The sequence below is a fragment of the Pinus tabuliformis genome, chromosome 4_1 (assembly GCF_031772625.1).
Source record: "Pinus tabuliformis cultivar Carrire ecotype Pingquan chromosome 4_1, CPIR1, whole genome shotgun sequence".
NCBI lineage: Eukaryota > Viridiplantae > Streptophyta > Pinopsida > Pinales > Pinaceae > Pinus > Pinus tabuliformis.
The window spans coordinates 27,226,313-27,370,491 of record NC_142303.1 but is presented as its reverse complement, the minus strand read 5'-3'; the positions used below and the strand labels follow the sequence as shown (position 1 = coordinate 27,370,491).

The 144,179-nt window shown below is 39.0% G+C and overlaps 1 protein-coding gene across 1 annotated transcript; it reads left to right on the top strand.

The window, feature by feature from the left end:
• Positions 1–48,443: 48,443 nt before the first annotated feature.
• LOC149174017 (AMSH-like ubiquitin thioesterase 3) lies at positions 48,444–120,930 on the top strand. The gene is made up of 15 exons (XM_089419137.1): positions 48,444–48,706; positions 49,795–49,859; positions 50,344–50,419; positions 50,599–50,772; positions 50,890–51,005; positions 57,184–57,289; positions 57,387–57,433; positions 57,658–58,006; positions 58,153–58,242; positions 58,374–58,436; positions 58,525–58,599; positions 70,382–70,444; positions 120,035–120,087; positions 120,199–120,382; positions 120,639–120,930. Exons 1-14 carry the CDS (start codon positions 48,587–48,589, stop codon positions 120,371–120,373), a joined length of 1,572 nt encoding a protein of 523 aa, XP_089275263.1. The 5' UTR covers positions 48,444–48,586; the 3' UTR covers positions 120,374–120,382; positions 120,639–120,930.
• Positions 120,931–144,179: the final 23,249 nt, after the last annotated feature.

The window sequence follows — 144,179 nt, the reverse complement described above, 5'->3', positions numbered from 1 at the left end:
TTCACTCTCACCTCGGTATTACCGACACTTGATCCGTGGCTTGACACCCGATTGGTCCATGAGTTCTATTTAAAGCGCATGGAGGGTCATTGTTCGGGTAATCCGTGCATGAGAGAAGCTTATGTAAATTTTCATTCTTTGATTAATAAATTGCCTGTAGTACCCACGTTGGGACAGGCCGTGGACTGTTTCCCTCCTTGCACTCTGAGGGTTTTAACCACGTCAAAAATACTGGTGTATTGATTTGAGATCTGGTTGTGAGCGGTGTCCTTTTGGTATTCTTTCTGTGGAACTTACCCTGTAAATTCCTACATGGTATCAGAGCTATTTGAGGGCCGCGTCCGTTGGTGATCCAAATCTGAAGCCGGTAGAACTGCATGCGGCTGTCGTTTCCTAGATCTGTTGTTTCTGACTGCTTTCGGGCCGAGAGGACTGCTCTGTTGCGTTCGGAGCATCTGTTCCAGTGAGGAACCCCTTTCGTTTCACGCGAAAAGGTTTCCGGTAGCCCTAGCTGCGTCATTTTTCAGATCGGGAGGTATACAGTGTTTTTTTTTGCAGTTTACTGTTATTTTCTCTCTGCTTATTTCGGTCTCAGTTTATTTAGCCTTTTTTTTAACCGGATCTATACCTTTCATTTCTGCGTATGCTCTTTGCCCTGCGACTCTGTGCGATCTGGGCAAATCAGAAACAGAAAGGAAGGATTTTTCTCATGCGTATGCTCTTTTCCCTGCACCTTAGTGTGATCTCGGAAAATCAGAAACATTGAGAAAAATATTTAGTTTTTCGGCTAAAGCTAACTTTGAGTTTTTTTTTTAAATTTTCTAGTTTTTTGGCTAAAGCTAACTTCGAGCCGCAAGGTTCGTTTTTCTTTGCATATTCGTGTTGGGTTTTGTGTTTTGTGTTTTGTAGGGAAAAAGAGCTTTCTCAAGGCAAGCACGCAAACCCCCCCCCCCCCCCCCCCCCCCTCTCTCTCTCTCTCTCTCTCTCTCTCAAATTTTTTGTATAGATCAATTGGTTCAAAGCTATTTTAAGAGAGTAGAGGTCTTGGGTTCAAGTCTCCATTTTGTGGGGGCGGATTTTTTCATTCCCGCACATTCGCGCACTTTGCCGGCAACGTCAACAATTTTTTTTCAAAAAGCCATAACTTCTTCATCCGGAAGCCTTTTTCAGAGCCGTTTTTTTAAAACCGCCTATTTTTTCGAGATCTATCCATTGGAACACTTACTTTCAGCATCTTCAGCTTCAGTTTTTTAAAAAAAATGGAAAGTCCATGCCAAGTCATTCTTGACAGCACTAACTACTTCCAATGGGTAGCCTACATGGAAGATTTACTTAGAAGTAAAGGTCTCTTCAGAATAGCCACAGACCAAGAGAAGAAACCAAAGATGAAGACAAGGCGGCAAAATGGGAAAATAGACAAGATCAAGCACGTGGTTTGATAGGGATGTCTATTTCTCCTGATCTTAGATTCCACATTGCAGAACTTGAGACTCCTCATGAAGCATTAGAAAAACTTGCTAAAGTTTTTGGGATTAAAAATGAAATTAGAGCCCATCAACTTGAAAATGAGCTGCTTACTTTGGATCCTAATAATTTTTCTTGCATTGAAGATTTCTTGTCCAAATTCAAGACCCTTAGATATCTCTTGGAAGGTGTTAAAGTTAAGAAAGAAGATGGTAACCTTATTTATTCCATCCTTACTAAGTTGGGACCAGCCTACTCTGTATTTGTTTCCACTTTCCATTCTACAAGGGAAGCTTTCATTTGTCAAGGACAAGACTACAAGGCCCCTTCCTTTGACTCCTTTTGTGATTCCTTAATAAGAGAACAAGAAAAACTCTTACACCTTGGTCTTCTTAATCTTGGAAACTCTTCCACGAAAGCGTTAGCCGCCCAGCAGCAACCAAATTCAAAGAATCCTAAGAAGTCATATCCTCAAAAGAATGGTCCTAAACCATCTCAGCCTCAAAATGAAAGATCATTTCAGCAAAATGATAAGACCAATAAAAACAAATGGAAGAAGACTGATAGACATTGTAACTTTTGTAATCGAGATGGCCACTTAGAATCTAAATGCTTTAAGAAGATGGAAGCCTTGGAAGCCGCAATGAAGAAACATAACATCCATGTGGAGCCTACTTCAACTTCAACTTCCGGAATGGCACTTTCTGCATGTCATCGTCAATCATCTCAGTCTGGTTATGCATTAAATGTATCTTCTTCTTCTTCTCATTCTCATGAGTGGCTCATTGATTCTGGAGCCTCTTGTCACATGGCCAAAAACCAAGCCATGTTTTCTTCTTTAAATGATTGTAACACCAAAAATATATATATTGGTGATGATAGATCTCTTAATGTTGTAGGGACTGGAACTGTTCATCTAGACAATGGTCAGTTAATGATGTATTATGTGTTCCAAACTTATCCTGCAACCTTCTATCTGTCTATCAGATAACTCATTCAGGTGAAGGTAAAATTGTTGAATTTTCACCTCATGATGTTGTAATCAAGGATCTAAAAGATCCTAAACAGATTCTAGCTACTGGTCTTGCTGATGATTCCAAAAGGTTGTATAAGTTTCACAACTTTGGGTCATCCCATCTTCCCTCAGTATTTGTTGCTCATAATGATGAAGTGAGCAAACTTTGGCATGAGCGGTTTGGTCACTTAAACTATCGCTCCCTTCAGCATCTATGTAAAGAAAATATGGTGACAGGTCTTCCTATGGTATCTTGCAAAGATGGTGTTTGTTCCGGATGTGTACTCGGAAAACATCATCGGGACAGTTTTGACAAACGTGCCTCTTGGCACGCCTCAGCCCCTTTACAGCTTGTGCACAGTGATTTATGTGGTCCTCTTCCTGTTGCTTCATTCTCTGGCTGCAAGTACTTCTTAACTTTCATTGATGATTTCTCCAGACGCACTTGGGTATACTTCTTAAAACTCAAGAGCGAAGTATTTACACTTTTTTGGCCTTCAAAGCATTTGTTGAAAAACAATCTGGACATCAAATTCTTAAGCTAAGAACTGATAATGGTGGAGAATATGTTAAAAACACATTCATCAACTTTTGCACCGAAAATGGAATTCAAATGCAACATACTGTTCCATACACTCCACAACAAAATGGTGTAGCTGAAAGGAAAAATCGCACCTTAAAGGAAATGGCTAATTGTATGCTGCAATCTAAAGGACTCAGTCTTAGTTTTTGGGCCGAAGCAATTAATTGTGCAAATTATATAATCAATCGCACTCCTACTAAGGTTCTAGAGAATATCACTCCAGAAGAAGCTTGGAGTTCCATTAAACCAGATGTAAGTCACTTTCGTGTGTTTGGAAGTGAAGCATGGGCCCATATTCCAGATGAAAAGCATAAAGCTTTAGAACCTAAGAGTGAGAAATGTACTTTTGTTGGATATTCTGAAGATGTAAAAGGTTATAGACTTATTCCATTTAAGTCCAAAAATGTTATCATTAGAAGAGATGTAAAATTTGATGAAAATAAATCGGCCTGCGAGCCTAGTCCGGCGGATGTGCCACCTCTTCCTATCTCTTCTATTTTGAAAACATTTCTTCTTCAGATGATGAAAGCGAGGATGATAATCCTCCCCCACCTTCTCAGGATCCTCAACTTCCAAGATGGGTCCGTGCTACTCGGGATGCAGCAGGTGATCTTGCCGGTGATCCTACAGATCAGCGACGTACACGTTCTCAGTTTGAAAGAGCCTCTTCTTTACTGGCTCAAGCTCCAGTAAATCATGATCCTGACACTTTTGCAGAAGCTTCAGGCCATCCACATTGGGAAGCAGCTATGAATGAAGAATATCATTCATTGATGACAAATGATACATGGGATCTTGTTCCTCTACCAAAGGGACGCAAACTTGTTAGATGCAAATGGGTTTACAGAACCAAGTATGGACCAGATGGGAAAGTTGATAAACATAAAGCTCGTCTAGTTGCTAAGGGCTTTTCACAGGTTGAAGGCATTGACTACACTGAAACCTTCTCTCCTGTTGCCAAAATGAACTCTATCCGCCTTGTTCTTTCCCTTGCTGCCTCTTTAAAATGGGAAGTCCATCAAATGGATGTTAAATCTGCCTTCTTGCATGGGGACTTGCAGGAAGAAATCTATATGGAACAACCCATTGGCTTCATACAAACAGACTCCAGCCTCGTTTGTCGACTTAAGAAATCCCTTTATGGCCTCAAGCAAGCTCCTCGGGCTTGGTATGCCAAAATGGATAGCTTTCTTTTAGAATCTGGCTTTTCTAGGTGTCATTCTGACAATACTGTCTACACCAAGAAAGTGGGCAACTCTCTTATCATCCTTGTTCTTTATGTTGATGATCTTATTCTTACTGGTAGTGATCCCAACCTTATAAACCATGTGAAGTCCAGCCTTAAAAAGAAATTTGAAATGACAGACTTAGGACACTTACACTATTTTCTCGGTCTTCAAGTCTTGCAATCCCAAGAGGGTATTTTCCTTTCCCAGTCCAAGTATGCTTGTGATATTCTTCGTCATTTTCACATGGAAGACTGTAAGCCAGCCCCTTCTCCCTTTCAGTCTGGAGTCAAACTTTCAGTCTCTTGTACTTCTCCTGAAGTTGATGCTACCTTATACCGTCAACTTGTCGGAAAACTCTTGTATTTAACCCATACTCGTCCTGATCTTTCCTTTGCTGTTGGCCTTGTTGCTCGTTTTATGCAAAACCCCCGTGAAAGTCATTGGAAAGCAGCTAAAAGAATACTTCGTTATGTTCGAGGTACAGTACAGTTTGGGATTCATTACAGTGCCAAAGCAGCTCCTCTGTTAGTTGGTTTCACTGATTCTGATTGGGCTGGTGACCTTGATGATCGGAAGTCTACTGCCGGTTATGTCTTCACTCTTGGTTCAGGACCTATTACATGGGCTTGTAAGAAACAGGCTGCCATTTCTCTTTCGTCAGCAGAAGCAGAGTATCGTGGTGCCGTGGAAGCTAGTAAGGAAGCCTTGTGGCTTCGTCAGATCCTATCAGAGTTTGGCTTTGAGCAGCAGCATCCAACCACACTTTGGTGTGATAATCAAAGTGCCATTCAGCTATGCAAAGATCCAGTCCAGCATCAGCGCAGCAAACACATTGAACTACACATGCACTTCATCAGAAAGCTCATTCATGACCATGTTCTTGAAGTGCAATATTGTCCAACAGATGATCAGGTTGCAGACATCTTCACAAAGGCTCTCACAGAGGCGAAGTTCACTAAACTTCGATATATGCTTGGAGTTCAGGAAGTTGTCACTAAGGGGGGATAGGCTCTAGTGCCTCCTTCCTTCTCCTATTGTGTCATATTTGTAAATCCTTCAATCCTATCCCAAGTTGTTCTTAAGGGGGGATGTTAGGATATTCCGACACATAGGATATAGTTAAGTTCAACTTGGTCTAGTATAGAGTTAGGTTAGAGTTAGGTAAAGTGTGTTTCTTTACCGTTGTACATTTTGTAACTTACAATCCGACGGTCACGATATGTAGTGATCCGACGGTTCACTCTCACCTCGGTATTACCGACACTTGATCCGTGGCTTGACACCCGATTGGTCCATGAGTTCTATTTAAAGCGCATGGAGGGTCATTGTTCGGGTAATCCGTGCATGAGAGAAGCTTATGTAAATTTTCATTCTTTGATTAATAAATTGCCTGTAGTACCCACGTTGGGACAGGCCGTGGACTGTTTCCCTCCTTGCACTCTGAGGGTTTTAACCACGTCAAAAATACTGGTGTATTGATTTGAGATCTGGTTGTGATCGGTGTCCTTTTGGTATTCTTTCTGTGGAACTTACCCTGTAAATTCCTACACATGCTATAGAAGTGATGTGTAGCAGTGTTAGGTGGAAGCTCTCCTAGAGTCTTGATGTGTTATCCTTTGAAGGACTAAGGAGCAACTAGTGAGCAGTAACGGAGCAAAGGACTGACAAGACAAGATACAACATTGAGTTTTTGCAGCGAAGTTTTTCATTGTATCTTGTATACAATAGACAATTGTATTATTCAGATTTGGTTTAATATAACGAAGATTGGGGTTGTACATATTGTACAATTTATTTAAAAATGTGTATATTTGTGCATGTGTGATTTATTGCTTTATATTTCCGCTATGAAAAGTAGTTTATGGTTGAGATTCTTGGTTTGGTAGCGTAAGTGATTTTAAGACTCTAACCTAAACCCAAAATCATGGAAATTCAAAAAAATGTACCTGTGCTAACTCGAATAACTCCTCCCATGTTGTCAAGAATCTCTTCGCATGTGGGCTCCTCTCATATCCTCCTAGTAACTTGGTATGTGGAGCAACTGGCATTTGTCCATTGGCCAACTCAAATGGATTATACCCTATCACTAAACTCTTTTGCATGTTGTAGCTAAATTTAGCCACATCCAATAACTCAGGCCAATTTTTCTGATCAACCCTCACATAATGGCTTAAGTAGTCCTCCAACAAGGTGTTGATAAGTTTAGTATGCCTATTTGTCTGCGAAGGGTAACTCGAACTCTGCAATAATTCTGTCCCGACCAACTTGAACAATGTAGTCCAAAATCTGCGTGTAAATTGAGGATCTCAGTCTGACACAATACTCAAAGGTACTCCCCAATACTTCACAACGTACTTGAAGAATAACTCTATTGTATTATCAGTTCCACATGTTATCTTCGTCGAAATGAAGAGGAGGTACTTGGAAAAACGATAAACAACGAACATGATCCCATTATACCCCTGCACTTGTGGTAACTGAGTGATGAATTCCATCGAAACACTCATCCAAGGTATCTCTGGAATTAACAAAGGCTACAACAACCCTCCCTGTCTATGGGTATCGAATTTGTCATGTTGACAAATGATGCATGTACGCACATACTCCTCCACGTCCTACCTCATCTTCTCCCAAAAGTAGCCTCTCTCCAATAATGCCAAAATGCGACGCTGCCCTAGGTGGCCAGCCCAAGTAGAATCGTGGCACTCCTTCAAGAGGTGCCTCCTAAGTCTAGATGACTTTGGAATGTAGAGACGATAACCATAAAACAAGAGTCCATCTCGCAGAAAGAACTTCCTCATCTTCCCTTCCTTTACCTACTTCAAAATTCTCTTTGATTAAGTATCAGTCTCCACACTTGCACAAATTCTACTTTGCATCTCATCACTCATGTGAACTCGGCTCCTACTTTGTTCATCACGGTACTGCCCCTCCTCTTCTATCGCAACCAAATATGCCTTCCTGCTGAGGGCATCTGCAACTGCATTGAGTCTACCCGCCCTATACTCAATAGTCATGTTGCAATCAGGCTGGTGGAGAAGGATTCTTCTCCTCCATCAGCCTAAAGCTTTGGTTTTTGAAAAAAAAAAAAAAAGAAAAAAAAAAAAGAATAAATGTATGAGCCTGAAAACCAATCTCTGATTGGCAGTCTCATACAGAAAACCTGAGGTGAAAATCAGGGTCACCTGACACCTCATGTTTTCCAAAAACAAAAAAAATCTCTTTCTCTCCTTATTTCATCTCATTTCATCATCACCACCAATTCATCCACCATTTCATTCATTTTCACTCCACCTCATTTTTTTCATTCATCCATCCACTCACTACATTCCATTCCATCAATAAAGTCATTTTTTTAGACAACTAAAGTTATTTTGTGCAGCCGGAGGGTACTACTGCAGATTCTGCAGCCATCTGAAGATTCTGCAGCCATCTAACGATTCCGCAGCTCTCTGCACCTGCATAAAAAAAAAAAAAAAAAAACACAGTCTGTTTGAAAAGTTACAGTTCAGTAGTCATGCAACAGCCATAAATCAGTGAAGGGTTAGTGGCAAGTCATCAAAGGCAAATCTAAGCGGGAATCTGAGGTATGGTTTAAATCCTAAACTAACAGTTATTTCATTATGCAAAGTTTTCTAGGTTATGTTTCTTGCCACTAAATGTAATGATTACCAGTCATGCGACCATATACCCACGTATCTCCCAAGTCTATCAGTCCTTGATTACCACGATTTTGAATTTCACTTGCGGCTGCTTCTTCCATTAAGATCCCGTACCTAAGTGACGTAGCCTAATGTACTACGTCTCTAGATGACATTAACTCACGCAGCCAAGTGTAACTCTGAAACCGAAACCTAAGGACATAGTCGTTTCCATTCATTATTCCATAACCCTTCTACCCTCTTACGCTCATATCATTCCACTTCCGCTGTTTCATTTCCACTCACACTGTTTCATTCCATTTACGCTGTGCTCACTACGCTGCAACCATTCACCATACTCTGTTTTTCCTCTCCGCTAATTCTAATCACCAGTGGAGGTCTGTTACGGCCGTATCTAGAGCTAAAACCATAATCCACTGTGTTGAGGCCGTAAATCCACTAAGTCAAGGCCATTTTAAAGCCGTGTTCCACCCAGATCATTACATTAGTTGTCATTAAACATGATCAAGTGAGCTTTGCTAATGGGTGACTGTTTTGTTTAGTTTTTGACATATTTGCAGAGATTCCGCAGCTGTCTGGCAATTCCGCAGCCATTCAGCGATTCCGCAGCCATTTTGTTGATCTCAAGGTTCCACGTGCTATTTTGCAGAACGAGCCACATGGGCATGTTGGAATATATGTGCTCGAGGTTCCTGTGCCATCAGTTCAGCCAGCCACGTCATCTGTACCTCCGGTCAAAGGGGGTCAAGTTACGGTCAAATAAAGGCAGCTTAACGTTGATGCGTAAGCTGTTTGGTCACGTCGGTGGAAAATATGACTTGTCCGTGTTTTGTAAGCCGTGGGGAACATGATCCAATGCTGGATTCATTGCCCATAACGACCAGGACCTCCAGCTCGACCATGAAGCATATGACGTGTTCACTGCACCTTTAATACGCATGACATTCAGTTTATTTTCTGTTTTATGCTTTACGCATTAGGCCATCTTGCAGATGCCTATAAATACTTGCGTCTGCGTACGCTTATGTTAACTTTTTAGCTGCTGTAGTTTATGAACTTGTGAGAATTTTAGCACCTTTCTGAACTCTGTTTTTATAGAGCTGTTCCAGCGCTTTTGACTATGTATTTCTGCATATGAAGTAATGGAAACAGTGCTGTTTTGAAGTTTTAAAGCATCTGAGTTTTCTGTGGGTTGTATGGATGGAGGGCCCCCGTTCATGACTGCCCTTGTATAAGTATTTCATGTTTATACTTCTGCAATTTCTTTATTTCACATACAGCATTTCCTTTTCTTGAGTTATGTACAGCTTGATTTCTTTTCATTGCTGCAGCCTTTATTTTCACTGATCAGATTTGCTTCTTTGCAGGTTTTAACCCGGGATTGAGTGTGTTGTATTTGCTTTAATATCTAATGGTAGTTGCAGTTGTCTTATTCATAATGCTGCCCTTTTTACTCTGTTTTCTAGATTAGTTTTTAGCTTAGTTTTACAAGTTGGATGCTAACTAATTTATGCTCTCTTTATCATAAATGGTTTATCTTTCAGAGAACAGAACACTAATTAATTGCAGCTTGTTTTTAAGTAGTCTTGGCTTGTGGCACTAATACTTTTTCCACTTGTTACACATAATCACATATGTAGGAAGCAGTATGATGGAAAAGGCTTAGTAGTGTTATAATTTGTCATTTAGAGTTTTTATCAATTCTTGGATTTGTCTTCAGCTACTTCCTAATCGTGTTTTACACAGTACTATGTGGTAGAAGCAGGGAGTTAGGAAGAGATAACCATTATCATCAGTCCTTGAAGTGATTTTCTTGTTTCTTTTATTTGCAGCAATATGAGTAGAGACTAATGCCATTAGAACGTGGTCATTTGCTTTCAAGTCATTCATTTCTTTCAAGTTCTTTTCCTTTACAAATTCAGCAAGTAATTAGAAATCACCAATCACACACTTTCACTCATCTAGAACTCACTTTTCACACACTTGCACTCATCTGTCTATAATCATCACTCCATCTTAGGAAGATAAGTTAACCATAAACAACACCCCAAACGACAAAAGCTCTAAGAGGTTGCTTAAGTACATATAGTACACCTTCACTTCATCAGCTTACGAGCCCCGGGTTGACAATTAATGACATCAATTTAGGAACACTAAATTGACTAAACATTTTGGCGTCGTTGCCGGGGAAGTGAAATTAAGTAGCCATACTTAGAAAAAAAAAACATAAAATTTTCAAGGAAAGAGGTTAATAACCTATCCAAGTATGCTCTCCTCTTGCACTTCAAAGTGATCTGGAGGATCAGAAAGGAGAAAGTTATTGATTTAGTAGTTTCTTGAGTATGCTCTCTTCTTGCACCTAGAGTGACCTGGAAGATCAGAAAAAGAACTATTAACTTGACTTGAAGAAAAATAAAAAAATGACATGCATAGAGCTAGAGATTCTAGAGGACGGTTTTTAGCTAGAGCTCGAAGTTCAATTTTTACAAGTCCATCTGCTTCAAGGGATAGACAAGAGACACCCCCCTTATCTCCAATCGAAACTCCTAGTCCTAGAATTCCTGGAATTCAAGAGCCAAGAGTTGACTCTCCTACACCTTCTATTGAGTTTGAACCAGGAAGAGACTCTTCTCTTCCTCCTACAGGAAGACCAATTGTAATTGAGGAATTGGAATCATCTGAAGAAGAAGGAGAAATCTCTTCTCATTCACCTTTTGTAGAGGAACCAAAAGATTTTGAAATCCCTAGGAGAATCATCATGGCAGAGGAAGAAGGAGGAGGTAGAGGTAGAGGTAGAGGAGGAGGAGGAAATAACAATAACAATAATGGAGGTAGAGGTCCCATTGGAGGAGGAAATAGAAATGGGGATAATTCATTTGGGTTTCCCATTGTTAATGAGGATTCCCGAGCCACTATGAAAAACATATCACCATCTGTCCTCCCTAACTTCCATGGGTTAAGGACTGAGGACCCTGAAACATTCTTATTTGAGTTTGAAGTGGTGTGTCGAACTTATGACTACCTGGATGACTCTCAGAAACTTAAGTTGTTCCCTTCAACACTGAAGGATCAAGCCTTAAAATGGTTCATGGGGTTACTCACTCAATCCATTAGGACTTGGGATGAGATGAAACAGACATTTTTGGATAGGTATTTAGACTATTGCATGCCTACTAATCACAAGGACGAGGTTTTTAAAATGATACAAAAAGAAGATGAGAGTCTAGAAGATTTACTTGAAAGGTTTCAATATAACTTGAAAAGAGCAAAAATGAATACCTTGGATGAAGAGACCTTAAAAGCCCTCTTATTAAAAGCCATTAGGGATGAATGGATAGACATCTTAAACATGATGGGAAAAGGGGATATTTCTCAACTTTCTCTCAATGACATAGCAGAACTTTGTATCCATCTCTCAAGGGGCAAATCAAAAACTCAAAAAGGGCCTAGAGATCCTTCTCTCCTTAGGGCGAATAAATCTGCAACAGGATCAGTGAGTAGGGCTGAAATCGGCAGTATGCTTGATGAATTTAAAACTGACATCTTAGGGAGTCTTAGTGAACAACTTGATACCCTTAAGATTCACAATAAACAAAAAGCAGAAGCTGAGGCTTTGGCTATCTTTTGCCTGAAATGTAGAAAGAAACATGCTTTAAGGGAATGTCCCTTAGATGCACACGTTGTAGAAACATGTGTAATTTGCTCAGAAACTCATGAGACCAAGGATTGTCCCTCAATTCCTGGCCTCAAAGCAGTCTTTCAAGAGGATCCAGATACACTTGAATCTCTCTGTTTTATTGCAAGGAGACCTTGGCAAGGACAACAGAATCAAGGGTTTAACAACTCTATGAATTCTCAATCCCAACCAAGTTGGAATCCTTGGCAACAACCTTGGCCTCAACCTCAAAATGCTTTCCAAGCATGGATGCAAAGCATGCAAAATCCTTCTGGGAGATTTGCTCAATTCTATCAATATCCTCCATCATTTCAGAATCAACAAGCTCCACAACTTCCAAACCAAGGTCAACAACTATCATTACCATACCCTCAACAACAACAACCTCCTCCACAAAATCAAAATTCTCAATTAGCACTTCAATCCCAGCAGAAATCAAATCAACTTCCCTCTCAGCCATTACCAAATCCAAATAATAGGAACCCTCAAAATGCTTACATGATGGAAGGTCAACCGTTCCCTACCTATATGGTTGTTCCTCTCAATGAAGTACAACTCAGATCAGGTAGAATCCTAGATCAACCTTCTACAAGTGTTCAACAACCAAGCATTTCTGAGGAGGAATCTCTCAAAGTCAATAAAGGTGCTAAAGTATCACTTCAAAACCAAAATATCCAAAAAGAAAAAGAAAAAGAATCAACCTCTACAACTCCCATAGTTGAGCAACCTACACCTTTAGCTACACCTCCCTTTCCTGAAAGATTGCAAATTGACAAAGGGGTGGAAAAGCAGATATGGGTGCCTGACTATAACTTCCTAGATGAATTGAAGAATGTATGTATCAAGATCCCCTTGTTACAATCCATTAAGGAAATTCCCATTCTAGCGAAGACAATAAAGGAGTTGAGTTTGAAGAAAACAGTAAAAAGAACCAGAGATACCAAAAGGATACACCTAGTTGGAAAAATTGCAGACATAATGATGGGTAAAATTACCATGCAAAAATATGTAGATCCAGGTAGCCCTATTGTCAAAACTCATATTAATGGGGTTGAAATTCCAAATACTCTGATTGACTTAGGAGCCGCGATCAACATCATGAGTAGACAGACCATGGATCAGTTAAAGCTTCCTAACCTTCTCTTTACACCTACTTTGCTGCAGCTTGCAGATAGATCAATCATTAAACCTGATGGTGTATTGGAAGATATTCCAGTCTCTCTAGATTCTTGGGAATATCCAGTTGATTTTATGATTTTAACTCCCAAGAACAATCTAGGAAGACATCCTCTTATATTAGGAAGACCTTGGCTGGCCACAGCTGATGCTTTCATAAGCTGTAGGTCTGGAGACATGTATATATCAGATGGTAATTCCACCAAGAAGTTCAACTTGTATCCTCCAGCAAAGGCTATAACAGAAATAGGAGAAGATGAATGGGTAGAGGATGAAGATACTTTACAACCAGTTCTAACCATCTCTGAGATCAGTGAGGATAGTCAAATTCTAAATACATTAGAAAATTTTGAAGTACCTTTAGAATATGACTCTGAACATTTTCAGATAGATGCAGACATTGAATATCTCTCCTCTAGACAAATGTCTCTCTTCTCAATGGAAGAGTTTGGTAGTTCTACAGTTGAAATCCTCCCAGGAAAAACATTAAACATTAACAAAAACTTGGGAAGACCACAACAAGAAGAATTAACTAAACTGTTGCAAAAACATTCTACTGCCTTTGCATGGGAATACACTGACATGAAAGGAATCGATCCTAAGACTTGTATTCATCACATCTACATTGAAGAGAATAGCAGACCTATTAGGCAACCACAAAGAAGGATGAATCCAAACCTTAGGGAAATCGTGAAAGAAGAACTCCAGAAATTGCTCAAGGTAAACTTCATTTACCCTATTTCAGATAGCCAATGGGTTTCTCCCTTGGTTATAGTGCCCAAAAAGAATGGTAAATGGAGAGTTTGCATTGATTATCGAGAATTGAACAAGGCAACCTTAAAGGATCATTTTCCTTTACCTTTTATTGATCAGGTACTAGACACTTTAGCAGGTAAAAAGTATTTCTCATTCTTGGATGGTTTTAGTGGGTACAATCAAATTCAGCTAGCACCTGAAGATCAAGACAAAACCACATTTACTTGTCCTTGGGGAACTTTTGCCTACCGAGTACTCCCTTTTGGATTGTGCAATGCACCTGCTACATTTCAAAGAGCTGTATTAGGAATCTTTTCAGATCTGATTCATGACTGTGTAGAGGTATACATGGACGATTTCACAGTTTATGGTAATACATTTGAAGAAGCTTTGGAAAATTTGGAAAAAGTACTGGTAAGATGTAAGGAAACAAATCTTTCTTTAAGTCATGAAAAGTGTTTTATGATGTTTACTGAAGGGATTGTTTTAGGACATCATATTTCAGGAGATGGGATCAAGGTTGATAAATCCAAAGTTGAAGTCATCTCTAAGTTACCTGTTCCGAATTGCCAGAAGGATGTTAGAAGTTTTCTTGGGTTTACTGGGTATTACAGAAGATTTATTGAAAACTTCACTAGGATAGCATCTCCTCTTTTCAAATTGCTTACCAAAGACTGTGAGTTTAAATGGGATCCTGAGTGTCAATCTGCCTTTGAAACTTTAAAGTCTAGAATATCTGAAGCACCCATCTTAAGGGGGGCAAATTGGAAACTCCCTTTCCACATCTCTACTGATGCTTCAGATACAGCTCTAGGAGTTGTTTTGGGACAAAAGGATTTGATCCCTTATGCCATTTATTACACAAGTAAGAATTTGACTCCCACTGAGTTAAATTATACTGTTACAGAAAAAGAGTTCTTAGCTGTGGTACATGCAATCAACAAGTTTAGACATTACATAACCGGCTATGAAACCTTTGTCCATACTGATCACTCTGCCATAAGATATTTAATGAACAAACCTGTCACTAATGGTAGAGTTACAAGATGGCTTTTACTTTTGCAAGAATTTAACATTACTGTGTTAGATAGACCTGGAAAGCAAAACACAGTAGCTGATTTCTTGTCTAGAATCCAAAACACTAATGAAGATTCTCCAATAGAAGATAAGTTTCCAGATGAATACTGGTTTGCAGTGACTACCAAGACTCCTTGGTATGCAGATATGGCTAATTATCTTGTTACAGGGAAGCTTCCTCTACACTTATTTCCTAATGAGAAAAGGAAAATCATTCGGGAGAGTTCACATTATTCTTGGATTTCTAATGAATTGTTCAAAACAGGGTCAGATTGTATAATCAGAAGGTGTGTTCGGGAAGATGAAATGCCTGACATCCTTAAGGCATGTCATGATGAACCATGCGGCGGGCACTTTGCGGACAAGAGGACAGCCTATAAAATCCTTTCTCTAGGATATTATTGGCCTTCTCTCTTTAAAGATGCAAAGCAGTATGTTAAAAGGTGTGACAGCTGCCAAAGAGTTGGGAAACCAAATCCTTCAAATGAAATGCCTCTACAGCCTCAGGTATGCATCGAACCCTTTGAGAAATGGGCTCTAGATTTTGTTGGACCAATTAATCCACCATCAAAGCAAAAGAAGTATATACTGGTTTGTACTGGTTATGTTACTAAGTGGGTAGAAGCAAAAGCATTACCTTCTGCCACTGAAAATTCAGTTGTTCAATTTCTTTTTGAGGATATTTTCACTCGTTTTGGTGTCCCAAGGGAAATTGTGACAGATCAAGGCAGCCAGTTTACATCTAAATTGATGGAGAAGATGATGGAGGAATATAAGATCAAGCACAGAACATCTACTCCCTACCATCCGCAATCCAATGGTCAAGTGGAATCTACCAATAAAGTTCTTGAAGGCATTATCACCAAGACTGTTCATCTTCATAGAAGAGATTGGGCGGAAAGGCTCCCTGAAGCCTTATGGGCCTATAGGACTACATGGAAGAATACAACAGGACATTCTCCCTATGAACTTGTTTATGGGAAGGAAGTCCTGCTCCCCATTGAGTTCCAAATCAAGACCTTCAAGATGGCAGTCCAATTGGGAATGAGCCTCTCAGAAGCTCAAAGACACAGAATGGACCAGCTAAATGAGCTAGATGAAATAAGACAAGATGCAATTCTAAGGACCGATCTAGTTCAGCACCAAAGATCTAAATGGCATGATCGTCATATCAAGGAAAGAAAGTTTCAAAAAGGAGATTGGGCTCTATTGTTTGATTCAAAATTCAAAGACTTCAAAGGAAAGTTTCAAAGTCATTGGCTTGGGCCATATGAGATTGATGAAGTCTTTAGCAATGGAGCAGTTCGAGTAAAAACTATTGATGAATTTCATACTCCTCTTATTGTGAATGGCCACCGCTTGAAAATCTACCAGAAGCCATTCTCAAAAGAAGAGTTTGTCAAATTGTTCAAAGAAGATTCTGCAATCAGGTTGGTGGAGAAGGATTCTTCTCCTCCATCAGCCTAATCTTTGGTTTTTGAAAAAAATAAAAATAAATAAATAAATGTATGAGCCTGAAAACCAATCTCTGATTGGCAGTCTCATACAGAAAACCTGAGGTGAAAATCAGGGTCACCTGACACCTCATGTTTTCCAAAAAAAAAAATCTCTCTCTCTTCCATTCCATTTCACCATTTCATCCACCTCATTCACCATCTCATCACTTTCACTTCACCTCATTTCTTTCTATCATCCATCCATTCATTAATCCATTCATTACATTTCACTCCATCAATAAAGTCATTTTTTTTTACAACTAAAGTTATTTTGTGCAGCCGGAGGGTACTACTGCAGATTCCGCAGCCATCTGAAGATTCTGCAGCCATCTAACGATTCCGCAGCTCTCTGTACCTGCATAAAAAAAAAAACACAGTCTGTTTGAAATTTCTTTACAGCTCAGTAGTCATCAATAATAAATGGAAAATAGTCATGCAACAGCCATAAATCAGTGAAGGGTTAGTGGCAAGTCATCAAAGGCAAATCTAAGCGGGAATCTGAGGTATGGTTTAAATCCTAAACTTACAGTTATTTCATTATGCAAAGTTTTCTAGGTTATGTTTCTTGCCACTAAATGTAATGATTACCAGTCATGCGACCATATACCCACGTATCTCCCAAGTCTATCAGTCCTTGATTACCACGATTTTGAATTTCACTTGCGGCTGCTTCTTCCATTAAGATCTCGTACCTAAGTGACGTAGCCTAATGTACTACGTCTCTATATGACATTAACTCACGCAGCCAAGTGTAACTCTGAAACCGAAACCTAAGGACATAGTCGTTTCCATTCATTATTCCATAACCCTTCTACCCTCTTACGCTCATATCATTCCACTTCCGTTGTTTCATTTCCACTCACACTGTTTCATTCCATTTACGCTGTGCTCACTACGCTGCTACCATTCACCATACTCTGTTTTTCCTCTCCGCTAATTCTAATCACCAGTGGAGGTCTGTTACGGCCGTATCCAGAGCTAAAACCATAATCCACTGTGTTGAGGCCGTAAATCCACTAAGTCAAGGCCATTTTAAAGCCGTGTTCCAAAACAGAGCCGTGAATTTACTGTGTAAGACCCTTGTTGAAGCCGTGTTCTAGAACAAAGCCGTGAATTGACTGTGTAAGGCCGTTTTGAAGCCGTGTTTTAAATAGAACAGAGCCGTAAGAGCCAATGGGGAAGCTCTTAAGGGCAGAACCAGAGGGTTCAAAGTTTCTGGAGGGTTATCCTCAGGTTAAAGAGGCATTGCAAAAGGCAAACTGGTTACAATGCATCCAGAAGTTCAGAGGCTACCATAAGGAGGTTACGAAGGCCTTTGCACGGTCCTTCAGAGAAAAAGATAATCACGTGGAGATAGGGGATTTACAATTCACAGTCACTGAGAGCAGCATAGCACAAGCTACCTCACTTCCACAGACTGGAGAAAGGTGGTTTAAGAACCAGTCAGTTCAAGATCAGCAATGGAAACAAATCTTAAAAAACCCAGGTATGGATACCAGCATCTTTACCAAAGGAATTCCTGTTTCTTATGTTAAGGAGGAATGGACAACTTTACTCTTATTAGTGCAAAAAATTTTCACTTGTGAGGGAAGATTTGGGGTCTTATATGTTTACCATGCAAAGGTTATGATGCATTTTCTAGGAGATGATATTAACCTCCCATACTTTCTACTTTCAAGTCTTAAGAAAATGTGTGCAATTGTCCAAAGGAACCCCAGAAATATTGAAGCACATTTATATCATCACGGTCTTGTGAAATTGCTAGTTGAGGAACAATTGAAATCAAAAAGAGACACATGGGAGAGGTTTCTCATAAGAAATCATTTTCAAGAATTAGGAGAAACTTCTGGAGGGTCCCCTCAAGTACCAAAAAGAAGTAGAAGAAAAAGAGGAGAGGGGGTTAACCAAGAAACTATTGCCCAAACAGAAACTATTGTTCCTGATACCACTATTCCTGAAACAACTGCCCAAGAGGAAACTGTTCAAGAACAGTTTGATGAGGAAACTGATATACAGCATCATGAACAGGAAATTGATCCTGGATTTACTGAAGATGATAACCAAGCAGCCCAAGGAATTATCACTTAAACTCTTTCAGAACTTGCTCAAGAAATTGCTCAGAAAAGAAAAGAAGGGAGGAAGAAACAAAAGCAAGATAAAGGTAAATCTGTAGTCCAAGAAACTTACCTCACTCCTGAGAATTCTAGTGAGGAAGACACTCAGCCCTTAGCTCAAAGAATGGCCAAACTTCATGAAACTGCCCTTTCCAAAAAGGAGGAAAAACAAAAGCAAAAAGTACCAAAAGAAAAACAGAGTACCACCTCTGTAAGAAGGAGCAGCAGATTACAAAACAGAAAAGTAGGGGCCACAAAGGGTAAACAGTCATTCTTCATTGACTTAAGCTCACCTCAAAAAGGTGCTACAAGTCCTGACTTGGAGAAAAGTCCTCCACACGCTGAGCATATTGAGACTAGTCCTCCACGTGAGGAAAGTCCTTTTGAACATGAACTTGAGCATGAACACGGATCTGAATTTGATTATGAACCAAGTCCCAAAAAGTCACCTGAGGTTGACCCGGAACAACAGAAAGTGTATAATTACCTGGAGACGCTGGAACAAGCAGTGGCTGGGCCAAGCACTGCTCAACCTTTAGAGCAACAAGTCCACTCCTTAAAACAGGAAATTTTTGAGATTGAGGTTCTAAATCGACATATCATGCAAGAAAATGAAAAGTTGAAAGAGCAAGCCAAATTGGATAAGATGATTCATGATAACACCATGTTACATTTGGGCCTGTGGCAAAGAAGTAACAAAAAGTTAAGGAAGAAATGCAAAAGACTAAACAGAGCCTTGATCAACCTAAAGTTCAGATGCTTAGTAAAGAAGCCAAGGGTCAATGTGTCTACACAGAGAAAGAAGAGGAGATTGGATGTCTTGGCAGAGGCATCACAGCAGGTTGATTAATCAGTGTTTTTGCATGAGGACATGCATTGCCCTCGTAGTGGGGGTATGTAGAGCCTCTACTTTACACCTTATCATCCATCATTACCTACTGTTTTCATCACTTTCCTCTCTCTTTTGCCTCATTTTCCACCCAAATCATTACATTAGTTGTCATTAAACATGATCAAGTGAGCTTTGCTAATGGGTGACTGTTTTCTTTAGTTTTTGACATATTTGCAAAGATTTTGCAGCGGTCTGGCAATTCCGTAGCCATTCAGCGATTCCGCAGCCATCTGATGATTCCGCAGCCATTTTGTTGATCTCAAGGTTCCACGTGCTATTTTGCAGAACGAGCCACATGGGCATGTTGGAATATATGTGCTCGAGGTTCCTGTGCCATCAGTTCAGCCAGCCACGTCATCTGTACCTCCGGTCAAAGGGGGTCAAGTTACGGTCAGATAAAGGCAGCTTAACGTTGATGCGTAAGCTGTTTGGTCACGTCGGTGGAAAAGATGACTTGTCCGTGTTTTGTAAGCCGTGGAGAACATGATCCAATGCTGGATTCATTGCCCATAACAACCAGGACCTCCAGCTCGACCATGAAGCATATGACGTGTTCACTGCACCTTTAATACGCATGACATTCAGTTTATTTTCTGTTTTATGCTTTACGCATTAGGCCATCTTGCAGATGCCTATAAATACTTGCGTCTGCGTACGCTTATGTTAACTTTTTAGCTGCTGTAGTTTATGAACTTGTGAGAATTTTAGCACCTTTCTGAACTCTGTTTTTATAGAGTTGTTCCAGCACTTTTGACTATGTATTTCTGCATATGAAGTAATGGAAACAGTGTTGTTTTGAAGTTTTAAAACATCTGAGTTTTCTGTGGGTTGTATGGATGGAGGGCCCCCGTTCATGACTGCCCTTGTATAAGTATTTCATGTTTATACTTCTGCAATTTCTTTATTTCACATACAACATTTCCTTTTCTTGAGTTATGTACAACTTGATTTCTTTTCATTGCTGCAGCCTTTATTTTCACTGATCAGATTTGCTTCTTTGCAGGTTTTAACCCGGGATTGAGTGTGTTGTATTTGCTTTAATATCTAATGGTAGTTGCAGTTGTCTTATTCGTAATGCTGCCCTTTTTACTCTGTTTTCTAGATTAGTTTTTAGCTTAGTTTTACAAGTTGGATGCTAACTAATTTATGCTCTCTTTATCATAAATGGTTTATCTTTCAGAGAACAGAATACTAATTAATTGCAGCTTGTTTTTAAGTAGTCTTGGCTTGTGGCACTAATACTTTTTCCACTTGTTACACATAATCACATATGTAGGAAGCAGTATGATGGAAAAGGCTTAGTAGTGTTATAATTTGTCATTTAGAGTTTTTATCAATTCTTGGATTTGTCTTCAGCTACTTCCTAATCGTGTTTTACACAATACTATGTGGTAGAAGCAGGGAATTAGGAAGAGATAAGCATTATCATCAGTCCTTGAAGTGATTTTCTTGTTTCTTTTATTTGCAGCAATATGAGTAGAGACTAATGCCATTAGAACGTGGTCATTTGCTTTCAAGTCATTCATTTCTTTCAAGTTCTTTTCCTTTACAAATTCAGCAAGTAATTAGAAATCACCAATCACACACTTTCACTCATCTAGAACTCACTTTTCACACACTTGCACTCATCTGTCTATAATCATCACTCCATCTTAGGAAGATAAGTTAACCATAAACAACACCCCAAACGACAAAAGCTCTAAGAGGTTGCTTAAGTACATATAGTACACCTTCACTTCATCAGCTTACGAGCCCCGGGTTGACAATTAATGACATCAATTTAGGAACACTCAATTGACTAAACACCAACGAGCCTGCTTCGCTGACAAATTTGGTTGGGATGAAAAATAACTCGTTGCAACGTTGTCTGTCTTGACAACAAATGGCTTCCCAATCAAATAATGTCACCATACCTGTAAACAATGGATGATCACAATGATCTCCTTCTCGTGAATCGGATACCATCACTCTCTATCCTGCAACTTCCGACTCTCATATGCCATCGGATGTCCATCCTGTATAAGCACTCCCCCAATCGCAAAATCCAAAGCATCTGTGTGCACCTCAAATGGTCTATCAATGTCAGATAGCTTCAGTATCAGTGTTGTAACCATCCTCTTCTTCAAATTTTCAAATGCCTTACGTCATCTCTCGGTCCAACTCCATCACTTGTTCTTCTTCAACAAGTCTATCAGTGGTGGAGTTACTTTGGAATAACCCTCAGTTCAGCCCATTCCTCTATCACACGAACCCTTCTTGACTCCATCTGTATGTATCCTTGTCCCACCAAGTGAACAATGAACGAAATCTCAGTTTGAGCAAACATACACTTTGACTTCTTCAAGAAAATTGATTCTACCCCAATGCGTCAAATACCAAAGCCCAGTGTCTCTTATGTTCCTCCATGTTGTCTCTGAAAACTATGATATCGTCCAAGTATACCACTACGAATGAATCCAAGTATGGATGCAAGACATTGTTCATCAAAGTGCAAAATGTGGTAAGATCATTGCACAACCCAAATGACATAACAAGGAACTCAAAACTCCCATACCTCGTCGTTATTGTTGTCTTCTTCTCATCACCCTCTGCTATTTACACCTGATAATACCCATGCCTCAAATCAAGCTTTGAAAACACTCGGGCCTTTGTAAGCTTATCGAAGCAATCTACTGCAAGTGGTAGTGGATACCTATTCTTTATCGTTTGCTTGTTCAATGCATGATAATCACAACACATCCGCAACTCACTTGTGTCTTTCTTCCTCTGGAACAATACTGGAGCAACATATGGGGACCTTGAAGGTCGTATGAAGCCTACATCAACCAACTCTTTACATTCTCATACATTCTCACTTCAATTCCTCCAATTCTAGCCCTGACAAATGATAAGGAGCTTTTGCTGGTGGTTTCTTCCCCGACTCTAGCTCAATGTGATGGTCCATTGCACGTCTTGGTGGTAGTACTTTCGACAACTCATCGGGCATCAAATCTACATATTTGTCCAATACATCAGAAATCTCAGTTGGAATAGGCGTCCCCACTCCATCATCATCCTCAATCTCTCGAATGACGATCACATATGTCTCCACATCTGACCTTCACATTGCCTTACTCATACTTAGTGCAGAAACATGTTGCACCTTCACCTTACTTTGTTACTAGTGAGTAGGCAAAGTCCAAGTCCGTGTGTCTTCAGTTAGCATAATCCCATTGCAAAATGGCACAATAATTGCCTTGTTTCCCTTCAAAAAGTTCGGCCCCAATATCATGTCAAAGTCGTTCATCTCCATCACTATGAAGTCCAAACAACCCTGCCAATCTGCAATTTGAACCAGCACATCACTTTCCAATCCCAACACTTTAGCTCTTGAGTTCACTTCCTTGACCTCCACCTGCTTGGGGGTAAGTTTCAGCCCAACTTCCTTTGCTAGCCCTGTCGTCATAAAATTATGTGTGGCCCCTGTGTCCACCAAGGCTTGAACGGTTCTGCCATGAATCTCCAAGTCTAGAAACACCAAACTATGCAACAAACAATTCTTTTCATCAAGAACCCCAATCTGCATACAAACTTGGTTTCTGTTGCATTCCATTGCACTGACTCTGATACCATCTATCATGCCCCCAGGTCGGCCACACCCCCAAGGGTGACGTGCAGCACTAACAATAGTCATTACACCTAGTATTTTCTTCTTTCAGACTACACCTTACCACTGTTATATTTATCACATTTCTCTTTTCTTTATTAAGTTGTGTGCAGAATTCATAACCATTAACAAGTGCAACTCTTCCAACAAGAGATCCAAACTATACAAGAATGATAAACAATGTTTTTCCATTAATTATGTATTAAATTTACAATAATTTTACATGTGGGAGGTTGCCCCTGAACGGGCGCAACACTCTGTCCAAATACAAGTGGTTATAGTCAACACGCAACATAAACTTCCATACAAACTCGGCTTGCCCGACTAGGTTGGCACATGGCCCTGCCGCATTACGGCCCAACTATCTGCACGACGCTGCCTCAACTGCCTACGACCTGCTTGCTCAGTTACTCTACCCGCAACCCCCTTCACCTTGCGAACAACGACCATTGCGAGTTATGTAACTCGTACGTGTCTGCGGTTGGATGGTGGTCCTTGGAGCAAGCCACCTTACTCTTATACACATCCATTCCAAGTCATTTATGAAATGTTGTGTCGTTTGGTGGGCTGGCTGACTTTCCAACCAACTCACCACACATATGTTAACACACCCCTTCGCTCTCTCTTGAACAAGTTGACCCATCATTGCTTCCCGTGACCGACCTGCACTTGTTCGGGTGTGGTCGCTCGCTACCCAGGTGTGCACCCTCGTTCACTGTTCTTACCCGCCGTTGTTTGTATCGTCCATCAGCTATACGATTTAGTTGTTCTTCCATCATGCACGCTTTTAACCTATTGCTACACCCTGTGCCTTTAACCTATTTTCATACATCGACATGTTCACGAGTCGGGCGGTCGCCCGCCATTACGATGCACCCACCCCTGCGTCTGCACATTTGTCGCATCACACAACATGAACATGCCCATGGGTGCCTGACTCACCCAAGGCAGCGATGCTACCTCGAAGTCCTAACACCACGTGTCATGCCCCTATCCTAGCGGCGGTCTTTCAACCGCACATAGGCAGGTGCGAAACTGCTACCCACTTTCTTTTCACCAATACTTACGAGTACAAACTACGCCTGACATTCAACACTTAGTTATTTTTCTTCAATTCTACTAAGCATTCATCATTTACACAACGGAATAACATTTACATCATCATCATCATATCATAAATATGCACAATGAATTACTTTCTTTTAAATGGGAGGGGCAACTCCCAGATTAAAGTCTGCCCAATAATCAATAATTCAGTATTTTATAAATACATATACAATCACAATCTTTCTAGGAAACTCCAAATTTACCCTTAGCAAACTTTCCATAGTTCAGCCTGCCCATGTCGGGCCGCCCACCTCACCGGGTTGGGATGCCCTTTGTTTAGCAGCGCCCACCTTTCAACCTTCGTTCAAGGCTGCCCACATCTGTCGTGTCATGCAACTTGTCACTGGGTAGAGGCACCCATCCTGCCTAGTCAGGTCACCCTCCACAACTTGTCATTCTGGGCAGGAGCATCCACTCCACCAGGCCGCTCTACGCAACTTTTCGCAGCTCATCTACCGAGTCACGTGCAGACGCGACCAACTGGTTCGGCTCGTCGCACTCGTATTTCAAAATTACTGCCTCGTCGCACACGTCACCCAGCGCGTCCGCAACTCGACGCCCTCTGCAGTTCGTTGCACCACGCTTCGCAACTCATCGTAACTCGCCTACCGGATCACCGTGCAGACCCTCCCAACATGAGTCAAGTCATGCAACTGCGCCCATTGTTCAGCTCACCGGTCTGCTCATCGTGCAGACCCGCCCAACCACAGAACCGTCCGCCTGTTTTCCAAACCCAGCTCGTTCGTGCGTTACCTACAACTTGTCCACCCTTCCTCGGCTTGGCACTTCGGCTCATCCATTGCCTGCGCCTTGCCTTGGTCGTATTTCCTTTCTTTCTTGTTCGCCCAATCTTCTTGCTCAATTCTTGATGCTTGAACTTGTTTGATGCCTTTCTCCACCAAGTCACCATCTATATATATGTGACGTCCATGAGTTAAGGTGGGTTGGCTTGCCCAGGCTAACCACACAAATCGCTCATAAAAGTGCCAAAAAATGCGTCAGCCTACCAACTCGTCTGCTCTCCGCACGTCGGCCCACCCAGGGCATCCACCATCCGTCAGCCCAACTCGTTGATTTTTTGACACCTCTTATAAACACATCGCATGTGCTCCCATACTTAGCGGATTTTCCCAATCTCGGTTTTTTGACTATCCAAGTAACTCTTCGCACCGTCGCAACTCGTCGGAGCGTGCTTAACTGAATGCACCCGCTCATTATCGCAAACTCAACTCGTCGCACATAACCGAAGTTTGTCTCTCACCGCCACCTGTCACACATGAGCACGCTCACCTCATGGTCATGACACCATGTGTCACGCCCAAGAGCTAAGCGTTTGTGATGCACAATGGGGCAGTGATATATGTTCGATTAAAGATGACAAGCTAGCATGTGCAATGAGCAGGGCGTTCGGTTAAACATGCCTAGGCAAAACGTGCGACGACAAGTTGCGACAAGCCAATGGGAGAGTCAAAAAACCAAAAATCGGAAAAATGACTAAGTATGGGAAAGTGCGATGAGTTTATAGGAAGTGTCGTAAAACTGAACGAGTTGCTGGGCTGACACAGAGCTACAAGTTGGGTGGACCAACCCGACCTTTGATATTTTGGTGGACGAAATACATGGTCAGCCTGGGTAGGTTGAGCCACCTTACTCCTTGGAGGACACGTATATATAGTGGACGAGCTGGAGGAGATAAGCATCAAGAAGTTCATACAAGTTAATCCAAGCGTAAACATTACTTGGGAATCAAAGGTGGGTGAGCGAACAAATAGGTTGAAAGTGTAGGCAAACCGAGGGCTGCAACACTTGGCCTAAAACTGGAAAACAAAAAATCAACCCGAGCTACAGGCAGACTTCTAGTGCAGGTGAACCGGGTAGGGCAAGGCTGCCTAGCGAGTTGGGTAGACAAGCCGTAGGGCGAGTTGCCATAGCACGGGTGAGCTGCCACTATGCGAGCGCGCCACCCGAAAGGTTGAATGGGCGAGCGGTTGGGTGAGAAGTGGTAAAAGGTGACATGGTCAGGTGAACAGTCGAGCTACGGTGCGGACGATCGGTAGACTGCAGAACAGATGAGTTGAACAGTGGGCCGTAGGGTGGGTAGACTGAACGGTGAAAGCGGGCAGTTGGACCGAACGGAGAACACAGTGCGGTGGGCTGAACGGAGGGTGGTGGCACACAGAGAAACGAAGTGCAGAGGCTGGAAAGGGTGTGGCAGGCAGACATGGAGGTGGGTGCCCTACCTAGCGACAGAGCTACGGTAGGCGACCCGACGGTGGGCGCTCCTGCCCGAACCACTGCATGAGGGGGAAACCTCCTTTACATTACACAAATGAACAATTCTTGGATGATACCAATGACAAGACCTCCTTTCTATATATAAGAGTCTAAGGGGTCCCAATACAATCAGAACCTACGTAACAATAATATTGTAAGGGCACAAAAATAACAATACTGAGCTTTTATGGGGCACAATAATCACAACATGGGGACTATATGGGTACAATAATGCAATAAGGGGGTTGCACTAATAACAATAAGGGGTTACACTAGTAGTATAGGGACCTAACATGCCCCTCTCCTTCAAAAAGTGTTGTCTTCAACACTTGAGTAGTTCTGGATGCTTCTGTATAAAATTCTCATCCTCCCATGTGGAATCTTCAGTGCGTAAGTTCTTCCACTTGATGAGATACTTTGGAATTGATTGATTTCATAGTTGTCGATTTCTTGTTTCTGTAACTACTTCAGGTTCCAATATGATTTTTCCTTCCTTGTCAAGTTTTGGCAATATTGTTAGAACTGGGATCTTCTCATTAGGTAAGGTTTCCATTTCTTAAGTGCAGGTAGTCTTGCTAACATTTCCTTCTCATAAATAGCTTTGTGTAAATACTTTCCTTTGGTTGGACGACTTTCGAAGGCAATGGGTCTTTCTTCTTGTATTAAAACATCACCAATTCCATTTCCTGAGGCATCACATTCCATGATAAAGGTTTTTGTGAAGTTTGGTGTAGCTAAGACTGGTGCTTGACACATTGCCTCTTTAATATGTTCAAAGGCCTTCATTGCTTCTGGAGTCCATGAAAATGCATCTTTCTTCAATAATGTTGTTAGAGGTGCTGATATTCTCCCATAATTCTTAACAAATTTGCGATAATACCATGTCAACTCGAGAAATCCTTGCAAATGCTTTATGGATGTGGGGATTTTCCATTCCTTAATGGCTTGAATTTTTCTAGGGTCTACCTTAACACCTTCATGAGATACAATATGACCCAGATATTCCACCTCTTGTACTTCAAAGAAGCATTTGGAGTTTTTTGCATATAATTGTTTCGCCTCCAATAGTTTGAGCACCCTGTCAACATGATCCTTCCAAGACTTGTAGATTAGTATATCATCAAAAAATACAGACACAAATTTTCTAAGGAAGGTTTGAAAATGGAATTCACCAAACCTTGAAATGTAGAAGGTTCATTGGTAAGGCCAAAAGGCATGACCAAAATTTCATAATGACCAACATGAGTTCTAAATGTTGTTTTCAGAATGTCTTCAGTCTTCATTCTGATTTGATGATATCCTGAACGAAAATCCAACATGGTGAAGTAAATTGATCCATGCAATTCATCCAATAATTCATCAATGATAGAAATGAGAAATTTATCTTTAGTAGTGAGCTTGTTGAGTTTCCTATAATTCGGACACATGCGCCATGACCCATCCTTCTTGTGCACCAATACTACTGAAGCGGAGAAAGAACTTTGAATAGGTTGAATTAAACCAGCCTCTAGTATTTCTACAACCATACATTCAATTTCACTATTTTGGGCATAGGGATATCTGTAAGGCCTAATGTTTGGAGGAACACTTCCTGGAATCAAATGAATAGCATGATCATGATCACGAATAGGTGGGAGGCCTTTGGGAGTCTCAAATACCTTGGAATGATTGTCCAAAATGTTTTGGGGATCTGGAAAAAAGATAATTTCAATGTGGGAACCTCTAGTGAACATAATTGTGCAATTACGCCCCGTTGTTCTTTCTTTAGAAGATTTTTCATGTTGTTAGAGCCAATTATCTTTGTCAGTTTCCCTTCGATACCCCTTAATTCAACTTCCTTTACTTTCCAAAAAAAACTCAAGAAAAGTTCTTAAAAATTAAAAGCTATCGTACCCAAAGATTGTAGCCATTGGACTCCTAGTACAACATCAGCACCCACCCATTGGAATGGAAAGCATTGGAATATTGAAAACATATTCTCCCATGCATAGCTTGATATTATAGCACTTTCCAGAGAAATTTATGGTTCCTCCATTTGCAACCATTACTTGACACTTTGGTGCTAGATATAGGAAGCAATTCAATTCATTGGCTATCTTACAATGAATAAAATTATGGCTACTATCCGAATCAATCAACACTATTACCTTTTTTTTCTTGATATGCCATTCTATCTTGGGAGTTTGAGGAGTGGTAATTCTTGTCAATGCATTACAAGATATGGTCATATTCATTTCTTATTTCTCTGGGATTGGTTCCTAGTGTATATCCTCTTCTTTTAACGTTTCTTCTTCCTTTTCTTGCTCCTCTTCCCCATCTATGTAAATTAATTTCTTTTCAACACACTTATGACCTTTATTGTATTTTCTATCACAATAGTAACAAAGACCTTTTTCTCTTTTTTCTTCCAATTGTTGTGGTGTCAACCTTGTAGGTGGTGAAAGGCTAGGAGAAACAACACTTCCATCTTTATAGTTATGAGTGGTAGGCTTCCTTGTTGCCATAATTTTGCTTTCCATTTTTCTTGCCAACCTGAATTCCTTCTCCAATGAACTAGGTTCCCAAAGGTGAACCTCATGTTGGATGTTATCCTTTAAAGTCCATATGAACACATCAATCCTATGCTCCTCTGGAATATCTTCTACCCTTATATTTAATTTTTTGAAGTCCTCAATGTGCTCCATCATTGAACCCTTTTGTTTGAGATTTATCAATTAGCTAAAAAAGGTGTTGTTTTTTGTATCCTCATAATGTGCTATCATTTCTTCCGTAAAAATTGCCCAAGTGACAATTTTTTTACGAGAGCAAAGCCATTGATACCATACAAACTAATTTGGTTCCAAATATAAAGTTGCAATGCGAACCTTTTGTGTGTTTTGCACATTATGGAGATCAAAATATTGCTCCATCTATAATATCCATGTTACGGGATTCTTGCCATCAAACTTCCTCATATCGATTTTTGGAACATGGTGGGTCTTCAATCCAACGTTAGAGTCTATGAAATCATGATTAATATTTCTTTTGTACTCATCATGAGTTTCCTTTACTACCCTTTCGCCATTAGTAAGAATTTCTTGTAGAAACTTTGTCAAATCTGTCTTCAAATCTTCCATGTTGCCTTTAATATTTTCTTCTATACCATCCATATTAGCTTCCACTCCCTTTGAATTCCTTCAAACTATTTTTTCAACCAAACTTATGCAAACTTAAAAAAAAACTACACACATTTTTTCACTTTGTAGGAGCTCGATATTGAATCTGTTGTATCTCTGTAATTTACAATCTCCAAGGTCTGAAATTGTTTCCCGCGGTAGCCCTCTGAGTCCTTTTTCCAAGCTTGCAAGTCTGATCAAGATTGGATTCTCCTAGGTAGATTTATGCGAAATATCCCACGATGACCTAATTATATATTAGTTCAGTAGAGCAAAATTATACAAAATTCCACGTGTCACTATTTCGACCTTAGGACCTGAAACGGATACACAAAAAACTACAGGCCGTCCTTTTTCTGTAACATCTTATGAAATTTCAATTTGATGCTCAGAGAGAAAGTTATAATGATTTTCCCCAGGTCACCTGTTTGGGATGTAATTCGGGAGCTTGCAAAAGCCCTAAATGTCTTGGACCATATCTTCGAAATTATAGCGAAAAAACATCTTAAATTTGGGCCCGAGCTTCATCACGATTTCAAATCAAATGGGTTTTAATTTTAGAGTCTGTGCCTTCGTAGAAAAAACATTATAGCACAAATTCCACAATGACCTTTTTGTGATGGAATTATGGATCTTGCAAAAACCCTAACTTCCTTAAATCATATCTCTGGAAATATAGCGAGACAAGATCTAAAATACGGACCCGATGTTCAGAACGATTTCAGATCAAATGGGTTTTTCTCTTAGCTTCTGAAATTGCATAGAGAAAAAGTTATACCGAAAATTCCACGATGACATGTTTGGAGCAGTGAAAACCTAAAATCCAAAGCTCTGATACCAAATGTTATGAAACGAGCTCACAAAAGATAGAAAAGATAGATCAAAGAATTGAAAACTAGCATTTTAAAGAGGGTAACCTCATTTACATTACAAAAATGAAAAATTCGTGGATGATACAAATGACAAGACCTCCTTTCTATATATAGGACTCTAGGGGGTCCTAATACAATCAGAGCCTACATAACAATAATATTGTAGGGGCACAAAAATAACAATAGTGAACTTTTATGAGGCACAATAATAACAACATGGGGACTAAATGGGTACAATAATACAATAAGGGGGTTACACTAATAACAATAAGGGGTTACACTAGTAGTATAGGGACCTAACAGGGCGACCCTGAACGACAGGCTGAGCTGGCAAATTGGCAATTTTGCAAAGGTGAACTTAGGGTTGCCTAGCAAAAGCTGTGATTGTAAAAATACTTGTGAAATTATATTGTTGTTATCATTTAGGCAGAATCTAACCATGGAGTTGTCCCTCCCTTTAAAAGAATATTTTATCCGCTAGGCATATTTATATGATAATGATGATGATGAATGTTTCTGCTATGTAAAAAAATGACGAATGCTTAGTAAATTGAATAAAAATATATAAGTGTTGAATGTTAGGCATAGCTCGTACTTAAAAGTATTGGTGAAAAGAAATTGGGTAGCGGTGATGCCCCTGCCTATGTGCGGTTGAAAGACTACCACCAGGATAGGGGCATGACAAGTGGTATCAGAGATGGATTTCTGTGAAGACTTTTGAATGATTTGCAGAGTAAACAAGATATCCCTTGCACTTCATGACAATTAGTATTAAGAGGCTTTGCAAGTTGAAGTGAAAGCTTCGTGACAATTGATATTGGGTTTTTGAAGTTGATGACTGTTGAAGGTAAAGCAGGTACTAAAGACTTGTCGAACAGATGAAGATGGTTGAAAGAGCATTTCAAAAACTTGAAGACATGAGAGGTTATTGGAAAGACGAAGACAAAAACATTATGAAGCTCTTATACAAGAGTGAGAACTCTTCATACATATGGGAGACATGATAGTGGACTTGTGAAAGGACTTGAATAATCACCATGGAAGGACTGTTGACCTCGACGAACTTGATGAGAAGATACAACAGGGTGATCATAGACTCCAAGAACTCATGGATGAGCGAGTTCGACTAAGGGAGAAGAGCACCATGGCGCAGGAAAAAGTCAAGGAACTTGAGGATGAAATTAAGAAGGACTTTCTTGGTAGAAAGACTGTTGTGATAGAGCAAGATGAGCTCGATTACATTGACAGACTTGGGGACTATCACCGAAACATGAAGGAAGATGTTCAGAAGATTGGGTCACTTCGAATGGAAGGAGTCAATGTGTGCTTGATAGGTACACTTAAGCAGAAAGCGATGGAGGACAAGCTTGAAGGAGCTCAAGCTAAACCATGATCAAATTGCTTAGATGAACCGAACAAGGAGCTGAAATACCTTAAGAAGGAAGTCAGGTCGAAACATAAGTCGAAAGACTCTTCTAAGGTTGAATTGTTGAAGACGGTTACAGAGATCAGACACAAGATCAAGCCTAAGGAGGATGGTGATGCCTTGAAGTTGAGTTTTGTGCAGGTAACTGTATGTGGCAAGAAGTTTGTTGCATTGGTGGATATAGGGGCTACTCATAGCTTCCTTAGTAGGAAAGTAACAAAATCTTTTGGGAAGAAAGTTGAAGTGGGGAGAGAGTCGAGTGCTTTCAAAGCAGTGAACTCTACCATGAAAGTTGTGACTGGTGTATTGAAGGACACTCAGGTGAGAGTGGGTTCATGGTTTGGAAAGTTGGACTTGAGGATTGTTGACTTGGATGATCATACTATGGTTCTGGGCAGGACTTTCTGAAAGCTGCACAAGCCATACCAATGGTGGACCGAGACATTCTCTTGATTATATCTTAGGGGAAAATTATGTTGGTTCCAATAAATATGAGGAGTTGATTGGGATTAGACCAAGAATGGCTTATATGACTTTGTATCCAAAGGATCTGAATGTGAAGCATGATTATGTGGAGCAAAGAGGACTTGGATGTTTGACTCAAACAACGAAGGAAAGGAAGTTAGTTGACTTTGTTGCGAGAGCTAGAAAGAAAAATGAAGGTGGAAAGATAATTTCACACATCTTGAAACACTTGACAGGTGCATCTTCTACAGAGGATCTTCACCATGGAGTTGTGGATGAAGGAAGTTCGAATACTTTTTCAGAGGTAGTGATTAGGAAATATTATGCAAGTATGGATTCAACTAGCATAGTGGATTTTTACAGGTATGCCATGGGCATATATGACTTTCAGTTGATGAAAGGCAAGATTGAAAAGCTTGGTTGTACACATGAGGAGGTTGAAGTTGTGCACAAGTATTTGAGGACGCAGTATCAATCAAACACATGGATGGATGAGAGTTAGGGAGGGAACTTCCTGGCCCTCCTTTCTAGATAGACAACCTTGTAGATAGGTGTGTGCAGGTCCTTGACATCTAGGAGCACTGCACCACCCTTACAAGGCCCTTGGGGATGAGTCTTCTTTTCGACAGGTTGATGATGCTTCGATGAATGCGACTGTATGACAACACACTGGCATTATCATCATGGGCGGCATGTTGCAGATGAGATGATGGACATGTCATGGACTTGAGCATGGCTTATTTTACACTTGGATGGATTTTTGATCGAGTTGAGATTGTGACAAGATGCCAAGAAACAACCAATGGTGACTTGAGGAGGTACATTCTCATGGGTTGAGCATTACGGTTGGATTAGCTACCCAACTATTTCGATGACATGAGGCATCTAGTGCACCGAGTTTGTGTCAGATAGATGTCTTTGGTATCACTGAGATGTTGTGTTGGATGGAGTATTATGTAGTGATTCACATGATTACGATACATGATGAAGTCAGACACGGTATATGTTGCAGTGATGGCATGTAGTCAAGTTGGAGGGACTAAACCTTCCATGATAGGGCAACATGTGGATTTGCGACAGATGTGGATTGATGATCATGGATTGAGGAGACTTCCTGTTTATGGAGACATAAACCTTGGTGGTTTATGCGATGTTGGAGTAGAGATGGGCAGCATGGACATTTTGGAGATGTTGGAGCTAGCAACACTTTGCGACGATGGGTGATGGTGTTGTCGAGGACAACAACCGTTTAAAGTGGGGGAGTATGTCATGCCCATGAGCTGAGAGTTTGCGATGCGCAACGGGGCGGTGGCATATCTTCGGTTAAAGACGACGAGCTATCATGTGCGACGAGCGGGGTGTTCGGTTAAACGTGCATGGGGAAAACGTGTGACGATGAGTTGCGACGTGCCAACAAGAGAGTCGAAAAACTGAAAATCGGAAAAATGACTAAGTATGGGAAAGTGAGACGAGTTTTTAGGAAGAGTCGAAAAACCTAATGAGTCAGTGGGCCGACGTGCGGTGCGACGAGTTGGGTGGACCGACGTGACCTTTGGTATTTTAGTGGATGAAATACATGGTCGGCCTGGGTAGGCTGACCCACCTTACTCCTTGGAGGACACGTATATATAGTGGATGAGTTGGAGGAGATAAGCATCAAGGAAGTTCATCCAAGCTAATCCAAGTGCAAACATTACTTAGGAAGCAAAGGAGGGTGAACAAACAAATAAACCGAAAGTGAAGGCGGATCGAGGGTCGCAACACTTGGCCGAAAACCGAAAAACAGAAAACCAAATTGAGCTGCAGGCGGACTTCGGGTGGGGGCAAACTGGGTAGGGCGAGGCTGTTTGGCAAGTTGGGTAGACAAGCCGCAGGGCGAGCTACCACATCGTGGGCGCACCTACCTGAAAGGCTAAACGGGCAAGCGATTGGGAGAGAATTGGTAACGGGTGACACTGTCGGGTGAACAACTAAACTACGGTGCGGACGGGCGGTAGATTGCAGAACGGGCGAGTTGAACGGTGGGCCACAGGGCGGTCAGACTGAACAGTGAGTGCGGGCAGTTGGACCGAACAAAGAATGCAATGCGGTGGGCTGAACAGAGGGCAGTGGCACACGAAGAAACAAAGTGCAGAGGTTGGAACGGGCGCGGCAGGCAGACACAAACGTGGGAGCCTTGCCCAACGACAGAGCTGTGGTAGGCAACTCGAGGGTGGGCGCTTCTGCCCATACCACTGCATGAGTTGAACGAGGGCGACCCAGGGTGGGCGACCCTGAACGACAGACCAAGCTGGAAAATTGGCAATTTTGCAAAGATGAACTTGGGGTTGCCTAACAATGGTTGTGATTGTAAAAATACTTGTAAAATTATATTGTTGTTATTATTTGAGCAAACTCTAACCATGGAGTTGCCCCTTCTTTTAAAAGAAGATTTTATCCATTGTGCATATTTATACGATAATGTTGATGATGAATATTTCCGCTTTATAAAAAAATGACAAATGCTTAGTAAATTGAAAAAAAAAATCCAAGTGTTAAATGTTAAACCAGCTCGTACTAAAAAATATTGGTGAAAAGAAATTTGATAACAGTACCACACTTACCGGTAGGTTAAAAATCACCACCTAAAATATATATATATATCCAAATGTTAAATGTTTTTTTTTTTTTACAAGAACGGATATGGGATTTTATTAACTGATTGGCTAACAGCCTCAAATTCGGTTACAGGAGAAAGAACAAAATTCTGCATGGCTGTCCAACAGAAGGAATAAGTCTCCTACTCTTTTCAGCTTCCTTTTTTTACACTTGAGATAGTGAGCTTTGGCTGCTAATTTCCCGAGCTGGAAGATACAAACAAACTGCTGTAATATAAAGCAATAAATCATGGCGCTTTAAGGGATTGGGTCCCAAAGGATTTCTTTGTCTCTGAGAATTGTGTCGGCGTCTAAGTGAACTGCCTTGTTTGCCTCAATGTCAGCGTCTTTGTTATTGTTTCTTAAGACATGAAAGTAGTTCAAATTTAGGGAGTTGGCCATTCTTTTGATCCTTGTGATAATCCTTGCAAGTAGCAGATCAGTTGGGTTGGAATTGTTCACCACTGTACTTATGATAACCTGGGAATCTCCAAAGACGTTTGCCTCCTCAAGTCCCAGCTCTTTGAGGAGTTTTATACCTTGGAAGAGGGCCATCGCCTCGGCTTGTATACTTGAGGCATGGCCTAATCCCCAAGCAAATCTGTGTGGAGAAGAACCATCTGGAATGATGATAAGCCCTCCCACGCCAGCAATTCCTGGATTCCCTTTTGCTGCCCCATCAAAGAAGAGAGAGGGAAGAGGTTGGTTGGACAGCCAGTACTGGAAGTCTTCTTCGTTTTTCCTGATTTTCCATTCTTTGAGTGGTGGAGGGGAGGTGCTCAATTTTTGGAATTTGAAGTTGAGGACAGATCCTAAATCTCTGTCCTACTGATTTAGATTTAAATCGTCTCCTTTGTCTGCCAGCGACTCAACTAGCTAGCTTTTCACTGAGTTGACATCTAATCTGTGGTCCTGCTCCTTGCTCTGGAATATTCTTTTATTTCTTTCCAACCAGACTTTCCAATTGACAAATTTAGGTAAATCACTCCACGCTGCCCTGATTGTTTTGTTTTTTGGGAGTGGACCTGGATATCTGGTCATCCAACCTGCGAACAGTTCCAAAATTAAGGTGGGGAAAGTGAACTTGTATTTCCAGGCCTCAAGAAGATCCTGCCAAATGGAGGTTGCAAACTAGCACTTGACCATAAGATGGAGGGTGGTTTCTGAGTTTTCTTTGCACATCATGCATCTAGAGGGGCCATAGATGCCCCTTTTCTAAAGCTTGTCTTCCATGAGGATTTTTTCATGGCAGAGGAGCCAACAGAAGTGATCAATTTTTGGAATTGATGGGATTTTCCATACGCCAACCCAGGGGGCAGGATTGGGGGGCACATGGGGACGCTCTAGACACTTGGCATAACCCTGGGCTACTGTGTAGCCTGCACGCGTTGAGCCCCAACCTCTCATGTCCTTCCTGCACGCGTGAGTGGGGGCCAGCCCGTGTAAATTCGTGTAGAGCGTAGCCAGCTCTGAGATCAGTGCAGGAGGAACAGGGAGCTGCTTCCAACCCGCCCAGGCATCGTCCTTCCAGGTAGAAACGTCCCACAGAGTGATGATATTCTGCTCAGACATCCAGCGTTTCAATTTTGACGTGCCTCTCAGCTCAGCCAGCGGTGGTCTGCCCAGGATACTGTCAGTCCACAATTGAATTCGTTTGCCATTCCCCGGGATCCAGAAAGCATGATTGGTTATCAGAGGGCCAATTCTATTGATGAACAAACTGAGGGGGGTTCTGAGTTCGTTTTTTGGCTGATCCAGGCATCTGAGCCTCGTGCCTCTAAAATATTTTCTCCACAGAGCAACCTGTACCCAACCTGGATTAGGCGCTATGATTTTCCATAATATTTTGGCTCCCATGGCTAGATTTTGGGCTCTGAGGTCTTTAAAATTCAATCCTCCCTCATAAATTGGTTTGGTGACTGTTTCCCAATTGACTAGGGAAATCCTCTTCTCGTTTTGCTTGCCTCCTTTCCAGAAGAACTGTCTGATTAGCTCCTCCATCTTTTTGATGATTCCCACAGGTGCCAGAAGGACTGAGAATTTAAATAATGGAAGACTGCTGAGCACTGCTTTAATGAGCACTGATTTTCCAGCGATATTAAGCCAAGAAGCTCCCCAAGCTTGCATTTTGGTTTTGAATTTGTCTAACTGCGGATACCAGTCTTTGCTCAGGGCCCTCCTGTGGAAAATTGGCAGCCCAAGATATTTAAATGAGGACCAGGAAACAGAGGCTGCGAATCCTAGACATCTGGCTATTGAATTTGCAATTGAAACAGGGGTATTCCAACAGTAAATATTACATTTGCCCTTGTTTAATATGCTGCCTAAAACCTTACTGTAATCTTCCAGAACTTCTTTAAATTTTTTAGCTGAGTGAAGAGAAGCAGCCCCCAGCAGTATTGTATCATCCGCAAAGAGGGCATGATTGATATTTTTTACCCCTCTTGCAATGCACAGGCCAACGATTTCATGCTCTTGTTGCTTTTTATCTAAGTTGAAACTGAGGACAGAGGCCTGAAGGACGAATAGGAGGGGTGAAAGGGGACACCCCTGCCTCAGTCCTCTAGAGGCTTTGAAAAAATACGCCGCCCTACCATTCACCAGGGGGGCAATCCAAGGTTCTGAAATGCATGCTCTGATCCACTTGATGAAGTTTTGACCGAACCCCAGTTTATGAAGCACATCAAACAGAAACTTATGCCTAACACGATCAAATGCATTTGCAAGATCTAATTTAATAGCCATACCTTTTTCCTTTCGATGAAGGCTGGAGTGGATCGCCTCTTGAACCAGCACGAAGTTGTCTACCAGCTGCCTGCCCTGAATAAATCCTCCTTGGCTGTCGGGGATGATTTTGGGTAGAATTCTTTTCAACCTGTTAGCTATCACTTTGGTTATAACTTTGTACCCAATATTGCATAAGGAAATTGGGCGGAATCTGCTGAAAGAGTTTGCTCCTTTCTCTTTGGGAATGAGGGCAAGAAAGGCTGAATTTGTGCAGCCTCCAATCTTCTGGCAGTCTTGGGACTTTTGAATCATTTTGAGGAACTCCTTCTCGACGATCTGCCAACAGGTTTGTAGAAATCTAGCCGTGAAACCATCCGGTCCCGGGGCTTTGTCGGGATCCATTGCGAAAAGGGCCTCCTTGACTTCCTTGTGCGTGATTTTGCTTTCAAGTGTCTGGTTCATCTTGGAGGTGATGAGGCTAGGGACAACGTCTAACAGGCTGTCATTGTGTTCAACTGATAGATCCTCCCTGTACAGCTTCCCAAAGTGTTCAGAGGCTGCCTTTTTTATGCATGTAAAATCCTTCAAGACGTTGTTTTCTTCTTTTATTTCCATGATGGAATTTCGCCCTTTCCTTGCTTGGGCTTGTTTATGGAAAAAGGAGGAGTTTTTATTGCCAGATTTAAGCCAAAGACTTCTGGACTTGAGCCTCCAATATTCCTCTTCTGCCAGGCAGGCCTTGTGGAAGCTTTGCTGGAGCCTGGCCTCCTTTTCCAGCTCTTCTTTTGTAATTTCCGCTGCTTCAAGATGAAGGTGCTGGTTTTCTAGCTCGATTTGGATTTTTTTCCTTTGCACAATAGGGTTGGGTAGGGTCTTGGCCCAATTTTTTAGCATGGCTTTGACTCTTCTGAGTTTTTCCTCCCACACAAAGAAGGTGGATCCCTTGACTGGGTCTTTCCAGCAGTCTCTGACCTTGTCCATAAAGTCTGCCTCTTTGATCCAGAGAGAGCTGAACCTGAATGGAATAGGCCCCAGGTCCTTGGGGGTCAGCAGTTCCAAGCTAATAGGCTTGTGATCTGACATGCTGCTGTGAAGGATGCACGATCTAGCTTCTAATCCAAGAAGCAGGAAGGAACTTTGCACCAAAAATCTGTCCAGTCTTGCAGCTATGTGACCCGGGCCAACCCTCTTGTTTGACCACGTGTACTTGCCAATAGTCGGCTTAATGTCTATCAGGTCCCAATCTTGCATGAGATCTTCCACTACTTCTCTTGCCGAATCTCTGACAATACTGCCTCCTCTTTTTTCTGACGAGAGGAGGGTGAGGTTGAGGTCTCCGGCTATGATTATGTTCTCCAAATTTTCTAGATCTGCCAAATCTTTGATGGAATCCCAACAAAGTTTTTTTTCACCTGCATTGTTAGGAGCATATACATTGACCAGACTAATAATTTCTTTAGATTCTAAGTGCTGCAATTTTAACAAAATCCAGTGAGTGCTTAGGAACTCAGAGATTAGAGAGAACTTATTTGAATTCCTGTGCGACCCAAGCCCTCCCGTTGCTCCACGGGCAGAGGTTGCATACGCTCCGTCTTTCTTCCAAATTTTTTTGCTTACTTGGAGGAAGGTTGAATCCTCCAGTTTAGTCTCCTGGATGAGAAGAATGTTCGGGGCTTCCAGTCTTATCAGATTATTCATTGCTTCTTCCTTAGCTTTGGAGCCCATTCCCCTACAATTCTAGGAGACTATCTTCATCATTTCCTTTTGTTGTGATGAGCTCCTTTGGAGCTCTGGGTTTGGATCCTCTTCATCTTCAGGGTTTTTGCTAGGAGTTTCTCTAGCGTTGGCTGGCTACCCTGAAGCTTGTCTTTGTATGTTTCTTGATCCCTTTTTTCCTTTGTTGACATTCATCCTCTTGTAGATCTTCTGGGGGTAGACTGTGAATCCCCTATTTCCCCTTCTTCCTCCGATTCCTTAGACTCTTGGGTTTCCTCCTCTTCTTCTGAGATCTTCCCTTTGGATCTCTCTGGCACGCTTTTGGATTTAGGCATAGAGACTTCTTTCGAAATTTTTGTCTCCCGAGTATTCATGATTTCAGATCCAAGGATCTCAAATTTGTTCCCTTGGCTTTCCATGGGTGGATGTTGGGCAGGGCCCGTTTGGGGGGCTCTAGCGTTAACATTTGCATTCTTCCTGAATGAAGTTTTGGGTCTTTTTGCCTGATTCCATCCTTCTTCCTTCCCTTTTTCCTCTACCCCTTTGGACAGGCAATCTCTGGCGAAGTGTCCGTAGACTTGACACTTCTGGCATTTGAACGACAGCTGTTCATAGTCCAACTTCTGAACATGCGTCCAAGGACCTACCCTTATTTTGATGGCTTTTGGTAATCCGACCTCCAGATCTACCTCCACACAAATTCTGGTGCAGTCGTACTGGTCTTTGCTGTTGGCCTTATCTATGAATTTCCCAAGAGTGTTTCCAATATGATTTAAAGAGTCCCAATTCCAACAGTGTACTGGTAGATTGGGGAGCCTTACCCACACCGGGACCGTAGAAGGCACATCCACCGCCAGATCGAAGTCTAGCATCCATTTATTTAAATACAACCCTTGAGGGCCCATGAAGTAGGGGTCGTTTCTGAAGATGAGATCCTTGTCCTCTTTTTCTGAGAATTCAAATAAGAAGTATCCTCTTCCGAGGAAGTAAGATGTAACCTTGTTTTTTATCAGTGGAGCCCAATTCCTAGCAACCCAATTCTCTGTTGATTTTGGGGAGGGCCAGAGACCTGTAAACTGACCTACCGGAGCACAATCCGCTAGAGATAATGCTACTTGAATCGGACCTTCGGGAGGTAGAGCGATCTCGGGGATATCTTCTAGTCTTTTCACGAACTTGGCAGCTTCCACAGCTTTCTTCTTGGGCAGAGAGGCCAGCAAGGATTTGAAGGCCTCAGTGGCGGAAGACGGAGAAGGGGAGGAAGACCCCTAGGGGGGAGCTGACTCCTACATGGAGAGCCAGCAGATCAAACCCTAGTCGACCGCAGCCAGAAGCTAGAGCCCACGGCGGACCCGTCTGCAGGGATCGGAGTATGAAGAAAGCGGGCGCGCACGCAGTATTCCAGTTCCGCAGAGTGCGGATCTCACAGGATGCAGAGCCGAGCGAGCGCGCGCACAGAAAGTGTATTAACCAATGTTAAATGTTAAACCAGCGCATACTAAAAAAATATTGGTGAAAAGAAATTTAATAGCGGTGCCACACTTACAGTTGAAAAGTTACCGCCTAAAATAAAGACGTAACACCACATGACGATACTCGTGCATAGCCGCCCATTAACCACAATGAAGCGCTTGTTTTAACGTGGGATGTATATATAAGCACCCGACATGCCTCGGACTTTTAAGCTCAGGTTTTCAGAAACACCTAATTCATCTTTATCGCTTCACACTTTTAACCTCACGCCTTTCAACAACCTTAATTCCTCTTCGCCCCGTGGAATTTGTGTTGACCATCCCATCCCGTCCCATTTCTATTTACCAATTGGCTAGAGTGGGTGCATAACCACCCATTAACTATGGTGAAAGCGTCTGTTTTAACGTAAGATGTATATAATAATATATACGCACCCAGAGGCTTCAGGCTTTTAAGATCAGGTTTTTCGAAACCCTAATTCATCTTTATCGCTTTAGGCTTTTAAGCTCAGGGCTTTCAAAAACCCTAATTCATCTTCATGCCCTGCAATTTGTGTTGACCATCCCATCCTATCTCTATTTACCAATTGGAAAACCGTTGCATCCTCCTCCACTATTGCCGCCACATCTAACACTGCAATGGGTTCATGCTGCTGCACCCTTACCTCTGTCTCCAACGCGGTAGTGAGTGCATCCTGCTGCACTGAACCATGCGTATCCACCGCTACACTGGGTGCATCCACCTCGAGTGATGCATCCTCCTCCACAACTGCGTTCGCCTCCAGCGCTGCAGTGGGTGCATGCTGCTCCACCGATCCATGTGCCTCCATCGTCACAATGGGTGTATCCATCTCTATCGTTGCCTCCGCCTCCACCACTGCTTAGTGGTACGACGTTTTCATGAACCATAGAGGTGTTGATGTCAAGAAAAGCTTTGCCAGGTCTCTCTACCTTTGTCTTCCTGACAAAGGTTTGAGGGCATTTCTGGATCAACCTAAAACGCAACCCGGATACAATTTTCTTAACCAAATAGAATAAGCTATTGGAACCACCTCTGTCCATGTGGCAATCTTCTCCCCTAATTATGTTGAATCACCTTGGTGCCTAGATGAACTCCTAATGATGTTGTAGTCAAATATTCCTATTATCCCTGTGTTTTTGAGGGCACTTATGGATCAACCTGAAATGCAACCGGGATACAATTTTCTTAACCAAATAAAATATGCTATTGAAACCACCTCCGTCCATGTGGCAATCTTCTCCCCTAATTATGCTGAATCACCTTGGTGCCTAGATGAACTCGTAATGATGTTGCAGTCAAATATTCCTATTATCCCTGTGTTTTTGAGGGTATTTCTGGATCAACCTGAAATGCAACCCGGATACAATTTTCTTAACCAAAGAGAATATGCTATTGAAACCCCTTCCCTCCATGTGGCGATCTTCTCCCCTAATTATGCTGAATCACCTTGGTGCCTAGATGAACTCGTAATGATGTTGCAGTCAAATATTCCTATTATCCCTGTGTTTTTGAGGGCATTTCTGGATCAACCTGAAATGCAACTCGGATACAATTTTCTTAACCAAATAGAATCTGCTATTGAAACCACCTTCGTCCATGTGGCGATCTTCTCCCCTAATTATGTTGAATCACCTTGGTGCCTAGATGAACTCGTAATGATGTTGCAGTCAAATATTCCTATTATCCCTGTGTTTTTGAGGGCATTTCTGGATCAACCTGAAATGCAACCCGGATACAATTTTCTTAACCAAATAGAATATGCTATTGAAACCACCTCCGTCCATGTGGCGATCTTCTCCCCTAATTATGTTGAATCACCTTGGTGCCTAGATGAACTCGTAATGATGTTGCAGTCAAATATTCATATTATCCCTGTGTTTTTTAGGGCATTTCTGGATCAACCTGAAATGCAACCCGGATACAATTTTCTTAACCAAATAGAATATGCTATTGAAACCACCTCTGTCCATGTGGCGATCTTCTCCCCTAATTATGCTGAATCACCTTGGTGCCTAGATGAACTCGTAATGATGTTGCAATCAAATATTCCTATTATCCTTGTGTTTTTTTGGGCATTTCTGGATCAACCTGAAATGCAACCCGGATACAATTTTCTTAACCAAATGGAATATGTTATTGAAACCACCTCCGTCCATGTGGCGATCTTCTCCCCTAATTATGCTGAATCACCTTGGTGCTAGTGAACTCGTAATGATGTTGCAGTCAAATATTCCTATTATTCGTGTTTTTTAGGGCATTTCTTGATCAACCTGAAATGCAACCCGGATACAATTTTCTTAACCAAATAGAATATGCTATTGAAACCACCTCCGTCCATGTGGTAATCTTCTCCCCTAATTATGCTGAATCACCTTGGTGCCTAGATGAACTAGTAATGATGTTGCAGTCAAATATTCGTATTATCCCTGTGTTTTGGAGGGCATTTTTGGATCAACTTGAAATGCAACCCGGATACAATTTTCTTAACAAAATAGAATATGCTATTGAAACCACCTCCGTCCATGTGGCGATCTTCTCCCCTAATTATGTTGAATCACCTTGGTGCCTAGATGAACTCCTAATGATGTTGCAGTCAAATATTCCTATTATCCCTGTGTTTTTGAGGGCATTTCTGGATCAACTTGAAATGCAACCCAGATACAATTTTCTTAACCAAATAGAATATGCTATTGAAACCACCTCCGTCCATGTGGCGATCTTCTCCCCTAATTATGCTGAATCACCTTGGTGCCTAGATGAACTTGTAATGATGTTGCAGTCAAATATTCGTATTATCCCTGTGTTTTCGAGGGCATTTTTGGATCAACTTGAAATGCAACCCGGATACACTTTTCTTAACCAAATAGAATATGCTATTGAAACCACCTCCGTCCATGTGGCGATCTTCTCCCCTAATTATGTTGAATCACCTTGGTGCCTAGATGAACTCGTAATGATGTTGCAGTCAAATATTCCTATTATCCCTATGTTTTTGAGGGCATTTATGGATCAACCTGAAATGTAGAATATGCTATTGAAACCACCTCCATCCACGTGGTGATCTTCTCCCCTAATTATGTTGAATCACCTCGGTGCCTAGATGAACTCGTAATGATGTTGCAGTCAAATATTCCTATTATCCGTGTTTTTGAGGGCATTTCTGGATCAACCTGAAATGCAACCCGGATACAATTTTCTTAACCAAATAGAATATGTTATTGAAACCACCTCCGTCCATGTGGCGATCTTCTCCCCTAATTATGCTGAATCACCTTGGTGCCTAGATGAACTCGTAATGATGTTGTAGTCAAATATTTGTATTATCCTTGTGTTTTTTAGGGCATTTATGGATCAACCTGAAATGCAACTTGGATACAATTTTCTTAACCAAATAGAATATGCTATTGAAACCACCTCCGTCCATGTGGCGATCTTCTCCCCTAATTATGCTGAATCACCTTGGTGCCTAGATGAACTCGTAATGATATTGCAGTCAAATATTCCTATTATCCCCTTGTTTTACCGTGTCACGCTTGTAGATATTCGGTGGACGAAGGGAAAGTATGCTCAAGACCTGAAAACACTGGAAGAGAAGATAAGTGATAAAGGGACGCCGCGATATGACTCCAACACACCATTCAAAATTGGAGAAACACACTTGCTAAAGTTGAAAACAATCATGGTTTCGAGCTGGAGATGCGCAATGGGTGAGAACAGATCAAGTTGGAATGGAAGGTGGGGTTTTCAAAATCTGCAGGACAAATGTGGAGCGCATTTTGGGGATGGTGGAGTTGCCAGATATGGAACACATTTCTACAAGGATGGTGTTACTAGAGATCTTATAGCTCCGTTGGAGAAACTGTCCGGAGTCTTCCCTGCCTTCCTGGATGTCAGTGAAAAATTTAAGGCATCTAGAAGTGTGAGCGATCTCAATACATTGTGGCAAACTGAAAACCAATCACATGTAATTAGAAATTTGTAGTGTTGTCTTGGTATGTTTAGGTGATATTAATATCGCGCCACAACGTCTCAATAGAAATCAAACGCCTTGTTTGCAGATTGAACAACCAACGGTTTTCTAAAATCTTTCTTGTCGTTGAACCATGAATATTTGCAGGTACCTTTGCAGCTGGCAGAATTTTTAGAGGTTTTGATTATACAGAGTTGTCTGAAACTAAAGAGCATACATGGATTAGAGCATACAGGGAAGCTTAGACCGTTAAATGTTGGCCGGTGCTGTGAGCTGGAAGAGCTACCAAGTATGGAAATGCGTGGACAAATGAAATATCTTGTGATTTACGCCTAAAAATCTCTCATAAACTTAATATGGATCACAGAAGCCTCAATTCAATAAACTGAAAACTGTTTGGAAAATGAAAATGTATAAACTAGTAACCATCCATCATCATGGAAGTAATCAAAAACCTTATTTACTATGTGATGCAACCTTCCTTTTCTCACCGCTTTCTGCTTCTTGTTCTTTCCTAGTGTGTTGATCATGGTGAGCATGTGATGTAACTGAATGAGAAGACTATGGAAATGAACTAGACTTGGTAGTCACAACTTGTTGTTTTCCTTGGCTTGCTTCAGGCTCAAGGGTTTTGGCGTTTGCAAGCTGTAGAGACTTGGCACGTGAGGCCATACAAAGAGCATGATGGGATGATTGTGCAACTGGAGGAGGTAGTGGAAGTGGAAGAGAAACAGTGGGACATCCTTGGACTTGGTGTTGAGGGGGGTGAATAACACCTTTTCATCCATCATAGGTTGGAATGACCATGTGGCATGAAACATGCAGATAAATGGGGATGCCGATAATGGGCTGTGGATTAGAAGGTGGAGGGGGCAGATGATAATCTTGCTGGACAACTAAGTTAAGAAAATGAATATGAAGCAATTGGTTAAATTCTTCTGAATCAACATCAAAGTGTATTGAGAACTTGAGCCTTTTATTCCCCCTCTGTTATGGGTTTTGGCCTCTCCCTCTGTTGTTCCTATTTCTTCCATGGACACCTATATTGAAAAAACTCATGATGTGTAGCCAAAATATCACATCAACTACAATTCATAAGCAAGATAAACCATATATAGTTATGATTTTCGCTATTGCAATAAGTCATAAGAAAAACTCATCATGGGAAATCAATGTTTGTAAGGGAAAGGAAATGCTTTGCATGCGAAAGAAATGGATGGAGATATTTGATATTGTGAAAAGGGTTTTTCCTGTGAAAGATGATCTTAAAGAACATATAATTTGTAGTAAGTTTGATCATGCTAGTGTGTCATCATTTATCAAGAAACAAATGCAACATACACATTCGTTTAATGATTTTTATATGATAATACAACCTCTTACAGCCATAGATAGTATGCGAGCCAATGTCAACATAGAGCCATTGAGCATGATATTTTTGGGATTGCTTTGCATGCGAAAGAAATGGACAAAGATATTTGATATCGTGAAGAGGGTTTTGCCCGTGAAAGATGATCTCAAAGAACATATAATATGTAGTAATTTTGATCATGCTAGTGTGTCATATTTTGTCAAGAAACAAATGCAACATACACGTTCTCTTAATGAATTCTATATGATAATACAACATCTGACAGACATAGAAAGCATGTGATCCAATGTCAACATAGAGCCATAAAGCATGATATTTTTGGATTGGTTGTTATTGCCTTCATATGCCAAATTAGAGGTAATGGGAAGCGTTGTTACACGCCGGGGACGCATAAAGTGGTATGTATGACGAAGAAGTTTGTTGTCAAGTTGTGGTGCATACGAAATATGACAAGGTTTTCCTGTGCTCAAACTTAGGAGTCAGTGCAATATTGTTATGGGTAAAAGCATTCAACTGTAAATGTATATCAATGTATTGCACATTTTTCTTTTATAATTTTATAACAACATTACAAAAATGGAGTATGGTTATGTCACGAACGAGAAATACAAAGTGATAAGAAAAAATACATTTATTTTAATTTAAGATATCATATGAAATGATAAGAAAGTGATATGTTTTATAAGCAATTTATTTTATAGAAAAATACAAAAGAAACAATGATCCTACATTAAGAAAGTGTGTAAGCTTGATAATTTTACATTGCAAGCCTTTCACATCCATATTTTTTCAAGGAACCATTTTTTATTGCAAGTCCTTAACATCCACACCCATGTTCACAACTTGTAATATTATAAAGATAAGAACTATAACATTACATAACTAATAACCACAAGCTAAAGATGGTTCGTAATTCATGACACTGAAACCACTCACAATTTTATAATTGAAACAAAGGAGGAACTCATAATGGGTATGCAACATCCAATTGCTCCTCGTGAGAACTTAACTCTTAAACTTCTACTTGTGGCTATGGGTTCTTAACCAAAATGCCAAACCCATGTGTATGGCAAGGTAATTCTATCACAATACTTAAGTATTGTTTGTTTTTTTTAACGATGGATGTGATGACGTAGCAACATTGGCCGAGAATGAAACTCATAACCTTTTACTCCTAGACATGGATCCTGGACCAAAACACCAAACCATGTTGTTTAGCAAGGTACTAACATCATTGGCATTGATTCTATTTTCCCCTTTAAAAATGAAGATGTAACAATTTAGCAACATTGAGTGAGAATATAACATATATTTCCTTGTGGATATGGATCTTCAACAAAAACACCAAACCAAGGACTTTAGCAAGTTACCCATGTCATTGGTACTTATTCCATTATTTTCCAGTAAATGGAGATGTAATAATGCAACAACATAGAGCGACAATATAATTCATAACCTTTTACCGATGGATATGGATCCTTATACACCAACCTAGGTTGTCTAGAAATGCATCTACTATGTCTTTGTAATTATTCCATTATTTGTACTCATCACTTTTGCCTTGTGGATATGGATTCTTAAACAAAATGTCAAACTGATGTGTTTGACAAAGTGTCAAGTCATTGATACTTATTCAATTTTATCTTGTAAATAAACACTGAATGATACCACGACACCAAATGAGACTTAAGATCACAACTTTTGACCCTTGAATACCAAAATATGTAAGAAACCTATATCAATGACACTTATTTTTAATTTTTTTTATTGTAAATATAAATGTAAACATGTAACATCACCCACTGAATGGAATTGATAACCTTTTACTTTTGAACATAGATTTTTATTCAAAATAATAAACATAATGTCCAACAAAATATTCACATCATTGGTAATGAGCTTCAAAATTTATCTATAAAAATAAATATAATGAATGAAAACAAAAAATTATAATTAATTTAATGAATAAATATTAAAACATATAATTAATTTATTAAAATAAATATAATTAATGAAAATAAAAATTATAATTAATTTAATAAATAAAAATAAAAATATAATTAATTTAATAAGTAAAAACAAACAATATAATACTTTCACAATTTCAATTAGTTTATACTTACATATGTATAACTTAATCTAGAGAAGCATATGACTACTAACAAATAACTATGTTTTTTTTTTTTTAATAGCTGATTTAATAACCCATGCATATCTAAATATAAACTAAAAAAAAGTAGAAATAAAACTCGCACTAAATCTGAAGTCCAAAAACTTGCGTCTCAATTTTCAAATAATTAAAACTTTTAATGCACACAATGCCCATAAAAAGGATATACCAATGCAGTAATAATGCCAATAATTAATAACAGTATAATAAACCCCAGAGGTGTTTATTAAAAAACCTTCAATTTTAGGTTGAGTGACAATGACTTCATTTTCATCGCCAAATGACAACATTTTCATGCTCGTATAAAACATGCCGAAACACGCCGAGAAGAAAGAGAGAAGGCTAACGCATTCGCCGGTTCATCTATTTCTTCTGTACACCAAATGACATGATCGTCTTCGCGTGCCACTGAGAACATGAAGATGAGGGCGCCTTCCAAAATGTTGAGTATAGCCGCCAGCACCCAGAAAGTCGATGTCGACAATCGCATGTCCCTCAGATATTACTACCGGATTGCTGATAATATGCTCAAACAGGTAATGCACATAATCTAATTTACGCCTGCAATTGTTTTCTTTCGGTAAAACATAATACGAATTTGGTAATTGACTATGGACTATGGATCTTACTTCATGCCCTAGCCCCTCTTGTTATGTTTAGTTAAATATCAACTCAATTCCATGCAGAATCTTTGAATTTAGGGTATTTGATTTCATAACTCGAAATTGTGTTGGTTCGCGAGAAACAAAATATCTCTTTTTTATTCTCAGGGTTACATTTTGGATTTTTTGAAAAACTGGTTTCGTGTGGTGGTTATTGCGTGGCAAAATTGGACCAGCAATTGCAATTTCAAATCTGTCTAAATTGCAGAGGGACATAGGTAATATAATCTTCAATGCCATGTTGAGATGCACATTATAGGGTTCTTTCAGTTCACAGAGATCGGAATTGTAATGTTCTTATCTTTTTATTTACGCCACAGAGGGATCCATTTTGTCTGCCCAGATCACAGTTAACAGGCTTGAAAAAATTGGTAGGTTCTCGAGGTGGGGAGTTTGGGGATATCGACTCTCGAGTAAAGCCGGAAAAATTCAGATAAATGTTCCAAAATATGGAATACAATTTTATACATTACTCATAAATTCAATTAATTTTAAAAATTGATAAATTTGACAAATATAGTAATTCAAAAAACTTACAAGAGAGATAAATATAACATCATCCGCTTTCTAGGTCATATGCTTGGAAGAGTTAAAATGTAAATTTAAACAGATACAACATTAAAACATGCTCCAAGTCATTAACGGTGCCAGCATATTCATCTTATGGCTTACCAGTCTCAATAACATCATTACTAAAATCAGATCTTGTGATTATGAAGAATATTTAGGTTTGCTTTATCCAGATCTTGCATTCTTTTTAGAAAAAGTTAGGAGGTTTCGTCTGGATAGGTCTAGCTGAACCTGCTATCTAATGACGCTATTTCATTTATCTTTGGTTTTACATTGCTACAAGCGTGCATCTGGCAACTGTGGCAATAGCATTACAAGGTTATGCCGTTTGATTGTGCCCTGATGTGCCTATAATTTGTTCTAGCTAACTTCTTGTTGTCAATTGTGTCCAGGCGAACATATATAGGGAAGAGAAGAATCTTATTGACTTGTACATTATACTTCTGCGATTTTCAAGGTAGATTACACTCCTTTTTTAAAAATAAATATTGATTTCTGTGCTTGACATTGTAATGACAAAAAATGTGAAAGCGTGCTTTTGCTCCCCACAGAAGTCTGGCTATACACGCCACTGTATGTGTGCTGTGATGCCTATAATGTGCTGTTATAATCCAAATTAGTGCATCTTATATTGGATATTATAGGCTGGCATTATGCATTGACTGTTTCCATGAAAAGTAAGTTCAAATTCAACTGTGTTGCACACAATTAGTCATTTGGTGCACTGTTCCTGAGATACGAGGATAGCTAACCCTAGGAATCCATCACTTGTTAATCTTTGCGAGAGTTAAACTAACAAATATATGTTGGCTTTGGAATGTTACATTCATCACGTCATGAGCTATCTCTTGTATGTTATTTGGAACATAGCATTCAGTCACTGTTTAGCAATATTAATATAAGTATTATCTGAGGCATTTTTGTTTACTTTTTGTTTACAGTTTAATCACAGAAACTATACCACATCATCAAGACTATCAAACATCCTATCCAAAGGAGAAGGCAGAGTACAGAAAGGTAATTGTTATTTTTTGCTTAAAAATTGACATTCTGCATTTTTGAACCGCAGTTGGATCTCATAGTGCTGTCACATCATTGCATATCAGACATGTACTGGAGTCTGGAAGTTTTTTATTTTTTATTTTTATAAATTAATTTTAGCTTTCTTTTCACTGAAATAAAATAACTGTTTGCAGAAACTATTGAATGTTGTGAGTGAGCTGGAAGCACTAAAACCAGTGGTGCAACGACAAGTTGATGAACTGAACAAAACATACGCCAGTTCATCCTCTTCCAGAGGAGCTAGTGATGCTTCTTTGGAGTGGCCTCCTCGCAGGAACCAAGTTTTTCTAACCTATGAAAATGAGAAGGTACAATTTTGCTGGGTTTCCCATATGGCTAGTGCATCCATTTTATTTTGTCAGAAGTTATAGTAATCACATCTGTATCATGAGTGCTAGCATCAGACCTTAACACAACTTGTTCAGGAGGGTTATGGGAGCATTGGAGCGAATGGTACATCGCAAAATTCTTGGAAGGCTAATGGTCTTAGCAGGGATCGGTGGCCATCCTCTAACCGAATTGAAGACCGGTTCAACAAGCTGTAAGTATTGTGGCCTATTTGTGAAGCTAAAAGTACATCTATAATGCAGCAGATCATCTGAAAAGATCCTTAAAATGTGCATCTCATACCACATGCACATATTTATTTATATATTTACATTCACCTTCATTTTTCACATTTGCCAAACGCAAGGAACTCCCTTCAGAATGAAACTCTAGTAGAGTCCAGGGGTATCATCCTAGTATTGCTGCATGTTTAGAATTACTCCTAGAAGTACACAATTGTAATATGACATGTTATTTATGACTCAGAGCTAACCTTAAAGAAGACATTCAACATTGAATTCTAATGCTCACCTACCCCTCACACAAGATGTTAATATTTGGATTGTGCCCATTGTGTCTTTAGATGCTGGGATTGCTGTTTGTAGAAAGTGAGCCATTAAGTTTTTGAAGTTAATGTTCGTTTGTGTTTGAGTTTGTGCATATGGAAGTTTGTTTTCTGGGAGAGGGGGTTGAAAGTTAGGGACTGCCTGGTGGATGAATGAATCAAATTTCTTCCTCAAGATTGTCAGTTTGTACAACTCAAGCTTTCTTACATTCTGAACATTATGGATGCCTCCTTGTGCTGGGAAATTAAGTTGAACAGCATTTGCCCCAACAACCTGCTTGATGATTAAAGAACCATAATATAAAGGCTTCCATTTATGATGATGTTGCTTACATCTTTGCCTGTCAATTGATTCATAAACAAGGGACTTATAGCCCACTTACTTCACTAACACGGATAGTTTGCTGAATTAACTTTTTGATCTTTTTTTTTTTCTAAGTTGTCGAGATCTCTGTTCTTGGTTTAATTCTGAGTGCAATGATTCTTTAGGATTAGAGGCATGGCCTGCTCTCTGGTGTAACCTGCGCACATCAACCAGCTAACAACACAATAGTAATCAGGCCAATAAAAACCAAGACTCTGCAATTACTCTATCATTGATAACACTGTCTTTGGTGCAAGTCGTTTGCATGTTGATATCCAGCTGAACTGAGTCTATCAAGACGATCATGGCTGGGACTACGTGTGAAAATTTCTAAACTGAAATTCTACTGCAGCCACTGATTTATTTCACCTACTTATTATTCACAATAAGTTATTTATGAAATCCCTTCAGCAAATATTAAGATAAATTCTACTTCAGTTATCACACAATCACCCAAAGAAAAAATACACGCACAAGAACCAATCACATCAACACAGTTGTTTTTGGATGATTGTCCCCGGGAAAACCCAATGTGGGAAAACCGATGTAGCAGATGAGGGCTTTATTAATCTAAAGCAGCAATTGCTTTTACAAGGAATGATTTTACAGAGAAACTGAAAGAAAACACCTGAGACTTTCTCTTTGAGACTTTCTGACACTTTGGAGACTTTGCTCCCACTCTTGCATCACCTCTGCGTCACTCTGTGTCCCTTTGCGTGAGGGCTGCGTCTCTCCTCTAGACAGTGTCTCTTTCTGCACTGTCTTCCACTGTCCTTGCGTCACCTCCTCATTAGTCACTGCCTGTTGCTGATGCCCTCCTCTTCCTCCACCCTGCAACTCTCCCTTTGAAATCAATCTCCTTTACTTGAGAATCGATTTTTCTAGAGACACTGAGTATCTGCCGGTGTGTCTCCAAAAGATCCTCAAGTCTTCTCTTTTACTTTTCCTATTGACAAATCAACAGCTGAGATTGAGTCCCTAATCAACGGCTAAGATTAAAGCAAACTTGATCCTCGTCTCTTAGAAGCTTCACACCCTTATCTTTATTAATACCAGTGTTGCGAAAATCGCAATAATATCGAAAAATCACGATTTTTTGAAAATGGCGATATTATCGCCTGATTATTGCATGATTTTTTATTTTTTATTTTTCGCAAAAAATCCCGATCTTGAAATTATTGCGATTATTACGAAAAAATCGTGATTTTTTGGGAAAAAATCTTTATTTTTTTAAATTATTATTATTAATTTTGTCGATTTTTTGATAAGGAGGAGCAACAAGAGGGGGAGGTGACACAACCTACCTAGGCTACCTCTGTCACCAGTAGAGGACGTGGTCTACCTCCTGTAGCTCCTAGTTCTTTAGCTTCTAGTGCACAACAGAGTCCACTGCCAACTCCACTGGCATCTACATCTAGAGGGAAAGCTATTGTATTTTCTCGCAAGAGGGGCAGAGGAAATCAGTGGTATCAGTTATTTGGTTCATTTCATTGTATATGACATTATGACTCATGATATGAGATACATTATTATATTTTTTGTTGATATTTTGAGGTTGAGTTGGGACTCAGGAGTTAGGACTGACTATTCAGGACATGATTCACTGTTATGTGTGATGTAGCACTAGAAATGATATTACACATCTTATATATTAGTTCTTTTATCATATTTATGTGTCAATGTATTTATTTTATGTTGTAGATGCTTTAGATATTAAAAAAATTGAAAAAAATGAATGTTTTTGTATTTTACGATTTTTTCCCAATTTTTTCTCTCGTCGATATTATCCCAATAACGATTACTGCAGCATTGATTAATACCCATTAATATTTTTATTTTCCTAAGTTTAGACTTAGGAACCCATTAAAAATATTAATTATTTTAATAACTCCTCATCCGGGTGGAATTTCTCAAAATGATTTCTGGGTCTTGGAGATCTCATGTGCCTTAGTCTCTTAAAATTTCAAGGCTAGAGCACATCCGATGCTACCAAAAGTCAACACTATGCTTCTTTGATCACTCTATGGGCATGAAGGCTTTGCTCAGGCCTGGCTTCAAGACTTGGTTACTGCTTTGGTACCATAGCATTCGAAATAGGCAAGTTCAAACCGAAAACTAGTTAAACTAGCTGGTTCATTGAGTGGAGGGACCGAACTGGTAGAAAAACCCGTTTTTTTGATCTGCATGGGCTAGCTTTTCCATTAACATTACCATGCAATTACTCAAGATGTTTGAGAGTGGTTTCAACCTCATTGGATTTCATATGGAGAAACTAGAGTTTTAGATATCATTGAAAATCCAACAGACTTAATGATTTTTAGGATTTCAAGATTTAGGGGATGGCAATGTTTACAATTGATTTTGTCATGCATGAGGGTATGAGATTGGCATTTGATCAAGAGAATGAAGCCTTTTAAGCACCTTGATGTTGGTGGCATTGATTATTGAGCTTTGTCGATGTTGGTGGTATTGCTTGTCGAACTCCTCTATCACGACCTTAAGAAAAATGTATCCTTCACTCAAATGAAAATAATTGGTTAGGCATGCTAAGCTTTTTCTACCATATTACAAGGTTGAGGAGATGAACCTTGATGTTGGTGGCATTGATTGTTGAACTTCGTTGATGTTGGTATTGCTTGTCGAACTCCTCTATCACGACCTTAAGAAAAATGTATCCTTCACTCAAAGGAAAATAATTGGTTAGGCATGCTAAGCTTTTTCTACCATATTGCAAGGTTGAGGAGATGAACCTTGATGTTGGTGGCATTGATTGTTGAACTTCGTTGATGTTGGTGGTATTGCTTGTTGAACTCCTTTACCACAGCCTTAACAAAAATGTATCCTTCACTCAAAGGAAAATAATTGGTTAGGCATGCTAAGCTTTTTCTACCATATTACAAGGTTGAGGAGATAAATCTTGATGTTGGTGGCATTGATTGTTGAACTTCGTTGATGTTGGTGGTATTGCTTGTTGAACTCCTCTACCACGGCCTTAACAAAAATGTATCCTTCACTCTTAAAGGAAAATAATTGGTTAGGCATGCTAAGCTTTTTCTACCATATTACAAGGTTGAGGAGATGAACACTTCACTCATACCAAAATCATTGGTTAGGCATGTTAAACATTTTCAATTTTCTACCATTTTATAAGGTTGAGCAATCCAAGTCTGAAGACTTTGAGCTAGATGACATTTTTGTGACTCTTGTTTATGATCCCATTTCTAGTAAGTGCTGAATCAATGATGAGTTTCAGAGTGATCATGTTGATTAGTGATTTGTAGTTTTGATGTCTAGTTTTGCTGCTGCTACTACTACTACTACTGAGGTTGCAAAGGGGTCTGAGGAGTCCTTAGACTCTAAGCCAGATGATGTTTATGTAGCTCATGTTGATGATCCCATGTCTAGTAGTGGTGATGAGTTTGATCATGTTGACCACTGATATTAATATAGACTTGTTGTCGGCCAGTGGCCCCGTAGCTTGTAGCATTGTTTCTGGACTCTAGAGGCCATTTAGAGCCTCATTAATTATGTATTTTGTTGCTGGTATGTATTGCACTTGGTGCAATTTTGATATATTCACCTTTACATGGTATGTAGATGAGCAAACTTTGGTTTGGAATCATGGTTTTAAATTTTAAAATTATTATTTTTCAATAAAAATTAACTATTTCAATTTTTTTTAAGAGTGGTTCATTGAGATCTGACCAGTTCAGTTTTTCCGGTTCTGATTTGAATATCGGTTTGATAGATGGACCGGACCGGTCCGGTCACCGGTTCCGGTTTTGAATACTTTGTTTGGTACCATAAGCCAACAATAACCACTAAAGAGTTCAAGTTATTCTTCGTATATTGCCAACAACCTCTGCTATATTAAAGTAACAATGCATAGTTGTTGGACTTGTTTCCAGACAAAATGAACAATGCTACCAGCTTACTATGCCTTGTTTGGACACTGAGAACTCAGCTCAGTGGACCAAAACAGGGAAATGCTCATTGATATGTTTATAATTTTATATTCTTCCAATTAATGGTTGTGTCATGAATCAAGCTTTCTTCAATAACTAGAATTTAGCACACCATGCTAATGCAAGGGAATGGCATATCTCATATCAAACTGTCCTCTATCTATACTCAACTCCCTTCAATTTGATTGCCAATTCAATCACACATATAGGAGTTGGCAGCCAAGCAAAACACATATATGGATTAATACATGTGAGAAAAGGCTTTATTATATAATCCACGCTTGATATAAAACTCAGCTCAGTAGACTATTCATGTGCTTCCAATGGTCTACTTCAAAATTCAAGCTTGGAGTATGTGGCATGAATTACCACCTTAGCACATGGGACAAAACAAGAAACTCCATCGACTCATACACAGGCAGAGAAAGGATGACCACACAGGAATGAAGAGGTCACTGGTCTGCTAGGAATAAGGTTTTTATGGCCCAGGTATGACATCAATATTGTAAAATCGTCCTGTAGGTGGATTCAATTTGTTGCTGGGGCAATTTACGGCATCTAAATTTTAAAATGACTACAGGCAGCATTTGATCCTTCAGAAACTAGATGATGTAGCAGCCATAGCAATCAAGCAAGACGTTTTTCCCCTCTCCAACAGTCAATAAACAAAGAACCAGAATTGGAAACTCTCTAGTACCAAGTATAAAAGTAGAGACATTACCTTGTCCACAGCTCACAAGGTGCATCCGCAAACCACACCAGGCCTTAAAGGGACTGTGGCCAGTAGACAAATGAGGAGCCTTGTTGTCACCATCTTGCATTACAAATGTTATTTAATATTAACAATACCCTTCTGACTGCTATTGAAATTCGTCATCAGTCTTTTGAGAGTGATGATAAATTTGAACAGCAGTCAGAAAGGTATTATATTGAATAACCTTTGTTTGATTATTCATTTCTATTAAAAGTAGAAACTTCAGTTGGCAAGCCATCATTTCTGCAAAACCTTCCAAGAGTGGCTGAGAAATTGAGAATCCTGATAAGAAATGATAAATAGAGGAAACCCAAAATGTCTCCAGACATGCTGGAACTGTGTTGCTGTCAGTGCACCAACAATTCTGCTGGAATGAATACAGATGGCCATTTTAGAAAATTGATAAACTGTGATGGAGATACAATCATGCTGTCGAGTAGTTAGGGTGCTTGACACATAATGCAGATGGCACACATTTGCACACTTATTAATGCACACCTGATAATTATTGCATGTCCTTCATAATACGTCATTACAATTTTCTCTTAGTACATGCAAATAACTATATTACTCTGTGATGACCATTTTAGGGCTAACAGAGCGCTCATGCAGATTGAACTGCTTTTAGTAACGTATTTAATCTTTCAGCTGTTCTCTGTTCAGTTGGGCAGTTATTGCTGCATTTTCTGTTTTAGGAATATAGTTTTTCTTCTGAGCCATGCCTCCTGCATTGTGGATGGACAGAACTTTTTCTATACCTCCACCAAAGGAAGAAACATTATCAAGACACTCCTTGCTAGGACCAAATGGACTCCGTGGTCAATGGCAAGCACCCATTAGTGGTACAAGGGTATGTTAACTATAATGCTCTGAAATTCTGGTTCTTTTGGCTATAAGTTGTAATTGACAATATGTATTAATTGTTCCAAACTCACGACTGGATGCAGGTGCAATATCCCAGCCATGGTGATTTGACTCCAATTGAAATACCAAGGTTAGGTTCTTAACTTTTCTCCTTAGAGTGAGCATGGTTATTATTTTGATTATGCAAAAGCTCTGAGTGTGAAGTATCTACAACTTTGCAGAGCCTGAATTTTATTGTGAAGGTTTATTTTCATGTTGAAAATGTTTGTCCTAAGGATTTCTTCTACCTTTAGTTTTCTTTATGCTCATTCTGATTTACACTTATGTTAATTTTTGATCTCTATTTATGAAAAGCTTTGAACAAACTGGGCAAAATAATCTTCCAATAATAGAGGCAGGCAGTTTGTCAACATCTCAAAGCACTGGACCAGAATTATTTCCTTCATTGGAAGCTAATTCAACGCCTCAAGTGAATGAGTTGTCATCTCTTTCCACATATGGCTCCGTTGAGACTTCTATTATTCCAAATATTGTGAGACAACCTTCTCCTCCGCCTGTCCTTGCTCCTGTACAAAACTTACCTGCTGGACTGGACGCATTGACGCATGTTTCTCATTTGAATGTGGCTGATCCTAGACCTGGTCCTGCAAAATTGTTACAAGATGATCTGGCAAAGTCTAAAAGTCCGCAAAATGTACAAATTGTAAGCCTCCAGTTGCCAGATCTCTTTCAATACTTCTGAATCCATGCAAAGTTGCATGTGCACTTTTTTAAAACGTTAGGAAAACATAGTTGTATTCAATTTTTAGAAGTACAGTAGTAATGTGTCCATTGAAATGTGATTTGCAGTCAGTTAAAATGATGGATGAGTTCATGAACCTTGCCAAGTCCAATACTCAAAAAAATTTGGAAACATGCGGTGTTCTTGCAGGGTCACTCGTAAGTTTTTAAGTTATTCTTCAAAAGTGGATATTAAGTTGGTGTTGCTGATGGAGATGCATTTGGATTTGATTAAGCTTTACTTTATGGACATGATTGTTACAAACTGATACTCTGTACTTCCTTTTCAGAAAAAAAGAACATTTTTTGTCACAACTCTTATTATTCCAAAGCAGGAATCAACGTCTGATTCAGTGAGTTTGAATTGAGCATTATTTTTTTTTTCTGCAATGTATATGAAATACAGTTGATTAAATCTATCAAATTCTTTATTGTGGCCAGTGTCAGACTATGAATGAGGAAGAGATATATGATGTCCAAGACAAGCGTTCTCTTTTCCCTCTCGGATGGATTCATGTAAGTAGTTTTGTCTTTATTTTCTTTTAAGTTTCAAGACTGTAAATGTCTGTTACAGTCGTTGGCAGTGCTAATTTCCAGCTGTGCATATACAGTCCAGGCATATGTGTCACATCTGTAATGCTAATAAACTAAACTGGAAAATATTTAAGTTCATAAAAATAAAAAATAAAAAAGTAATAATCATAATCATAATAATCAAATATCTAATCACAAACTAAACCAGTGTAGATCCATGTTAATCCCAGATCTTTTAAGTACTGATAAGTTTGTGCTTCCATTTTTGATCCCTTTCGTTGCTTATTAGATCTTGGGTCAAGATGGATTGCTGACTGTATATAAGGTGGGGTCTTTTACAACGAAATCTTGCACTCTCAAATAATGTAAAGTTCTAAGCATAAGGCACTAGGTTTGTGCACCTAGGAAGGCTGCCCACTATCACCATACTAGCTCTTCTTCACACTTTGGTTGTCTCTTCTCTAACTCAAAGGGCACTACCCTAAAGATATGATTGCTAAGCCATAGACTGGAGGCTCAAGGTGATTTTTGTGAAGAGTTAGCCTAAGAATCACAAATGATTGAGCTGAGAGGCTCATTCTGCAGCCCAGTATGAGGGGATGTGTAAGTTTGTCCGTCCGTCCATTGAGTTGACATGTGCCCTTTAAAATAAAAATAAAAAATTACACTCTAAATAGAAAAATAATAAGTTTGCACGTGATGAAATTTGATCCCTCTCGGCTCATGTTAGATCTGTTCTTAAGATGGATCTATGCTGGTTGCAGTAAAAGTGGAATAAATGAGTGCTTTGGATTAGGAATATAAAAGTTGAAACCCCGAGTGCTTAATCACACCTTGGGCGAATGGAGTTATGGGAGTATAAATCAAAGAGGGCAAGTGCATGAGAATGTAAGGCAGCGAGGCCTGCTATTAACCTTAGCTTGCGGACTTATATAACAGAAAATTACCTTGGAAGGGTAGAGGTGCCATACCTAGCATTTGTTATGAACAATGTTGCACGAAGCGGGGACGTTTTTTGAAGCAGATCCATGGAAGCGTCATTTCCCAAAAATCTAGGAAGCGAAGTGTCTACTATATATATATATTTATATTTTTTGCATTTATATTAAAAAAACATCCAAACTAGCAAATTAGTTGTGGAAGATATGGAAACATGCATATTTGTACATAAATCAAGATAGATATGGCATCCATTGTACATTAATAATTAATTATTTGAGCATCAACCATCTAGAATCTTGATTCTTCTCCTCTTGTCTAGCCTTTGCCTCTACCTCGATTTTCTAGGGCCTAGGGATATTAGTCAACATTGCCGAATTTTGATCAAACTACCTAATCCAAGCCTTAAAATATGGTAGAAAAAGCTTAACATGCTTGATTGATAATTTTGACCTGATTGAAAGGTAATTTTTTGCTAAGGGCATGACAAAGGAGTTCAACAATTAACACCACCAACACTAGGGTACATATAGGGCTTGGTGCTATTGATTAAATGCCAATCACATGCCCTAATACATGATATAATCTAATGAAATGCCACAATCCCATTGATCTTGAATTTCTGAAAACTGTTAAGTCTGCTGAATTTTGAATAGGATATAAATTCTCTTTTCTCCATATCAAGTCCGATGAGGTTGGAACCACTCTCAAACATCTTGAGTCATTTCATGGTAATGTTAAAAATTTAAGTAAACGGATGAAAATGAAAGATAAAGGAGAATGTTACTTTTACTTTAAGAATTTAACATTACCATGAGGGAGCATCTAGGAAGCATCTAAGGAGCATCAAGGGAGCACCTTGGGAGTGTCCGAGAAGCCCCTGTGGAATTGCCTGTCTCCTTTCGGATTCGCTCAGGATCTGTAGGGATCCGTGCTCGATCCGTCGTTGAATCCGCGGTTCGGAAATTTGGAATCGAGGATCGGGTTGACACGGTTTTGAATTTCTAGGAAACGTCTTTACCGGTCCAATCCGTGGTGCTAGACTTTCGAACCGTGGATCCCCTATGGACCCGTACGGGATGCAGTTCCCGGTTTGGATCCTTGGAGGGGGGGGGGGGGCATTTCGTGTAACTATGGTCATGAACTCGAGTTTATGTTAGTCTAGCAAAAAATAGGTTTTTTTTTATGGTAGGCTAACCTAACAATTATAGGAGTAAGAAGGTTGAAAATTCGTGTTGCTCTATCCATAATGAAACGTGGTTCATTATAAAGGCAAACTAACTCCATGACAAATCAAACAAATAATACAATATTGTAGTAGTTAGATCTCTCATCAATCCATGGTTGATCATTGTTACAACAAATGAACATTAGCCCCTCAAAGGCAATTCACCCTCATCCGAAATTAATATTAGTATGCACCATATAATGTTCATGAAGTTATTGTACCACTAAAATTAGGCATCAAATCAAGTGAAATTTGCCCTCCAAGAATGTGAATGCATTCAACAACTTCAGTCCTCCAAATAGAAAGTAGATTATCTCTCAACAAGTGCATCTTTCAAGACAAAAAAAAAATAACAAGAAGAAGCCTTACATATGTGCACCTTTCAAGAATAATCTCCAAAGATAGAAAGAAGACCAGGTACAAGAGTATGCCAAGCCACACATGTGACCCTCCTCATGTGCCACATGCCTACCAATAAAAAACTGCATAACCATCCCAATTTAAATAATATATAATGCAAAGTCAAAGAGGTGAGGGTGCTCTCCAATGAAGGTCAACAAATGCCAAGTGTAGCTGAAATATTCATGTAGTTAAGATGAGAGAACCCCTAGGAGAGCTATGCCTTAGAAAAGCATGTCGTGTAACTGCCTCAACCACCCAACAACTCATTTAATATTCTCCTTGTGTAGTGTGCCCTAGGAGAATGTGCCAAGGTGGTTAGAATTCATTAATGAAATACTCCATATGTCATGTCATAATAGTGTCCAACCAACCCAAGAGAGTGCATCCTAGATGTTAAATCCCCTGATACCAACCCAAATTTATTTTCTGATGACAATTTTTTATTTCCAACATTTATTTAATTAATCAAATAAATTTTGAATTACTACTAAAAAATAAAATCAATTGTATTTTAACCCCGAGAAATTATATGCAGCAGAAATAAAAATTCAGAGAGATCAATCACACATTGCAACATATAAATACCCACAACAATTCTCCATCATTCATTAATTTGGAAAATTAGGGTTTTCGACCCACAAAGTATTACAAGGAAAAATACAATTGTTGGAACCTGTAACTTGACCCCCACTGGATGAATTTAGCCCAAGGAAATTTGACCTCTTGGAAATCCACCTCTGAAGGAATATGGCTTGGAGAAATTCGGCCCAATAATTTGTCGGGAAATCAACCTTGCACCTTCCCTACGAGCTGGCAGTATGCCTCAGGAAATTTGGCCTCCAACAAATCGACTTCTCCAATTAAATTGACCTCCCTCTCTTTAGCAACTCGGCCCTGCAATATCCAACAACTTAGCCTCTTGGATACACCTTCGAATTCTCCTGTAGTCTTCCTCCTCTGTGTTTCAATCTATTGAGCCACTCGCACTAGAGAAAATCACTCTCTTGTTGTGTCTCCTCATGCGAGTCTTAACCTCTTCCTTAGGCTTCTTTTTATGATCTTCATTAAGCCAAAATCCTTAGACCTAATCTCCCTTCGAGAAGATCTTGGAGATCAATGGTTGATATCATTTCCAAGTCACTTAAATAATTAAATTATTTATCCTTAGAAAATGACTTAATAGTCCACAATAATTATTTGACTTTAATTATTGTACTTTTCCTAAGTTAGACTTAGGAAAGAAGACATAAATCACTTACTCCACCAAGCAAGCACCTAAAGAGGCAATAAATCATCTTCCACATGCTAAAACACCAAGCCTATGTAGAAGACCTTCCAAAGTTACTATAAGCTTCAACACTCCCTCCTAGCAAGGAAAGGATTCTCCACCACCCCCAACTATCTCGGTACTTCACAAACTTCCCTTTCACTAGAGGCTTAGTGAGAATATCTGCCACCTGCTCCTCTGTGGAAATGTATTGCAGTCTCACAACACCTCTTTGGACCTTGTCTCTGATGAAGTGATATCTAATATTGATATTCTTGGACCTGTCATGAAACACAAGATTTTTAGAGAGCTTATTGCAACTTTGATTATCACAGTGAATTATTGTTGGCCCCATCTCAATATCAAATAATCTTGCAGGCATCTGGTTAAGCCACACTGTGTCACAACTCGCCATACTCGCTGCCATGTACGCTAGATTTGCCGAACTAAGTGCCACTGACTATTCCTTTCTATTGTACCACGAGATCATGGCTGATCCCAAGTTGAAACAACACCTTGATGTGGATTTTCTGTCCACAACACTCCCAACCCAATCAAAATCTGTGTGCCCCTATAGCTCCACTCCACCAACTTTGACATATCTTAGTCCAAAGTACACCGTATGTCGCAGGTACCTTAGCACATGCTTCGTTGCCACCCAATGAACTTGTCTCATCTCCACCATGAACTCGCTAAGTGTGTTCACATCAAAACATACGTCCGACCTAGTGTTGACCAGGGACATCGATGACCTTATCAGCTACCTATACAGTGTGGGATCCACCAACTCACCTTTAGAAGCACTCAACTTCTTTAGGTTAGTGATCATCGGTGTAGGTATAGGCTTGCAATCCTCCATCCTGAATCTCCTCAAGATCTTAACCAAATGTCACATGGTTCGGGTTCGAGTTCGAGTTTGGCAATGATAAAGTTCGATTTGAATTCGAATTTGTCTATGAAGTTCAGATAAGGTTCGCCATTAGTTTTGTCCATATATATGTGATTTATATATATTTATAATTAATATTATATATTATATGTTTTATATATATTTAATTAATATTATATATTATATTAATAAATTTATAATTTTTTATATAAATATAAATTATATTTATTTATAACATATATAGTATACATTTTTTTTTTAATTTATAACATACTTTTCTTGAACCAATTTATTCACCATAAACAAGAGCATAGGAAAAGGTGGTCGTTTCATATGTTTACACAACACAGGTATGACCAAGAATACCTAAGATGTACAGTTCGATCAGAGGGCTGATTGAGTCAACAACTATTGGGGCCTATAGTAATGAAAAAGTGGAGAAGCGAGTTTACCTCATTTAGAATTATCCCCCAAGTTTTGAAGGTTGTGGTATAGGGTTTGGTGGTGCTCCTTCGTTGGTTCCAGAGCCTTCCATTGTGCTTGGCCTTCACAATTTTTTTTATGTTGGACGAATACTTGACGAATAAAATAAATAGTGTAGCTCCTCCTCTGCCTCGACTTTGTTCGAATAGGTGAGATTTTAACCTTGACCTGTAACTTGCAACCTAGATTCACAACTCTTGTGCTATTTACAGATGGACAACTACACTTGTAACCCAAATCCGTAGCTTTTGTGTGAATTTAGCTTGATAACAAAAACCCGTGTGATTTTATTTTCGACCAGTAGCCTGCTCACCTTTTTGCACCACTTGGCTTGCAACCAAATGAACTTAAACAAAGTTTATGTAATGTAACCTGGTCGTCGAGAGTTTTTTTGTTGTTGCAGCTGTGGCTTGGCCTCGAACTTGAGTTTTTTTTACGTCCCATAACCTACTCACCTAGGGATTCTCTAGGTCGCTTAGCCCTCGAACCGATGGACTTAAACAAATTTTTACGGAAATCGAGGTTTACCGAATTTCAAACCTCGAGGTTCAAGTCTGGCGAACCCTATGACATAGATGTTAACTACATACTTTCCTTGCCCAAGGAAAATCTCTCTTGGCTACTGCCACACCTCCAATCCTGAAAAGTAGTGCATCAAGTTGATGTCCATCTCAAATTTTGAAGCAAGATATTCCTTGGACATCCCTATGAGCTTCTCCAATCCTGTTAAGAAAATACCGTCCACTTAAAGTACCCAAATGAGCGGCTCATCCTCAACAAGTACATAGGACAAGTTAGTGTTTGCCTCGTTCTTGGTGAAACCCAAACCCAAAAGATATCCATCGATCCTGGTGTACCATGTGCGTGGAGCCTGCTTCAACCCATAAAGGGCCTTCTTCAATCTGCATACATGAGATTCTCTCCCATGCACCTCAAAGCCCTGAGGTTGCTCAATATACACCTCCTCCTCAATCACCTCGTTGAGGAAAGCAATCTTCACATCCATCTGATGTATCCACCACCCCATCTTTGTAGTAATGGACATAACGACTCTAATGGATGCATACCTGACAACAGGTGCAAATGTCTCCTTGTAATCCGTTCCCTCTCGCCACTAACCTTGCTTTATACTTCTTGACACTGCCATCAACTGCATATTTGATCTTATAGATCCATCGAGAAGTGACCATAGACTTTTCCTTCGGTTTGGGCATTATGTCATATACATCATTCCTCATGATGGAGCTATACACATCCACCATGACATCCCTCTAGACCTGCTCGTATACAACCTCCACAAAAGTGGAAGGCTCAGACTCACTGATGCAACTTGACATCCCGACTAATTATTACTTTCCTTTGTCCTGGAATGTAGACTCGGTAGGCCTTTGAGATCTCACAGTAGCCAACGAATATGCCCCTTTCTGACTAGGGCCCCAACTTAGTCCTCTTCTCCGTGGGAACATGGACATATACTGGACTATCGAAGACGCGCATATGGCTTACATCTTGTTTCACTACTGTAAACATCTTCTTCCACAGTTGTATATGTGCAGAACAAGAGTCCTCATAGGTTCTGTGAGCCTTCTTCATCATTTGGGAACCCATGATTGTCCCAACCCTGGCGGGCGATGAATCAATCCACCTTAAAAAGGGGATTGCATTGCTATATCTTACACATCATGCTCTAATCCCTTGAGCCCCGAGTAGTTAACCAAAGAAAATAATAAAAAGGCAAAAGGCATATAAAGAAGGGTGGAAAAATAAGGGCTGGGGCACCTCATGTACCACGTTTTCTCCCTTCTACACATTATAAACCCAAGTGTGGGCTTCCCTCTTATTAGCTACCCTTGTACCCTAGCATGTGGCCCAGGGTTGCCCCTTTTCATCCCCTACTTCATCCACCTATCTGTCATGTGCCACCACCTTTTGACGAATGTACCTTGACTATATTATCTCCTTTAGAGGTAGAGACCACCTAATAGGATACTTGGTTAACCCCATCAGGAGTTAAGGAGACATTGGCACATCTCGAAGCCCATTATGGAATGGCAGGCCATTATGAAGTCCCCACATGTGGTCCATGATTAGGTAAGCTCATTTACTTGATTTTTCTAATGACTTGTTGTACTAAAAGGCTAGGGGACGCATTGGATCTTATGTAGGATTGTAGATGGTTTCCATTTGGGTTTGGTCTCCCTATACGGGGTCCTAATCCTCTAGAGGGCTACATTGACACATATAGGGTGAGCGTTGAGAGCCATGGGCCTCCACAACGACAGATTGCATTTCATGGATCCCCACAACCATTCAGAGATTGCTCATGGTTCACTTATTGGACGAGTAGGATGCACCTGATCCATCGTGCCCAGTTGACCCCAGATCTACACCATACACTTGGCAAATGATCCGACACTGTACGATGATGTGGCATCACCTACATTATCATCCCAGCCCTTGCGGGCCTATAGGCATCTTCGATTTGTTTGGATTCCCATGAGGGCACTTGTGTGCCCCCACATGTCATTTGGAGCACTATAGGTTATCACAAGGGGCCAACCCCTTGTCCAATGCTTTTGAGGCTCCTATTCTTCATTGTGGCACCCATGAACATCATTAGGCCTCTTAGAGGGCCCTACGACATGCATAAATTATTATTTGACCTCTTGAGAGGCTTACTTTTTCATTTATGAGCTAGTTTGGTGGGATTGTCACTAAAGGGAGGATAATTCGAACTCCTAAGATGTGTAAAATACAAGTGAGGTGAGATCATTTCTCATGGATCACTTTGGATTGGATTTCTCTCTTTAGAGAATTTCACACTTTTTTCTGGAGGATGAATTGGAACATTTATGGATGGATTTTCATGTATGGTTATTGGTCTATCTTCTCTTGGAGCTTCTCTATTTTCATTTGTGAATGGTTGGATATACTCTACTGCATGTAAGTACAAAATTTTGATGTTATTCTTGTTACTTTTGTCATATATGTTGGATTGGGATTTTCGTTGTTTTAGGGCTAATTGTTGCATGCAAATTATTGTTTAATATTATGAGATTGTCTCTATTATAACGTTATCTCCATGTATGGGCCATGTAGTGTGAGCGAAATCTCCTAGGGGTAAAATCTGACCTTGATAAGCCATTCATCTTGTGCATTTGAAGTATAAAAGCTGCAAGATTGCTTTCACTTGACCTAGAGGGTTTGTGAAGTAATTTTGAGGCCTCCTTGACTGGGAACCAAGAAATCTTACACATAATCAACATAGACTCCATCCCCCAAGGATTAAGGCATTGATCTACCAAGGGTGGTCACCAAAACTCTTATTCTTTAACCTTCTCCCAAGTCTAGCCACATTGGGGTGCCCAGGGCATCAATTTTCCGACAAGCTAGCCACTGAAAAAATTCAATCTCCTAGGTCTCCTGTGCTAGACTTTCCTCTAGCTCTCCAAATTTGAAGACATTCCGACAGTGGGATTGGGAGAAAAGCCAAGTCCTAGCTCCGGGATCAAAACTTGCCTTGCCATCCCCAAGACTAGCACTTCCGCGGGTCAAACCAACATCTTTTGAGTAATTATGTTTATTTGATCCTTTCTCTACCTTGTCTAGGGTAAGAATATCATTGGTTGCTATATTCCTTCCTCATACCCTAGACTAGGTCTACTTGGCCCCATGTGGTCCCACTCCTTTGAAAGACCATTCTTCAAGAACCATTCGGGATACCAATTCTAACAAGGATTTTAGGGATTGGGAAACTCCTTCATAAGTCTTATCCCGTTGTAGGTAATTCCTTCACATGTGACTGCAACTAGGGTTTTTCTGAAGTGAATAATTGCAGACTTCAAGAGGAGCTGAAGTCAACATCCAAAAGATCATAAGAGCAAGCCAAATTCATAAGGAGAGAGATCCAAAGCAAGCAAAGGAAAGAAGCCTCATAAATCTGCCCTAAACTACCCACACGTGCGAGGTTGCAGAAATTGAAGGAGAACGAGAATTACAGGTCGAAATTGCAGTCAAGTTGCAGGTCTGAAATCTTGGTCAAAGGAGAATTTGAAGCTACTACAAGGCAAGTTTGACTTGGGTTGACTTTGTGAAAAGGAAGTGCTTCAAGGAGAAGTTTGACTTTGTCTTGGAGGGGTCTTTGTCAAGGGTCATAGGTCTTGGAATTCATCATTTGAAGTTCTATAAGAAGAGAAGAGTTCTTGTGGGTTTTCCTCTCAAGAGGAGAGGTTTTGGCCCTGACTAATAGCCTATTAGCCGATATCTTGTGTCCTCTTGTTCTTCATTGTTTGGTAGCTGTTTGATGATAGAGAACACTAATAATAATTAAATGAAAGAAGAAGCTAATTAAGTTTAAGTAAAAATACATCACAAGCAGTTATCAAAGTAAGAGAAATCACCTAATATAGCTGCCCCTAGATTTCTCAACACCCTATACTATGAGATTAGATGACACTATCATTGGCTATATCGGGACTCGAGAGGCTCCCTCTCTACTTTCTTTGGGTACTAGGACCAACGATGCTTAACACTCTTCATTAGGGAGATTTTCAACCATGCCACGCCCTGGGATGACTGGGACAATCACCTCATACTTTCATGTGAATTCATCAGACTAGGGCCACAAGCGACAGATAGAGGTTGAGAATGCTCGAGACATTAGACGGGTGAGATCTTGGTTCTCTTCTCAGCCTCCCCATCAAGGAGATCGACAGATATCATTGAGACTAGTGGACCATACAGGACCATACATTAGTTCGCAGGTTCTCAGAGCACTAGATGGATCAACTCTAGACAGTTCCAGAACAGGGCCCTCCTGACACGCTCGACTACCTCACAGTCCCATAGGAGCGGCCAAAGACCTATTTAGAGTTTCTTCCTTTTGACCTCAGATGCTAGGATCCATTGCTGGCCCCAGGGGATTTCGATAGTGAACCTGTACCCAAATTTCCTTCTTCACCATCGGTCATTAGCCTCAAGAGCCCCTGACATCTCTAGCTCCATTGCTAGACCTTACCATCTCACTCATTCCTTTTTAGCAGGTCATTGTGCTGCAAACTATTGAGTATTTTGTATTATTCCACGGTCTCATAAATGTGTCGCGGCTACACTACCACTGGTTTCTTTTTCTCTATATGTTAGTTTTAGCATTTTTTAAAGGAGATGCGCGTGCACTCCCACATTGTAGTCATACTGACTGCACTTTTCTTCAGTCCCATTGACCTACTTTTGTGGTCATTAGTTGGACATTAATAAATTTACTTTACTTTTACTCAATTAATTTAACCATTGAACAGTTAAGACAATTTCAACATGTGTGCACAAAGGTCAAAGCTGAAATATAACAATAGTCCTCCAATTAGTCACCGACAAATTAAATCACTATGAACATGTGTGCCAATGAGGGGTGCACTTTTAATGAAGTCTTGTACCATGTAATACGGTAAGTCCTTACTAGTGAAACTCTTCAATAACAAAACATGAAGTCCAACCTAAAATGTACCGCCACCAAGGTATTATTACATAAATAGTCAATCATAAGGTTAGATCACTATCAAATACCATCAAATTATAAGCTAACACCCCTTTTCTAATTCAAACTTAGAAAATAACATATCAATGTGGGTACTAACATCATTCAACATGTTCCCCTAGGTGATGTCTAGCAAATGCGATATTATAAAGTTAAGTCACCTAGGAAAATCACAAAGGCAACATTGATATCATACCATAGCAACATCATAAGAGAAAAGGACATAACAAAAAGGTTAACCCATCCAACCATAAAGTGTGTTCCCCATCGCACATCTGACGTACGAGGACCATAACGAACACCCGTTCCTAGTGACATCAATATCATACCACACCATCATGCAAATGTTACTAGGAAACTTAATAAGCATGAATCATATATCTCCTAACCATCATCATCTCACCCCTTGGGGGGCTATATCTCCATCAAGTGATAAATTGCAATGAAGAGAAGGGGTGGTTCTACGAAGAAAATGTGTCCATGTCTATCCGAAAGCTCCGAGGAACCAGCTTCAAATCTCCATCGGTGATTAAAATGACAATGTGGAACCTCATAATATATGATGTGTAACAGGGTCAGTGCAAATGCCCACAAAGCATGACAGAAACATAAACTGATATTTAGAACATTATTGGATACTGGCTGGTAAGCTTTACCTCTTCACAAACTTCTTGTGAGCTGGGTAGAACTTATTTTTCACCATTTGGTAAAATGAGGCATTTTGCATGGAAGCGTATTTGCATTTTCCCATACATTTTCAGTTGTTTTTACCTCTTCTTGTATCATTACCTTAAATGTTTTCCCTGACTAAGTTCATTTTTTACCTATATTTCATACACATCCTTTTTACTTTGTTCTTAATTTTTGTGGAAACCTGTTTTGACATCCTGAAGTATGCTTAGGTGCTTCCTGAGATCTGCGCAACAGTTTATGGATGTAACTCTAATGATTTGTCTGGCATCATTTAATTATGAAAAATTGTATTTATCTATCAGTTTACGGAAAATTGTTTTGAAATTGCAGACGCATCCTTCACAGAATTGCTTTATGTCATCAGTTGATCTCCACACTCATTATTCATATCAGGTAAAATCACATCACTTATAACCTTATCATGTTTTTCATTAAGAGTGGAATTATTATTTTTATAGCTTCTAATCAGTTAACAATATTTTTTATTTAACAAGAACTCTGGCTTGTATGGTTCTCATTTGTATAGAATTAGCATGGGCTTCATGCCCCTTCAGTGTTAGTTCTAATAGAAAACTCCATGGTAAAAAAAACCTTTACTCAGCATTGCATAGGTATAAAAATTTAGGATGTGTTGTTTGAGAGAATACAAGGAATAGACTTTTGTTATAAGTACTACAGCCAATGCATCTCTTTCACACTATTACTTCATGTCTCTGCACAATTTATAATGGCCCCAAGTGGTTATGGTGGTTTAACAGTTAACCACCTCACCCCTAAGTCCAGCATGTAAATATTACGTTTGCTAGGCCATTGACAAGTAAAGTGGTCATCATACAAATACTAATGACTTCTAAATAGCCCAAAGGCCCAGGGGTGAGCACAACTTGTTCCCAATGTTGTTGGGTGTTTGGCTAGTTTTAACCAATGTTGTTAAAAGCGCAATCGGGATTAAATCGGCGCGGGGAACGAATCGGAAAAAATCGGGAAAAAATCGGAAAAAAGCGGGAAAAAATCGTTTGGTACAAAAATATTCATTTTTTTTCAATTTTTTTAATATCTAAACCATCTACAACATAAAATAAATACATTGACACATAAATATGATAAAAAAACTAATATATAAGATGTTTAATATCATTTCTAGCGCTAAAATCACACATAACATTGAATCATGTCCTGAATAGTAAGTCCCAACTCAGCCTCAAAATATCAACAAAAAATATGATAATGTATCTCATCATGTCATAATGTCATATACAATAAAATGAAAGTCTAATCCTATTGATTTCCTCTGCCCCTCTTGCGAGAAAATGCCACAGCTTTCCCTTTCCCTCTAGATGTAGATGCTGGTGCCCATGCAGGTGGAAATGGCAGTGGAGTCTGATGTGATCTAGACGTTGAAGAACTAGAAGTAGGAGCTATAGGAGGTAGACCACGTCCTCTACTGGTGGCAGGGGTAGCCCGGGCAGGTGGTGTCACCTGGAAACATTACAATCTCCCAATCCTGAAATCCTGAAAAACTGATAAGTCTGCTGGATTTTAAATGAAATCTAAAATTCTACTTTCTCCATATGAAATCCAATGAGGCTGGAACCACTCTCAAACATCCTGAGTCATTTCATGGTAATGTTAAAAATTTAAGTAAAAGTATGAAAATGAAGATTAAGGAGAATGTCACTTTTACTTTAAGAATTTAACATTACCATGAATAGCATATCCATACTAGGGCCTAGACTTGATCATTAAGCTACCCCACTCAAAAATTATTTGTTTCTTTCAAAAAACATTGCATGAAAAAACCCAAAAAAATTTATAAAACTATGCTGTCCTGAACCCCCACGATTTTTTCGTTAAAAATCGCGTTTTTTCGAAAAAATCGCTATTTTTTGAAAAAAGCGCGATTTTTTCAGTAAAAATCGGCAAAAAAAAGTAGGCGATTTTTTCGTATAAAAATCGCGATTTGATCGGCAAGCTGAAAAAATCGCGATTTTTTCATTAAATCGCGATTTTATCGCGATTTTAACAACACTGGTTTTAACTTCAATGTTGGCAGGTGTTCGGTTTGAATCCCTCCAGTTGAGGCACACTAGTCTATGCCAATGGGTTTATTGGGGATGTTGTTCATGAATATGGAGAAACATCCCTTATGTTTCCCTATGAGGTTTTCCTTGAAAAAAATGATTATGACTTCTAAATATTATTGGTTTGTTACTGTTAACATTCCAACATCCCACCTTAACAAGAAAATAATCTCTCTGACATGTCTAACTCCCCTTATACAAAATCTCAACAATAACTATAGAATTTTAAGATGTCATGACTGCCTATGGGTCCATCTTTCTCTGTGTAACAAAGCAACAACTATTCCAGATCTGGGTCTCTTCATTGGTGTTGTATTAGACTATCATCATCCTCATTATGAAGGTAGAAGTAGAATTCTACCAAACCCACCTAGACAATCATCCAACTATATTAGACCATAATCAACCTCACAAATCCTTACATTGGTAGTATGGTCTGGTTGGCTTCACCTAAATAGTCAATCAAAGCATTCCAACTTCTGTACCCTTGGTTTGAATACAAGCATATATTTTTCTCTGACTGGCTTCTGCTTATGATGATGTGGCTAGTGTGTCTAACTATACCTACGAGTGAGTTGTCAACAACGTTCCAACTGGAACTCCTTGACTAAGAGGCCATGGGTGAGGGTTATCTATTCCCCCAAAGAGGCCCATGTCTTGCACCTAGTCCCGACTCCCAACCACTATTGCAAGTACTGGTGTTGATTGGGGAAGCCACTGTTGACTTCTTTGATCAGCGAATAGAAAACAATAAGTCTTAATCTCCTCATCTTCCTGGCCAGTTTCACAAACTACAGGGTTAAACCAGTAATCTAATTCCATACATGCGAATGAAATTGCAATTTTCAGAATTAATATTTCAAACCTGAAATATATCTGTAGATCCGGCAGTAATGTTTTCTATTAGGCACAGAGTGCTAACTGTCTTATGCTTCCGCATATGTGGAAATACTCTATCAAACTCTATGGTCAGCTGTTTGAGAACTCTCCTAAAGGTTTGTCTAGACTCTAGAAATCTCTGTCAGCCACTAGGTTTCAAATTGCATTCTTCGCTTTCCTGGAGAATTTGAATTAGATGTTGGTCATTTGTTCTATTTCTAACTGTAAATGTCCTTTACAGGTCTTTTTGGAATAAATTTGAACAGATTCTAGGCAATTTTTGTGGTTCTGTGCTAGGTGGTTAAAATCTGTTTGATCATTTCATCTATAAAAAAATGTATTAAACAGTCACTTCAACAGTTTAGGGCATCATCTGTCTTGGTTTGAGGTTTATATTGATGTGGCAATTTTTTTTGGCTAAACTTTCAGTCTCTATGTGACGAAAGCACTTCAAGAAACAAATTATTCAAAAAACAGGTCAAATACTTCTGAAGTTTGAAAAACTAGGTCTGCAACAATGTCCAACATTTTGTTCTGTCATTGCCATGTCAACAATTCCGCTGAGCTGTTTACCATTTGCCTGTCACAAACATCTCAATTTATGCCTACACATCAGCGTTTATATCTCCTGTTTGATTTTAACCTTCCTGTAAATGGAGAATCCCAGTAAGAAATCTGGGCATTTTCATTTGTCTATGAACTCTGGGCATTTTTGCCATGTATTTCCTTTCCACTACTGTAATGTTTTCCTTGTATTCTCTCTGCAGACGACATCTCTTTTCTTCTTTTCAAATGTTTATTAATCGGTGTTGAAATAATTTTCCTTCCCTTACTCTATGTCTAGTGTGTGCAATGTCTAGACATGCTTGCTTGTCGTTGTTGAACTAAATTGTCTCTCTAGGCTTTTGATCATTGTTTTGATCTCGGCACAAGTTCTAACATCATTGGGGGGAAATGCCAGTTTGCTCTATCTGCCTTTGGTTGTCTCAGTTCACTCAATCTGGGCCTTTTGCTTTTGTGTGGTGCTGCTGTCATGTCATTGATGGTTTCCTCTATTTTTTTAAAACCTCATATACTTGAATTCATGACTGTACGACATTATAATATTTAATTTTTTTCTAAGGTTCAGCTTTATAAAAATGTTTGCTTTTGAAAAAATTGAATTGGATCCACAAACCCTCCTTTACTTGTTGTGATTGACTATCTTCTTAGTGATCGCAATCACAGATATTGTTTATTGTTGTGACTGATTCTTCTCAGTGATTGCAATCATAGGCTGTCACCGTGTTCGTGTTCGAGTTCGACGACCTTGAAATTCAAATAAAGTTCGGCATAAAATTCGTCACATATATATATAATTCAATTTTAAGCAGGCTGAAAAATACATGTGACACACATAAACCTCCTTCGTCTATATAGATTCTCTATTGTATGTACTTTGGGCATATCTCAAAGAATTCTAAAAATTTATGACAGCTAGAGAAATTTGCATAAAAAGAACTACTCCATAAAAGGAATTCTGAAATTTATGACAGCTAGAGAAATTTGCAGAACATCAATCAAATTTATGACAGCTAGAGGATCCAAAAAACGAATTCTGAAATTTATGACAGCTAGAGCACATTGAGAATTCTGAAATTTTAGTTACAAAATATCCAGCATCAATCAAATAGATGTTTATTTCTCATAAAACAGAAATTCATAGAATAAATCTGATGCCAAAAGTCTAAGATTCATGAAAATAATAATAATAGACAGCCTAATTTAAGGCCTACATGCATGAGCAACCTGCCTAGAATTTGAAATGTTATCTACAGCAGAAATCTGAAATTATAATTTATGCCCTCATGTGAAGGATGTAGAGGTGGGCCGTGGCATGTCAAAGTCCATAATGCATACACATAGGATTATTGCTCAAACATTTAAATCATTTCCACATATAAACCATGAAAGCAAATGCCAATAAAGAACCAACTGCCATACATAGTAAAACTGTTATGTTGTAGTCTTGTAGATGGAAAATAGGGTTAGAAATTCATCACAGACATTGGCACCCATATCAGATTCAACAAACCCACATCCAATTTTATATATTGAAGAACATTCTGATAAAAAAGTAAACTAAAAGTCTAAAACGGGAACACAAGTTTTATTCTTGATGTTCCTATGATCTACTTGTTATATCAAAAAGTTCTATATCATAAAGAGTAGTAGCGGCTGTGAATCCACTAGAAGTATGAGCACCAGATTTATCACTAAATTCAGCACTATCACTGTTAGTATCACTATCAATGTGAAAATCAGCTTCATCCCTTGATGCATTAGGAACAAGATTGATCCACAGAGTAGAGGAATTGGATGACTCTTTAGCCACATTCTTCAAAGCCAACTGCAAGTTACTACGAACATAAACAAGATCTTCTAATCTTCCAGATAACAATCTATTTCCTTTTTTTGGAATGAATGTGGTGAAATGGACTCCAATTCCTTTCACATGCTGATGCACTTGATCCTTGGCTTAAGGTACGAACTGCAACATTTTGCAATTCTGGCACCCCTGATCTATAAAAGTCCCACCATATTGCTGGATCACTTATGCTCCTATCATACTTTGCTGATTTTCTTCCAAATAACCCTTCTTATAACCTGTATGCCCTCCACTGACATCTGGCCAAAGCTGCAATTGTTGGTTCTGGATTTAGCTTCTCAATAGCCTTGTAAATTCCATTCATGACTTCTTCATTTTTATGTCTTGATAACCCAAACAATCTAGGGTCCAAATAGCATGCTGCTGCATGTAATGGACTATGCATGTATCATCTTCCATTTTTGATCAACTACCTCCCATATCTCATGATAATTAGCTTCCACATTATTAAAAACACTTGCAATGGCCTCCTTGCAATGATCCATGCTTTCACAAACAAAATCCATACAAGGTTTGTCACCATCACCATGTGAAACACGTTAACAATTGGGCCACATATTTTTAAAACCTTGCTAGCATTTTTCCAAAAGCCACTATTGAGCACTATTTGTGCAACATTTTTCCCCTTAGTTTCTTTTGGAAAGGGAGATCTCTCCCACTCAGTAGTGTGGAAAACAGCTCTTAGGCTTGCTTTTTCCTCAACAACTCTTTTCAAATTAATATACGAAGTGGCAAACCTTGTATCACAAGGACTCAACAACTCTTTTAGATGCATTCTTCCTATATGTGCTTAAAGTGAGACAATGGTTGATGATAAAGTTTGCAATTGTTTTGGCTCTTAAGATTTTCTCATTGACCCAAGGAAATTTGGCTAAATCATGCAACATTAAATCCAAGCATTGAGCTGCACAAGGGTTCCAATAATTGTTTTTATATTTTCCCATAATCACCTTCCCCGCACCAACACAATTTGATGCATTATCTGTGATAACCTGGATCACATTTTTCTCCCCAACCTCTTGAATTGAGTAAGCCAAAATTCCAAAAATAAATTCTGATGTCTTCACTTGATCCATTGCATTAAACGCTTTCAAAACAAGTACCCATTGAGGACTATAAACAAGCACATCGATCACTGGGCGATGACACAAATCTGACCAACCATCATTCAAAATTGTGCATCCCGTATGCTTCCAAGACTCTTTAATTTGAACCAACTTTTCTGTCACTCTATCTCTTGTTTTCTTTAGCAAAGTGGAAATTTTCAGATCTGGGAGGAACATAGCCCTTTCCAAAATCAATGGCCTTTTTTAATACATTTTTAAAATAGGGACTCCTGGCCACATTAAAAGGAATTGCACATGCATAATAGAATTCTGCAACAACATCATCAACTTCTTGTCTCTCGACAAGTTTCGAGAATTGATTTAATGTTTTGGCTCCACTTTGTTTTGCTGGAGGGAAAATGACTCTGAGTTAATGAGCTTTCTTATAGTTTTGCCATGTATTGATAACAAAATATGTTGCAAAATAATATCTATCGGTAACTTTGTTAGTATTAAATCTAGGCTAAAGCTTTTGACAAGGTTAATTGGATATACGTAAGATTAATCCTAATTCAAAGAGGAGTCATTGTTCAAATAGTGAACTGGATTATGGGGCTGCTTTGCTTCAGCTTCTTTCGCTGTGCTGATTAATGGATTGGCCTCAAATTTCTTTCATGTAAGAGGATTTAACACAGGCTTTCCTATGCCACCATTCCTCTTCCTTTTGGTGGCAGAATCCCTGAGCAGACTAGTAACAGCATTCAAAAGATATGGATCCATCAAAGGCTTCAGACTGGCGGAATATGTCTCATTGACTCATCTGTTGTTTGTGGATGATGTTGTTCTTTTTGGAATGGGGACAAAAAGAAACAGAAGAGTTCAAGGAGATATTGGACTTGTACAATAAGGCAACTGGGATGGAGGTAAACATTGATAAATCTTCTATCCTATTCACTGGGCTAGAGGAGGAAAGAGAGGCAGTGTAGGCTGGTCCTTCCCTTTAATACAGTCTGATGATGGTGTGCAATATTTGGTTTTTAAAATAAAATCAAAAGATTTCAGGTTTAGAGACTGGCTGTGACTGAATGAAAAGTTTGAGAAGAGAGTCACTAGCTGTTGCTACAGATGGTTGTCTAGAGGGGAAGAGTAACCCCAGTAAAATCAGGAAGATTTGGTGTAAGTGGTATGGGCCTCAACTTGTTTCGTTTGCTGCTTGGAGTGGACTTAAATAACTTGGAAGAAAGAGGTGATTCTCTTGATGGGCTAAGGTCAGGGAGATCCACGTGGGGATCATGACCCGTGTCTAAAATTTCTCTTATTAAAAGAGATGGACAATTATAGTCTAGATTATGAAATATGGGACATTTGGAATGGAGGTTCTTCTTTGTCTTGATCTCCTGCAAGTCACATGGATGGTAAGTGTTAATGAGGGCTTGAAATGTGATGATTTGTCTTGATAGGAAGTTGATGGGAGCCTACTCTTAACTGACCAAGGGGAATACCTAGGGCATGCGTCAGTCTGATAATAAGGTCATCTCTCAGCTACATGATATACTCAACACATTAATGTTTGTAGCTCAGAAATGTATTTCCGTGAGGGTATCTACTTATGAAAATCATCATTAAATGTATCCTATGCTTTTTCTAGAAGTTCACTTTATTAATTAATTAAGAAAGTGAATGTTTTTTTATTAAAGTGACTTAAGTGGATCACTTAATGATTTAATTAAGAAAGAACCATTGATCCCATGGTTAGATCTTAACTGTTGATGATTAGGTTTGTGGCTCATGTCAAAGTTATAAAAGAAAGAGAAGGCAAAGGGCAAAGTCACACAGAGAGCATTCGTTTCACAAGTTACATGAGTGAAGGAGAAAATCAGAGATCTGATTTTCAGCCATTGGTGAGGGTTTCATCAGTGGTTTAGCAAGGAGAAGGCAACCAGTCTTCAGCAAGGACATGCAACCAGTCAGCAACAAGGAAAAGAGCAACCATACAACCCAACAGAGCATGCTGTACAGTCATATGTATGAATTTTGTACAACTGTGCAAATTTTGTACAACCAAGCGGATTGGATGGCAGTTTGTCTTTGATTTTTGTGCATATTGAAATTTTCAAGTTTGTTGTCCGTTTGATTGATTTCTCAGCCATTTTCCCTATAAGAGAGCTCTTGTAAGTTCTGAAGATAATTTTTAAACGATGAATTGATCTAAAATAGCATAAATAAATTGTGCACTGTGTGATTGCTTTTCTTGTTTTCCACTGCATGCAAGAGTTAATAATTCCAACAAGTAACTAGATCTGATTTGTTTGCTTAGATAATTGGTTTTAGGATAATTTAACATGGTATCAGAGCAATTGCTTTAAGAGAAAAGTAGATCTATTGTTTTCCAAGTTACTTAAGCAAGCTTGAGAGAATGATATCAGGACAACCATGTCAGTAACCAATGTGAAAGTTGAGGATTGACTTGATGGGGTTTTGAATTTCTTGCCATGGAAGGAAAGAATCTCAGTGATCTTGAAGGAGCAAGACTTGTGGGAAGTCATGTCCAACCCTCCTCAGGGAGCACGTAGACACTAGTAGTAGTAGACCCTGTAGTGCACATGACACCTGTAGTAGTAGAATGCAGGGAGCACGCAAACACCAGTAGTAGTAGAGCCTGCACTGTAGGCATTGTGGAATAAGGACCTAAAGGCACAAAGGGTGATCCTTGAAGCTATTAAGGATCATATGATTTCGCATGTTGCAAAAAAGATTAGATCTAATGAGATGTTTGAAGCCATGAGTCGAAAAATGATTCTCAAAACTAAGCTCAAAGAGTGTAGAATTAACCCCTTAGATAATGTGATTAGCTACCTTATGAGGATCATACAGGTCCATGACCAGCTTGCAGCTATTGGAGAAGCTTTATTGGATGTTGAGCTAGTAAATGTTGTTATAATAGGTACATTAAGGCTTGGGAACCATATATTGTGGGCATCTGTGCCCGTGAACATCTTCCCAACTAGGAGAGAACTTGGGATGACTACATCGAAGAGGAGACTTGTTAAGAGTCCAGGACCGACATGCAAGGAAGAAGAGCAGTAGATGAAAACTTGGCGTTGGTTAGTAAGACAAAGAAGACCAAAGGGAAAGTTTCCATAAAAAAGGGTGACAATTAGGGAGAGGGACAACAGTTCCGGTAGAAGAGATATATGAGCAATATTAAATGCTATATTTGTCACAAGAATGGCCACTTTGCTTCTTAGTGTCCACAGGGGAAGAAGGGCAAGGGGAAGTTGTAAAAATTTCTGTTTTCCCACCCCGGTTTTCAGTTTCTCCTTATTTCTCCCATGTAGTTAAATGCCCATTCCCATAACCATACATTTAACAGACTGAAAAAAATAAATATTGCTGAAAACACAAATTCTGGAAATTTTTCAGAATGCTGGAAATTGCAGAATTAAAAATCAGCAATTAAAAACAGCCATTAAAACACATTAAAACACTGATATTTTTGGTCAACTTGACCCTGGAAAAACCCCCTACAACTCTTGGGGAAAACCAGTTTGAGAGCTCTTCTTTATTTCTGAAAATTGTCTTTTTACAGTGAGAATTATTCAGCAAAAAAATCAGCAAGCAAATTTACAACTTATCTCCTTTCTCGTGCCTCACAGCAATCTGGAAATTACAGCAAACAGGACAGCAATAAATGCTGTACGACCTCCGTTTTGTGTGCAGAAAAATCAGCAAACTGCTCCTCGATTTTTGTGCAAAAATCTGCCTTTCACTATGTGCTGAATCAGCTGTACAAATCTGCTCAACTGCTGCCTTGGAATGTGTGCCAAGCTGCTGTCTCCTTCTCCTCCCTGCTCAGAAATCTCTCTTGCTCTCTTGCTCTCCTTCTCCCAATCTGCTCATGAAAGAATGAATGACCTTTTCCTCCTTTTCCTCCTTTAATATAACTCCAAGTGACTTTTGGGTGATCTCTAAATCCAATGGCTGAAATAGATTTAGATCAATGGTTGAGATTAAATGCTCATTTAAATCTCACTTTCTATTTTTTAATTCACCCCACTTTAATAAAGACCCACTTAGTCATTTATTTCCAAAGTCACTTTTCCTTTCTAATTTTTCATTGACTTTTATAAGTCACTTTAAAATTAGACTTAATAACTTTATCACTTAAAGTCACTTTTAAATTAGATTTAACTTTATAAAATTATAAAGTCACTTTAGGAGAAAAATTAAATTCTTTTGGACACTTTTCCCTAGGTCAAAGATCAAAGCCTAAGGGAACCACCTGTCCTCCGGTACCAAATTTCAACAGAAGTTGCAGACAGTTGCAGCGATAATAGAGAAATAGTTGAGCGATCTTGCTCCCAAGTTCGAGAGTGACTTTTCACTCGTATCTTGCCTTTCTACCAACACTATTGCTAGAAGCGCTTGGTACTTGGATAGTGGTGCTTCTTTCCACATGACAACGGCTAGAGAGCTATTCAATAGTTTTGCAAAGGATGACTCAGGGATCCATATTGAGCTTGGCGATGATGCTAAGTATGCAGTGAGGGGGCAAGGGATCTTCAATTCTAGCTTGATTCAAGACGGTCCTTTGATGCACGGGATGTACTCTATGTACCTGGCCTAAAGAACAACCTTTTCTCCATCTTAGTCATGGAGGAGGAAGGTTATGAGGTTAACTTCTAGAGGGGGCAAGTGTTCATTTGCACAAAGGGATCCAGTCTGGACATTGGAGTCTGAGAGGGGAATCTATATAAACTTCAGGGTCAACCTGCTCAGGTACTAGTGCACACCAGTGAGAGCATGTGTGAGCTTTGGCACAGAAGGATGGGGCATCTCCATCATAGAGCTCTAACATTATTGAGTCGAGTGGTCACTAGGCTTCTAGACTTTAGTTTGGACCAATAGGGGGTCTGCAAAGGTTGGGCACTTGAATGCCAAGGCATCTTTCCCTAGTAGCGAGTCTCGATCCGAAGGCATTTTGGATCTGATCCATTCTGATTTAGAAGGGCCTATTTAAGTATCTTTAGTGAAGGGCACATCTTACTATGTGACCTTCATTGATGCCTTCTCTGGGACGACCTAGATTTACTTTATGAAGACCAAGGGTGACTTCTTCAGTCATTTCAGAGCTGTCAAAGCTTAGGTGGAGAATGTGACATGAAGGAAGATCAAGGTGCCGAGGATAGGAAATAGGGGTGAATACACCTCTAATGAGTTCACTGATTTCTGTAAGGAGGCAGGGATCAAGAAGGAGAAGGCAATGGCTTACAACCTGCAGTAGAATGGGGTTGCAGAGAGGAAGAACCATCAGTGCAGTGAAGGCCATGATCCATGATCAAAGTTTCTCGATGTTTTTGTGGGCCGAGGCATGCAACCTAGTTGTGTATTTGTAGAACAAGAGGCCACACTGGATTCTGGAGGATTAGACACCGGAGGAAGCATTCCTAGGCAAGAATCTTGAGGTATGACATCTTAGGATATTTGGTTGTTTAGTCTACATCTACGTACTTCTAGAAAAGAGGACGAAGTTGCAGCCCTTAGATGAGAGGGGCATTCTGGTGGGATACAATGAGGATTCGAAGGCTTATAGAGTCTTCTTGATAGATTAGCAAAAGATAGTGGTAAGACAAGATGTCAAGTTCAAGGAGAATTTGGCGTCTAGGAAATCTCAAGACATATCAATATTTGTAGAGAGGCCTCAAGAGGAGGAACCAAAGGAGGAGCTAAGAGTAGAGGCTTCCAGTAGCAAATATTGCCAGCCTTTAGTGCAAGAGGAGCAGTCAACTCCTTTGACATCAATTAGGAGGCCCAAGTGAGCAGAGCAGACCTTGCAAGATGCTTAGGAGCATATCGAACCTCCAAGGATCACCTTCAGGGAGAGCATACCTTTGCGAAGGTTTTCGACGTACATGGCTTTGATTACTAGCATCATAGACTCAAAGCCTTCTAGCTTTGAGGACGCATCCAACCAGTAGGTGTGGAGAGATGCCATGGTGGAGGAGCACAACTCCATCATGAAGAATGATGTATGGTAGATTGTGTTGAGAGTAAATGGGAAGTCAGTTGTGGACTCCAAATGGCTTTTACAAGGTAAAGCATGCAATAGATGGCAATGTGGAGAAATATAAGGCCAAATTTCTGGCTCGTGGGTCCTCTCAGAAAGAGGGAGTAGACTACGAGGAGACTTTTGCTCTCGTAGCCAAATACTCCTCTATTCGAGTAGTTCTTTAGATAGCGTTTGAGATGGAATGGAGCATCCACCACATGGATATGAAGAACACTTTATTCAACGACATCATTGATGAAGAAGTCTGCAACACAATTTGGATGGAAGATCCATTAGATGGATGTGAAAAGTGCCTCCTGTTATCCACCATTTTGTGGGTAATATCACTAGGAGAATTTTTTTTCTCAAAGATGGTCCTCAGTTGATATCCAGCAACCCCTTGCAGCCATCAACTAGCTCATTGTGCCATTTCTCCGCCACCTGAGCCAGTGATGTGGTCCCTCGCCCATCTACCATGATCGTATGTTTGAAGGTGGGCCTCTCGAATCTAAAAGTATACCTTGTCATTTTGAAATTGAGTATTGTAGTTTGCTTATCATGGACACTTCTAGGGATTGATTAATGGGGGGATTCAGTGGAAAGAATGGGCTAGGTCTGTGCTTCTGTCCACTAAACCCTTTTAGGAATTAACCTTAGATTCTAGTCCCGTGGGATCTCTTTTATTGACCATTTGGTTCCAGGGATGGTATTTCACGGGAAACTTTGATTTTGGTTGCGTGGTCCCGCTTCCTTATCCGCTTATTCCATCCGTTATTGCCCCATTCATCATATTTCCCACTTGGGTCCACATAGGGTTAGCTCGCCACTTCCCCTTGCCCACACATTGGGTCATGGCCTGGAATGAAGCTCGAAGGTTGATGCATCTGAAAAGTACCACAAAATACAAAAGATTGTCGAGACAAAAACATTTAGCACATGGGCAAAAGCCAGTGCATGAGCTCTACACCATCATCATGGCCATCACCCTAGTTCCTATAGGTTCTATGAGCATTCGTTATCATATAGGAAGTTAGGAACCCATTGTTGTCCCAACCCCTAGTGGGCGATGACTCGCCCCACCTTAAAAAGGGGATCTCACTGCTATATCTTACACATCATGCTCTAACCCCTTGAGCTCCAAGCAGTTAATCAAAGAGAATCATAAAAAGACAAAAGGCATATAAAGAAGGGTGGAAAATTCAAGGCTGGGGCACCTCATGTACCATGATTGCTCCCTTCTACACATTATAAACCCAAGTGTGGGCTTCCCTCTTATTAGTTATCCTCGTACCCCAACATGTGACCCAGGGCCACCCCTTCTCATCCCCTACTTCATCCACCTATCTGTCACATGCCAACACCTTTTGACGAATGTACCTTGACTATATTATCCCCTTTAGAGGTAGAAACCACCTAATAGGATACTTGGTTAACCCCATTAGGAGTTTAGGAGACATTGGCACATCTCGAAGTCCATTATGGAAGGGCAGACCATTATGAAGTCCCCACCTGTGGTCCATGATTAGGTAACTTCATTAACTCAATGATCTAGGACTTCTACATTATCACCCTAGCCCTTGTAGGCCACCTACAGGCATCTTCGATTTGTTTGGAGACCCATAAGGACACTTGTCCCCCCACATGTCATTTGGAACACCACAGGTTATTACAAAGGGCCAACCCCTTGTCCACTGCTTTTGAGGGTCCTATTCTTCATTGTGGCACCATGGACCTCATTAGGCCTCTTAGAGGGCCCTACGACATGCATAAATTATTATTTGATCTCTTGAGAGGCTTGCTTTTTAATTTTTGAGCTAGTTTGGTGGGCTTGTCACCATTGCTGCATGCAAATTATTGCTTAATATTGTGGGATTGTCTCTATTATAACGTTCTCTCCATGTATGGGCCATGTAGTGTGAGCGAAATCTCCTAAGGGTAAAATCTGACCTTGATAAGCCATTCCTCTTGTGCATTTGAAGTATAAAAGCTGCAAGATTGCTTTCACTTGACCTAGAGGGTTGTGAAGTAATTTTGAGGCCTCCTTGACTGGGAACCAAGAAATCTTACACATAATCAACATAGACTCCATTCTCCCAAGGATTAAGGCACTGATCTACCAAGGGTGGTCACCAAAACTCTTATTCTTTCACCTTCTCCCAAGTCTAGCCACATTGGGGTGCCTAGGGCATCAATTTCTCGACAAGCTAGCCACTGAAAAAATTCGATCTCCTAGGGTCTCTTGCGCTGGCCTTTCCTCTAGCCCTCCTCCAAATTTGAAGACATTTTGACGGTGGAATTGGGAGAAAAGCCAAGCCCTAGCTTCGAGACCAAAACTTGCCTTGCCATCCCCAAGGCTAGCACTTCCCAGGGTAAAATCAACATCTTAGAATAATTACATTTTCTTTGATCCTCTCTCCATGTCGTTTAGGGTAAGAATATCATTGGTTGCTACATTCCTTCCTCATACCGTAGACTGGGTCCACTTGGCCCCATGTGGTCCCACTCCTTTGAAATACCTTCAAGAACCATCCGGGATACCAATTATAACAAGGATTTGAGGGTTTGGGAAACTCCTTCACAAGTCTTATCCCTCAAACCTAACCCTCAAATCCTCTTTCCCTTTCCCTAGATTACCTAGTACCTTGCTTACAAAGCAAGTAATCTTTATCCTTTGAATTCTGGAAAAGGGTTATTCGGGTCAGTCATATCGATTTGACTTATCCTTCATTAGTGACTCCACACTTACCGGGTCTCGTCCCATTAGTGAAAGTTCGTAAATAGAAGGGAGCCTTAGCTGAGGTGATAGTGGGCTAAGACTCCATTTGTTGCTTTTGGCTTAGCATTTTCCCTTTAGGGATTCCCCTTAGGTCCCCTGCTAGTTTGAGCAGTTACACCTCCCTCAGTGAAGATTTGTAGGAAGAACTCTACTTGTATCAACTACATGGTTTTCAGGTTTTAGGGAAGGAGCATTTGGTTTGCAGATTGAAGAAGGCTCTACATTGTCTGAAATATGCACCTAGGGCATGGTTCATAAGATTGATAGATTATATTATTATTACAGGTAGTGAGGAAAAGCAATAGAACATATTAAATCAAGTATGAACAAAGCTTTTGTCGTGACTGATCTAGGCTTCCTACACTATTGTCTAGGTGTAGAGTTTGGAAAATAGACAACAACATTTTTGTATCACAAACAAAATACGCCAAGAGTTTGTTGGACAAGTTTAAAATGATAGATTGCAAAATCTCATCTACACTAATGAAGAAAGAATTGAAACTTTGAGACAAAATTGACAACCATTAGACTTGATTTGAATTTTGTTGTGAGCTTCATTTCTAGATTCATGACAAACACCACAGGTAGGGCATTGGATAGTAATGATGCGAATGCTGAGATATGTGAAAGGGACACTTGACTTTGGCATTTTGCACAACAAAAGCAAGGACCCTAGGCTGTGTGGCTATACAGATTCAAATTGAGAAGGTTTTATTTATGACAAAATGTCACTTTCAGATATGTTTTTAGCCTTGGCACGGGCGTAGTCACATGGACTAGCAAGAAGTAGCATGTAGTAGCCCTTTCATCAACAAAAGTAGAATATCAAGGAGCAGTGAAAGGAGCATGCAAGACAATTTGGCTCAGGGGTTTGCTTTTAGATATGTAGATGCAACAAACAAAGGTAACACCCTTGTTATGTGACAACCAAGGGGTGATTAAACTTGCTAAGAATCCAGTCTTTCATGAGCATACTGAACATGTTGATGTACACTACGATTTCATCAGATAACTTGTAGAAGATGGATTTATCGGGTTGTAGTAGTTGTAGTGCTGCCCTACAGAGGATCAAATTAGAGACATTCTCATTAAGCCTTTGGGTCTTGAAAAATATGTAAAATTCTGAGATAAGCTTGGTGTAGTTAGTAGACTGACCATTAAGGGAGGGCACCAAAGTAAATATTAGCCTAAAAATGGTCAATTAGGTATTAGACTGAGGCATCAATTATCCCAATTGGAATTTAATTTAATTTATGTTTTTTATGCGCCATTCACTTTAGTGTATATTTCAGTCTATCCCACATTAATATAGTGGATTGACTTGAGTCCAATGTAACCTAAATAAAAAAGCTTTCGCTTACTCACTATTCTCTCAATATTAGAATATTCCTATTTAGTATTTAATGCTCAGTCTTTTAGCTGTTGCTATTTTTATTCTTTTAGCAGTTTCTTAGATGAAACTGTTTGTTTCCATATTCTACATAGAAACCTGATGTTTCTATTATTGTAAATATCTTTGTATTATCATTGAGCTGTTTGCTCATTTCTAATTAATTCATTCGATATTCTTTTATGGTATCAGAGCACAGGAATTTTTTTCGAAATAATTTTTCATAGTTTGAAAAATTCAGTAGTTCATTTCGAAATTGCTCTCAGGATCTGTAGATTTCTTGATTAGCTATCCTCTTTGTATCCTAATCTCTTGAGTTCCTTCATTCCTTTCTAAGATCGAGCCCTCTGTAAGCTAGGTAGCCTTCACTGAGTCTTAGCCTCGGCTTTGCTCACTGTGATAAAAGCTTACAGTCGTCAATCTCGATACAGAAAGGGATTCTTCTCCTGCATTATCACTTTATGAGGAATTAACTTTGTAGCGGTGCTCGGAATCGTAAAATTGCTTTGAAAGGAACAGTTTATTTGTTTGAAGCTGTGGTGTCTCATGGTTCTCGTGGCTCTTGAAGCCTAGCTCCTAAAGAGGAAGAATACGCGCAAGTTCAAGGACTCGGTATTTTTTATTGTTGAAATTGACGGGGATGAGCACAATCTGTAAAACCCGTATTCGGTTTTTATCCTCGCTGTAATAGCCAGCCTCTGCGCTTTCTGTCGCCTTCCCTTAATAGCTTATTCTCCGGCTTCAAAGGCTTCTTTTCTGTTGAAAACGAATTCCCCACCACCGTTTTTTTTTTCAGCCGCGGGCCTCTTCTCTGCTCTCGGGGCCATTGATGCCACTATCGTGACTCGAATCTCAAGACCACACAAAAGGCTCGGGGTCACTATATATGTGAAAAGGAAAAGCGTCAGTGGAAATCACATTCGTATCCTGAGCCTGAGTATCGAGAGCCTGAGTATCAGAACCGGAAGCGGAAAATCGTTTTCTTTTTGCTCACGAATTTTTGGCTCATTCGATAGATCACGATTATAGTTCCGTTTTCACCACGTGAAGCATTTTTTCAGTGACGACATTTTTTCAAAAGATATCACGCATTTCCCAGATTACAGTGACGGCATTTTTTTCCAGTTCAGTTCAGATTCTATCACGCATATATATCACGTGACGGCTTTCTCCAGTTCCAGTGACGGCTATCACGCATATATATCAGTTCTAGATTATAGTGACGGCTTTCTCCAGTTCAGCGTATATATATCACGCATATATAACAACATATATATATCATGCATTCAGTCTACGCATATATATATAATCTGAACAGAACAACGTATATATCATCAGCGTGTATATCGATACATGTGACCTCTTGTCATATTTTTGGTCTGGTGTGTTGATCTGGTACAGATCTGAGTTATTGTGAAAGCCTATTTTCTTTCAAATCAGAATTTGTTAAGGTTTGGTACAGTCATTCTGAAAGAGGGATTTTAAGCAGACAGCTACATTATTTTTTTCAGTCTTCTGTATTGTCTTTGGGAAAATGGCCACGCTCACCAATCTGATGTTAGAAGGAAATCAACGCTTTAATGGCAGCAACTATAACATTTGGAAACAAAGAATGCTGACCATTTTTGAATACAGGCGTCTTGATCAGCTCATTTTGGGCAAAGAGTCTCGTCCCGGTACAGCTGGTACCGATCAAGATAAATTTGATGATCGAAATCGAGAAGCTGTTATGCTTCTCAAGCTCTCTGTCGCTGATGATCAGTTACCTCAGATTCCTTCTGGCAAGACCGCTGCCGAAATCTGGCAACAATTGAAAGAACTGCACGAGACATCTGACAAAAGCAGAGCATTTTTTCTCAAAAATCAGTTGTTCTCCATCATGATGGATGAACATATGTCTTTACAGGAACATCTCAACAAAATTAAAGACATTCGAGATCAACTCGAAGCCATTGGTCGGACCATGGAGGAAGAAGATATGGTAGTCATTACTCTGAAAAGTCTACCAAAATCTTATGAACACTTCATAGAAACTCTCAACATTACGACCACAAATGTTGATCTGAAGTTTCCAGATTTATGTACCAAACTTCTGCAGCAGGATCGGTGGAAACAGCAGTTTGGTAGTGGTGCTTCATCAGTGTCCTCAGAAAATGCATTTACTGCAAAATACCAGTCCTCTCAGTCCTTTCAGCAGAAAGGCTCTTCTCAGTCTTTGGATCCTGCTAGGAAGAAAAGTGTGCAGTGTAATTACTGTCACAGGTTCGGTCACATGAAGAAAGATTGCCGACAGAGGATTGCTTCTGAACAGAAGAAACAAGGAGGGCCACATCAGGCAGCCAATGTTGCAGAACATTCCGAGCAGACAGATTCTGCCGTTTACGCCTTTATGGCTAAAAGGTCTTCAGAACATGTTCCTTCCTCTGCATGGTACATTGATTCTGGTGCATCACGCCACTTCTCTCACAGGCGTGACTGGTTTATTGACTTCTCACCGTTCAGTGATTCCGTGGTATTTGGTGGAGGTGAAAAGTACACTGTAGCTGGCAGGGGTACAGTTCAAATTCAGTCTGGTGGACGCACACTCATATTTCTGAATGTATACTATGTTCTTGGTATGGAGATTAATCTGCTATCTGTTAGCCAGATTATGAGGAATTCTCCTGAGCTTGATGTTGTGTTCAGTGCACACAAGTGCTCCATCATTGACAGGGAGACCAGTCTAACAGTTGCTGTTGGGCTAGAGGACCATGGTCTATACAGGCTACTTGACACCGGTGACTCTCCAGAAGTGGCTCTAGCAGCACGTGTCTCTCCCGTCAGCACTCTATGGCATCAGCGATATGGGCATCTAAATATGCAGTATCTCTCTCAGCTCTCTCGGGAGGGACTTGTGTCAGGATTACCTGATATTCAGACTCAGCAGTTGGGGTATGCAGCGCCTGTCAAGCAGGAAAGCAACATCGGTCTTCATTCACAAATGGAGAATCTTGGCGCGCATCTAAGGTACTTCAGTTACTTCATGCTGATATTTGTGGTCCTATGAATACGGCTTCTATCACTGCTTGCAAATATTTTTTACTTATTGTAGATGACTTCAGTAGAAAGATGTGGGTGTATTTTTTAAAAAATAAATCTGATGCTCTTAGTACCTTTCAGAAGTTTAAAACCTTAGTTGAAAAAGAATCCGGTTGTAATATCATGACCCTTAGGACCGACAATGGGGGGGGGGGGGGGAATTTTGTTCCTCAGCTTTTGCCAACTTCTGTGATATTCATGGCATCAAACATCAATTAACCACCCCTTACACTCCCCAGCAGAACAGTGTTGTCGAGCGTCGCAACCGCACGGTTGTTGAAATGGCTCGTTCCATGTTACAACACAGGAGTGTTCCAAACAAATTCTGGGCTGAAGCAGTATTTACTGCTGTTTACCTTCTTAACCGATCACCTACTCAGGCTGTTAAAGGGAAGACTCCTGAAGAAGTTTGGTCTGGTCGTAAGCCTAAGATCAGTCACCTCAAAGTATTTGGCTCAGTTGCATATGTTTGGATTCCATCTGCTAAGCGCTTTAAGTTGGATTCCAAAAGCCAGAAACTCATGATGACAGGTTACAGTGATCATCACAAGGCCTATAGGCTGATAGATATAGCCACTGGTCGTCTTAGCTTCAGTCGAGATGTAGTATTTGATGAAGACAGAGGATTCTTTCAGTCTTCTTCTTCTGAGCAGCGTTATGAGGATCAGTCTCACAGTGTTCTTCTTCCGGTCGGTCCACCTGATGGGAGGGATGATGTAGCATCAGTATTTGATAATACTCTATCTGAGCTTTCTCCAGAAGCTAACCCTCCCCTTGCTGCCCCTATTGCTCTTGAGTCTTCTCCATCTCCTCCTGATATTGGTTCCTCTACTCCTGATATTGGTTCTTCTTCTCTTCGGCCTAAGTGGTGGGCTAAAACCATTGGTGATCTCCGGGATGATGAGCTCCTTGAAGGTAGAACTTCTAGACACAAGAACAGACAACAGTCTACAGTCAATTTTGCTCTTATGGCTAACCTCCAGTATTTTTGAGCCTCAAACCTATTCAGAGGCTAAGGGTACATCTGAGTGGGAGCATGCTATGGAAGCCGAATTACAGAGTCTTCAGAAGAATCACACCTGGACACTTTCTGATCTCCTGCCGAAAAAAAGCCCATAGGCTGCAAATGGGTGTATAAAGTGAAATACAAAGCTGATGGAACCATAGACAAGTATAAAGCTCGTCTTGTGGCTCGAGGGTTCTCACAGAAGGAAGGCATCGATTATGAGGAGACTTTTGCTCCTACAGCCAAGATGAGTACCATAAGGCTTGTCCTTGCCCTAGCAGCTCAGTTCAATTGGAAAGTTCATCAGATGGATGTAAAGAGTGCTTTCCTAAATGGTGATCTTCAAGAAGAAGTCTACATGACGCAGCCCCCAGGATTCAAGGTTGCTGGTCAAGAACAGAAAGTGTGTCGGTTAGCTTAAAGCAATCTATGGATTGAAACAAGCTCCTCGGGCTTGGTACATGAAAATTGATCAGTACCTGACAGATCAGGGTTTTCAGCGGAGTCCATCTGATGCAAACCTGTATATCAAGTATACTGGTGATGATATCTTGTTTGTGGTTGTCTATGTGGATGACCTTATCATTACTGGCAGCTCTGCACATTTGATCCATGGGATCAAACAAGATCTATGCAGAACTTTTGAGATGATAGACTTGGGACTTCTTCATTACTGTCTGGGGGTTGAAGTTTGGCAGACTGAAAATCAGATCTTTCTCTCTCAGTCCAAGTATGCCAAAAATCTTGTGGAACGGTTCAGAATGCAGGATTGCAAACCGGCCACGACTCCTATGGAACCAGGGCTCAAACTTTCAGCACAGTCATCCTCTCCCCTTGTGGATGAAACTTTATTCAGGCAATTAGTGGGCAGTCTCATCTATCTTACTGCTGCCAGACCTGACATCAGTTTTGCAGTAAGCTACATTTCTCGCTTTATGTCAGCTCCTAAAGCTGATCATTGGATAGCAGCAAAGCGGGTGCTACGATATGTGCGTGGTACTTCTGATTATGGCCTCTTATATACTCGCAGCTCCAATCCTATTCTCAGTGGCTACACTGACTCTGACTGGGCCGGTTTGGTTGATGACCGTAAATCTACAGTTGGGTATGTGTTTAGTCTAGGATCTGGTGCTGTTACTTGGACTAGTAAGAAGCAACAGGCAGTGGCTCTCTCCTCCACAGAAGCAGAGTATCGGGGAGCAGTTAAGGCATCCTGTGAGGCAGTTTGGCTTCGTCGTATGCTTGCAGATATGCATGTTTTCCAGACAGGGCCTACTTCTTTGTTTTGTGATAATCAGGGAGTGCTCAAACTTGCCAAGAATCGAGTCTTTCATGAACGAACAAAGCATGTGGAAACTCATTGCCACTACATTCGCCAGCTGGTTGAAGACGGCTCAGTTCAGTTGCAATATGTTCCCACAACAGAGCAGCCCGCCGACATTTTCACCAATCCTCTTGGTTTTGATAAATTTGTAAAATTTCGAGGGTCTATTGGTGTTGTAAATAGATTGAGCATTAAGGGAGGGTATTAGAATATTCCTATTTAGTATTTAATGCTCAGTCTTTTAGCTGTTGCTATTTTTATTCTTTTAGCAGTTTCTTAGATGAAACTGTTTGTTTCCATATTCTACATAGAAACCTGATGTTTCTATTATTGTAAATATCTTTGTATTATCATTGAGCTGTTTGCTCATTTCTAATTAATTCATTCGATATTCTTTTACTCAATACAAAGAATTCTTTCTTGTTTTCTTGGTTTCTTTATGTGCTCGGTTTTTTGTAATAGTCTTTTCTCGTGTGTGAGGACTAGATGTGTACATGGAGCTTGAAGGTGTGTCCAATGTTTGAAAGGAGTTTCTTTTCAGGGCTCATAGAACTCTTACTCTAGTTATTGCTCCTTGAATTTTTGGGTGTCAATTGTATTTGACATTCCATCCCCTGGTGGTTTGTCAGGGATGATGTTTTAGTTCCTTTCTTTCCTAGTGGGTTTGGAATTTTCTTGAGCGATGTCTTTGTGTCCTTAATTTCTTCCTCTTGGTAGTTTGAAAGAAGAATGAATGTGGATTTGTTGTTCTTTATTGTGGGATTCTCTTCAAAACTTTGAAAGTTTTTTTTGTAATTGAGGAAGAAGCTTTTTTCTTTTTTTGTTGGAGGGTAGCCCTACATTTATTGGTTTTTGAAAGGTTTTAGAGACTGTGTTTTTGAACCCATCTTTATGAATTGTCCATGCTCATGACAACCCATACATTTGAATGGAAGATGCTCATAGTCTAATTGTTGCACATAAATCCAATAGCCCATTTGGAATTTATGAATTTAATTGCCAATTTGTGTTTTGTTACCTCAAGAACTTCCATGTTTACTACAATACAAATCCTGGCACACAAGTGGATCCATGATCTTGGCTTGGCTTTGTCAAGATATCTTCCCACTTTATTTCCAAATTCTTCCAATGATTCTCAATCTAAGATAAGATAATAATTCTATTAATGTTCGACAAATGACTGGAAATAGGTTAATGGGATTGCTAGGTACAATAGTGTGAGAAACAAAGTGGGAGCACAAAGGCCATTCCTAGAAAACATGATATAGACAAAACCAATGTATGTTGTAAAAGACATAAAAACTATATCCTCATAGCAAGGGTGGAGTAAGTGAATCAATAGTGTAGATATGTGTAAGTTATTTGGAGAACTGAAGAAAAACAACACTATTAGGGGGAATGGCTCCCTTAGGGGGAAATCAACCACACTTGTTGCAAATTGACCTACCATTTGAGGCTGTATGTGTTAAAATTGGAAACTAGGGCCAAATTCCACCTTGGACAACTCATTTGATGGAGATGATTATTGCACTGAATTCCTCTTTTCAAGAGGACTAAAATTGATGTAAAGATCATCAAATTTGGATAAGCAGAAATGTGTTTTTGAAATTATGCCCTCACATGTGCAAATTGTCAAGGTTAGCCACATCATCATATAGGCTCATGAAGCCCAAGAGACATGTCACTTCACCCTCAACGATTTGTATAAATAAGAGAGACCTCCAACCTCATTTAGCACTTCAATCACTCACATAATCATCTCTCTCCTTCTCTGATTGGTTCGTACAACTTATTGGGCATATCTTTTCCCCACACGTGTGGCAGCAGAAGGACAAATTGCAGGACGAATTACAGGGCCAAAATTTCAGAGATTGTTGCAGGTTTGACCAACATTGAACAAGCACTTTGACCATCACTTTATCTGCGGTTTTTGTGCCAGAATTTCATTTTTGGCAGGCCACATCTATTGGCACAGGGATCGAGGCATTTTGTTATCTTTGACCGCAGACCAATCGCAAGGTTGACCACAGACTTTGACCAAGTTTGACCACTGTTTTCATGACTATTTTGGGCTATCTTTGACCTCCTTTGAAGGCTGAGTTGGACTATGCATGATCGAGTTGCATTGAGGACAATTTGCTGCTACTTTGACTTGCTGTTGACTTTTTGATGAGGGCAGTTTTTGACTGCTGTTGAGTGCAGATTTGATAGCGCTGTTTTGACTTAGATTTGGCAAGTCAATTTTGAATTTTGTACTCTCTCTCTCTCGCTCTCTAGTAAACATTTTGATATAATAATAAGAGGAATTGATCAAAGGGTTTTCCCCATCTTGGGGTTTTTCCTTGGCATTCGCCAAATCTGGTGTCCTCTTGTCTTGGCTTGTCTTTTGCATGTTGGTTTTTTTAGCTTGGGAGGTACTCCAAACCTTGAGGATCGAGGGTTGCCTTGTGGGCTTGAAACCCAAGCTTGGGGTTTTGCACCCATCAATGTTTGGGCCAAAACCATGGCAAGATTGTGACATGTGATGGATGAGGATGATAGTAGATGCCAAGATGAATCCAATGCATCAAGAATCGTCCAATTTTGAGTTGTCATTGTTCAGATATTAATTTTTGAAGTATGTGTGGGCAAATGTGGCTCAAGAAAGGTCGGCCTAGCTTAAGGAAGGCCCTAAATGGGCTAGACCAATGTTGTAACAATCGTTATTGGGATATTATCGGCGAGGGGAAAAAATCGTAAAAGTTGAGAAAAAATCGGGAAAAATTGTAAAATACAAAAATATTCATTTTTTTTTCAATTTTTTTAATATCTAAAGCATCTACAACATAAAATAAATACGTTGACACATAAATATGATAAAAGAACTAATATATAAGATGTGTAATATCATTTCTAGTGCTACACACATAATAGTGAATCATGTCCTGAATAGTAAGTCCTGACTCCTGAGTCCCAACTTAGCCTTAAAATATCAACAAAAAATATAATAATGTTTCTCATATCATTAGTCATAATGTCATATACAATGAAATGAACCAAATAACTAAAGTCTAATACTACTGATTTCCTCTGCCCCTCTAGATGTAGATGCCGCTGGAGTTGGCAGTGGACTCTGCTGTGCTCTAGAAGCTGAAGAACTAGGAGCTATAGGAGGTAGACCACGTCCTCTACTGGTGACAGGGGTAGCCTGGGTAGGTTGTGTCACCTCCTCCTCTTGTTGCTCCTCCTCCTCAAAAAATTGAAGGAAAAAAGAAAATTTTCCCCAAAAAATTGCGATTTTTTCAACTTATCGCAATTTTTTGTGAAAAAAATTAGTGTAAAAATCGGGCGATAATATCGCCAAACTCAAAAAATTGCGATTTTCCGATATTATCGCAATTTTCGCAACTCTGGGCTAGACGTTTCCCTAAAGGAAAAGTATAAATAAGAGTCAAAGGAAGGTTTATTATTCATCCAATCATAGCTTCCTTTCAACGAAGAGAAGTCTGAAAGAGAGGCCGAAGTTTACCTCAGGCAGTGGCATGCCCTAGGAGACCAATCAAAGGCAAGAAGAGGGAGTTCTTGAGAAGGTTTGGGTCTGATCTTGTGCAGGTAAAGGCAGCGAGGATGGAGAGATAGGGCTTCTATGGGACTGTTCTGGGCATAAAAACATGATATTTCTCCTTTGATTGTAGACCGAGATGCTATGTGGTATTGCAAGAAGGATATACCAGATTTGGGGTGGCTGTGCAGTCCCATGAGGTTGCTAGAACATGTCGCATTCTCCTGTAAGGACAACACAGCAGTTGGAGGCCTAAGGAAGTGAGACAATTATGATTTATGCAAGAATATGTGTGCCCTATTATCTCAAATGTTGCAGACTTTAGAACGCTAGAAGAGGACAACTTCTAGGCAGAGAAGAAGCAAGATTGGGTTCGAGTCTTGTGAAAGAGATCTGGGCAACTTTTATGGTGAGAAGAAGTGCCGTTTACCTCTGTTACAATAAGCCACAGCTTGAGGAAGAGTACAAACTAAAAAAGTTTTGTTCTAGTTGTTGGAAGGGGCTATAAGGCCTAAAATATGGTGCAAACTAGTCTTGGGTACAACAAGTTGAGGAAACATTGAAGGAGAGGTAACCGCAGTTGAGATAGGGTGTTTGAGAAGGAGGTTAGGGCTGGCATAAGCCTTATCCAGAAGCAACAACCTACAACAGTATCACACTAGCTCTAGAGGATGAGTTTGATGCTAGGGATGTAGTGTCTATGTTGGACACTTGTTGGATGACTGTGGCAGTTAGAAGAAACGATTTCTTAGTGGGCAGATGCTACAGTAGGAAACACAAATTCCTAGGCAAGATGACAACAACAAAAGGAGTTGCAGATGGCCTCTTGGATGATGGCTTAATGGGTGTCCTAGGAGAGGACAAATTGTAGGAGTCTATTGGCAGCCAAGAGGTGGGGTTCCTAGAGTATTGGATGCCCTAACTAGGTGCAGATGCTACAACGAGGATTGGTCACTTGTGGTCTGTTGGAGGGCAGCGTGAGAGTGGACCAAGTGTGGACGTGGATTGGGCATTTATGGTCTGTTGGAGGACATTGTGATAGTGCCCAAGTTGGAGCCCGATGTGCACCATCTTCATGGACTTAGATGGTTGCTAGAGTGGCAGTTGTTGAGCTCGAGTGTCTGCTCAGCCAAGATAAGTTTTGAGTAGCCCTAGACTTGTGTGTGGAGAAGGACATCTACAACAGAAGATGGGCAATCCTCCTAGCTCGTGTTCATTATGGGAGATGGATCTCTTGCAGTGATAGGTGGCAACCCTCCGTGCCCTATGTTGGTCTTCATTGGAGTAGCGCAGGAAGACCATAGTGGGCTGAAGTCCCCGAGTTGCTGAGGAGCAGCAGTGGGCAGAAGTCTCTGAGTAGCTGAGGAGCAGCAGTGGGCAGATTGAGAGTTGTTCACAAGTGGAGCTGTGGACAACTCAACAGGAGTCTCGATGTGTTGTGCCCTTGATGGATTAAGGCACAACTAGTGAGCAGATTGGATAACCGAGGTTCAGTGGCCAGATAGACTTGGAGCATTGATAGAGGTAGGAGCTGCAGATCGGGAGCTGAAGGATCGGACAGGTACAAGGTATGACCGAGAGGGGATGAGAGTGCGCTACATCAGCCAGATGGTCAGTGTATCTTGTATGGGAAGATTGGTTGTCAATGGACTGACACCAAGCCCTAGTTTTGTGTCTTGTATCAATGGATGTATGAGGGCCATTATCCCTGGTATGAGAGCCCTAGATTGTTGTATTATATGTTGATAAATATAACAAAGTTGGGTTTAAAATTGTTAATTGTTGTCCATATTTTGTGCACTCGTAGATTTATTGCTGTTTATATTCTGCTGTGCAAAGTAGTATCGTTGTGATTCTTGGTTTGGTAGCGTCAGAGATTTAAGATTCTATCCCAGACACCAAGGTCGTGGAAAAGCAACATTGCATTTATGTTTGATGTTCTTTCATTAGTTACTGTAATATGATAATGGTTAATGTGATTGCTAATGGAATAATGGAATTAATAGTTGGCTAATAGATTAATGAAGTAACTGACCTAAGCGAAGAACATGTTAACTCAGAAATTAACATGGTATCAGCGCTGGGTGTGGTCCATTGAAGCCGACTTGCAAATCAATAAGGAATATATATTCATGTCTTTGAAGCCTTCATAAAAGGTGCCCTGAAGTCAATGAAAATATAGGATGCAATTATGAGAAGGGATGGTCTCTTTAGACATCAATTTGAAAATGATTTTTGAAGACTATGCTGCTCATTATCTAGCAGCTTAGTCATATTGTTGACTAAGCTGCTCATTATCTAGCAGCTGATGTGATTTTGAGAAGGTTTAGTGGCAGCCCTCCATGTGATCCTATTTTTGTCTAGCAACTGAAGCAAAGGAAGTTCATCTAAGAAAAGTATGCAACTCCTTTATGTTGGCACCTTTGGATAAGGATGATAGTACCCTTGAAAGTCTGGTAGATAGAAGAAGTGCAAGGCATTTTGGAGCAGACCCTTGTAGTAGTCTGTATGAACGTAAAATCAGAGATATGGTTTCTCTCAAGGTATGTGTAATTCATTTATTTTTTCTTATTTGTTTCAAGGGTCTTTTGATGGAGGGTTTGATTTGAATAAGAACCCTAGATGGTTCATGGAAACCCTAGCTCACATATGAAACCCTAACCCTATTATGTTCCCTCATAAGAAACCCTTTTTGTTGATTTTTAGGGTTTTTGGACTTCAGGGTATGATTGATGAGGATGATGTTTGAATTCCATCCTCCATTAGTGTATGAAAACCCTAGATTGTATCTCATGCTTTTATGATCACATATTGTGCTTGGTAGTGCTTGTCTATGACTATTGCAGGTGCCTCATGAACAAAGCATTGGAAGAAGGATGTGCATGGTAGATCCTATGTCTTGGCAAGCACGATGAGCAAAGGGAACTATGAGGACCTTGATTTTGGCATCTTAATTGGGTCATTAGGCACTTTGATGCATTGTGCCAAGATCTTATGAAGGATGGTCTTATGAATATGAATGCTTGGATGCGAAGGACCCCTCCTCATCATGGATTGGGTGATTTAATGCGTTGGTTGCAGTCATCTAGCAATGAAGGATAATGTAGCTATTTGGGACAATCTCATGGGAGGATTTCTTCACTCTAGTTGAAGGACCATGATGATTCTTTAGAGTTTACTCTTTGATCTGACGCAAGCTTACTAGAAGTTGGCTGTTGCAGTTGCCTCGTGGAAAGTCTCATCCCTTGCATGAGAAGCTCATGATTGAAAGCTAGATGATCACGTGAAGCAAGGTTTTAGAGGGAGCTATAGAATTTCTGGCAGTATGACCCGATGACTCTTCTTGCACGATGTTTACTGATGAAGGCAAGTCAGGGCAACTGATTATGATTATGATGACTTTGATGATGCCTCAATATATCCTTGTTACTTGAGAGGTTGCATGGAAGCTACATGATTATTGATGACCTAAGGGTCTATAGTAGGAAAAGGGATAGGTTACAGATGGCTCGATGATTATGCTTTGGCAAGGTCAATTTCTCTATATTTAGAGGGTGTTATGGATAAGCCATGTTGATTGGATTGTAAAGATGCAACTATTGATGATGTCTGATTGATGGCCCTCTCGTTTATCAATGTAAGAGGGAGTTGACTTTTAAAGTCAAGATGGAACACCTAGCCTTGATACACTATTCCTTGCACTTATGGAGAAGCTACTGGTCTGCATATGTCTATCTTGTGTGATCCCTGGTGTTCTTGTTAAACACCCTATCATTCATATGCCTCACTATGAAGCTTCTGAGTCGATCTATGGATGAGCATCATATATTGGATAATTGCTTATTGAGATATCTTTGTGATTCTATTATCTATATTCTGAGGTACACTGCTGGAATCTCTGATTACATGAATATTCTGAAGCTGGCTTGGTTGGCAGTGTGATGGATGGAAAGAGCACATCTAGTGCTATATCTCTTGATTCAAATGCTTTGTAAGCACTATTGAAGCTAAATGTACTTAGCAACAAGTATGGCGTATTATGAAGCCAGTTAGTTGAGGAAGCTCTTTAGTGATCCATTTGAGCATGTGTTGGTAACCATCGTTGTATATTGTGATATTCTTGAGTGGGATTCATTTTTTAGAGAATCCATGTTCCACGACAACTCCAAGTATTGGGTATCGCTTTATTTTGATATGGTACATTGGAGAGCTACCAAGCTCCATCATTGTTGGTTGGATGAGCAGATTATTGTCATCCTTACATAGCCTCTTGGTAAGGTCAAGATTATCTTTCTTCAGAGAGAGGTTGGGAGTCATGGATAGACCCTACTAGGAGGGTCCCAATTGAACATTGAGCTCTGGGAGCTCCTGGGGGCCTAGGGTACTTCTTGGAGCTATGTGCGGCCATAGGGTGAGTGGTTCACCTTCCCCTATGATACTCCATGATGATATATTGGAGCATAGGATGAGTGGTTCGCCTACCTCCATAGTTGATGATATATGCATAAGATGAGTGGTTCAATTTCTCCTATGGCATATGAGCAGGATGAGTGGTTTACCTTCTCCTGCGGATGCCCCAGTGAGAGATGCATATAGGCATCTGTTGATTGTCACATGTGGACGTGTAGATGGGACGTGGTTCATCCTTTCCCCACGTGTAGGATGCTCATTCCCTAAGATTGATGGTTGACATGTCGGTGGGACGTGGTTCTTTCTTTTCCCACTGTAGGATCCTTTCTATGATTGTTGGTTAGCATGCATGTAGGACGTGGTTCATCCTTTCCCTACTCTTGGTGGTTTGCATGCACGTAGGATGTGGTTTATCCTTTCCCTATGATGGTTGTGACATGTGACTGTAGGATGTGGTTTATCCTTTCCCTACGTGTAGTTGTGAGTGGGATGTGATTTATTCTTTCCTTGCTGTTGCCCCAACATCATCCTACCCATGTAGTTTGGGACTCATGGGAAGTACTTCCCATCTGGCCAATGAGTTAAGAAAAGTGGATAGGGACCATTGCAGTACAGATGGATGCATTGTGTACTGTCATACTCCCTATGTCTAGGATGCATGGTGTTCAACAACTTGATCTTGGATCAAATTCGATTGGGGTTCTACCCCTGGATTGACTTTTGTCAGTAGAGACTGACAAGGTCTTGTGACTCAATCTCGATCAATTCTTCTTCATTATTACATCATTGTTCAATAGAGTTGCGATGAGATGCAAAGATGGTTCATGATGATAGGATAGCATGATGGATTGGTAGGCGAAATTTTCCCTAGTTGAGAGGGAGTGTTAAAACTGGCAACTAGGGCCAAATTCCACCTTGGACAGCTCATTTGATGGAGATGATTATTGCATTGAATTCCTCTTTTCGAGAGGACCAAAATCAACCTAAAGACCATCAAATTTGGATAAGTAGAAATGTGTTTTTGAATTTATGCCCTCACATGTCCAAATTGTCAAGGTCGGCCACATCATCGTGTAGGCTCATGACGCGCAAGAGACATGTCACTTCACCTTCAACGATTTGTATAAATCAGAGAGATCGCCAACCTCATTTGGCACTTCTCTCACTCACACAATGATCTCATTCCTTCTCTGATTGGTTCATACAACTTATTGGTCTTATCTTTTCCTCACATGTGTGGCAGTAGAAGGAAAAATTGGAGGACAAATTACAAGGACGAAATTTCAGAGATTGTTGCAGGTTTGACCAGCGTTGACCAGGCACTTTGACCATCACTTTGTTTGCGGTTTTTGTGTCAAAATTTCGTTTTTGGCAAGCCACATCTATTGGCACAGGAACCGAGGCATTTTGTTATCTTTGACCATGGATCAATCACAGGGTTGACTGCAGACCTGACTGTAGAGTTGACCACAAAGTTTGACCATTGTTTTCATCACTGTTTTGGGCTATCTTTGACCTCCTTTGAAGGCTGAGTTTGACTAGGTATGACTGAGCTACATTGAGGACAGTTTGCTACTACGTTGACCTGCTATTGACTTTTTGGTTAGGGCAAATTTTGACTGCAGATTTGATAGGGATGTTTTGACTTCGATTTGGCAAGTCAATTTTGAATTTTGTACTCTCTCTCTGTTGAACATTTTGATATAATAATAAGAAGAATTGATCAAAGGGTTTTCCCCATCTTGGGGTTTTTCCCTGGCATTCGCCAAATCTGGTGTCCTCTTGTCTTGGCTTGTATTCTGCATTTATGTTTGATGTTCTTTCATCAGTTAATGTCATATGATAATGGTTAATGTGATTGCTAATAGATTAATGGAATAATGGGCTAATGGATTAATGAAGTAACTAACCTAAGCAAAGAACATGTTAACTCAAAAATTAATAGGCAGAAATTGGCTTAAGAGATGTTTGGTGGAAGGATTGGAAAAGTAGGAAGATTTGATTTGAGATATGTCTCATTGATCGAGTGTTGTAACTTGTGGTTGAGATCTGTGGGAGGTGCCTTGATTGTTGGTGTGGTATGATATGTCATGGGATTTGAGAAGACATGTTTGTAAGGGTGTCTCTAGTTGAGCATGGAAGGCCTATGAGATAAAGCGGTAGATTTGGGAGCTTGACTTGACCTATTGTGGGACATTGACAAGAGTTTGTTCTTTGGTACTCAAGGGACATGTATCTTAATATAAACCATTTTATAAGAACTAGTGGCCACTATGGAAAATAAGCTCTCTACTAAAAAATGAATAAAAAACTCATATTGAAAAATTAATTTAGAATCCATGGGTTAAGGGATTTGTAGTTCGGCCATGCCCCTATGATTTTTTCTACTAAAATCTTCTCAACTTACTAAAGGAATCTTCATTTGAGAATGAGATTTTGAACGTGACATCTTCATTTGAGAAGGGGGTTGTGTGCTCAATTTCATACATGCGGCAACCATGGTTGTGTTATAGGTAAGGGTTTTTTCCATTAAATGCAAGTCAAGATATGCTCTAGGGAATGCATAACCCTGGCTGCAACATGCACTTGTCTTTCCTTTTTCAGTTCTTATAAGTAAGTCTTTAAACCTAAAGGGAGGGCATGTTTTTGGATTATTTTGTTATAGGAAGATTTGAGAAACTGATTTAGGCGAAGTGCAATGTTCATTCAACTCTTATAGAGTTTTACACCCAGGATAGGGACCACTTGTTCTCAGGAAGTCCTCTTTCGCCTTGTACCATTGGAGAGAGTTACGAATATTATTTTCTAGTTTTATTGGTTCACATATTTACCCTTCAAACCAGATTTCAACAGTCTTTATTGTAAATGCAAATAATAGGCAAGATTTTGGCCTACATAGGTAAAACTCATTGGTTATATGTCATTTATTAAAGTGATCATGAAGTTCTAGTATAACACCCAACTTAACATGTTGAAACACACAATTGGAATTCATTTTTTGATACGAATAAGCAGTCTTCCCTTGTTATCACTCGAATTTTCCTTGGAGAATTTCGTCCCAAGCAGTTAATCAACAGTTATGAAGAGTACCATTGACACCTCGCATTGTCACTTTCACTTTGGGCTAGTGCTTGCTAGCCTCCCGAGGCATCCCTAGTGCTCTGAAATTGAGAATAGTCAGTTGTGCTATGCAGAAGACTTAAAATCTGCAAGATATACTCTCTTATGTCTTTTAAATGATGCATATTTCTGCCTATATAGTATAAACACTTGAAAACAGCGAGTAAGGTTTAGATTTACATGCAATAATATTAAATTAGCCTTCACCCCTTGTAAAACTTTAAGAACACACTTAAGATCTTTGACACAGTTGCAGAATTGTGAGTAAGATACCAATAGTTTGTGAAGTAAATTATTATTTTAATTTTTTTTATAGCTCAAGTCCAATGAGCATGGAGTGTGGGAAGAAATGAGAAAATTGATTGGGCAGGTAATATACTTGAGGCCAACTAAATTCATATCGATTTGTGACTTGACTGGTAAAGAGTGGCTCAGCTTTATTTAAGTGTTATAAAAACAAAATTGGAAGACATCAGATTCACGCCATAAGAACTCAAATGGAGGAATTATCACTTAAGCGCTTTACTCTCACATTGTTAGGGGACATTGTGACATGAACATAATGGAAACAATTTCCAACACTTACAAATATTGTCAATATTTTGACATGAAGGAATTCAGAGAGAATTATAGTTTGAAGAGCGACAAATGAATGGACTCGAGGATGACCAATCACTATGAAATTTTCATGTCTTATAAATTGAAAATGGGACACTACAAAGCAGCTAACCAAGATATTTCAAAACCCATTAATGGAAACCCAAGTATGTTAAATTTGTTTGAAACATTTCCTTACAAATCAAATTCATGTAATATCTTGCACTAACATGTCAGAGGTAAATTCTCAAGTATAAGATAAGAGACCTCATCCACATAAATTGCTCAAACTCGAAGAGTCAACTTGTATGCATGTTCACAATTATTTGCTGGCCGAACAATCCCTGACTATGAAAGTAGGTGTGTTTTTTTCGTGAAAATAACATGAAGACAACCTCAAAATAGCTCTAAAGATTGCATGCTCCCACTTAATAAAACCATGCCAAATATATGACCCATAGATAATCCATTTGTGCTACCAGGTCACAGTAACTTGCAGTCGCTGGTAAATATAACCCACTACCCCATGTGTAACTCATTCAATGTTTTGTTGCTATTATTAGACATCAAGTGAAGTGCTCTCCTTGGACAAAATAGACAAGATAGGATCTAAAAAGGCATATTAGTTAAGACTCTAAAAGGCATAATGGTAACTCGGCACATTGGTTGGATCTCAAAGCTTTAGAAGGTACCAGCATATGTAGGGCATCAGCACCTATGACACATTAGATCACAATAGAAGGGCATGACTAGGTTCTGTGACCCGCAGCCTGTATGGCTACTGTGAAAAGGCTAGGGTTTTGTCAGTAAAGAATGTGTTGCAGAAATAGAAATTGTCGTTCTTGGCAGTCATTTTGTTGAAACACAGGCCTATATTTGATGCATGATACCAGGGCTGAACAGTGATAGCCTTGAAATTGTCATGCAGCAATCATGAGACTGCTTATGAACCTAGATGTGACATTTTTAGTTAAGAAGTAATAGGGTTTGATATGATGTTGTTGCAGTGTATTTTTGTAGCTTTGCAAATCTTTCCATTGTGCTTGTATCCGTTTTGCAGCAGTACAGTTGTGATGTACAGCAGTTCTATTGAGTTACAGTGACACAGATTTGAAAAAAAAGTTGTGCCAGTGCCTCTTTGACAGTATGAGAATATTGACACTGATGCAATAGTGACCTGTGAGACATAATAGTAATCTCTGACCTTGGAGACATAACAGTAATTTATTTGATAGTGACAATGTTCTAGTGAACTTGTTGAATGATGGTGACACTCCACAGAATTCTTGATGACAATGAACTTTGCAGTAACCTCATATGGCAATTATCTTTGAGAGTGACTTTGGCATGACAGTGACTTCTATGTTGCAATGACAGTGAGACAGTGATATGATAGTGACCTATATGGCAGTATGACAATAACTTAAGACAGATGAATCTATTTGACTGTCTTGGTATATGGTGTTGACTTTGACATGACAATAAACCTTGGCATAACAGTGATCTAGTATGACAATGACAATTGATCTACATGACAGTGATATGGCCCATGGGTGTATGGCAGTGTTACCTGTGCTTTCCTTGAGCAGAGCATTGTGAGGCTAAGTGACCAAGTTAGTGTGCAGCAGTGAGCAGTAGTGTAGCAGAGGCAACAGTGTAGTGCAAAAATGATAGCAGTGGATAGAGGTGCAGCAGTAGCAAAGGCAGTGGCAGCAATGAATAGTAGTGCAGCAGTGATAGCAGTGGATAGTGGTGCAGCAGTGGCAGCAATGAATAGTAGTGCAGTAGTGGATAGTGGTGTAGCAGTGGCAGCAACAGCAAAGGCAACGACTTGTGGCAAGTTGATTCTAGTTGGGTCACTGTCCTTGGTATGAGGGCCCAAACCCATTCAGGGAGCATTTGCTGGTAAAACCCTTGGGGAGTCTTGTACTTCCTTCCAGTTCAACTGGTAAATTTGTATGTAAACCATACATAACCAAAGCTTGTTGAGAAAAATCTCATGTACTGATATGGTGATGTTTCATGTTTGTGTAATACTTTGAATGTTTAAAAGATAAGCTAACCAATTGTGAAAATTATGTGAAATATTGATTCACCCCCTCTCAGTGTTTCCAACACCGGGATGAATCCATCCCCAATGTCATTATAGCGATCTTTCACATTTGAAATTTGAGTCCCTCTTCTGAGACCTTGTTCTGATAATAGTAGTGTTCCACTGGGACGCGTCCCCTAGGGTCTAGTGCACGCACCCCTTGCACTCCACACACCCGGCCGGGGGATTTCTGGGGGTGCATTTCCCCATGCACCCCTTTTAGGGAGTCATGGGGAGATGCAAGGGGGTGTGTTTCCCAGTGTCGAGGATGTGACTCCCCAAAAGGGGTGCTTCTGGGTGTCCCCTTTTGAGGGGATACGTGCCCCCCCTCGAATTTGTCTAATAACATTTAATATAAAAAAAATTGAAAATTCACATATTAATTTGAAAATTTTCTTAATGTCCATTTTTACTTTTCAGTTTTAACTTTTGAGTCGTGACACTAGATATTGATGACCTCAGACTGATTATTGACTCCTCACTCTTAACTATTTTTGAGTTTGATACTTTGAGTTATATGAATTTTGAATTTAGTAATTTACTATTTTAGTGTTCAAATTTCAGTATTTAGTATATGGTATATACTAGTCTGTTTTGCTTTTAATTTAGATTTTAGAATGATGAACAATGAATTTAATTTTTAAATCAATGTAGATTATAGAATGATGAATGATGAATAATATGGATCAATGTATTTGAATATTTCATTATTGAATCTCATGGTATGATGAATGATGAGTATGTCATATGAATGATGTATATATCAAAATGAACGATGAGGATAGATCAATGTATATCATTATTTAATTCAACTATGAATTTAAATTTTATGTGTGGATCAATGGATTTACTATTACTATTAGTCTATTTATGTTTTCATTATTGAATATGAACTTGAAAATATATATATAAAATTAAAAATTATATACCCCGATGTCCCCCTGCACCCCCAAAATTTCCCTAAAATTTGAGGGTACTCCCAAACGCCACTCCCTGCCCATCTCCTCGCACCCGCATCTCCCCACACCGGAGTCTTGGTGGGACATTAGATAATAGCCCTTACATCAATAAAGCCTCTTTTGGTAGTTGATTTGCTTTTGTATTGACTCTCTATAAATTTGATTGAAAGAGAGCTCCTCAAACCTACTTTTCACCTCCAAAACACGATTCATGATTGGACCTAGCATCAATTTTTCAATTCTGCATTTGTTGTGTTCCCAATCTATCAACAACTTGGAGTCTACAATGGTTTTAGAAGGAGCTATAATGCATAGAACTCGGTTCTATTACTATAACTTTACCGAACAACATATTTCAAATAAATAGGGAGAGTGGATTCAAAGAAAATAATTTCCTTTGTTGCACACATACTTGGAGTTCCTTGATAGATCTCATCAAATAAATGTCAATCATCTCCTTTATGAATCTCATTTTTTTGATAGGATTCTTGACCAAGGATCATAATGTCATGAAAAATAAAATGTGCGATAACCACTGTGTTAGAAATTTTTATCCCTTTCAGAACACCTTTCCTCATTGGATCCTTTATTTAATAGTATCATACTTACCCCTTTAGTAACTAAAAGAAAAAGGAAGTGTGATAAGGGACAACATTGATGAAGCCCTCTAGTGGCATTAAAAAATATCGAAGGAGATCCATTATCAAAACAACAAAGCATGCTAATGATAAACATCCCATTATTGAATTAATAGTCTGCAAATTCATACCCATTTGTAGTAGCGATAACTTGGTATATAACTTCATCTCATCAGGCTGATTTTCATCACCACTATTGGCATTAGATGACACCTAACAAGATACCCTTTTAGCAATAATCTTTGAAATAAGTTGATGCACAATATTACATAATGCTATAGGTTGTGGTGGTAAGCGTAGGGTGATCACAGGGATAATATTTTAGGTACTTAGCTCCTAGATTCACAAGGGAAGTCCATGGTATGCCCATGGAGGAGGGGATAGATAAAATAAGGGGGATGATTTCCCTAACTCCTCTTTCATTTTCAATTTCCATCATGGATTGATCAAGATTTAGTGGAATAAATGGGTCATAATGATATGGTGGGAGTAGGTGATGTCTTGGATCTAGGCATAATTCAGCCAGGTGGAAGCTATGCAATGAGTTAGTCAAAGTTGGAAAGGAGACATCCTTTATTGTCCTTGGGGGATCAAGGGAGGGAAGGGAGAATAATTCTTTGTCTTCGTTGGAGGAAAACTTGGGCTATCTCTCAACCATTCTCCTTGTGTAGTATCAAGCAGGCCAAGCTTTGGTTCTATGAATTCATCTATCGCTCATTCCTAATATACTTTAGTAAAATTGAGCCCTGTTTTGGGTAAAGGAGAATCACATTTGAATGCTAGGAAAGTAGGAGTTTTAGGGATGAACATTTTTTAGGACCAAAGGGTAACCGTAGAGTGAAAAGAAGGAAGAAGGTTGGATGTAGGCATGAATGAAGTGGAAGGTTTCATGGAAAAGTTTCTTGTTGGGAAATTTATGGGGAAAAATAATAAAAAGGAAACCTTAAATCTTTGGATGAATGAACACTAGAAGTCAATTTTAGGCTACTCTTTGGATTTCCATCTTTGATTGCATGGTTGGATTTGTTTCCTAATGAACCAATGATGTGATGTTGAAAAACTTCCCAATCAAGATTAACAATGGGGGTCTTTCAATTTGAGCCTTGAAAGGTGGAAATTAGGTTTTGACTCTAGGATAAAACTCTCACATGTTCAACAAGTTTGGGTTTTTCTTCTAGGACTCCCAATGTAACTTTGGACTATAAATATTTTAGAAGGAATAGGGGGATCAATTGGTTGTTTTGTCGTGTTGGAAGATAATTTATGGGAGAAGGAAGATATGAGAGTGGTTAGAATGCTAGTGCAGGTTGATCTAGAAAAAGGTTTGTTTGCAGGAAATAGAAATCAAAATTGATTGAGGATCTTGGTCATTTGTTTAGAAGTTAGATTTTTAGAAGATTGCATTTAGGTGTGGAGCCTGTCATGATTTAGTCCATCTTTGGGAAGAGTGCAAAACCCCACAGGATCCTTCTTCTAGAAGAAGAAAGTTTGGGTAAAAAATGAGCACTCAAGGAGTTTCCATGGTGGGTGAGGAGACTTTATGGTACAAGAAGAAACATGATTATGAGACTCTGTAGCTTACAACATCTCCAACTAATGAACAAGATCAAACTTCTTTAACGCAATTTTTTAGAGTAGTCAATAGGAGCTTTTAGTATAAGGTCAACCAATGATTGACAATATGAAAGTTTTAGAATCCCCCCTTTGCTTTCAAGCAACACATTAAGAGTCTCCTACATTTTTTGAGTATTTGGGTTTTAAAATTGTGCTTCATGATGTGATCCAGATTGGATCATTATTTTGTTTGGCATTCATCTCGATGCTTTCAGAATGGAAAAAGTGGAGGAATCAGCTCACAGGGCCCTTTTTACCAGTGGGACCCAGTTTGGCAAATTGGGGTTTGAAATCTTTTGGGATCATTTTGAGGCATCAAAAAACAATTTTTTTTTTAATTTTTTTGGGGGGGGGAGGGGCAAGAGTAAAACTTTCCTATTTTACACACGAAGATCTTTACAATGACTCAAGAATCACGTCAATCAAAGTCAGTATGCGAAATTTATGCCACTCAAAAGTTGACCTTTCTGTTTTCACCACCATAATTTGAGAGGATACGACGTCAGCCCCATAATTCATGGAAAATGGGCTAACCATGTCATTATGATGATGAAGACTCTCAAAGAGTTTATATTGTAACTGTGGCTAAGAGTTGAGATAGTCAAACCTAACCACCATTAGGTTATCAGATTGTGTTATCATTGGGCCACTAGGAGAAAAAGGGGTTCCATTCTTTCGAGTGCATTTGTTCCATAGCTGTAAAAAATCGCTGAGAGGGATAAGAGATAAAGCACATAGAGAGGATTTGTGTGTTGTAATAGCCCACAGGCCACATGCCATACTTCTTTGTACTCGCAACCACTTTCTATTTAGAGAAAGAGCGCAGAGTAGCCTCACCTTCTAGCTGGGTTTTTCTCTCGAAAGGGTTTCCTAGGTCATATCTTGTGTCAAATGTGAGTTTTCATTTCATTGTTTTTTATTTTTTGCATAATTTTATTTCGCATGCATATGTTATTAACTATAATCTACATATCTATAATTTAATGTCCCCATCCGCCTAGGAGACATATGGAAGGGGATTCGCTAGCCTAATAAGGTTCTTGTAGGGTAGGATAAGAAAAATTAATCAAGGGAACACAATTTTCCTTGGAGAAAACATTACAAAAGCTAAAGTGGTGAAAAGGGGGAACATTGGTACCAGGCTAATAAAAAGTCATTTTAAATTATAAAGTGAGAAAACCAACTAAAGTGACTTTATTTAAATAAAAGTGTAAAAATGTGGCAAAAGTGGCGAATGAGGTTATAAAAAGAGAAAATGAGGAGTCTCCCCTCATTCTTGTATTCACTCACTTGGAAAATAGAATTCTGGAGAATTTTTGAGAAAAAGACTAGGGTTTTTGGAAACCATCATTTTGGTTGCTGGTTTCGGTGTTGAAACTATACACCCTAGCTAGTGTTGGAGTGGAATCACTCAAATTTCGTCATTGGGATTCATTGTTCTAGAAGATAAAGGTATTAGCAAAAAGGAGTAAGTTTTTAATGGTGTTATCAGTTGATTTTATATTTTGCTATTGTGTATTCTATATTCTCTTTGTAGGCTTGCACCTGTGGGAGAGGGCCGAATTTGAGCTACTGTTGGGAACCCAAAAGTTAAAACCGCTTTTTTCTCTAGTCGAGTATCTCCCTTGAGTATCTCCCTTAGTGGTCTAGTGGGACTGTTCGAGAGGGCTGAGTTTGATAAGAGGGGTTGAGACTGAAAGAAAAAGGCCACGAGATCAGTCCTCTCTTGTGGGTGGAATCACCTTCTACTGTGGGCCGAGTCTGCCATACCTTGTGGGTTGAGTTCAACTATATTTCTGTGGGCTGAGGACCTTTCCAGAAAGAGACTAAGACCATCACTTGCAGACTGTTGACACTGGTTGGTTATTGTCATCTCAAAGGACGCTGAGATAGAGTTGTTGATTGCTGAAAAAGAAATCAGGCTTGTGCATAGAATCTATAAGGCCGATTTTCCAGTCTTAAGGGGTCGAGTTAATCAGCTAGTTGGCCGCATGAGTTCCTCAGTGAAGCTTGCCTGCAGCTGAGATATATTAAGTGACAAACACACCAGTCATCTACAGCCAAATGTTTAATGAAGTATGCTGAGAATCACTCATATATGTCTCTTATTATTGCTGTTGCAAGTGTCCATTAATGGGTATGCACATTTCTGAGTTTAATATGGATTATATGTTGCTGTTCTGAAGCATTTTCATGGTGTCTATCTAGTACTCTGTGCAAATTGTTAAATAAAATATAAGAAAACACACCTACATCCATGTATCTCCAAATTGTTTGACGAAATACCACAAAGACAAATGCAAACCAGACTCCTAAATTCAGTGGGGATTTTGAGGTATGCTTGAGGGGGTAATTTACATATAAATTTTAAAGAGAAACAAACTATAATAGTGTGGATTTTGGATTTTTAAGTATAATTTTTATCGGATATGTTGTGATGAATTGTCTAGTGGAATATCTCCCTTGAGGGGCCAAGTTATCTCTGCTGTTAGTGATCTAGTGGGACTGTTCAAGAGGGCTGAATTTGATAAGAGGGGCTGAGACTGAAAGAAAAAGGCCATGAGATCAGTCCTCTTTTGTGGGTGGAATCGCCTTCTACTGTGGGCCGAGTCTGCCATACCTTTGTGGGTTGAGTTCAACTATATTTCTGTGGGCTGAGGACCTTTCCAGAAAGAGACTAAGACCATCACTTTCAGACTGTTGACACTGGTTGATTACTGTCATCTCAAAGGACGCTGAGATAGAGTTGTTGATTGGTGACAAAGAAATCAGGCTTGTGCATAGAATCTATAAGGCTGAGTTTCCAGTCTTAAGGGGTCGAGTTAATCAGCTAGTTGGCCACACGAGTTCCTCAGTGAATCTTGCCTGCAACCAAATGTTTAATGAAGTATGCTGAGAATCACTCATATATGTCTCTTATTATTGCTGTTGCAAGTGTCCATTAATGGGTATGTACATTTCTGAGTTTAATATGGATTATATGTTGCTGTTGTGAAGCATTTTCATGGTGTCTATCTAGTACTCTGTGCAAATTGTTTAAATAAAATATAAGAAAACACACCTACAGCCATGTATCTCCAAATTGTTTGACGAAATACCACAAAGACAAACTCAAACCAAACTCCGAAATTCAGTGGGGATTTCGAGGTATGCTTAAGAGGGTAATTCACATATAAATCTTAAAGAGAAAAAAACTATAATAGTGTGGATTTTGGATTTTCAAGTATAATTTTTATCAGATATGTTGTGATGAATTGTCTAGTCGAGTATCCACGACAGTTTGCAGATCATGAGGGCTTATGAGATAATGATTCTAAGGGTCAAGGCTCCTCTGTTTGTATAGATAACCATAAATTTGATGGTATTCCTCTAAATATGGATGAGTCTCAAAATATTTGGAAATGGGAAATGAGGTTCCCGATGAAAGAGAGAGAGGTAACAAGCCCCTACTCCTGAGGTTAGGTTAGAAGAATTAGTTCTAATATCAAACTCCCCTACAAATTAAGTCCTATAAAAAGTCCAAAACCCTCTCAAATTCCATTAACAATTGATGTCAGAAAAGGAATGTGTTGAAGTGACTGTTGAAGTAAGAGAGGAAGATAGTTTACAATTGGTGGGTTCCTTAGTTGCAAAGGCCCAAAAAGTAGGGATCAAATTATTATTCTTTTCTTAAACTCGAGGGGTTGGGGTTCCCCTAGAGTAGCAAAGCCCTAAAAGGCTATATCTAGTTTATAAACTTGATGTGATTCTTATCGAAGAAACAATGTATGATTGCCATAAGTAGTGGAATTCACCTTTTTTTTTGAAAAAAAAATGGAATTTTCTCTCAATAGACATTGCTAGCATGTGGGGAGTGTGTTGGGGCATGCAGGAATTGAGATTGAAGTTACTTCAGAGGAGCTAGGGAGATTTTTTAGAATCATAAACCTACTCTGGCCCTAAGGAGATACAAAACCTTTTTGGGATGGGATTAGAATCACTGGTCTTTTGAAGGGTGATAATCTAATTTTAGATGGCGACCTCAATTTGACTCTCAATCAAATGGAGGTTTGGGAAGAAGTTGCAAGAAGGGATCCCCTAGAACATATTTTCACTCACTTCTTTGAAGAAGAATATCTTATTGATATAGAACCTACCATATTAGTTCCTACTTGGAGGAATGTAAGAAGAGGAATATAAGGAATATTGAAGACGCTGGATGGGCTCCTTCTCTTTGACTAACTGATGGAAGATAGAGCCAGGATTAAATCTTAGGTGGGTTATGAGGGCTGATTAGAACATTTTCCTATTCTTTGTCAATTTGAAATTGAAGGATGTAAACCATCAGCCCCTTTTCAACCATTTATGGCTAAACGAGGAGGAGTTGAAAGCCCTATTTATAAGGACAAAGAAACCCTTTGATTGCTCTTCTGATGGCTCAACCATGAAGCAACTTGTTAATAATCGAAAGAAAGTGAATGGTCTAGTAGGAGAGTGTTGAATGACCCAAAGTTTCAAAAACTAAAAGAAGTGGGAGAAGGTGTAAAGATCAAATATCAAACTCTTTGAGAATCCAATGTTTCACAACAGGTCCAAGCACATAGAGATCAAATACCGCTTTATTTGATATAGGTTTGATAAGGGAGAAGTAAAGCTCTAGCATATTCCCATGGATCAATGGGTAGTTGAGATTCTAACTAAGCCCTTAGCAAAAGAAGTTTGAAGCATATAGAGACAAATTTGGATTGGTGTAGAATGGCTTTCTTGCTAAGAGGGAGTCTTGAGAAAAATTTCTCGGATGGGAACTTTGGCATAGGTTTGGTGTGAACATATTTGAAATGTTTCGGGATATTTCATAAAGTAATTCTATTTTGTAATTCACTTAAGGGAAAAGTGAAAAGTTTTATAATTAACTGTTTGAGTCTATTAAAGTGTATTTATGCATTAATGACTTAGTCTAGGATTAATCTTAACCGTACATCTTACTGAAGGATTAGGGTTTCAGCAAAAAGTATGAAGATAAGTGAAGATAAAGAGTTCAGACAAAGGTTTGGTTCAATAGGGACAATGGCCGGAACAGAGAGAGATCAGTGTGCATCAGCTGAGAGGAAGAGCACCATACAATAGGTTTGTACAGTACAGTCATATGGATCTGTACAACATCGCACAACCAGCAGATCCGTACAACCATACAACAGCTGCTTTTGTTTTCTCAGATTCTGTGTAGGCTGTACCTCCCATCAGAAGGCCGTACACAGTTTCTGATGAATTTATCAACTGTACAGCTGCTAGGTTTCAGAAGCTGTGGAGGTTGCCTTGTAAACTTTGATTATTTGAATGATGAAATGAGTTGAAGGAAAAATTGTGTGTGTATGTGTGTAATTGATTTATGCTCTGCTATTTACTGTTTTCAGCTAGTGTGTGGTTATTGCAATATTCAGACATTAATTTCTGAGTAATTCAATTAACAGAATATCAGGTCAGCAGTCACCTAGGGTTGGGAAAATTTCACATACCAACATTCAGCTGCCTTTATGTCTATACTTTCTCACAAATTCTACACTGACCATCATCTTTAAAACCCTTTCTTTTTCCATGATTCTGCTCTTCATTCCTTCATACATCTTGCCTCCGATTTCTCAGGGCTTTTTTTCCCTCTATTATGCTTTTCTGCATTCAAACTATCTCCTTTTTGGATTCTTTCATTTGAAAATTACATCAGCATTAATGGTTTCCATTTTATCAGCAACAACAATACTTCTAATAAATGAATATATAGGATTCTAGAGTTTTTCCATGGCCCTTGAAAACTTATCAAAAAACATTGCACAAATATCTAATCATCAATTGTCATTATACCTTGAAAGATCTCTAGGAATCTCTTTGACTTTCGAAAATGAGGGCAAATTTCTTCTCCATCTTTCATTTTCACCTTTCTAAATTGGTCTAGGAGTTTCATTATAGCGACATCAGGCTTCACACTGTAGGCATCCTTAATGGGATTCGACATCTTGTGTCCAATGTCCATCATCCTCATCAAAATAAATCTCGTCTACCAAATGCTGTGTCATGATGGATGCTGCCTTCATATTCCTTCGAACAAACATTTCATTCTCATTGGTATTATTGGAATGTTCTCATTTTCAATAAACAAATAAAATAAGTTTCTGTGTATCAATTTTCAAGGGATTGAACCTATTAGACCAATCCCCCATAATCCAGGGACTTTACAATAGGACAAGTTGTAGAGATTTAAAAATTTATTTAAATCGAGGGTTTAAAAAAGGGATTTTTAAAAATAGTTAAAAAGTATTTAGGGAGAGAAAGAAACACACTACTGATTACTTTCAGAACCACTATAGAGTGGCCAGCTGCCCTCCATCCCAGAGGTCTCCCACAACATGGCAGGTCACACTAGGTCATGCTTCACTGTTGAAGGTGGTTATTTTAGGAGACCCCCTCAGGAGATCCTCAGCTACCTCAATTGGAGGAGCATGCGGTTTGGGAGGAGACCAGCACTACATGTAGCAATGTTTTAAGGGCCATTCTTAACCTATATTAACTCTGCAGTGGGGAGAGCCCCCTGTCGCAGGCTGCAACATCCCTTTTCTGCGAGGTTGCAGCATGTGCATAATGCAGCCTGTGCATCAGCTCATGGCCGTGCCCAGTGGGAGCCTCGATGGGCTGCATGGGCCATGATATGCAGACTGCTGCAACTTGTGGGCTGCAGGCTGCAGTAGAGAAGGCCACTTTTGGAAGGTTGCAAGGGGCAGATTGGCCTTTGAAATATGCATATAGATGCATATATTGATAGACAAAATGCTCAAAAAGAGCCCCAAGGGTTCCCTCGATTTCTTCATGTTTTTGTGTGATGTTCTTGGAGGTGTTGCAACTGAATTCATTTAGTCCCTTGAGAAGGTATTTCGGCTGGTGGTTATTATGGTCCTATATCCAGAAAACTTGGGAAGGGGGGAGAAATCTACAGGGATCTGGCATGGAGCCTAAGTCATCACTTGGAATGCTTAAAATGTATGAGGGACTATATTTCTCCAGAAAACAAGTTGTAAGAAAGTTTTTAAGAGCCGGGCTGTCTCATAATTTTGTTCCAGGGAAATACAAACACAATTGAAATGTTAATTTCCACTGTTCTATGCTTAGTACAATTACTTAGTCCAATTTTTTCTTCAACCAGCAATCACTTCGAAACAATTTTAATCTTCCAATAACGATGAGAAATTGTAGATAGAACAGTAAATCCAAGATGCGATAGAAGACAGTCAAGATCAATGACAAGAGACACAAGATTTGGTCTAAGACCAAGGAAAAATCCCACAAGGGGGAAAACCCTTTCAAATTCTTCTTCTACTAGATTGTTATCAAATGTTCAGCAGAGAGATACAATATTCCAATCAATCAATGAGTCAAAGGACAACAGCTTTGACCAACCAATTCAATTAACTAATATCCAACAAGAGATGAGCCCTAACCAGTGAAAGTTAAAGTGAAAGTGAAAGTCAAAGATGTCCTAATCAGTCAACATTCAGCAGTCAAAGTGTCTCCAAAGCAGTTCAGTCAACAGTCAAGCAACTCTGCCTTTTTTGCTGGTCAAAGTCAAGTTAAAACAGCCCCAAAACAGCATGGTCAAAGGAGAGAGAATCTGTGGTCAAACTCAGAATTTCCTGCGGTCAAACTGCAGTCAAAGGTCTCAGTCAACCCCAGTAAAAAAGCCCAGAAAAAATCATTTTCTTCACCAAAGAAATTGGCCTCCCAAGATTGAAAGTTTCCAAGTCAAAGTGAATCAAAATGCCAAGTCAAACTTGGTCAATGGCTGCGCAAACAAAAGTCAACGCAGAAATTTCAGAATGCCCTTCTTCCCTTAGCACGTGTGAGCTCAGACTCCTTGATTGCAGACCTGTATGAACCAATCACAAGAGGAGAGAGAAGAGAATATGTGTTGATGTGATGTCGAAATGAGGTTGCCTTGATGTGTATTGATATGCTTCTCTGGAGACCCAATTATGACTTTTGTGCACATGTGGTTCCATCATTAAAAATAATATTTTTTTTTGACCAAATTAAATTCTTCCCAGGGCTAATAATAGGGGTCCTTCTTGATGAGGAAGGTTGTCCAAAAGAGGGAATTCATCACTGAGCTGCCAAATGAACATGAAATTCATGCCTGTGACACGTGCACAGGTTGCCATATGCATTGACTTCAGTATGGAGATATCTTCTCCCTTTTGAGGTGAGATGACCTTGGCTACTGCTTGAATGTAAACCCAAACACTTACCTCTCTTTCACACTCACAGCTGCTCCTGCAACTGTAGATTTGATAGAATGATAAGATTTATGACACGAACCCGACATCTAGCAAAGATAATATAAATGTATTAATGCCCAACATGTTGAAGAAATTATAACTAGGTTCGGTCTTCATAATGACATGATCTTTGTAAATGATGTAATAAAAGAGAATAAATTATTTTTGTATGCCTTGCTACATGGGTTTCATGAGCAAGAAGTGCCATTAGCTCAATGACTTCTTCTTGATGTCTTTAGGATTTATTAATAAAGTCAAAGAGTCAAGTCATGTATGAAGGATCTCTTTATGAGCCTATGTAAAATGTATTCTAGCCTAGAGCAGCCCTCCAAGACCAAGATCAATCCTCCAAAAGCAAGCACAAGAAGTCTGCAAGCAAAACGACAAGGAGATCATCATGTCGGCCTCAAAATTGAATTAAATAGCTAAATGGCAGTCACGTCGGCTCAATAAATAGACATGCCGGTTCACTTGTTGAAGTCGGCTCAAATATGGAGACAGACCACTATAAATACCCCGTCAAGGTATCCGCAAAAGGTAAGCACAGAACTCTTTTGTCTGTGAGATTTCAGATGGGTATGAGGTGCTGGCAGAGGGATTTTGGATATACCTCTGCACTTCGGATGGCACTGTCTCGGACAAGATATAATCTCAGGCAAGCGAAGGAGCACAGCCACTTCGGATTCTCTCGGATGGATATGGGTCTAAGATCTGCATTACAGGAAGACAAGTATGGGATCTCGGATACCTTTGTAACCTCAGTGGTAGCTTGATGATGCTGATCTTGGTGGAAGAATAACATCACAGTCACTGTTTCGTTGGAGATTAGAGTGAAAGGTCTCGGTGCATGGAGAACACAATCACTGTCTTGGTATAGATCATAGTGCAGAAGAAAACCAGTTTCGGTTGATCTCTGAAGCAACTTTGTAAGGAGAAGGGTCTTGAAGTAACACTCCTTATCTTGGCCTACTCTCTAGATACATTCACAATCTCGGTACAATTATGAGAAGGATTCCAGTATACACTTTGTTCCATGAACACAGTTATGACCTCGGCATAATGACTATGTAAGGTCATGATCCTAATCAATATCTCAGTGATGATGCAGCTATGATCTCAGTGCAGCGAAGTGCATCTATAGAGAAACAGTCATGTTTTCAGTGGATCTAAGTATAGCTCTCAATCATGCATATGAAGATCTCATTGTCATGATGAAGACCTCGGTGAAGGTACAACAGTGGTGTTGCAGCAGTGATAAAGATCAGGATGGTGCAGCAGTGATGATCTCAGTGGTGCAGCGAAGATAATGATCTCAAGCAGTGACAAGGAAGAGGATTGATGGCTTGGTCTTGGAGTGGCAGAATAGGTCAAGGGTCATGGTCTTGGTCTTCGTCAATTGGAATCTCTATAAGAAGAATTTTGGGTGGGTTTTCCTCTCCAAGAGGGAGAGGTTTTGGCCCTGGCAGAAAGCCAAATACTTTGTGTTCTCGTCTCTTTTGTTTTGATAGCAGTTTGATGAAGCAAACACACATACCAATAATAATAAGAAGATCAAGCTAAGATAAAATTGCAAAATAACTTCACAAATTGTTATGAAGTCAAGAAAAATCTCAGTAATTTTTAACTGCCCTAGATTCTTCAACACAACAAACGATGAGATGTAAACAAGAAATTGTAAAAATGAGAGGTGAAACCCACCCTTAATTATAAAAAGGAATTTGTGACTTGAATGTGGAAAAATGAAAATGAGATTATATGTTTATGTCTATCCCATGATATAAGCAGTGGAACCACAAGCATATGAACCGCTTATATGAAAGAACAATATCTTGAATAGGGGCTAGAGGTCTCAAGTTAGAACTATATGTTACAGATGATTTCCATCAGACGCTACTTGCAAGTGGGATATTTATAGAAAATATTTCTTTTCAGGGCAGGTATGAGCATGAATAAGAAATAGATTATAAATGGAAATTCTGTTCATTTTATTAGGAGAGATTTTCTCTTTTCGATTATTGAATTGCTGTGGTTTGGCAGATGGGCCATGGCATTCCGTATTATATGGACTTGATTTACTAAATTTTCTGTAATTTTGAATGTTTGGGAGAATGAAGGTTTGTCTTTGTCTGACTTCTCAGGATGCATATTTGCCATATCAAGGGACTTGTCTCATATGTAATTGTGTCTAGTAGTATGTGGAACAATCAGACGAGTGCTTTTTCTACGTTTGTACTCATGTTATTTCATGTGGGAAACTCTTGTAGGCAATGGGAAAGTATATTTTCAAATTGTAGATAAACAAAAATGCCAGCTTTATGTTCTCCACACAATTTTCTAGCGGGCATTCCCTATCTGCTCGAGTGCATTCCAGTATCATCTGAGAAGATTGTCAGACTTTGGATGTAGTGGCATGCATAACTGAACTCATAAATGATAACATAATCCAATGTATTCCATCCAACCTGAATGACGCTCTACATTTCACTTTTTGCATCATCATTATACATTTTCTATCTTTTGATTATGTTCCATCATTCTCATCTTTCTGTCGTGCCATCAACATGCAATAACTGGTTAAGTATTTCATACAAGTTATCTATGATGTATATAATGAAATTAATGATATTTGGAATTGATTGTACTTGGTTCTTACAGGTTATGTTACCTGAAGCTATTGCTATTGTCATGGCTCCCACAGATACAACAAAGTATGTATTCATTTCTGATGGAGGGCATGATCATTGGATTCTTTTTGTGTATGGTTTCAAGTTTGATTTTGTCTTTTTTAATGGTCGGCAAATATTGCTTTGGTATTGCAGAACCTATGGTATTTTCCATTTATCAGATCCTGCAGGTGTGAATGTCATAAAACAATGCCAGCAGCGTGGCTTTCATCCTCACGAAGAACCTCCGGATGGTAGCCCAATATATGAACATTGTTCTCATGTCTATCTAAATTCAAATTTAAGATATGATGTGATAGATCTTCGGTGATATTATAAGGTATTGTAACAGACTAATTTTGTCATTTTATTTTCTATCGCGAAGCTAGAGTGTACTATGTTTACAACATTTCATATTCATACAAATTTTCAAGCTGTTATTATTACATCAGTACCAAGCAGTCATATTGTTGCCTTGATATTTGTTAGGAAATTAATTGGAAGTTACATATTTTATTATTTGCAATTTTTTCAAGGGACTTTAATATCTTTTATATGCTGCATTCTATGGCACTAATTTTTTTTGTGCTCTGCAGGAGTTGTATGATTGAGGTATTTAGCCTCAATCCCTGAAAGCTACCAGTGATTACTTCACTAGTGGTGATCACTGTTTGATTTCATCCCTATATATTTGTATGTGATATGAATTTTATTTCTTCATTTGTTCATTCCAAATGAGCACATACTTTGTGTAAACATTTACTGGTGATTATTTTGTTGAAAAAAAATAGATTGTATTTACAAGATCTCTTATTGCAGAGTTAAAAATAACTGCACCTGTTTCATCTACACTAATATAAATTCATGGGATTATTTTCAATGCAAAAATGGTGATGTCTATGGTCCAACTGTTTGAAATTTTGCATTGTCCAATTCCACTAGATGTCTTGGATGGTAAATATTCCAAACCGTGTTTGATCCAAGAAGCAATCTGTAGGTGGTAGAATGCTGGAGCACCATTCTTATAAATAATTTTTTGTTAGACCTGCAGCTTTGGATACCAAGTAGATCCTTATTTCATTAGGGTATTTAAATTTCTAACCTAGTGTAATGTATATTGATGAGTATAAAGATTGATATTTATTACTGAATAACTCGGTATTTGTAATGGGATTGGTGATGACATGGATATTTGAGTGGCAGCCTAGAATTTTTAATAATCCAACCTGTTGGAGAAGACAAACTATAAAATTTTGAAAAACTTGATAGGTGACTATTAAACATACTAGATGAAACATCATTAAAAATATATTTGCATATGATGTTTAGACAATAATGAGGTGAATATCTTACATTTGATAGTAAGAATGTATTTATTCTAATGTTTGAAAGATGATCGACTGCTTTGGGTCTAGGCATTTTCCGTATGCTATGCATAATCTAGTCAACGCACTCGGTAAAATCCCCTGATAAGGTTTTGCCATCGTGTCCTCGTCAAAATAAAAGAGAATGGAGAATTTTGTGGGTGTTGGTATGACTGTGTTAACATTTGTAATTACAAAGTGTTTATATATAAAATTGTTAATTATTCTAATAATAGTATTCCCTTCACTTATGTGAATAAGATAGATAAAGTTATGAAGCTGCATGAATAATGACTTGATTGCTTAGTGTTATTTGTTCTATGTTGCTAAATGAACAACATGCAAAAGTGTACTAGTTCATTTTAATTCAATTGTTCTAGAGGACGACTTCTCAAAAATCATAATGGAATAGGATAAAAATCACTAATTAAAAATTAAATGGTGAAGTGCAATCATGTTAATGTAAATATATTTTTAATTCGATTTGCAAAATACAATTTTATGTATATATGAGATAATTTTTTGTTAATAAATTAATTATCATTATTGTATATATAACCGCCAAAGTAAATATAGCACTGATTTGAGAAAGAGAATGAGAGGGAGAAAAGAGGGGGAGAGTGGGAGGCTAAGTGAATTGTGTATAGAATCAGATTATATTATAAAATATCAAATACAACCAAATCATATAAAATTGTGATATGCTCTATAAATGTGAAACAACTCATTAGAGGCTTCATTCATTTGTGAGGTTGTTGGAGTATTAAGTGGTTGATAAATGTTGATATCTATGTTGAAGGAAGTTTGTATTTATGATGTAACTTTTTCAAAATTTCCAATGAATCACAATGGTGAGAGCGGGGAGAGAGATTTAGTTCATGTAGAATAAGGCTATAATGTATTGTGACAATTATAAAAAGTTTATATGAAGAAAGGAATAGTTTTTTGTGTAGGATGAGGTTATACTATTATAAAAAGTTCATATGATAAAAGGTATCCAAGTTGTGTGGCACCAGATTCACTAGTGAGGTTGAAATACTATCATTTGGTCATTCTTGCGCCATTTGCTAAGCCTTAAAATGAGATGATGTTGGTGCGGAATCTTAGGCTATTTTTGGAAAAGTAATTACCTCCCTTGGGTCCCTACTCAAATGGTGATCCTTATAAAGAAATTAGGTCAAGGGAAACTCTTGGATTATTTTGGTGAAATAATTAACCCTTTAAGTTTTAAGGAATTTCATATTATGTGGTGCAACCTTGGATCTTAGACATTTCTTCAATCTATTTAGAAAATAATATGTATCACAATTTCTGTTGGTGGTAGAACATTATTTTTTTATATGTTGTTTTTGGGGTTTGGTTCTTTGCTAGGAAAGGTCATCCATCCATTAATCTATAGACAAAGTCATTGATGCATTATAACAAGATAACACTATAACAAAAACAACCTAGTGGTTCTTCCTTGGGTTAAAAAAAGAATGCATCTTAAAACATGGTAGTGTTGTTCATAACAATGCTTCTTAAAGTAATGCATGGATGGTATAGAGAAGAGGTTGGATATATTTCTCTCCGAATTTCTACTTTGTTGGGTATTTACATAATTTTCAGTGAGGTTCTTGGTTGTGTTTGGTGTATGCTTTTAACTATCCTCAAGAACACCCACCCATTTAGCAGCCATTGTATATTTTCTTGTTTTCACCTTTGCTTATTGCTTATTATATTGATGTAATTGAGGTTGAAAGTCCAATTTGTCAGCGTTAGAGTTTTACATTGTAAGAATTGACTATAAAAAGGAGAGATTCAAGGGCTATTATTATCATGGAAGCTTTCAATTGGATAATTGTAACAACCCTTTTTGGTTGCCCCCTCATGTAAATTTTTTCATGTGTAATTGTAATTAATTGTGATAATGTGAAAATGATTGGACTGGGAGAGGACACAGATTCAAAGCTTGGGGGAAGAAGCTGATTGGGAATGGCTCGGGGAAATAGCCAAACTTTGAATGCCGTGATTTATCTCCACAAACAAAAAGTTGTACAAGCATTAAAATTGGCGCATGGACGTCTGAGAAAAGGACGAGTTAAACCTATGGGATGGGGGCGTTGGTCAACATGCACGAGGAAATTAGGGAAGACATTTAGAGGAGAGGAGACAGTCTCGCAAGGGGTATTTACATAGATGAGAAAAGCAAGCTTAGGCATGTTGAGGAGTGAATGAAAAGACCAAAGCATTGTGGTTATGTTGTAGTGAGAAATACTATACATTAGCAGTGGATGGAAAGCAGTTGGAGGAGCTTGCGTAAGTTGAGGCTTGGGAGCTCGCTGAGGGACATTAGAGAAAGGTGAAGTTGTGGTGTCGAGAAGGGAGAGCAACTATGGACTTTGGACTCTTGCATCGCAGGTGGCGACACTAGGTACTCTGGGACTTAGTGTTTTCATAGGTGGCCGAGACCCTAAAGGTGGACTCTAGATTCCCGCGAAAGCTATCAGGTGGAGGCATGGTGTGCTTTAGATTCCTACTGGATTACAGGTGGAGGCATTGTGGACTCTGGATTCTTTGATTGGGTGGAGACATTGTGCTCTCTAGACTCTTGATTGTCAAGTGGAGACATTGTGTGCTCTGGATTCCTATGGCTTGTGAGTGCACTGGTGTGAAATTCATTTGAGAACTTCACTCCAAAGGCTCTGAATCTAGCTTGGTGGTGGTTAACTGCAAGAAAATATAGCAATGCAGTTGGCCTAGGTTGGGTGTAGAGTTGAAATTGCCTCTCTCAGTTTCCATTCATTCAGTTACTAAGATAAGTTGCTTACTTGTATCTTGTACATGTTGGTGCAATGGATATGAATAATATTATTACATGATAATGGTTGTATCAACACTATCAATGAGGGTATGTATTCATGTGTGTTGCAATGTGATAGTTTGTCAAGGATTTCCATGGTTGGAAGGGACTTGCAAATGCATATGATGTTGATATACACCTGAATGGCAATGTTACTTGCATGCTTATGTTTGATTGTTTGACATGACCAACTCACTGTGGTTGTGTGTGATTTTCCATTATATGATATGCGTGAACATCTTGAACACTTGTTGTGTAAAGGTCATTGAAGGTTTGTGGTCAATATTGTGTATGACTTCTTTATATATCCCATGGCACTATTGTGGTGCATGTGTGAAAATCCATGAATTGTATGCTATAATGGAGGAGCCTCTGTCTTCGAACTAATGAGCTCTACTATTAAAGTGCCGCTTACGGGGTGCTAAGAGATTGTGTGGACTTTTGTTATTTATGATGGGTCGCTGCTTTCCTTCTAGTCACAATCCAATATTGAAATCTTGCATCACATATGCGAAAAATCACTATGTAGGGTATTGAAGCCCACGAGAGTTTGCGTTTGGGTTTGTATTCGCGCTGGATGAACCTTGATAATTTCTAAAGGAAGAATCGAATAATTGTGAAGGCGCCGAGTTATTGAGAGCATGGGACGGGAAAATTCCCGTTACCCATCATAGACTTTTCACATCGCGCCATGTTAGGGATGCCAAGAGTTAGTTGTGAAATGGGGCATGGTCGACATAAGGCGCGGGACGAGAAAATGCTTGTCACCTGCTGTTGTACTGCGTAAGTGTAGCAGTGGGTTCATCAAAGTTGGGCACATCAATGCTATTGACAGAGGGCAGGACATAAACCCTCTACGTCCATAAACAACAAAGTACGACAATTTTGTACAACACTCAAAATTCATATTTTCTTATCTCATTGAGGATTACAATTTTGAGAATTGAGAAAGACGAGAAGACATTACGAGACATAATAAGATAAAGTGTTCCACCAATAAGCTTTGAAGACAACTTTTCTAAAGGGGAAGGCAATGCTATGAATATAAATAATTAATAATTAATAATAATAATGAGTAGTGCACTGAAGAGGCATGTCTCTAAGGACATGACCATTCGTGAAGGGGCACCTGACAAACGGTCACCCAACTAGGTATATATACGAGACCTTCCTTTGTAATCATATGTCATATCTCTCCTATACATTCGAACATTTATATATAAATATATTATTTGTCCTATTATGGATATTTACATATTTTTGATATTTTGAATATTTTGCTGCGCATATGAACCTTGTTTGTTACATTAATAATTAATATATTATGAATATTAATAATTAAGGCGAGTGTCACGATTGTGGCAAGGGAGATGAGGCATCAGTCAGCAGGAGCCTTGACACAACGATAGACGATCAATGAAGACAAGAGGAGTTGGGATGTTAGCGGACGATGGGGGAAATAAGGAGTTAATGAGGGCGGAGAGGAAGGGTCATCAGGGCACATGGCGTGACTCTGTGCAGATGGACAAGGGCGTTGCTAGGGCTTGCTGCAGTCATTGCCCATGGACATGCAATGGTGGCTACAGATGCGTGCCGTGGGAGCCCAATGACGGTGCGGCTATAGTTGTGTGCCCCAGGAATAGTTGCTACGACTTTTTTTTGAATAATATATATTTTTAATGTATATCTTATTTTTTTTAACTATATGAATATAATATTTTTTTCCCTTTTTCAAATATATTTATGCCTTTATTTTTCATTTTTTCTTTTTAAATGGGCACAAGCCTGAGTGTAAATGAGAATGGAGAATCTCCAAGAAAACTTTGTATGACTAAAAGCCTTAATTGAGTGGTAATGAACTTGATAAAGGTTGATGGTTGAAGGCCAGGATCATAGAACGAAGCTATGATACTAATGTAACGAACAAGGTTCATATACACATGGGAATATTCAGAATATCTAAAATATGTAAATATCCATAATGGGACAAGTAATATATTTATATATAAATATTTAAATGTACAAGAGAGATATGATATACGATTACAAATGAGGGTCCCGTATATACCTTTTACAAACAGTCACGTCCTTAGAAATAGACATGCCTCTTCAATATACTAGTTATTATTATTATTAATTATTTATATTCATAATACATCACTTTGCATAGAGGTCTGGAACTCGTTGGGACCCCTTATTCAATCTGAGGTGGTGGATGCCACATGGGACACAAATGACGTTTACTTGTGACGCGGCTAATCTGCTAACATGGCACACTAACAACATGACACATGGCATGCAAACATGATCTGTTGGATGACTAGAGGGGTTGGTTTTGGATGACGCATGACGCCCTCGAGGAAAGCCACATTGCAGGACGATGTCACCATGACGTTAACATGACATAGTAGGAGCAGGGGACATGGAGTCAGATTGACATGGCACTCAAGTGACACATGGCAGTGTTTTTTGTGCCACTTGGCTTGGGGATGCCATACGACATTGATGTGGTGATACACATGGTTTGGGCCACGTCATTGCGGAGCTCGAGACCGTGGAGGAATTCGTGGTGCCATTTCATGATGGGCCATAGAGTTAATAGAACCCATGGGTAGACAAAAGGCGCGACACAAATATTTTCACTATTACCGAGCGAGAATATTTACGTTGCACTATGGAGTTCGGGACATAGTACGTCGAGAGATAGGGGTGTGATGGCGTTGTGGCATTATGACTTGGTGATTCCTATGGCCAGATTTATCAAAGAATGATTGAAGTTTGGTTGGGATATGTGAAAATACTACCATTGGGCATGGAGTCTAACCCAATCAGATCTTATACAAACACAACTTTGATGAGAAAAACACAAAAGCAGGGTAGCAGTAGTTCCTTTGACATTTCAATGATTTAGAGGAATACTAAGGAACTTAGTGCGAGGGTTAAACGAACAACAATTATTAATGCACGAGAATAAAGAAAAAGGATCATAAAACATGAATCCCAATCTCATACTCTTTTGAACAGACATAACGAAATATAAAACAAAGCAAAAAATAGACAGGGAATTACAACACAAGAATTTATACAAATTTTCATAAAGACTATTTTCATTAATGATCTGCTCAAAATACACAAGGATGCTAAAACTCAAATAAACACCAACCTTTTTTCTTCTATAGTATTTTCTTATATAAGCATTACAATAACTAAAACATGTTTGTAGCTCAAAAAATAATTACAGTAGTCTAGAAATAGAATAAATATCTTAAGTAGATGCATCTGAAAATATTTTTTTAAACATATCAAAAAGTCATAATAACTTGCTGAAAATTATGCTTAATGGGGCTTAGAAAGTGTATCATGATTGTGTTCCCCTCGCTGTAGATCAGCGTTGTCATCCTCCAAAAATGGGTTTCTATTTCGTTGTTGCCTTCTCGGTCATCCCTACTGTAATACGCTGATATTGCCATCGCTAGTCCTTTAGTTGCCTGAACCAATGGTTTTGATGATAAGCCGACTGCCAGCGACCTTTCCAAAATGTTTCTTTTTAGAATGCACTATCAATGGAAATGTTAGCGCTTTCTGTGCAAAATACACTGAAAAGGGAAATGTCAACTCTCTTCTATGTTGCTCTATATCTAAATGCTGACAGGTGCGTGATCAGTGATAGATCACCAAAAACTCACTTTAGCAGTGACTTGATCAAAAACCCAAAAATGGTCATCAACTTCCTAGCTGAGGGTGCTGGCCACCTCCAAAAGAACATCCACCTTGTCCATTCTCTTCCTCTTACTCTGTCTGGTCTCCATAGGGATTTTCTTTTTAGTTTCCTTGGCCTTTGACCTTTTAGAACTTGTAGTTTTCCCTTTGTTTATTATCAGGTCTTTTAATGGGACATTGTCCACATCTATCACTTCCTTGGCAAGGTCAGGATTTTGTTTTAATTTTATTTTTAGCCTTAATTTGTTTAAAGGCTTGGTGTGAGGTCTCTTACCTCCCTTGAACATTTGAAACAGAGAGGGTTCTTCTTCCTCCTAGGGTTTAGTTTCAATTTCTTTTTGTTATGAAACCAAATCACAAAAAGATAAAAAATATAGATCAACGGATTCAAAATAAGACTCTTCGAGGGGGAAACCTCCTTTACATTACACAAATGAAATTCTTGGATGATACAAATGATAAGACCTCCTTTCTATATATAGGTGTCTAAGGGGTCCCAATACAATCAGAGCCTACATAACAATAATATTGTAGGGGCACACCAAAAACAATAGTAAGCTTCTATTAGGCATAATAATAACAACATGGGGACTATATGGGCACAATAATACAATAAGGGGGTTGCACTAATAACAATAAGGGGTTACACTGGTAGTATAGGGACCTAACATCCCCCTCTCCTTCAAAAAGTGTTGTCCTCAACACTTGAGTAGTTCTAGATGCTTTTGTATAAAATTCTCATCCTCCCATGTGGAATCTTCAATGGGTAAGTTCTTCCACTTGATGAGATACTCTAAAATTGATCGATTTCGTAGCTGTCGACTTCTTGTTTTTGTGACTTCTTCCAGTTCCAATATGATTTTTCCTTCCTCGTCAAGTTTTTTCATTATTGTTGGAACTGTGATCTTCTCACCTATAAGCTTCTTTAAGCATGAAACATGGAAAACTGGGTGCACTTAGGAAGATGCAGGAAGCTCCAATTTGTATGCCATAGTACCAATCTTTTGTAACACCTTGTACGGACCATAATGCTTTGGTGATAATTTATTATCCTTCTTAGCTTACTTGAGGGACATTTTTTTGTATGGCTACAATCATAGAAATACCCAGTCACCTACATCAAAACTTCTTTCGCTGCGATGTTGATCTGCATGTTGTTTCATTCTATTATGCGCCAAAGTGAGGTTATCCTTTAAGAGTTTGATAACTTGTTTTTGATGCTCGATGTGATCTTCCACCACTTGAACTTTAGAATTTTATTTTAAAGATGATGTGATGGACAGTGGATGATATCCATAAAGTGCCATAAATGGGGTCAGTTTTGATGCAGTATGGAAGGAAGTGTTATACCACCATTCAGCCAACGCAACCACTTGACCCATTGTGTATTTTTATCATAAACAAAGCAACGAAGATATCCTTCCAAACATTTGTTCACTATCTCAGTTTTCCTATCAGATTGAGGATGATAAGATGAGCTATGAGCTAATTGAGTACCCAAATATTCCACCTCTTGTACTCCAAAGAAACATTTTGAGATTTTTGCATATAATTGTTTCTCCTCCAATAGTTTGAGCACCTTATCAACATGTTGAACATGATCCTTCCAAGACTTTCTGTAGATTAGTATATCATCATAAAATGCTAACACAATTTTTCTAAGGGTGGGTTTGAAAATGGAATTCATCAAACCTTGAAATGTAGAAGGTTCATCGGTAAGGCCAAAAGGCATGACAAAAATTTCATAATGACCATCATGAGTTCTAAATGTTGTTTTCAGAATGTCTTCAGTCTTCATTCTGATTTGATGATATCCTGAGCGAAGATCCAACATGGTGAAGTAAATTGATCCATGCAATTCATCCAATAATTCATCAATGATAGGAATGAGAAATTTATCTTTAGTAGTGAGCTTGTGGAGATCCCTATAATTCGGACACATGTGCCATGACCCATCCTTCTTGTGCACCAATACCACTGGAGCAGAGAAAGAACTTTGCCTAGGTTGAATTATACCAACCTCTAGCATTTCTGCAACCATACGTTCAATTTCACTCTTTTGAGCATATGGATATCTGTAAGCCCTGATGTTTGGGGAACAATTCTTGGAATCAAATGAATATCATGATCATGATCACGAATAGGTGGTAGGCCTTTGGGAGTCTCAAACACTTTGGAATGGTTGTCCAAAACATTTTGGAGATCTGGAGAAATAGATGATTTCGATGTGGGAACCTCTAGTGAACATAATTTTGCAATTACGCCCCGTTGTTCTTTCTTTATAAGATTTGTCATGCTGTTACAGATGATTATCTTTCTCAGTTTCCTTGCAATTCCCCTTAATTCAACTTCCTTTCCTTCCCAAAAAAAAATTCAAGAAAAGTTATTGAAAATTGAAAGCTATCGTACCCAAAGATTGTAGCCATTGGGCTCATAGTACAACATCTGCACCACCCATTGGAATGGAAAGAATTGGACTATTCAAGACATATTCTCCCATGGATAGCTTGATATTATGACAATTTCTAGAGAAATTTATGATTCCTCCATTTGCAACCATTACTTGACACTCTGGTGTTGGATGTAGGAAGCAATTCAATTCTTTGGCTATCTTACAATGAATAAAATTATGGGTACTACCCGAATCAATCAACGCTATTACCTTTTTATTCTTGATATGTCCTTCTATCTTGAGAGTTTGAGGAGTGGTAATTCCTGTCAATGCATTACAAGATATGGTCAGATTCGTTTCTTCTTTCTCTAATATTGGTTCCCGGTGTATATCCTCTTCTTTTGACGTTTCTTTTTCCTTTTCTTGCTCCTCTTCCACATCTATGTAAATTAATTTCTTCTCAACACACTTATGACCTTTAGTGTATTTTCTATCACAATTGTAACAAATCCTTTTTTCTCTTTTTTCTTCCAATTGTTGGGGTGTCAACCTTGTAGGTGGTGAAAGGCTAGGAGCAACAACACTTCCATATTTATAGTTATGAGTGGTAGGTTTCCTTGTTGCCATAATTTTTCTTTCAATTTTTCTTGCCAACCTATATGCCTTCTCCAATGAATCAGGTTCCCAAAGGCAAACCTCATATTGGATGTTATCATTTAAAGTCCCTATGAAGACTTCAATCCTACGCTTCTCTAGAATATAATTTACCCTATTCAATTTTTGGAAGTCCTCAATGTGCTCTGCCATTGAAGCCTTTTATTTGAGATTTATCAATTGGTTAAAGAAGGTGTTGCTCTTTGTATCCTCATAATGTGATATCATTTCCTCCATGAAAATTGACCAGGTGACAAGTTGTTTACGAGAACAAATCCCTCTATACCATACAAACTGATTCGGTTCTAAATATAAAGATGCAATACGTACCTTTTGTGGCGGTTGCACATCATGTAGATCAAAATATTGCTCCATCTGTAGTATCCAAGTTACCAGATCCTTGCCATCAAATTTCCTCATATCTATATTTGGAATATGGTGGGTCTTCAATCCAATGTTAGAGTCTATGAAATCATGATTAACATTTCTTTTGTTCTCATCATGAGTTTCCTCTACTACCTTTTTGACATTAGGAAGCCTTTCTTGTAGTGACTTTGTCCCACTTCCATTCAAACTTTCCATGTATTTCTTCAAATATTCCAGATTTCCATTCAAATTTGATTTTATACCATTTATCTTATTATTGATCATATCTTCGATCACATTCTTCAAATCATCCCTCCAATTTTGCTTATTATGTGTTTCTATTTTCTTGATTCGAGTCATTCTTTTTCTTGCTTTTAGAAGCTCGATCTTGAATCTGTTGTATCTCTGAAATTTCGAATCTCCAAGGTTTGAAATTGCGACTTGCAGTAGCTCTCTATGTCATTTTTCCAATGCCACTAGTCTGATCGAAATTGGATTCTCCAAGAAAGGGTTATGCCCAATCTCCCAAGATGACCTGATTATATACTTTTTTTTAGTAGAGATAACTTGCATGAAGTGCCACGTGTCATTGCTTCGACCTTCGGACCTGAAAAATTACACAAAAAAGTAAATTCCGTCCTCTTTTTGTAACTTCTTACAAAATTTCAATATGATTCTAAGAGAGAAAGTTATGATGATTTTCCCAAGGTCACCTGTTTGGGATGTAATTTGGGAGCCTGCAAAAACCCTAAATGTCTTGGACCGTATCTCTGAAAATATAGCAAAAAAATATTTGAAATTTGGGCACGAGCTTCACCACGATTTCGGCTCAAATGGGTTTTAATTTCAGAGTTTGAACCTTCGTAGAAAAAAAATTATAGTGAAAATTCCACGATGCCCTATTTGAGATGGAATTCTGGAGCTTGCAAAAACCCTAACTTTCTTAGATCATATCTCCGAAAATATAGAGATACAAGATCAGAAATTCAGATCCGAGGTTTAGAACCATTTCAGATCAAATGGTTTTTTTTTAGCTTTTGAAACTTCATAGAGAAAAAGTTATAGCGAAAATTCCACGATGACCTGTTTGGAGTAGCAAAAGCTTAGAATTCAAAGCTCTGATACCAAATTTTATGAAACTAACTCACAAAAAGATAGAAAATATAGACGAATGAATTCAAAATACACCTTTTTGAGGGGGAAACCTCCTTTACATTACACAAATGAACAATTCTTGGATAATACAAATGACAAGACCTCCTTTCTATATATAGGAGTCTAAGGGGTCCCAATACAATCACAGCCTACATAACAATAATATTATAGGGGCACAACAATAAAAATAGTGGGCTTCTATGGGGCATAATAATAACAACATGGGGACTATATGGGCACAATAATATAATAAGGGGGTTGGACTAATAACAATAAGGGGTTACACTAGTAGTATAGGGACCTAACACTTTTACCTTGGTCTGTTTTGGTGGATGAGTTTTTGCAGGGGAACTCTCAGTGGGTGGATTTTCAGTATGAGGGGAATTCAGAGAATGAGGTATATTTTCAGCGGGAGGGTTTCAGTAGTAGGCTGAATTCAGTCTATCACTTCTTCTGGCATAAACTTTAGGATTGTAGGATCAGAGGATGAGGGAATATTTCTCTCGTTTCGACTTTGGGTTTCAGTAGAGGTGCCCTGAGTAGAGGTTCCACCTGAGTTTTCTTACCCTACTTAGTACCCTTATGCCTCCCTCGTTTGGATTTAGGGGGTTGGGGTTGAAACCCTCCGCAAAACATGAAATGGCTCCAAGTCCTGCCAACTTTGGCCAACTGATTCTCAATTAACAACTTAATTAAGGCCTTGTGGTAAATAAAATGAGGAGATGGGTTTGCCTTGGCCCAGAAACGAGCAGCCATGTGCTTAAGACTCTCTAGTAAATTAAAACAAGTGTTCATTCTTACTTGCCCTTCTATATGAGTTAGGAAATGAAAATGGTAAAGATTTACCCAGTTAAAACTCCCTTCACACGTGAAGTATGACTGGGTAATACGTAGCAGCCCATGCCATTTATCCTCCATCCATGGACTCTACACCCCTTCCTTCCAATTTCTATCCTTGAATTCGGCCTTCAAGAAAAATGTGACATCAATCCCAGCTAGAACGTGGCTTCTGAAGACCTTTTTCCCATCCATAGGCAAAGCTATAACTTCTGCGATCAATTCCTTTGTGACTAGGGATGAAAGTCCTCCTACCTCCACATGCTATTCGTCAAACCCCTGGGCGAATGCTCAAGCTATGACATCTTGTTACTCAGTGCATTGGTGGAAAAATTCCTGCCACCCAACTTGTTGAAATTATTGTTGAATATCTGGATAAATCTCCAGAAGGTTGTGACCTTTGGGCTCATTTCTATTAAGTTTTCCGCTCCTCCCCATTATCTATACAATTTGGTGATTAAAAGAACCAAAGACCGAGATCGAAACATTGTATCTTCGCCGATAAAATTGAAACGAACAACCCTCCAACGCTTAAACTAACAAAACTTTGCAAATGACAAAGGTGACAATAATATGTGGTAAAAACAATGAGATTTTTTAAACAGACTAATTGATTGATAGGTAAAATGATTATTTTGACCCTTTGATAATTACAAAATTACACCATAGCTCTTTGGCAACGGAAATTTGACTTTCAATACATACCTTTCACCTCCAGATAATTCATGGCATGATTGAGCAATAATTACCTTATTGTTGACATGGAATGTGTCAGCGCGTTTTAAAAAATCGAAATTCAAATTTTACTTTTGGCACTGATATTCCCGCTATTAGCCAGTACCTGATAAATCTGACACTCCCGTTGTCAGCATATTCCCGTTAATCATTTTTTCTAAAGTTGATAAGCACTGATAATCCCATTATAAACATTCTCCTATTTATTACAAATTGTTTTCGCTGACACTAAAATTGTGAGTGTTTACATTTTTTTTTTTCAAACTCAAACTAAAATGTGATAACAAGTACCATGTTGGATCTCGTGTGAGGTGGCCATGCCCTGTGGGCACCACGTGGCTATTCCTTGTTGATGTGGTAAGGTTATGGGGCCCAAAGGTTAAATGAGCATAACTTTTGATCCGGGCATCAGATCGAGGAAAAGTTTATATCGCCGAAAATCTCTTGATGAGCCGAACATGATGGTACTATCCAAAGTTAATTGTGTTAAAATTGGGGAAATGATAAATTTTGCAACCCCATTTCCATGATGAGACAATGGATACGGGGTTAATTAAAAGTAACACCTCCCATTCATCTGAGATTAATCCAAGGGGATGGGAGGCAATGCTACAACAATAATCCGTAAGAATTTATACCAAAGATTCGTTGGGATAAGTTCTGAAAACGATTTTGTATAACTTTAGGATAACTTTAAGAGACACTAATGATTTCATATAACAATCCAAATAATTCCAATTAATTAGATGAGAGAGAGGGAGAATAATGGTTGGAAGCTTTTGATTGCATGCAATTTTTAGTTAGTTCTTGTGTGAGAGCGTCCTCAAGAAAAATGTGTTCTTGAAATGTGCTCCACTTTGGAGTCATATTGGGCCAATTTCTAATGTTTGGGATAAGTGTTCTTTTGCAATAGTAGGGCCAGTCATGTGTGTCATATGTCCTTTAAATTTTTTATAATTCACGATCTAATAACAAATCTCACTAACAATATGTAAACTTGAAATGATTCAATTGCTTTGACCACTACAATGATCTCTTTATCAACTGAATGATTTTTTAGCTAAGTTTCATTAAATGTGCCATTAACAAAGTGAACAACTCGTTCTGTATTGTCACTTTGTTCTTCAAGAAGAGGAAATCCTAGGAGAAATAGAGAAACAACATATGCCTATATTTGTTCAAATTTGCTAAGAAGGGAACACGATAATTAACACAAGAAATAAATCATTGGAATTGCTTCATGTATAGAGTTGCTTCAAGAAATTGGGAGATGTGTAAGAACATGTAATTGTAGAGTGATTATGCCATTTTTAATTTCCCCACTTATAAATTCAACTTATTGAGTGAAAGAAACAATTTTATCCTCAAAGAGGACAATAACATGTTTGAACTCTAGATTATGGAAACACTGAAGATAAATATCACACTTTTCAATGTAGGCACTAAACATTAATATATCATCGACGTAGTCAACAATGAAATCATAAAATTGACGAAAGATGGAGTTCATCCATTGTTGGAAGTAACTAGGAGTGTTGCAAAGACCAAATGGCGTAACTGATCATTAATATTGTCCATCAAGGATACAGAATGTTGTTTTAGGGACATCAATTTTATGATTACAGAGTCGGTAGAAATAGTATTCATGATCAACTTAGAATAGATTTCACTATGGATGATTTGGTGAACTATAGAGCAAGTAACATGACACAAGAACATGGTGCAAAAGGCTTTAAGCCATTCTCAACACATATCCATTCCATGATGTCAATTTATGGTACATAGATCCCATTGAAAACTCTTTGATGGATAATAAAAATGCCTCATCAGTAGATAAATATGACAACTCACGAGAAGGAGTTCTGAGACTGTGATTGTCTAGGGACTCAATCTAATAATTACCCCCTTAATCACAATTTTGAATAATTATACTAATAAGGAAATATGAACTAGTGCATAAATTGGTATCATCTTCAATTCGAAACTTTTAAATTGAGATTTGATGAAGATATGCTTGAAAAACTACTAATATGGATATAGAATGGTTCATTTGAAAATAATTATGAAAGATGGTAGGAATTCTCAAAGTGAACAACTACAACATTTGATCATTCCTTGATTACTTGACAATTTATTAAGTCATTTCGCTAGAATAAACTAACATTTTTGTTAATTGGTGAATGAATTGGCTCATCATTTAGCTACCAGTGAAAAAAGAGGATAAAAAAAGCACTATGTCAATTTTAGACACAATTAGATGTCAAAGAACATCCCGATGAATAATTTAAGAGGAATGAGATAATTATATAGTCCATTCTAAAACTCCCAAAATATGTTGATTTGACGTGATTGATTTGAATTAACTGAATTATAGATATATTATTGAGGAGAGGAGCTGCGAATATCTCCCCTTGTCAAGTGCAGGATGAAAACACTACTGAAAGGATCCAATTTTGAACTTTTAAATTCTTTTGTTCTTCAATGGTTCATAACTATATATGTTGGTTTTTATTGATTGATCACTAACAATTTTGATTTGACTAATTTAGTGGTTTTGGTTGACCACTAACAATTTTTGCTTCATCAATGTACTCCCCCCCTTGAGTGCAAAAGAGTACCCTTTTCATTGACTCATGTTTCAATTAAAAAATTTAGAATTTAGCTAGAACAATATTCCAAAATATTCATCTGAAACAATATTTTGAAAGCCTTATGCCTTATGGTTTCTCCTTGCAGATGTGTCTTTACCCATGTCTAAACTATACAATAAGACTTGTGCAATTTCTTATCCTTAAAATTTTCCCTTATTTCCATACTCAAAGAAAAAAGCTCATCCATAAGTGCTCCTATGGTGGTTTTTCCCCAAACTTGTCAAAAAATGCTTCCTGGAATTAAACCTAGATAGAGATGGACCCAACATGTAAATTTAAATATAATGTAGAAGTTGAATTCTTGAAAGTATAAGTGAACAAGAGAGACACAACATTTTCATGTTGGACATTCATCAATCTTATGTATAGGATAAACTTCTTAATATGGTCTTCATTGGACCCAAAAGTATTTGGGTCATCGTTAACCAATAGTTTCTTAGGATTCCTAAGTAAATTATGAAGTGAGCCAGGCATCACCAATGCATCTTTTCCAACAAGGGTTGATTAACATCATTGGCATGCTCCATATTGTAAAGATCTAGTTCTAAACCCATTGATTCTAAATTTGACTCACCTTCAAATTCTAAAAGACCTTGGTCTTTGGGGTGTATGCTGTTTAGTGGGGTGGTGGTAGGAATTGTAATAGTGCTAGGGCCCATAAGTCCAAAATGTTGGTTAATTTCAACGACTAGTTTCACTAATTATTTGATCATGTGTGTTGAAGCATGTTTGGATGTGGATACTATGGTGCTTGCAACACTCCCTTCTTATAGCAAGAAAAGGTGTCACAGGTAATGTGCCAATTTGATTGACATAAGCTTGTGTTTTTCACTTGAATACTTTCTCTTCTTCATTAGATATTGCATAGGGAGCATTTTGAGGGTGATGTCCAAAATTTTCTTGGTCATAGGATGGGATATTTTCATGTCAAAAATAAATTAGGATTTGGATTGTTTTTATGTGGGTTGTTTGTATGAATTTCCATACATCATGCCCTCTTAGTTCCAATTCTGTTGAGGGGAATGGATTCCCAAATCAAAAGTAGGGATCAAACCGAAGGAAGAGGCCCAATTAGACTCTTCGTTATTTGAACTAGAATGATATTCTAGGGTAAAGGTATACCTACCTATTCGATGGGATTTAACTTTTAGTGGTTCTCTTTTGGTGATTTGATTATTATTTTCTATCTTTTTATCTCTTTTTTGGGGTGGAGGTTGGGTGGGGTCTAGGGGGTTATTGACTTTGTTAGAAAAGTTACTCTTTATTAAGTGAGTATACCATATAAGGGATTAACCAATATAATATTATGAAACATTAATTAAATTTAAAGGATAAATGCATAATCAAATGAAATAGAAGATAACTGAGTTGGGGGAGATAATTTGATTAACTTAAAGAAAAAGAGATTTATGTGAGATATACACACATTAAATTTATGGAAGTTTATGAATCATTCAATCAAATTTCAGATGATAAGAAAGAATAATTAGAATAATATCAAGAAAAAATACTAGACAAGTTAGATAGGTCAAGTTGTCGGTCGGTATTGAATTTAAAGAGAAATTTTTCGGCGAAAATCACAAGGAATATCATTTGTCGACGTGTTTCGAACCAACCAGTGTGGTTCATCGTCAGGACAAGTTGAATTTTCTTGAGGCCCTAGATCTAAATTGAGGCTAATCACACACACAAACATATTAGGAACCCTCAACTTACAACCAATTTGCACAATGGAAGTCTTCAAAAGTGAAATCAATTAATTACATAGTGATTTGAGACCAAAGCTTGATTATTTTATTAATCCACCAATAAAATAATCATGGGGCTATCATACCAGGGATCATGGCCCTCAATCACTAGTACAACTAGTATACATAATACACAAAACTAGGGCTTATGATCTTCTTCTTCAGATTTGCAATCTGCCCACAAAGGGACAAGAAAAAATACATATCACTTGTTGATACAATCCTTTCAGTCCATGTTGTCCTTGACACCTTCCAGGTCCTTTACCTCCTTTAACAAGAAAGATTAGTCTCCTTTCTGATCTCTGTCCAATAGATGTTCACAGGGGTTTTCTTCTTCAAATACCTTGTACAATTAGAGACTCAAATAGTTATGATACTCACAGTGGATTTTTCCATCAACCCACTGCATACTAGACCTACAAAATACACTATGTTTACAACTTTGTTTGTGAATAGAATTCAAATCAAAATCAACCAACCTTTCTTTGGCACAACAATCCTAGGATTCTTCATTGGCATCCCACAAGTAATGAGGCTTTTCGACCCATTATTTGAGGCCTGCAGCCTCCTCAGAAAACCATTCCTCCTACAACCAAGAAACATAACACTTTCTCTTCTTGCGGTCACCTTCAAGGCATCTCAGTTGACCTCCACAATGACTTAGCTGTTACTCAATACACCTAGGCCCTGCCCGTGTATTGCTTTAGGATCAATGTCACATTTTCTAGCGATTCGACACTCCTATAACATAGCAGAACAAACCTTTATTGAATTCCAACACATCTATCTTTCTAGGCCAGAAAAAACCAGAGATATTTGGGCTTCTATACTTCATAAAAAGATCTAAAGCACACCATTGTCTAAAGGACATACTTGGTCTCCTAGAGCACAGACCATAGACTTCTTCCCTTCTAGCTATGATTGGATATACTTGAGTATCTATGCCTCTTCTTGAATGCAATGCTTCATAAATATGGTTTCTATGATTAACCAATTTTCATGAAAACCCTTTCCCATGGACCTCCTTAAACTATTGTTCACAAAGACATCCTTAAAACCCTACAGGAACATAAAATGAATCTGCTACAATGGAATTATACTAGGCCCTAAACCCTCGAACTTGTTCTTCATCCCTACAATATCATGGCACCCTTGCTCCATTTACTTGAAATTCTTAGAACAATAGATCTCAATCTCAATGAGAAGATCTCATCCCTCCTAGGGAAGTCTTAGCACTAGAGAGGCCACATCTCTCTTGCACACTATGTATGAGACCTCACCTTAAGCCTCCTCTATTTATCCTTTTCCTTAGGTTAATTAGGAACCCTCTAGACTCAGGGGTTTCACTTCTCAACCTTAGGATAAATAATTTTTTTCCTTTTTAGCTCCTAAACCCACATTTTGGGTCCAAAACCCCACTTTTGGGTAAATGTCCCAACAAAATACTTTTTGGTGGGTTGACCTCTCTCAGAAATACCTTTCAAGCTATCCAAAATCTAACACTCTCTCTTAGTGAGGAAGTTATTTCCTTCATGCTTCTAGCTCCATGAATTTACTTTCATGGTCATGACCATCCTCACATGAGTCATGACTTTCCTTGCATAGCCATACCTGTCCTTGTATGCGCCACAACTTATTTGTACTTGACCAATATTTTTCTTGCATGATGCATGAATGTCCTCACATGCAATGTTGTACCTATGTAGACAATTATAGGTTAGGGAATTGTGCGAGAGCATCTAAAATATTTTGTTTTAATTTGGATTTTTGGATGACCAATGATTTAAACTATTAAACATGTGCAGACTCTTAATTATTTATGATATATTAAAAGGGATGACTCTTCACCTTTAACAAAATTTAGCTTTGAAAAGATGTGTAAGGTTGAACTTAAGAAGATATATGATTCATTAAATCTTCAAACAGAGTATTTAATTAATCATATACAAGTGATGCGTGTAAAATCCTTTTACAACAAAAAAAAATATATTTAAAGTTTAAAAGGAAGTGACAATTAAAAGATGTAGAGGAATTAATTAAAATAGAAAGTTCTAATTAACTAATATCTGTAATTGATCATAACTTCACAGGGGTTTTCAGATAGACTGATATTCAATCTTATCTTACCCAGATTTCCCATTAATTTCAAACATATGCAAAATTAAACAAAATGAAAACATAAGTAACAATAGAAGTACTCACAAGAACACAAGTTGTTTCAAGATGAATCCAGAATCCTTCTATTAATCTCATAAAAAACTTCAGAGGATTACAATTCTTCTTAATAGTTTATCACAAGGGTTCAACCCTTCATACTTCGAACTACAAAGTATTTATAGAACTATCTTCAAAATATCTTGATTTAAAAATCAATATTTATTTACAAAATATCTTTGAAAATAATTACAAAAATAGAACTAAAAAATAGGAAACTTGAACTGCTTGGACATCTTGCACAAAATTCGAGGCTTCTGCTGATGACTAAGGTTGTAAAAGTTGCTATTCTGTTACCTTTCCTAATTATCTGTCCTTTTTCTCCTATAAACCTGCATCCTGTTGCTAAAAATTTGTTGCCTGCTACTGGAAACCTGCTATTTGTTTAGTCAATGAGCTGACATATTTTTTCCCATCTGTCTTCATCAGGAATGGAATATTTTATCAATTTTCTGTAAGTCTCATCCACTTCAGTGTATTTCTGAAAGGTGGGTTTGACTATAAACAAGTGTTTGATCTCATGTTGGATTAACAAATCAAAACTTAAACCTTCAATAAAAGCCTTCCTTGTAATGGTTCCCTTGATCTTAGCAAATTTTGATTTATCTACAACTATAGAATGCAATCTACGCTAGTATTCTTCAAGATGAACCAATTTGTCTCCCATTCCTCTCAAACCTGGAAGTCCTTTCTGATGTAGCACATTAAACTTTTTATGAAACTTCTGGATGTTAGCTTCTAAATTATGACACTTATTTTCTAATTGCAACATTAAATTTCTTTTGGTAAGTATCCTTTTGACTTCCAAAATGGTTTCAGTTCTGTCTTCAATATCATAGTCTTCAAGTTCTTCCTTTGTTTATATTTGAAATTCTGATCAATGCTGTTGAATCTCCTAGTTCATGACCTAAGTCTTTCTTTACTTCTACTATTACCTCCTTTGACTTCTCCAATAATTCTTCCTGCTCAAAAATGATTTCAATTGAAGGCCATAAGTTAGTTATGGATTCATTTATATCCAGCCAGATATTCTCTTTGGCTTGTGCAATAGTTTGAGAAATAACAATCTCATTTTCAAGGGTCTCTATTCTCTGAGTCAACCTATGGATTTTTTGAAGCTTTGCCAAGTAAGCATTATCAGTTTTGATTTTCTACTCCTGAAGATTGTTGAGTTGAGCTTTTAGCTTTTCAATTTCTTGCCCCTTTAATGATAAATCTCCCATAGCTTTAGCTAAATCAGTTGCTGAATCGGTAGACTATGTTTCTACTATAATGGCTGCTGCAATAGAAGTTCATGTTGTCGAAGTACCTGCAAGGGAAGTTGTTTCTATGGGAATAACTATTGATACATTGGCTTTCTATTCTTTTTCCTTTAATAAATTTTCCAACTCAATTTCCATCTTCTGTATCTGCAAGTTCTGTTCAACTATAATCTTGAACATGCTTTATTTCTCTTTATCCAATTCACCAACTTCTTTGGTTTGTGGATCTTTTGTAGTAGGGAGTTTTAGCTGCTTCCTTAATGCTAGGATATCAACATTTTCTTCTGATCATTTCTTCAGAAACCTTCACATTACTGGGATCATATCCTAATTTAATCACTAGATATTCTAAAGATTTTATGTTGGTATCCTTGGCCAGAGACGATATTTTTTTGTAATAACCGTCTATCTCCATGGGGGCGGGTAACTCAATCTAAGGTCTTCGTAACTTATTGAATATAAATGAATCTATTCTAGCCTCTACCTTCTTTTCTACCTTATTATCTAATCTTTCTGAGAGTTAAAGCCATAGAGTGTAAGTTTAGTCATTGACACTTGTCTACGATATGGACTAGCTCTAGTAGTCTTAGTCCCTGGTCTTATCATGCCTTACTTTCTTGTGTGTCCAGGCCTCTATTCCAGGCTTATGGTCAAAACCTATATCGAGCGTTATTAGGCAAGGACATTAACTGTTGTTGAATATTGTTTAGTGATACTTACAACTTAGATGCTACCATTGCTGAACTAGTCAAAGTGGAATAAATCATTTCTCCAGCTTGCTTGTGTAAGTCAATTTGGTCAATAGGATGAATTTGTTTAGTATCAAAAGAAAAAATAGATTTCTTGTAATCTTCTGTAGTCTTAGGGAAGGGAAATTTAGGCTCCAGGAGGGCCATTTGAAATTGTCCTTTCTTAGTATCAAATGCAGAAAGAAGTCTGTGCTGAGAGGCTGAAGTTTGCTTCCAGAATTCAGAATAGGTGGTGGCCTTTAGTGCTTCATTTTTCCTTTTGATCTCCCTGTATCTAGCAAAGATACTTGGTTTTTTTGCACTGAGTTAGTTCTCCTATCTGAGTTGTTTCTAATGGATCTTGAGAAACTGAGGATACATGAGAACTTGAGAAAATCTCCTCAATCCTTGGAAAAGTTGTAGCATGGGGACCTATTAGAACCAATGTAGTTTGTTCCTGTGAAATTTCTTCCTGAAATTGTTCTTCAAGGGGATTATTTTTCTTCTTCTTCTTGTACATTATGAACTCTGTCTCTTGAATTTATGAAACTGAAGGGGAAACACTTTCCCTTGTTCTCTTAGCCTGCTTCTCTTGTGGAACTGGAGTCTGTGATGTTGTTGAAATGAAGACCTGCTCTTCTGCTTCCTGCAATGTATTCTCCTACCACTCTTCTTGATTCATGTATTGTTCAATTTCTAGTCTGGGAGTGTGTGCATAAGGAGTAGTTTTTTTTTTCTACCCTTAACTTAGAAATAATCCCCAAGGGATCATAAGACTAGGTAAAACTTAATTTAAACTTCATTTGTTTCAAAAGAAGATCTACCTCCTTCGCTGCTGCTCTGGTATTGCAAATGAATGGCCCAATATATGCTTTTAACTTGAATTGAGACTTATTTTTAGCTGACACAAAATGAAACTCATCCATGTTCATCATCTGCCTGATATATTCTAACGCAAAATATTGATTGGCACAAACTTTGGTAGTTTATATGGAGGAAGCTCACATCCATATACTTTGATCTCTGTGTAATTTTAGTATAGATACCAATCTCCAGTCTTTGTCTTCTCACTAAGGTGAAGAATTCTTTTGATTTCAGGTGAAATCCTAGGAACAACATCACTACTTAGCAAGCATGAAACCATATATAGAAATTGATTTGTATAATCACTGAAAGAAAATTCATTGGTTTTCTTCCTTATTAAGGAAGTCCAATGAATTACAGACTAAGGATTTCCCTGTTCATCTAACTTTTGTAATGGAAACTGAAATTTATCTTCTTGATAAAATATGAATAAGTATACAATAACTGATGTGTATTTAAAGGCTCCTTCAGTAGAAAACTTTAAAATTTGATCATGGATAGCTTCTGCTAGAAATTGACTGTAATTGAAGATAAGAGATGGTTTTTCACCTACTGAAAACACTAACAAAAATACTAGAATAATTTCATCAACCCACTGATCAGTT

What these genes read in the sequence shown, in the direction of transcription:
- LOC149174017 (XM_089419137.1), top strand. Translation starts at nt 48,587, where the DNA reads ATGAAGATGAGGGCGCCTTCCAAAATGTTGAGTATAGCCGCCAGCACC. An exon ending in ATACTTCTGCGATTTTCAAG is followed by an intron (nt 49,860 to 50,343) that starts GTAGATTACACT and finishes TTTTGTTTACAG; the next exon opens with TTTAATCACAGAAACTATAC. An exon ending in ACTCCAATTGAAATACCAAG is followed by an intron (nt 57,434 to 57,657) that starts GTTAGGTTCTTA and finishes ATTTATGAAAAG; the next exon opens with CTTTGAACAAACTGGGCAAA.